The sequence below is a fragment of the Lepidochelys olivacea genome, assembly GCF_965140295.1.
Source record: "Lepidochelys olivacea isolate rLepOli2 genome assembly, chromosome: 7".
Lineage (NCBI taxonomy): Eukaryota > Metazoa > Chordata > Testudines > Cheloniidae > Lepidochelys > Lepidochelys olivacea.
The window spans coordinates 969,813-1,109,645 of NC_140417.1; the positions used below are offsets into that span (position 1 = coordinate 969,813).

A 139,833-nucleotide genomic window follows, 5' to 3' on the forward strand; every position below is an offset into this window, starting at 1 on the left:
TGAGCGAAGGAGTTCGTGGGGCGGCTGGCGGAGCGGAGCGCAGCTGAGCGAAGGAGTTCGTGGGGCGGCTGGTGGAGCAGAGCGCAGCTGAGCGAAGGAGTTTTGTGGGGCGGCTGGCGGAGCGGAGCGCTGCTATGGAGCTATGGGGCGGTCAGCTTCAGATCACGTAAGGTGCCTCTTACCCCCGTCCCATTTCCACCCAGGTTGGGAGGTAAAGCTCCGCCGATAAACTTTCGAACTCTGGGGCTGCCCTGACCAGGGACAGAGACTTTTGGGGCATTGGACTTTTGGGACTTTGGGTGATTTGGGGTTGCTGGACTCAAGAACCAAAGGGAAAAGGGCATGCCCCAATTTGCCTGGGGTGGGGTTGTTTTTGCTCATGGGTTGTGTTATGAATCCTGTTGGTGGTGTTTCCCCAACATAATGCCACATTGTTTCTCTCTGTTATTAAAAGACTTTTGCTACACTCAGACTATGTGCTTGCGAGAGGGGAAGTATTGCCTCTTGGAGGCGCCCAGCGGGGGTGGTATATATTTGTCCCAGGTCACTGGGTGGGGGCTCGAGCCGGTTTGCATTGTGTTATTGGAATGGAACCCCTAGATATTGAACCCGGCCCTTGTTGCTGCCAACTCTGACGGGCAGAAGGGTTACATCAATAACCTCGCACAGTATCTCCCCGCACGCACTCACTTATACTTAATATAGCACGTTCCCAAAACTCCACGCAGTATCTCCCCAAGCGTACTTTTAGTCTTACAAATCCCACAAATAAGGAGTCACCCTTTAGACTCCCCCAACACTGTCAGACCCCGTCTCACAATCTGGCACTCCTTATATCTCTCCCTCCCCCCCTGCAATTCTCCGCCAAATGCGAGAGGTAGCGGGATCGCTGCTCGCATTCTCCACCAAATGTTTGGCTCTGATAGAGGCCTCCCTACGGGATGGGGGAGCAGGCAGATACCGGATACAGTGTTGGTATATAATACTCTAAATATTTTTATTGATTACAATATAAACCCCACTCAGTCCACATTCCCACTCCTTTCACACTACACCAGAGTCTGATGATCTGAAGGAAATCCTGATGGCCAGTTGAAATTCAGTCTGATCAAAGGTGTGGGGAGCCCCACAGTACACGCCTCTTTTTCAGCGCTCTGGGTTGGAGTCTGACTCCAACTTCAGCTATAGCCAGCAACCTTTTCTACAGACCAGACCATCACGTCATTAGCTCTTTGTCTGTTTACTAAGCCTTTCATCCATACCTCCAGGAGAGCAGTTCCAGGCAGGCCGCCATAATCCAAGACGCCATAATCCAAGTCCATAATTTCCTCTTATGGATGTGACAAAGTTTGTTTTGCACAGACAATTCTTGACAGCTCATAACCTTAAATCTTTGCTTCAGTTGCCAACACACAACTCACATACTCATGCCAAGCAAACAGCATTTATTCTAGGCCCATACGGCCTCTAGCATATTACAACATACACATCACAACACATGCTCCTCCTCCTGCTTGCTGTTCATAGCAGGGCCCTGGGACTTGGGCTCCCAGTGGTCTCTGGGGTGGCAGAGGGGGCTCTGCTGAGGATGGCGTGTTTGGCACCTGATCACTTGTTGGCCTCTCCGGCCTTCTGCTCTGCCTGCCGCAGCTCCTTGGCTGTCACGCGGCACCACTGGTGGCCCTGGCGTGCCCCTGCTTCTGCATCTCCAGTGCAATCTGCTCCTAGATGTCGCTGCTTCTACGGCTGGTTGGAGCTGCCTCTCCCCCGGGGCCAGGAGAGCGTGGCTGGAGCGCGGGGCTGAGAGGGTCGTCTGGGAAGTTGTGCACATCACTGGAGAGCAGATAGAGGTGCTCTCGCCAAGTGGGACAACCAGGAAAAGGGGCTTTGGGGGAGGGGGCTCCCCGGGCAGTGGTGATCACAGTTGTGACCAGAGCGGTCAGCGTGGGGCATTGTGGGACAGCTGCTGGAGGCCTGTCAGAGTTGACACCGGTAACGCAGTGTCGGCACTTGCGCTACGTCAGCCTCGATGCATCGCGTGTGGCTCAGCGCCACTCGGGAGCTGGTGGGATGCTGGCGGCGTAACAGGGCCCTTCCATCGGGGCGGGGGGACGGCAAGTTTCAGTGTAGACACTTGCACGTCTCGGGCAGGGCATGGCCCTGCACGCTGCTCTGCATTGCACAGAGCAGGACAGAGCGGAGGGAGCCAAAGAGGCTCCTCAGCCGCACTGATATACAGGTCTCAGAGGAGCAGCCGTGTTCGTCTGTATCCGCACAAAGAGCAGGAGGACTTGTGGCACCTTAGAGACCAACCAATTTATCTGAGCATGAGCTTTCCTGAGCTGCAGCTCCCTTCATCGGATGCGTCCTGCGGCTCACGAAAGCTCATGCCCTAATAAATTGGTTGGTCTCTAAGGTGCCACAAGTCCTCCTCTTCTTTTCACTGATAATACAGCGGCTGTAGGTCATCGCTGCAGTCCCACCGGCTCCGGGAACCTCTGACGTGGGACCTCACCAAGCACCACGCTCTCCCACACCGGCTCAGCGGTCGAGGGAGGCCCGTCACAAGTTCAGCGACCCGAGTGCGAGATGACTTGGCCCAATGCCGTTGTTCTGGGGGCCTGTGGCTGCATGGAGGGCTGGGCCTCAGTGCTCAAAGGGTTCGCACAGCACTGCTGTGCAGGGAGGCAGGCACACGGGGGGAGCCACTGGCTGTGGGACTCAGGTACTGGCCTCTCCCTGCCCCTCACTAACACAGCTTTGGTAGCGCTGCACGGCTTTGGGATGCCTCTAAAAATGGTGGGAGGGTTGCTAGGACATAAAAATACCACAGGGAAGCATCCGCTTGCGTCTCTTGTTTAGTGCCTGAGTCTGAAACTTATGATTGTTTAAAAGCACGAAGGCCACATGCCCCCTCCAGTCCCGTCCCCCCAGCCTAGGAGATGGAGTTACAGCGAGAGGGGCTGCAGGAAGTGAGGGCTCAGCATGACAGGGAGGTTGCAATTATCCCAAACCAAGCATTCCAAATGACTCTGCTTATTACGACAGTCTGTAACCCACTAACTACCGCCCCCAGCTGCTTCCCCCCTTCCTCCCCCCGTGACTGGGGGTGGGGCGGCTTAAGTTAAAGGGCCTGCTTCCCCTTGAATGGGCCCTGGAAATCCATGTTAACTGCTGAAGACAAACAATCCCTTTCCCCTTGTGCGGCTGGGACCCCCACAGTCCCTCTCCCAGCCCTGAGGAAGAGCTCTGTGCTGCTCCGAAGCTTGTCTCCCTCACAACCGAGGTAGGGCGGATAAAAGATATTGTTCCTCCCACAACACCCCTAAGCCCAGGCCAGGTTACCCATGAACCCAATCAGGGCTTGTGTGCACCTGGCTGGCCCCGCCCTACCCCTGGCGGCTGCACTAGGACCCAGGTGTGTGGGAGCAGCAGCAGGAAGCTGGGCTTGAACCCACCTGCCCTTTGCCTGGCAGCCTGAGGCTAGGGGCGGGGAGAGGAGGCAAGGCAAAGGAAGGAAAGGAAAGCAAAGCAAAGCAAAGCAAAGCAAAGGGCAGAGCTGAGCTGAGCTGAGCTGAGCCGAGCCTGTGTGCAGCGCAGCATAGACCAGAGCACTGAGCTGAGTTCAGCCAGCTGGAAGCCCAGGGCTGGGCTATGCCAACCCCCTCTGCCCGGTGCCTGGCTGGGGCTGTGGGCCTGAGTGGGAAGTCCTGAGTCAGGTGCCCTTGTTGTGGGGGCCAGCTACTCCCTGGAGGACCCCAGGACCTGGGAGCCCGGTCTGAAGGGAGGCCTGAGCTGGGTGCTGGCCCTTCAAGGGGAAGGGGCTCCCCGCTGGAGCCCCTCATGGCTGGCGGGGACAGCCCCTGGCGCTTGCTCTGACCCTGCAGGCCCCGGAGATGCAGGCTGTGGGCTTAGGGCTCTTCCTCCTGCTCATGCCCAGAGTGGGGCTCCGTGCCCCCCCAGACTCTGTCAGCTGCTCTCAGGTATGTATGAGCTGGGATTGGGGCTCCCTACTGCTGCTCTGGAGGGGGCTCTGCTGTGGGGGGGCCAGTGATGGGGTGTGGGCGGGTTGGGGGCTGTTGAGTAAAGATAGTGCTCCCCCCCCCCCAACACTCCAGCCCTGGGTGCCTCCCCTGGCCCATCCTCACCACCCACAGGCCTGCAGGTGCTGGTATCTGTTTATGCTGGTAACTGGCCCAACTGCCTGGCACGGCCTTGGCGTCCCCTGCTCTGCCCGTGGCCCGATCCAGCCCCTGGCTGGGAGGCTGCCGCAGAGCGCCCCTCTCCTGGCAGGAGGGGGGCAGGGAAGGGCAATTCCCGGCGGGGTGCCCTGCCTGGGGACAGATGCCCCAGGAGCAAATGGGGTGAGCGGGTCTGTGTTCCACTGACTGGTGCCAAGGACTTGGGGACTGGGATGGGACAGGCTGTGCCCTGGGGCTGGCCTGTGCTGGGGGTACCCAGAGCTAATTCACCCCCAAACCACCTGCCAAGAGAAACGCCCCGTGAATGCCTCCCCACACGCCCTCCCGCTGCGGTGAGAGTGGCAGGAGGGGCTGGGGCACGCGAGCTGGGGGGGACGTGGGGGGGAGGAGGCGGGGGAGGTGTAGGGGCCTGGCCCAGGCGGAACCAGAGGGGGCCTCGGTTGGCCTGGGGGAGCCCCTTCGGCTGCTCTGAGCAGGTGATGAGTGTGACGGGGCCCGGCCCCCCCCTTAATCACTGGATGGGGCGACCCCCCCCGTCATGGGGCACTGGCAGGGAGGGTGGGCCCCTGACGCAGGGCGGTGGAGCAGGCCATGCGCCAGACAGGGAGAGCTGGGCGTGGGCCTTGGCGCTGCTGTTTGCTCAGCTAACAAACCAGCCAGGCCTGGCAGCTCGTGTGTGGAGGCCATAAACCCCGGCCTGGTGCTTGTGGCCATGGAGACGGGGCCAGCCGGTGCAGGGCTGGCCGGGTTCCTGGCCCCATGAGTGAGGGGCCGGGCTGTGGGCTGCAGCACCCTGCTTGCAGCCAGGGGAGAGCCAGTGGGGGTCAGGCCGTGGGGCTCAGTCTGCCACTAATCCCCCGTGGGGGTCAGGCCGTGGGCTCGGTGCCCTGCTCTGTCCCATCACACAGCATGGGTGACGCTGACCCCAGTCTGGCCCCCCACAGGGCCGGGCACAGAGTGCCCACGAGGTCTGTGTCGCCTAGAGCCACTGCTGGAATGAGGGAGGCTTGGGGGGGCTCCTGGCTCATGCAGCCCTGGCCTCTCTCAGCAGGGGGCGCCGTGGGGCCGGGGCAGGGCGCTGGCTGAGGGGGGGGCTCTCCCAGCAGGGGGCGCCGTGGGGCCGGGGCAGGGCGCTGGCTGAGGGGGGGGGCTCTCCCAGCAGGGGGCGCCGTGGGGCCGGGGCAGGGCGCTGGCTGAGGGGGGGGGCTCTCCCAGCAGGGGGCGCCGTGGGGCCGGGGCAGGGCGCTGGCTGAGGGGGGGGGCTCCCAGCAGGGGGCGCCGTGGGGCCGGGGCAGGGCGCTGGCTGAGGGGGGGGTGTCTCCCAGCAGGGGGCGCCGTGGGGCCGGGGCAGGGCGCTGGCTGAGGGGGGGGGTGTCTCCCAGCAGGGGGCGCCGTGGGGCCGGGGCAGGGCGCTGGCTGAGGGGGGGGTGTCTCCCAGCAGGGGGCGCCGTGGGGCCGGGGCAGGGCGCTGGCTGAGGGGGGGGGGTCTCCCAGCAGGGGGCGCCGTGGGGCCGGGGCAGGGCGCTGGCTGAGGGGGGGGGTCTCCCAGCAGGGGGCGCCGTGGGGCCGGGGCAGGGCGCTGGCTGAGGGGGGGGGTCTCCCAGCAGGGGGCGCCGTGGGGACGGGGCAGGGCGCTGGCTGAGGGGGGGGGGTCTCCCAGCAGGGGGCGCCGTGGGGACGGGGCAGGGCGCTGGCTGAGGGGGGGGGGTCTCCCAGCAGGGGGCGCCGTGGGGACGGGGCAGGGCGCTGGCTGAGGGGGGGGGTCTCCCAGCAGGGGGCGCCGTGGGGACGGGGCAGGGCGCTGGCTGAGGGGGGGGGTCTCCCAGCAGGGGGCGCCGTGGGGACGGGGCAGGGCGCTGGCTGAGGGGGGGGGTCCTAGCATGTGAATGCTGAGGACCTGGTTTCTCCCTGATCTTTCCCTTCTTTTCCTGCAGGGCCTGTCCTGCTGGCTGCTGGGTAAGTGCCCTATTGCAGTGCCGTTTCTGGGGAAGCGTGGGGGGTGGGCAGGTGGAATTCCTCCCTCTCCCCTAGCAGGGGTCAGGGCATGCTCTCTCCCCAGGTGGGGCTGGGGGCACATGACCCTGGTGTCTGGGTCCCCAGGGTCACTAGGCTCCCACAGCCTGTCCATCAAGCACAGTGGAGAGACACATGACACAGCTACTCCTCTCGCTCAATGGGTCTGAGGGTCCCCGGTGCCCAGCTGTGCCATGAACACAGGGCACAGAGTTGTGCTTTTGATTTTTCCTTCCTAAGTGAATTGCTTTGCACTTTACTGAATTTCATCTCGTTGAATTCAGACCAATTCTCTATTTTCCCAAGGTAATTTTGAATTCTAATCTTGCCTTCTAAAGTGATTGCAACCCCTCCCAGGTTGGTGTCAGCTGCTGATTTTATAAGCGCATTTCCACTCCATTATCCAAGTCCATTAATAAAAACATTGACTAGTACTGGACCCAGGCCTGACCCTGATGGGCCCCACTGTTAGGATATAGATATTCAGGCCTGTCTGTAAAGGCCTATGCTCTAAAAATTTAGGTGTAGTCTTATACCTCTAGAACTAGCCAAGTGATAAAAGAAAGAATCAAAATCACTGTCTGCCGGTGTAAGGGCCTTCTCTTACTGTGACAGTCTGAGGCCCTGTTCTTAGGCTAAGATCTCTGGCTAAGCAACAGAGGCAGCCATAAGCTGGGAAGCGACTGGTCACATCCTCACATTCCAAACTAGTCACACTGAAATAAGGTGCTACTGAGCTGTTACGAATACAATCCTGTCCTGATAACGCCTATGGCCTCCAGAGAAAGGGAAGTGCCTAGAAGATGTAAAAGGAAACTTAGTTTGGTAGCATCCTGTCTGGCAAGAACTCACTTATCAATAGCTGGGATATGAAATCCTCATTTCTGTGTTTGTTCTATCACTGGAGTCCCCCTTTCCCTCTTGTTTGTCTGTATAATCTGTCTGGTTCTGTGATTGTTTCTGTTTGCTGTATAATTAATTTTGCTGGGTGTAAACTAATTAAGGTGGTGGAATATAATTGGTTACATAATCATGTTACAATATGTTAGGATTGGTTAGTTAAATTTTAGTAAAGTGATTGGTTACGGTATAGCTAAGCAGAACTCAAGTTTTACTATATAGTCTGCAGTCAATCAGGAAGTGGGTGGGTGTGGGGAAAATGGGAACAGGGAATGGGGAAATTGGAATCATGTTTGGCTAAGGGCAGGAATGGGAACAGGGACACAGGTAAGCCTCTGTGGTGTCAGAGCTGGGAAGGGGGACACTAAGGAAGGAAACTGGAATCATCTCTTGCTGGAAGTTCACCCCAATAAACATCGAATTGTTTGCACCTTTGGACTTGGGGTATTGTTGCTCTCTGTTCATGCAAGAAGGACCAGGGAAGTAAGTGGGTGAAAGAATAAGCCCCCTAACATCTTGGTGCTGGTGACTCACTCGGATGCATCGCATCGGATAGGTTAGTGGCAGCCTGTAAGTCCCCCTCCCCAACAGTCTGTGCAGCTGCTTGGAGGGATTTCAGAGTAACAGCCGTGTTCGTCTGTATTTGCAAAAAGAGAAGGAGTACTTGTGGCACCTTAGAGACTAACCAATGAGCTGTAGCTCACGAAAGCTTATGCTCAAATACATTGGTTAGTCTCTAAGATGCCACAAGTCCTCCTTTTCTTTTTGCTTGGAGGGGGTATCGCGAACTCTCGTGATGGTAGTTGCGGGTTCTGGCAAGCCAGGGTAAAGGATTTTTTGGATAAATGGATAAGGAAGAATCAGGGCCCAAACCAGGTGCAGGGGTCACCTTGGGATGAGATTAAAAAGGAAATGGAGGAAGTGTTAGGGGACCCAGAGGGATGGGGGTGGCTGAGGAGCCCACCCTCCTTGGTATATGGGTAGTGGAAGAAGGTCCCTCCCCATGGGGACTGAATGCCTTCCAGGGAAAGGAGGCACTTCAGTCCCCTTGTGAGAGGTTTGAAGTGAGGGCAGCATTATGGGAAGCTGCCAGGAATCTTTCAAGTTTGGTGCTGCTTCAGCAAGGGCTGCTGAAGGGTTGTAAATTAGTTAGGGGTGGTTAAAGATGATTTGGCACAACAGGGTTTAAAGTCAAAAGCAGAGTTAACAGACTACCTTTAGAGACTGGAGCTGGGACTTGGTCCTGGGGGAGTGGAGAGAAAGAAGGGGAAGAAAAAAACATTTTCAAAGTGCAGAATGGCAGGGTTTGCAGGAGCTGGTAACAACCCACACTCTTCTTCTCCCAGAGCCAGAATGAGAACCTGGGGATAAGGGTTCCCAACTGTTTCAACCTAGGGAGCCTACTCTTGGCTCAGAGCTAACTATGTCCTTTTCTTCTTCTTTTTTCTCGGTTTACTTACTTGGCTGCTGGTAGCCTATACTTTAAACTGACCGGACAGGCTTAATTGGTTTCTTTCCACCTCTCCCCCTGCCTTTCCACACTCTGTTGTTTTTCTGAAGTTTTAATGGAGGATACTTTATGTGAGATGTTTTTGGTTATTTTGGACAAAGTATGACAGAGGTCTGCTGTATGCCACTGGAATTTTTGGAGTAAAAGTTCCATGGAGACCAGTGTTTTACGGCCTCTTTGAGCAGCCTCAAGGCCAAGGCAGCACGGGTTATGGCAGCTGCGTGGCAATATTGTAGTTGGTGGCTAAGTTGTTACAGACAAATTGCACCACCTTAAACTAAACAAGTCCACGGAGGACAGGTCCATCAGTGGTGGTTAGCCAGGGTGGGCAGGGAGTGTGTGTCTCGCCTCTGTTTGCCAGAAGCTGGGGATGGGCGACGGGGGGGGGATCACTTGAGGATTACCTGTTGGGTTCGCTCCCTCTGGGGCACCTGGCATTGGCCACTGTCGGCAGACAGGACACGGGGCTGGATGGACCTTTGGTCTGACCCTGTCTGGCCATTCTCATGTTCTTACTAGATACAGCCTTCCAGTTTGACAGCAAACCATTGATAACTACTCTTTGACTACAGGCTTTCAACCAGTTGTGCACTCACCTTATAATATTTTCATCTAGTCCAGTGGTTTTCAGCCTGTGGTCTGTGGACCCCTGTGGGGCTGCAGACTGCCTAAGATTTCCAAAGGGGTCTGCATCTCCATTTGACATTTTTTAGAGGTCTACAAATGAAAAAACTTTGAAAACCCCTGCTATAGCCCACATCCCCTTTAGTTTGCTTATGAGGCTGCCATGTGGCATTGTGTCAAAAGCCTGACTTAAATCAAGATACATCACATCTACAGGTTTCGGAGAGCTAGCCGTGTTAGTCTGTATCAGCAAAAGGAACGAGGAGTCCTTGTGGCACCTTAGAGACTAATGCTCAAATCAATTTGTTAGCCCACGAAAGCTTATGCGAACAAATTGATTTGAGCATTAGTCTCTAAGGTGCCACAAGTACTCCTCTTTCTTTTTACCACATCTACAGCTTCCCTCCATTCGCTAAGCCAGTAACCCTGTCCACGAAGGAAATTAGGTTGGTTTGGCATGATTTGTCCTTGATAAATCCATGCTGGCTATTCCTTATAACACTATTATCCTCTAGGTGCTTAGAAATTGACAATTTAATCATTTGTTCCAGTATTTTTCCAGGTACTGAAGTTAAGCTGATTGGTCTGTAATTCCCTGGGTCCACTTTGTTCCCCTTTTTAAAGATAGGTGCTACGTTTGCCCTTCTCCCATGTTCTGGGTCATGACCCATCCTCCAGGAGTTCTGAGAGATAACTGCTAATGGTTCTGAGATTTCAGAGTAACAGCCGTGTTAGTCTGTATTCGCAAAAAGAAAAGGAGGACTTGTGGCACCTTAGCGACTAACCAATTTATTTGAGCATGAGCTTTCGTGAGCTACAGCTCACTTCATCAGATGCATACTGTGGAAAGTGTAGGAGATCTTTTATACACACAAAGCATGAAAAAATGGGTGTTTTTCATGGTTTGTGTGTATAAAAAGATCTTCTGTACTTTCCACAGCATGCATCCGATGAAGTGAGCTGTAGCTCACGAAAGCTTATGCTCAAATAAATTGGTTAGTCTCTAAGGTGCCACAAGTACTCCAGTTCTGAGATTGTTTCAGCTAGTTCCTTAAGTATCCCATGGTGAATTTCATCCGGCCTTGCTGAGGTGAATACATCTAACTTCTTCTCTAAATGTTCTTTCACCTGTTCTTTCCTTATTTTGACTTGCATTCCTTCCCCCTGGTTGTTAATATTAATTATGTTGAGTATCTGGTCACCATTAACCTTTTTAGTGATGATTGAAGCAAAGTAAACCTAAAACACCTCAACTTTCTAGATGTCATCAGTTATTAGCTCTCCTGCCTTGCTAAGCAGAACACCTGCCCTTTTCTTTGTCTTTCTCTTTCCCCAGGGTATTTATAGTATCTTTTCTTCTTGCCTTTTATGTTTCTTGCTAGTGTAACTCATTTTGTGCCTTGGCCTTTCTGATTTTGTCCCTACACACTTGTGCTTTTCTTTTGTATTCCTCCTTAGGAAGTCGTCCATGTATCTGCTTCTTGTAGGATTCCTTTTTGATTGTCATGTCATTAAAGATTCCTCATGGAGTCATACTGGCCTCTGAATACTCTTCCTATCCTTTTCTTCATGTCAGGATAGCTTGTAATTGTGTGTTTGTGCCTCCCCTGAACTCCTTTATTCCTTTGATTTCCCTATGGGCCCTGACCTACCAGTTCTCTGAGGTTTTTGAAGTCTGCTTTTTTGAATTCCATTGTCCTTAATCTGCTGCTTATTCTGAGAATCCTGAAGTCTCTCCTGGTTGCTTTCACCCAATGCCTTCCACTTTCAGATTCGCTACCAATTACTCCCTGTGGGTCAGAATCCCAACTAACGTGGCTACACCCTGGTTACTTTCTCCACTTTCCAGAACAAAAAGTTGTCCCAAACACATTCCAAAAACTTACTGGAAAGTTTGACTTTTCCAGCAGCTGTCTGGGGAGCTGAAGCACTGGAGTCTCCTGCTCCTTCAGCCACTGGGACCTGCCCCTCCTCTCCCCTCCTGTTGCTGGGATGGGGGGGACCTGCATGGGGGGAGGAGCGCTCGGTACTGCCTGAGGGGGCCAGTGGCCGGTTCTCCTTCCTCCTTTGGTGCGGCTGTAGTGGTCTGGGCTTAGCCAGCATCTCCATCCAGGTGGCTCCAGGTGCGTCCTGCCCATGAAGTCTCCATGTTCCTGGAGGCCATGCAGCGAGCCGCTTCCCGAGGGACTCCACACCTGACACCTCTCGGGCTGGCTAGTCCCCCTGCCCAGCAAGGCAAGCCCAGGACCTGGCTGGAAGCCCCGGCGTGAGGATGACTTTCTTGCGGGGCAGGCAGAGGAAGAGTTAGCAGCTGTGTTAGCCACGGGCCATTTTCCTCCCATTGCGGGCTCTTCCTCATCCGGTGCCAGCTGGCTAATTCCCTTGGTATTGCCAGCCATGTGGGTGACGGGCTGTGCCATGTCCTGGCCTGGGCACCAGGGTTACACTTTCAGTTTGCCCTCTTCAACAAGGCAGGTCACAACAATGGCTCTGAGCCTCTGGGCTGCAGCCCCTGCCTCCCCCCGGGAGCTCTGCCCAGCCAGGCCACGGAGCGAGCCCCCGCTCGGAGTATCTCCCTGTGCCGCGCCAGCTGGTGCCGGGTTCCAGTCCTGGCTCAGCGGAGAGCAGCGAAGGGACAGCCAGAGCCCAGGGTGCCCAGGAGCCAGGCTGCTGCGGGAAGACCCTTGGTTTCCTTTCTGTGTCTGTTGCTCTGTCTCAGACTGGTCCCAGGTAAGAGACCCATGTCTCTAGGAGCCCCGTTCTTCCCACTGGCCTGCTGCCAACCCCTGAGTTCGTGTGTCCAGCATCCAGATCATCCCACTGGTAGCTCTCCCGTGTTCAGGCTGTGGGGCTCCCCGGTCTTTTCTAGTCCTCCGTAGCTGTGGGGCGGTGCCAGCCAGTCCATGCCGCCCTCTTCCGACCCCCCCAACCAGCTGCCCTCCTGTATCCTGCTGTGCCCAAGGAGCAGCATTTTCACCCTTCTGCACCTGCAGGGCGGCGATGCCAAGGGGCTGGGCACAGTCACACAGTTCACAACAGTGTTACAGACAATCCCCACGTTGTCACGGCCCCCTCGCCCGCTGGGGGGGCGCTGTGCCGGTGCCTGGGGTGGGATGTGTCGGGGTAAAGGGTTTTCTCTCCACTCTGCAGAGGCCGACGTGTTGTGCAGCCCTGGGGCCGTGGGGCTGGCCTCTGGCCCAGTTCTGGTGCCGACCCAAATGAGGATGGAGTCTGTGCTGCACTGCGCAGCAGCGTCCGACTGCTCCCCCTGCGTGAAGGTCGAGCTGCAGCTGGCTGTGCTGGGTGAGAGCAGGTTGGGGCCTGTCACGGGGTCCCCGGGCGATGCTCTGGAGCTGCTCCCTGCGGAGCCGGGCAGGACTCTGGGAGCAGCCTGTCTGCAGGACACACAGCTCACACGGCTTCCACCTTCCTGGGTCTGACCTCGGAGCATTCAGCATCCCCCGCCCCTCCGTGCGCTTCCCACAGCGAGTCTGCCCAGGTGGGGTCCTGGGGGGCCCAGTGGGTCCTGCCCCCCAACTCCGCAGTCAGATGTGACTCTCCGCCAGCGTAAAACAGAAGGTTTATTTGTTGACAGGACCACAGCGTCGGGAAGAGCTTGTTAGCACAGAAATCAGTGACTTTCAGTGAAGCCCATCTTTGGGGGAGGGGAGCCCAGAGCCAGGGCTCTGGTCCTCCCCCTGCACCCCAAGCCAGCAGAGACTGACTCCCTTCCAGCTGCCTGGCCCCTGCCCTGCCCTTTGCTGCTCCTCGGGTCTTTGTCTCGCTTCCCAGGCCAAGAGTCAGCTGGTGTCATCCCCCTCCTGGGTCTCAGGTGACAAAGGGGCGGCCATAGCATCCCTGCAGGCAGCTGGAGCAGCCCCCGCAAGTCACACATGCTTATTCCCACCACCCAGACATTGGTGCAATACACAGGGAAACTGAGGCTCACACAGCATTCATGCAAAACAGTAAGACTCAGATACAACATAACAAGGGAAAATCTCCACTTCATCACAGGCAGAAAGGCAGCCCCAGAGCCCAGTTCTGTCCACTCCCTCCGCCCCCTCCCCCCAGAGCCCCGCTGCACCCCCCAGGTGTGTGAGTGGCAGCGGCTTGGGGCTGTCCCCCCAGGGGCAGAGTGGAGGGAGGAGTAACATTTCCCTCGCCTTAGTGCAGCCCTGGTGTGGGGAGCTCCAAGGCCCCCCAGCCTGGCCTGTGCTGAGCCAGCCAGGCACGTCTGCTCTTGGTCAGCCGGGGGCTGGGGCTGGGCACCAGGTGCCAGAGGTGTGAGCGCGGCTGGCTGGGGCCCACTCCGGGCACGTGCTGCCTCACGGGCTGTGGGGCACAACCTGTTGAGTGGCTGTTTCTGTTTTAGGGCCCCAGGAGGAGGTGGCAGGTGAGGGGGTCCAAGACGGAGCTGGGATGGACGCCCTGCGGCATCGGGACAGTGGTGAGGACCTGCGGGCAGCCCCGACCCCGTGTCCCTCTCCCTGCCTGCCGCTCACGGCTCCCTTTGCTCCCTGCTCTCTCAGGGCCCCTGCGGAGCTGGGTGCTGCTCTCGGTACAGGCGTACCCCTCCTCCCGCTGCGTCGCCCTCGAGGTCCAGCTGCCCCGCACCCTGGCACGCCCGAACCACACCGTGGTAGGTGGCCCAGCCCTGCCGGGGCTTTGGGGAGAATGGGCTGAGCCCACGCCCCGCGGGGCGCACTCGGCTTCCCAGTGGGGACTGAAGGGGCGTCGTGTCCGGGCCCCAGGACAGATGGGGTGGGGGCGGGGCTGGGCTGGGCCCCCTTGGCTGAGTGACCCCGGGCCCCTGGTGGGGGAGGGGAGAGTGGCTGGGCTGGGCCCCCTTGGCTGAGTGACCCTGGCCCCCTGGTTGGAGGGGGAGGGGCTGGGCTGGGCCCCCTTGGCTGAGTGACCCCTGGCTCCCTGGTGGGGAGGGGAGCTGGGCTGGGCCCCCTTGGCTGAGTGACCCCGGGCCCCTGGTGGGGGGGGTGAGAGGGGCTGGGCTGGGTTTGGCCCTCTTGGCTGAGTGACCTCTGGCCCCCTGGTGGGGGGGGAGGGGCTGGGCTGGGTTTGGCCCCCTTGGCTGAGTGACCTCTGGCCCCCTGGTGGGGGGGAGAGAGGGGCTGGGCTGGGTTTGGCCCCCTTGGCTGAGTGACCCCTGCTCCCCCAGGGCTCCCTGTGGTTTCACTGCTTTGAGGCGGTCCTGCGAGGGGAGCTGCACGTCACGTCCTACACGAGTCCCCGGTACCGGGAAGTGCTGAGCCAGACACACCGTGTGCCCGGTGAGTGCCCGCCCGCAATGCCAGCACGGCACAGCCCCCAGGCCTGGGGCGGCAGGGGGATTCCAGGATTGGTAACCTGCTGCTGGCCCCTCTCCCTGCCCCCATGGCTGTCAGCCCCTCCCCACCATGACTGCCAGGGCCCCTCTCCCTGCCCTCCCTCTCCGTGGCTGCCAGCCCCTCCCCCTGTCCCCAGAGCTGTCTGTGGCCCCTGCTGACCCCCCTGCATTGTCTCTCCTTCCCCCCCCCCCACCAGACTGTTCCTGGCCTGCAGCGCGGGCTGCCATCCGGCTGTGCCAAGGTAGGAGCTTGTGAAGCCTGATTCATGCGGGTGTCACCAACTCCCTAATGGGCCCCCCCTTGCTGAGCATCTGTGGGAGCCAGATCCCCCCCCCTGCAGCCTGTTCCCCCGTTCCCATGGGGCTGTCTCACATGGCCCCCTGGGCCTGGCAGCTGGGTCAGTTCCAGCCCCTCCGCCCAGGGGAAGCTGGGCACAGAGAGCTCAGGGGTCACCCACTGAGGCCCTGGCAGGACTGGGGCAGTGAGTAAGGGGGAGGGTCCCTGGGGCAGGGGCTCTCTTGGCTGGGGGTCCCTGGGGCAGTGAGTGGTCCCCAGGGCAGGGCTTTCTGGGCTGGGGGTCCCCGGGGCAGTGAGGGGGGGTCCCTGGGGCAGGGCTTTCTGGGCTGCGGGTCCCTGGGGCAGTGAGGGGGGGGGGTCCCTGGGGCAGGGCTTTCTGGGCTGCGGGTCCCCGGGGCAGTGAGGGGGGGGGGTCCCTGGGGCAGGGCTTTCTGGGCTGCGGGTCCCCGGGGCAGTGAGGGGGGGGGTCCCTGGGGCAGGGCTTTCTGGGCTGCGGGTCCCCGGGGCAGTGAGGGGGGGGGGTCCCTGGGGCAGGGCTTTCTGTGAGGGGAGGTCCCTGGGGCAGTGAGGGGAGGTCCCTGGGGCAGGGCTTTCTGGGCTGCGGGTCCCTGGGGCAGTGAGGGGAGGTCCCTGGGGCAGTGAGGGGAGGTCCCTGGGGCAGTGAGGGGAGGTCCCTGGGGCAGGGCTTTCTGGGCTGCGGGTCCCTGGGGCAGTGAGGGGGGTCCCTGGGGCAGGGCTTTCTGGGCTGCGGGTCCCTGGGGCAGTGAGGGGGGGTCCCTGGGGCAGTGAGGGGAGTCCCTGGGGCAGGGCTTTCTGGGCTGCGGGTCCCTGGGGCAGTGAGGGGAGGTCCCTGGGGCAGTGAGGGGGGTCCCTGGGGCAGGGCTTTCTGGGCTGCAGGTCCCTGGGGCAGTGAGGGGGGGTCCCTGGGGCAGTGAGGGGGGGTCCCTGGGGCAGGGCTTTCTGGGCTGCGGGTCCCTGGGGCAGTGAGGGGGGGTCCCTGGGGCAGTGAGGGGGGGTCCCTGGGGCAGGGCTTTCTGGGCTGCGGGTCCCTGGGGCAGTGAGGGGGGGTCCCTGGGGCAGGGCTTTCTGGGCTGCGGGTCCCTGGGGCAGTGAGGGGAGGTCCCTGGGGCAGTGAGGGGGGTCCCTGGGGCAGGGCTTTCTGGGCTGCGGGTCCCTGGGGCAGTGAGGGGGGTCCCTGGGGCAGTGAGGGGGGTCCCTGGGGCAGGGCTTTCTGGGCTGCGGGTCCCCGGGGCAGTGAGGGGGAGTCCCCGGGGCAGTGAGGGGGGTCCCTGGGGCAGGGCTTTCTGGGCTGCGGGTCCCCGGGGCAGTGAGGGGGGTCCCTGGGGCAGGGCTTTCTGGGCTGCGGGTCCCCGGGGCAGTGAGGGGGGTCCCTGGGGCAGGGCTTTCTGGGCTGCGGGTCCCTGGGGCAGTGAGGGGGGTCCCTGGGGCAGGGCTTTCTGGGCTGCGGGTCCCCGGGGCAGTGAGGGGGAGTCCCCGGGGCAGTGAGGGGGGTCCCTGGGGCAGGGCTTTCTGGGCTGCGGGTCCCCGGGGCAGTGAGGGGGGTCCCTGGGGCAGGGCTTTCTGGGCTGCGGGTCCCCGGGGCAGTGAGGGGGGTCCCTGGGGCAGGGCTTTCTGGGCTGCGGGTCCCTGGGGCAGTGAGGGGGGTCCCTGGGGCAGGGCTTTCTGGGCTGCGGGTCCCTGGGGCAGTGAGGGGGGTCCCTGGGGCAGTGAGGGGGGTCCCTGGGGCAGGGCTTTCTGGGCTGCGGGTCCCCGGGGCAGTGAGGGGGAGTCCCCGGGGCAGTGAGGGGGGTCCCTGGGGCAGGGCTTTCTGGGCTGCGGGTCCCCGGGGCAGTGAGGGGGGTCCCTGGGGCAGGGCTTTCTGGGCTGGGGGTCCCTGGGGCAGTGAGGGGGGTCCCTGGGGCAGGGCTTTCTGGGCTGCGGGTCCCCGGGGCAGTGAGGGGGGTCCCTGGGGCAGGGCTTTCTGGGCTGCGGGTCCCTGGGGCAGTGAGGGGGGTCCCTGGGGCAGTGAGGGGGGTCCCTGGGGCAGTGAGGGGGGTCCCTGGGGCAGTGAGGGGGGTCCCCGGGGCAGGGCTTTCTGGGCTGCGGGTCCCTGGGGCAGTGAGGGGGGTCCCTGGGGCAGGGCTTTCTGGGCTGCGGGTCCCCGGGGCAGTGAGGGGGGTCCCCGGGGCAGTGAGGGGGGTCCCTGGGGCAGGGCTTTCTGGGCTGGGGTCTCACTCACTGTCCCACGGCAGTGCCCAGGCTGCACCTCTCTGTGGGGCCGGAGCACATAGTGGTGCAGTTGCAGGATGTGCCCGCGGGGCAGAACTTCACCATGTGGTTCTACTGGAACCAGACAAGTGGACTCAAGGGACTCAGGACAGAGGTGAGTGAGGGGTCGGCCCCAGTACCCCTCTTCCCTATCCACTTTGTACCCTGCCCCCCTTCATCCCCCACCCCGCTCCTCTGGACCTCCACACCCCCAGTGGCACTCTGGCCTTTATTCCCTGCAGCTCTCCATGGGAGGGCCGTGGGGTTGTGAGCTTAGCCCCAGGGCCTGGGAGCCAGGACTCCTGGGTTCTGTCCCAGCATTGCCAGCAGCCTGGGGTGAGCCCTTCCCTCAGCTTCCTGCTCTGGGCCACAGGGGCACCTTGTGGCACTGGCAGTTGCATGGCAGGGTGGGGGGTGGCGAGTGACCAGTGTCTCCTCTGTTCCTGTCTGCAGAAGGGGCCTCAGAACTACAGCCTGCCCTCTGCCCAGCTGCTGCCCTGCCTCTGCCTGCAGGTAGGGCCTGGGCTGGGAGCTGCTCCCCATGGGCCCTGGCACTTGGCAGGCACTTATGGGGGGAGCAGGGGGCGCTGTCCCTGGGGTGGGGGGCACTGAGAGCCCAGGGGTTCCCCAGGGCGGAGTGGGGGCCCCAGCAGGGGGCGCTGTCCCCAGGGTGGTAGGGGGCACTGAGAGCCCAGGGGTTCCCCAGGGCGGAGTGGGGGCCCCAGCAGGGGGCGCTGTCCCCAGGGTGGTAGGGGGCACTGGGAGCCCAGGGGTTCCCCAGGGCGGAGTGGGGGCCCCAGCAGGGGGCGCTGTCCCCAGGGTGCGGGGCATGATCACACTGTTTCTTGCCCAGGTCTGGCCAGATATCCCGGATCCCCCCAGGACCAGCCGCTGCCCCTTCACGCAGGGTAATTAGGCCACAGTCGTCTATACCTGTCTTGGGGAGGGGTGTGCTGCGGGGGGCAGGGCTCCTGTCTGTGTGCTGGGATGGGAAGTTGTGGGGGTCTGGGTGGGAGAGTTGGCTGTGTGCTGGGTGGGTGTGGGGCAGGAGTTACGGGGGGGCTCTGGACAGGGGGTCTTGTCTGTGCTGGGAGCGGGAGTTGGGGGGCTCTGGGCAGGTGTTGAGGGTGTGACGAAGTATGGAGGATTGACCTGGGGATGTTATGTGGGAGTTTTGCTGGTACTGTCTGCATTGGTACGAGATGGTGATGGGATGTCAAGGGGTGACTTCACTGCAGAGAGTTACCTGAGCAGGTAACCTGGAGGGGGATGGGGCCAGGTGACACCTTCTGCCCTGGAAACTGGACAAAGCTGGAGGAGGAGCCGGGGTGTGTGTGGCTGGGTGAGGCTGCTGGAGTGGGGTTGGCAGTTTGGAGCTGGCTGGGGAAATGGAGGGAGGCCAGAACCGGGGTCTGGGCTCTCTTCCCCTCCCTCCCCCCGAGACAGAGCTGACTTAGGGGTCCTGTTCTCTGCACCTACAAGCTCGGTGTTAGACCATGTTCCTGTTGTCTAATAAATCTTCTGTTTTACTGGCTGGCTGAGAGTCACGGTGAATCGCAGGAAGTCGGGGGGGTGGGGGGGCATGCAGGGCCCCCTCTCCCCCAAACTTCATGATGGGGGGGCTCTCAGCAGGGATTGCCTGTGAGCTGGGCTTGATGGGGGGGCTCTGGGCAGGGGTTATATCTGTGAGCTGGGGGGCCTCTGGGTGATCGGGATCAGGTAGTGGGAGGGGTAGTGAGCCGTGCCAGGCTGGCTCCTGCAGAGAGCAGGCTGGCACTGCTGGCAGCGAGAGGGAGTGGGGAACGGCAGGCGGGTGGTGACGGGCCGTGCCCAGGGCGGGCCGTGCCGAGCCCTTTGCCCCATGGCTGTTGCAGACCCTATGGCGTGGACCCGGCTGTGGGCACAGGCCCAGCTGAAGCTGCGTCTCACTGCGGGGAGGCTGAGCTGCTCTGTGTTGGTGCCGTGCGCTGTTCCAGCCGAGCTCGTGCCCTGCTGGAGGCTGAAGAGGGCCGGGCCCTGTCATGAGCTGCCACACCTGCGTCAGGCCCTCACCCTGCCTGTGAGTGGGTCTGCTGGCCGGGATGGGCAAGCAGGTGGGGCGGGTGGAGAAAGGGGCAGTCGTTTGGGGGAGGGATGGGGGAAGGGCAGGGGGAGGTGGGGGGATGGGGGTGTGGAGGGGGGGGGGGGATGGGCATCGGGGGGGGGGCAGGAGAAGAGAGGGGGTGGAGCAGTGTGTGCTCAGGCACTGGGGTTTGCATGTCATAGCCCCTCCCTCCTCCCTGCAGACTCTCCATGAGTTTGGGACGTTGCAGCCTCATCCGAACCTGTGTGTCCAGGTAGGAGACCCTGGACAGGGAGCACCAGCTGGCAGAGCCACAGGGCCGGGGCTCGGCATTCCCGCTCCCTCCGGGCTGGCCCGGGATGCCCCAGCAGAGCCACAGGGCCGGGGCTCGGCATTCCCGCTCCCTCCGGGCTGGCCCGGGATGCCCCAGCAGAGCCACAGGGCCGGGGCTCGGCATTCCCGCTCCCTCCGGGCTGGCCCGGGATGCCCCAGCAGAGCCACAGGGCCGGGGCTCGGCATTCCCGCTCCCTCCGGGCTGGCCCGGGATGCCCCAGCAGAGCCACAGGGCCGGGGCTCGGCATTCCCGCTCCCTCCGGGCTGGCCCGGGATGCCCCAGGTGCCCTCGCAGCTGCTTCCCTGTCCCCAAGTTTATGCCTTGAATGCAACCATCTGCCCCACCTCTGCAGTTCACAACTTTCTCTTGCCTAGACTAGTTGCTGACCCTGTTGTCTCTCCAGGTGTGGAGTGGTGGGCGGGTCCAGCTCATGCAGTGCCTGCTGGAAGGTGAGTGCCACGCTGGGGCGCGGACACCATCTCTGCTCCAAGGGGGGCTAGCTGGGCTCGGGTTCCCCTGAGCCTGGTGGCCCCCTCAGCCTCTCCTCTGCCCTAGGCGCCATGCAGGGCCAGCCGGCCGACCTCTTGCTGATGGAGACCAGGGACCCGCAAGGGAACATGTTGCTCTGTGCCATGGAGCATGGCACCTGCGTTCCACTGGCCAGCTCCACCAGCATGGTGAGGGGCCCCTTGCCCTATGCAGCTCCATGGAGGGCAGGGCCTGCAGGGACCCCCTCCCCAGGCCCTCCCCGCAGGCTGCGGCCCCAGCAGCTCCTGTACCATTCTCGTCCTTTGCCTTCTGCGCAGGGAGTTGCGGTGGGGGCCCTGGAGCAGCAGCTGCGACGGGATGTGCAGGCTGGGCAGTGTCTGCAGGTCAGTGCTGTGCGGGAGCGGCACCCGTGGGTGTAATGGGTCCTTGCGCTGCGTCAGTAACAGGCAGCTGTCTCCACAGGTCTGGCTTGCTGAGGGCAGCGTGGTGGGCACCGGCTGGGCCTGCTCACTGGAGAAGTGTGAGTATGTCGCGGGGGGGTGGCTCCGGGGGGGCGGCTGGCCCCCATTGTGCCAGGGCCTCTCTGCTCTGGAGCTGAACAACGCTTGTTGGACCCAGTGCTGGGGCTGAGCCCAGTGCGGGGCGAGGGGGATGCTGGACCCCCAGGGACCGCCCTTCCCTCCTGCCTGTGAAGGGGGCTCCTAGTGGCCCTGTTGGGAAGGAGGGATAGGGTGCAGCTCCCTGGAAGGGGCAGGGTTTAAAGGAGGTGTGATGGAGTAGGGAGTGGGGCGGATTGACCGGGGAATATTGCAGGGGAGTTTTATGGGACTGTCTGCATTGGGGATGGGATACCAGGGTATGACTTCACTTGAGGGACGATACCTGGGCCAGGTGACACCTTTTGCCCGGGAAACTGGACAAAGGCTGGAGGAGGAGCCGGGGGGAGGCTGGGTGAGACTGCTGGGAAGAGTTTCAGTTTGGAGCTGTCTGGGGAAATGGAGGGAGGCCCAGATGGGGCTCTGGCCTCCCTGCCCCCCAAGATGGACCTGACTGAGGGGTCCTGTTCTCTGTGCCTACAAGCTCGGTGTTCCTGTTGGCTAATAAACCTTCTGTTCCACTGGCTGGCTGAGAGTCATGGTGAATCGCAGGAAGTGGGGGGCCAGGCCCTGACTCCCCCACACTCTGTGACAGGAGGGCCTCAGGCAAGGGGTCAGCCTGTGGCCAGGCACTCCCTGGGCCGTGGCAATTCTGGAGAGAGCAGGGAAAGCTGCTGAGCGGCCAGTCCAAAGCTGTGTGTGTGTGTCTCCTTCGAGCCTGCCTTGGGATAATTCGCTGCCACCAGGGGCTCCAGCCCCGAACCCTCTTCTCTTCTGCTCCCCCCACCCTGTGCCCTGAGCACCACCTGCCCATGTTGTAATCACATAAAACCAAACACTCTTGCCCCGCCCCTTCTGAGGCCCCACCCCCGCTCACTCCAGCCCCTCCCTCTGTTGCTTGCTCCCCCCCACCCTCACTCCCTTGCTTGTTTTCACCCGGCTGGGGCAGGGGGTTGTGGTGCAGGAGGGGGTGAGGGCTCTGGCTGGGGGAGTGCACTCCAGGGTGGGGTCAGAAATGAGTGGTTTGGGCAGGGGGTTGGGGTGTGGGCTCTCGGCAGCTCTTCCTTGAGGAGTGGTGACATGTCCCTCAGCTCCTAGGCAGAAACGCAGCCAGGTGGCTCTGCTTGGTGCATGCTGCCTCCGCCTGCAGGCACTGCCCCCACAGCTCCCATTGGCTGTGGATCCCGGCCAGTGGGAGCTGCGGAGCCGGCACTCAGGGCAGGGGCAGTGCACGGAGCCTCCCTGGCCCTGCCTCTGCCTAGGATCTGAGGGATGTGTCACTGGTTCTGGGGAGCCACGTGGAGCCAGGTAGGGAGTCTGCCAGCCCCTCTGACCAGACTTCTAACAGCCCAGTCAGCAGTGTTGACCGGAGCTGCCAGGGTCCCTTTTTGACTGGGCGTTCCTGTTGAAAACCGGAAACCTGGCAACCCTAACCCCTGTGTCCTGGCAGATCTCCGTGCCCACTGGGTGCTGGCTTGGATGGGGGGTCTCCTCAGCACCTTCTGCATCCTGCTCCTGCTCCTGCTCAAGAAGGAAAATCTGAAAGGTCAGAGCTCCCCAACCCACTCCTGGCTGCACTATGGCACTGCCCTCCCCACTCCCGGCACTGCCCTCCCCACTCCCAGCACTGCCAAGTCCCCTTCTCCACAGATCCCTAGTGCTGCGTGGGGCACTGGGGCCAGCAGTAACTGCAGGGAGAGAGCACCCCCTATTGAGCCCCCCTCTTGAGAGCACAGGCCCCGCCCCAGCACCACACTGGGGCCAGCACTGACTACAGGGGGAGAGCGCCCCCTACTGAGCAACTGCCCTCCCCCCCCAATCTAAGATGTACCTTAGACCGAGCTGGGTTTTGCTCCACCCATTTCTTCCCTGCACCCTAGATTTTGTGGGTCTGGTTCTGCTGGGGTGGGTGCGGGAGCAGTGCCGGACCTGCTAATTCACCAGGCCTCCCCCTTTTATTTTCCAGGGTGGCTGAAGATGCTGAAGGAGGATTATAGCTCTGGTGGTGAGTGCTTGGGGAGAGGATGCCCTATGGGGGCATGAGCAGGTCTGAGTGGGGTGCTGAACCTTGGGGCGCCTGGGGCTAGGGCCAAGACAGCAAGGAGGAGCAGGAGCCTTTCCTTTCCTGGGCCATGGGCCCCTGGCACAGCTCTCCAGGGTGGGATGCTGCACCTGGGCACATGTGCCCTCACACCTGGGCTTGGGGTGGGGGCAGGTCTCTATGACCCTGCCAGGCAGAGCTGCCAGAGCCTGAGTGAGCAGAGCATGGGGCCAGGCGTGGGAGTGGCGAGTGGGCTGCACGCAGCCTGTCGAGCCGCCCTGCCTGCTCCCTGGCTCAGCCCAGCCTGGCGCTCAGCGCTAACAGCCCTCTCTGTCTCTGCAGGGGTGCTGCGGGGCCGGCGCGCCCTGATCCTCTACTCGCCCGACCACGCCGGCTTCGAGCGGCTGGTGAGCACCCTGGCCTGTGCCCTGACACGGCTGCAGCTGGCTGTGTCAGTGGAAATGTGGAGCCGGGCTGAGCTCTGTGCCATCGGTCCCATGCAGTGTTCCATGCCCAGCGGCTGCGGGTGCTACAGGAGGGTGGCACGGTGGTCCTGCTGTTCTCCAGGGGTGCCGTGGCCAGGTGCATGGAGTGGCTGCTCTGGAAGCATGGGGGAACGGCTGCCCTGGGACGATCCGTACAGCGCTTTCTCAGCCTCCCTCAACTGCGTCCTTCCCGATTTCCTGGCTGGCAAGGCTGGGGGCCAGTACCTGGTGGCCTGCTTTGAGGATCTCCTCCGGCCGGCCGACATCCCAGAGCTCTTCCGCACCGTGCCCATCTTCACGCTGCCCTCCCAGCTGCCCACCCTTCCTCCTGGCGCTGGCTGGCACTGCTGCCGGGCAGGGAGCAGAAGAGCAGCCTGAAGAAGCACTCCCTGTGGATCGGTGACAGCTTGCAGCGCGCCATCCGAGAGTGCCAGCTGCAGAAGCCTGATGGGCACAGCCCAGCCCAGGCGCCCGCCCTGCCTGGGAGTGGACAGGTACCGATGGGTGCCAAGAGCGAGGCGGGGGAGCTCCCTCCAGCCATGGGCTCCACGTGACTGAGGCTCTGTCCCCTGCAACCTCTGGGCACTGTCGGCAGACAGGATATGGGGCTAGATGGACCTTTGGCCTGAGCCAGTGTGGCCCTTCTTATGTTCTCCTGCAGAGCCAGAGTGTATCTGCCACTGTCTCTGCACCACCTGGGCTGGGCCTGGAGGGCAAATCTGTGCTGGCCCCTGCCCTGCGGCGGGCTCTGCGGGTCACTGCCCCATGCTCCCAATAAAGGCTGGTTATTTTTCTAACGGGGCCTTGGCTTTTCTGGGCTCCGGGCTAGAAGCGAGTAGCTGAGGCCTGGCCACAAGTGGAGCGGGGCTAGGGTGGGCTGGGAGTGGGGTGGGGCTACGACAGGGTGGGGCGGGGCTGTGGCAGGCTGGGGGTGGGGTGGGGGCCTGGCCATGAGTGGGGCAGGGCTGGGATAGGCTGGGGCAGGGTCTGGCCACGGGTGGGGCCAGGGTGGGGGCGGGGTGGGGCAGGGCTGGGATAGCTGGGGCAGGGACTGGCCACGGGTGGGGCCAGGGTGGGGGTGGGCCTGGCCACCAGTGGGGCGGGGTGGGGCAGGGCTGGGATAGGCTGGGGCAGGGACTGGCCATGGGTGGGCCAGGGTGGGGGCAGGGACTGGCCATGGGTGGGGCCAGGGTGGGGCAGGGCTGGGATAGGCTGGGGCAGGGATTGGCCATGGGTGGGGCCAGGGTGGGGGCAGGGACTGGGCATGGGTGGGGCCAGGGTGGGGCGGGACTGTGGCAGGGTGGGGGTGGGGTAGGGTGGGAGGGAGCTGGGAAAGGGGCGGGGCCTGGCGGGCCGGAGGAGCCAATGGGCGGCCCGTAGGGGCGGGAGGGAGGAGAACCAGGGGCCTGACAGTGCCCCGTTAACAGGTGCCTCCCGCGCGGGGCGCGCTGATTGGCTGCGTATCGGTGGGTGACGTTGCTGCGCAGGGCCTGCTGCCATTGGCGGAGCGCGGCGCAGCGCGTGGGCGCTGCAGGGAGTCGCAGGCTGCAGCATCGGCCGCTCGCGCTGGGGCCGGGCAGGTGGGGGCGGGGCGGGATCCGCGCCGGGCTCCCCCCCCCCCCCCGGCGCCGCGCGGCTGCTCCCCGGGCGGGGCTGTTCTCGCGCGTGCCCCCCCCCCCCCGCTGCCGGGACTTTGACCCGCTCCTGAGCGTCGAGCTTGTGTCCCCCCCCAGCCCTGCCCCCCCCACTCCTCCCCCACTCCTCCTCCCCCCCGGCCCCCCCCTCACCCCCCACTCCTCCTCCCCCCCGGCCCCCCCCTCACCCCACTCCTCCTCCCCTCCGCCCCCCACTCCTCCCCCCCTCACCCCCCCACTCCTCCTCCTCCCAGCCCCCCCAGGTCCCCTCCCCGCCCGCCCCGTGCCCCCGGCCCCCCCTCACCCCCCACTCCTCCCCCCTCTGCGTGCCCCCGGCCCCCCATCACCCCCCCACTCCTCCTCCTCCCAGGTCCCCTCCCCGCCCGCCCCGTGCCCCCGGCCCCCCCCTCACCCCACTCCTCCTCCCCTCCGCGTGCCCCCGGCCCCCCCTCATCCCCCCACTCCTCCTCCCCTCTGCCCCCCCACTCCTCCCCCCCTCCGCGTGCCCCCGGCCCCCCATCACCCCCCCACTCCTCCTCCTCACAGCCCCCCCAGGTCCCCTCCCCGCCCGCCCCGTGCCCCCGGCCCCCCCCCACTCCTCCTCCCCTCCACCCCACCACTCCTCCCAGGTCCCCTGCCCCCGCTGTCCCCTCAGTCCTCCCCCCCCCGCCCCACCACTCCTCACAGCCCCCCCAGGTCCCCTCCCTGCCCGCCCCGTGGCCTCAGCCCTTCCCCCGTCCGCTCCCCCACTCCTCATAGCCCCCCCAGGTCCCCTCCCCGGCCCCCCCCCACCCCACTCCTCCTCCCCTCCGCCCCACCACTCCTCCCAGGTCCCCTGCCCCCGTGCCCCCAGCCCTGCCCCCCCCGTCCCCACCATTCCTCCCAGCCCCCGTCCGGTCCTGCCCCGGCCCCCCCATTGCCCCCGGTTCTGCTCCCCGGCCCGCCCTGGCCCAGCCCTGCCCCTCCCCGTCCCCTCAGCCTTCCCCCCGCGGCCCCCCCAGTGCCCTTAGCCCTCTCCCAGTCCTGCCCTGGCCTCTCCCCCTCTGCCCCACCACTCCTCGCAGCCCCCCCGCAGGTCCCTGCCCCTCTGGTCCAGCCCCGCCCCCCCCACGCCCTTAGCCCTCCCCCCCCACTCCTCCCAGCCCTCCCCCCCCGCCCCTACAGTGCCCCTGAGTCCAGTTCCGCCTGGCCCCCCTGAGTCTGGCCCCACCCCCCCAGTCCCGCCTGGCCCCCCTGCCAGGTGGTCTCCTCCCCCAGCTCCTATGGAGCGGCGCAGTGTGGGAACCGGAATTGGGGGGAGGGCCCGCGACCCCCATTCGGTGCTGGAGCCCCACAGGTGGGAGGGGGATAAAGCTTCAGGGGCATCGTCTGGGACCTGCCTCGTGCCCCCACGCGGCCCCAGCTGGCTGCCCAGGAAGGGCTGTGCCAGGCCCCGTGCCCCCTAGCCGGGCCTGTGTGTCAGGGCTGCTGCTCTCTCCCCAGCCTGCCGCTGCCCTGAGGATGGGGTTGCGTGGGAGAAGGCTCCTGCCCTTGCTGCTGGGGCTGCTGCTGGGCCCTTGGTGCACAGGCTCCTCCCTACCTGAGCCCTGCCAGACCTGCCGGGACCTCGCCAGCAGCTTTCTCAAGGTGCGGGGTTGTGGGGCAGAGGGAGGCGGCTGGGTGTTTCCCAGGACCAGTCCCTGAGTGCAGCAGGATTGGTGCCCCCCATGGGCACTAGTGCTGGGTTCCCCACACAGCACTGCCCCCCCCCAAGGGAGAAGCTGAGCGTGGGGTTGGGGCTATGGGGCATAGCTGGGTTGGGAGGGTGCTAGGGTTGGGCTAGGATTGTTGCTGGGGTGGGGCTGGGTGCGTGGTTTCGGAGGGGTTTGCTGTGGGACTGGGCCTGGGGCTGTGACCTTCCCTTGCTTCCCTAGGGCCTGGAGCGGACTGAGCGGGAGAATTTCGGGGGAGGGAACACGGCCTGGGAGGAGGAGAAGCTGGCGAAATATGCGCACAGGTGAGCGGGTGGCATGATAGGCAGGGGGAGCGCTGCCCGACTCCTGCCGCAGCTCACCCACAGGGGTGTGTGTGTGTGGACAGGAGCTCAGTGCTGCCCCGCCCTCCAGTCTGGGGCTCTACCCTGGAGGTGAAGATCTCACAGAGAGCAGGCTTCCTGGAGCTCCAGCTGCTATCATGAGCTGGGGGCTGGACCAGTAGTTTTGGGGGGAGACACCAGGGGGCTGGTGATCTGGTGTGGGGGTGCTATGGGCCTGGCGGGCTGGGTCAGGGAGGAGGGAGGCCCTATAGGGCTGGTGGTCAAGGCAAGGGGGGACTATGGGACAAGGGGGAGGTCAGGGGAGACTGAGGGTCATGGGAGGGAGGAGGATGTTATGGGGCTGGTGGTCTGAGGGGCACTGTGGGGCTGGTGGTCTGGGCAAAGGGGTGCTAAGGAGCTAGTCTGGTTGGGGGTGCTATGGAGCTGGCAGTTTGGTCAGGGAAGGAGAGGGGCACTATGGGTCTGATGGCCCAGGCAGGGGCAGGACTATGAGACCATAGGTTGGGTCGTGGGGCTGGTGGTCTGGGTGGGGGGTTGCTATGGGGCCAGTGGGTGCGGTGGAGTCAGTCTCAGTGCTCGGGAATGGCTCTGCATGAAGCCTCAGGGCCACACTCACCAGGACAAGGAGCCTGCCTGGCTTCGGCACTTCTTGGGTCCGACCTTGGAGCGGTCAGCCTCCTGCTCGCCCCGTTCGCTCCCTGTAGCGAGTCCCCCTGGACAGGACTCACGTACCCCCAAAATGCCCTGCCCCCCACTCTGCAGCCAGCAGTGACTCCCAGCCAGCATGTGACACAGATGGGTTGCTAGATGTCTGGAACCCAGTGTAGAACAGAGCTTGTGAGCACAGAAATCAGGGACCTGCAGCAAAATCCAGCTTGGGGGGGATCCAGGGCCCTGGGCTCTCCCCCTCAGTCCCAAGCCAGGAGTCGGCCCACCCAGCTTCCACCAGCTCAGCCTCAGACACACCCGTGGCTCCTCTTCCTTCCTGGGCAAACAGGTCACCTGGTCACCACCTCTCACTTTGCTCCAACTTGTCAGACCATCAGTTGCCAGGTTATGGAGTGTTTTGGCCATTGTCTACATGCAGACAGCTAGAGGCAGCCCCACCTGCCCACTAGGGTCTCAGCAAAAATCACACACTTTTGTCCCACCACCTAGGCATTGAGGTAACACACAGAGAAACTGAGGCACACACAGGATTCATGCAAAACATTACGAAAAAACCTCCCACTTTGTCACAGAGAAGAGGGCACTGTGGGGGCTGCTGGTCTTGATGGGGCCTGGGGGCTGCTGGTCTGTTGCGGGAGCGCTATGGGGTCCGGTGGGCGAGGCGGGGAGGAGGGTCCTGTGGGCTGATGGCCTGGGCTGGGGAGGTGCTATGGGCAGTGTCTACAATGCCCTGACCCCTGTTCCTGCGCAGTGAGACGCGCCTGCTGGAGGTGCTGGAGAGCGTGTGTGGAAAGTCGGACTTTGCGTGTCACCAGCTGCTGGAGCAGAGTGAAGAGCACGTGGAGAGCTGGTGGTTCCAGGGGTGAGTGACTGGGGCAAGGAGCAGCAGGGTCTGTGCCACACTGGGACTGTGATCTGGGCCTGGCCCAGGCTTCCCTTCTTCTGGGCCAAGTACCTGGGTGACTCCCATCCAGACACGGGCCACCAGCTGCCACCTCCCTGGAGAGGGGCTTTGCACTGCCCCATCCTGGGGCGGCAGCCGCTGCGTGGAGGTGAGTGGGCAGGGGTAGGGCCCAGGGCAGCAGGGTGCGGGGAGGAGGGGGGGGACTTTGCATCCTGCCCAGATGTCCGTGTCCAGGGCAGTGAAGGTGCCTGGACAGTGGGCACAGCCAGCAGTGGTAGCACCGGGTGCAGTGTTTATGTAGGACCTACCTTAACAGGCTTCCCCTGTGGGGGTAACAGTGTTTCCTGCTGTTTCCCTCAGACAGCAGCAGCACCCTGACTTCTTCCAGTGGCTCTGCATGGACATGCTGAAGGTCTGCTGCCCACCTGGCACCTATGGCCCTGACTGCCTGCGTGAGTCACCAGCCCTGCTGGCTTCTGGAGCACCTCTCCTCAGGGCCAGGCTGGGGGCCATGGGCAGGGCACCATGGGAAGGGATGGAGGAGCAGGCCAGGCATGGGGGCCTGGACAGGTGCCATGGGCAGGAACTGGGGCCTGGGAGGGGCAGCACTGTGGATAGGGGTTGGGATGGGGGACAGATGTCCGGGGGCGGGGGAGGAGGAGTGTGCTGTGGGCAGGAACTGGGGCTTTGAAGGGTGGCACCATGGGTAGGGTTGGGGCAGAGGGACCGGTGCCATGGGCAGGGGGTCGGAGGTGGGTGCGGGGCACTGTGGGATGGGACAAGTTCTGTGCCTGGCACCGGTGATGAGCACAGCAACCCGTCTCCCGGCAGCATGTGCTGGTGGGCACCAGCAGCCGTGCAGCGGGAATGGTAAATGTGACGGCGAGGGGACGCGTGCGGGCACTGGCCTGTGCATGTGCAGCCCAGGCTACGGCGGCTCCTTCTGCTCCGAGTGCGCGGACGGCTACTATGAGGCAGCCAGGAACGAGAGCCACCTGGTATGTGCTGGTATGTAGTGCGGCACGGCACGGGTGGGGCTGGGCTGGGACCGTGCGGGTGTCCTGGCAAGCGGGAGTGCGAACTGCACTGCCCCCTGCCGCTTGGGATGGTGCTGCCCAAGAGTCAACAAGCATGTGGACAAGGGGGAGCCAGTGGACATAGTGTACTTAGATTGTCCGAAAGCCTTTGACAAGGTCCCTCACCAAAAGCTTTTATGCAAAGTCAGCTGTCATGGGATAAGAGGGAAGGTCCTCTCATGGATTGGTAACTGGGTAAAAGTCAGGAAACACAGGGTAGGAATAAATGGTCAGTTTTCAGAATGGAGAGAGGTAAATAGTGGTGACTGCCAGGGGTCTGCACTGGGCCCAGTACTGTTCAACATATTCATAAACGATCTGGAGAAAGGGGTAAACAGTGAGGTGGCAAAATTTGCAGATACAAAACTACTCAAGATAGTTAAGTCCAAAGCAGACTGCAAAGAGCTACAAAAGGATCTCTCAAAACTGGGTGTCGGGGAACCAAAATGGCAGATGAAATTCAATGTGGATATATGTAAAGTAATGCACATTGGAAAACAAAATCCCAACTATACATATAAAATGATGGGGTCTAAATTAGCTGTTACCGCTCAAGAGAGAGAGCTTGGAGTCATTGTGGAGAGTTCTCTGAAAACATCCACTCAAGATGCAGCAGCAGTCAATAAAGGGACGAGAATGTTGGGAATCATTAGGAAAGCGACAGATAATACGACAGAAAATGTCACATTGCCGCTATCTAAACCCTTGGTGCGCTCACATCTTGAATACTGTGTGCAGATGTGGTCACCTCATCTCAGAAAAGATGTATTGGAATTGGAAAAAGGCGACAAAAATGATTAGGGGTATGGAATGGCTGCCATATGAGGAGAGATTTAATAAGATTGGGACTTTTCAGCTTGGAAAAGAGACGATTAAGGGGGGATATGATAGAGGTCTATAAAATCATGACTGGTGTGGAGAAAGTAGATAACGGAAGTGTTATTTACTTCTCATAACACAAGAACTAGGGGTCACCAAATGAAATTAACAGGCGACAGGTTTGAAACAAACAAAAGGAAATATTTCTTCACACAACGCACAGTCAACCTGTGGAACTCTTTGCCAGAGGATGTGGTGAAGGCCAAGGCTATGACAGGGTTCAAAAAAGAACTAGATAAGTTCATGGAGGATAGGTCCATCAATGGCTATTAGCCAGGATGGGCAGGGAGGGTGTCCCTAGCCTCTGTTTGCCAGAAGCTGGGAATGGGCGAGGGGATAAATCACTTGATGATTATCTGTTCTGTTCATTCCCTCTGAAGCACCTGGCATTGGCTGCTGTCGGCAGACAGGATACTGGGCTGGGTGGACCTTTGGTCTGACCCAGTCTGGCCATTGTGTAAGAGCTGGCTCTGGGCTCCGCTCTGGGGCTGGCTGGGTGGAGCCCCAGGTGACTGGATCTGTCAGCCTGTGGGGCTGGGTTTGCCTGGGCAGATGGAAAGGGCCTGCATGCTCATGGCCAGTCTCTCTCCTGTCTTGGCAGAGTGCTACCAGGCATGCGGGCGCTGCTCAGGGCCAGAGGACTCCAGCTGTCTGCGCTGCAAGAGGGGCTGGGCGCTGCATGAGCACAGGTGCATTGGTGAGTTCCACTGCCCTCTGAGAACTCTGGACCCTGCGGGTCTAGTGGGGGCCTGTGGAACAGAACATGGATGGGGAGGCCAAGGCCCTGCTGCCTAGGAGCCCTTGGGTGTGCTTTAACCCATGCCTGGGTGTTGTGCCCCCCAGAGCAGGGCTGAAGTGAAAGGTACATGGCTCCGCACCCTGTCCCTTGTCATAAGGGATATAAATGGGAGAGGGTCAGAAGGGCTACAGTTCGGGGCTGCTGGAGGCAGATCTGGGCCATGGTTCACAGGGGAGGGGTGGAATATGGGGTGGGCTGTGAAGTGCAAGGATGAACTGTGGGGCAGAGGGGTGGGCTGTGGGGCTGGTCTGTGAGGAGCAGGGCTGAGCCGTTGGGCAGAGGGGAAGGGTGGGGTATGGGGCTGGGTTGTGAGGTGCAGGGCCAGGCCACGGGGCAAAGGGGAGGGGTGGGCATGGAGTGGGCTGTGAGGTGCAGGGCTGGGCTGTGGGGCAGAGGGGTGGGGTATGGGGCTGGGCTGTGGGGCAGGGAGTGGAGGGACAGGGCTGAGCCATGAGGCAGATGGGCGGGTATGGGGTGGGCGGTGAGGCGCAGGGCTGGGCCATGGGGCAGAGGGGTGGGGTTTGGGGCAGGGCTGTGAGGCACAAGGCTGGGCCGTGGGGCATGGGGCAGGGCTGTGAGGTGCAGGGCTGGGCCGTGGGGCAGGGGGAAGGGGTGGGGCATGGGGCAGGGCTGTGAGGCGCAGGGCTGGACCGTAGGGAAGGGGTGGGGCATGGGGCAGGGCTGTGAGGCGCAGGGCTGGACCGTAGGGAAGGGGTGGGGCATGGGGCAGGGCTGTGAGGCGCAGGGCTGGGCTGTGGGGCAGGGGGAAGGGGTGGGGCATGGGGCAGGTCTGTGAGGCGCAGGGCTGGGCTGTGGGGCAGAGGGGTGGAGTTTGGGGCTGGGCTGTGGGGCAGAGGGGTGGGGCATGGCGCAGGGCTGTGAGGCGCAGGGCTGGGCATGGGGCAGGGCTGGGCTGGGGGCGAGGGGCAGTGGGCCGCACTCCCAGGGCCTGAGGCCGCTCTCTTTGCAGACATAGATGAGTGTGGCACGGAGATGGCGCACTGCCGGCCCAACCAGTTCTGCGTCAACACCGAGGGCTCCTACGAGTGCCGAGGTCAGAGCTCGTCCCCGGGGGCAGGGCCTGTGCAGCGCCTGGCGTTTGTGCCCTGGGTGGGGAGCGAGCACTGGGCTCCCTGGCCCTGCCCTGGCCTTTGCTGGGGCCCCCCCAGTGCCCGGCAGGGCAGGGGGGTGGGGCGGGCATGTGGGAGGGTCCCAGTGCCTGGCGCAGGAGGGGGTGGGGCGGTCCCAGGGGCTGGCCCGGGTGGGGTGCTACGGGGTCAGGATCCATGCGCTGCTGCCCCCCGCAGGGCTCCCCGCTCTCTGCGGAAGGGAATGCGACTCCGTACTGCGCCCCCCCCCCCCCCGAGCATTGCTCAGGTGCACGGAAGGACCCTTCCGCGGGCCCCAGCCCCCTTCCTCGCCCCGTGCAGATTGAGGCAGCACCCGGCTCCCCGTGCACCTCGGCTGTGGCTCCCCTGGCCAGCCCGGCCTGGGCATGCTCTGCGCTGGCCAGGTGGGTCCGTTCGTCCCCGGGGGAAGGACGGGTGGGTGCCTGGCGGTGCCCGGCGGTGCCCTCACGCCCGCTCTGTCCCCAGACTGCTCCACGGCCTGTGTTGGCTGCATGGGCGCCGGGCCTGCCCGTTGCAAGAGGTGCAACAAAGGCTACCAGCGGGACGGAGCAAAGTGCCTGGGTGAGTGCCGTGCCCCCCCCCCCCCGCCGCCGGCTCTAACCTCCCCCACCCCTCCAGCTCTAACCTCCCTCTTCCCCCCCCGCCCCCCGCCCCGCCGGCTCTAACCTCCCCCCGACCCCCCCGACCCCCGCCCCGCCGGCTCTAACCTCCCTCTTCCCCCCCCGACCCCCGCCCCGCCGGCTCTAACCTCCCCCCGACCCCCGCCCCGCCGGCTCTAACCTCCTCCTCCCCCCCCCGCCCCGCCGGCTCTAACCTCCCTCTCCCCCCCCGACCCCCGCCCCGCCGGCTCTAACCTCCCCCCGACCCCCGCCCCGCCGGCTCTAACCTCCCCCCGACCCCCGCCCCGCCGGCTCTAACCTCCCTCTCCCCCCCCGACCCCCGCCCCGCCGGCTCTAACCTCCTCCTCCCCCCCCGCCCCGCCGGCTCTAACCTCCCCCCGACCCCCGCCCCGCCGGCTCTAACCTCCCTCTCCCCCCCCGACCCCCGCCCCGCCGGCTCTAACCTCCCCCTCCCCCCCCCGCCCCGCCGGCTCTAACCTCCTCCCCCTGGCCCCACGGGTTCTAATCTCATCTCACCCCACCCCACCAGTTCTAATCTTCCCCCACCCCACCCCTTGCCCCACCGGTTCTAACCTCACCTCCCCAGCCCCTGCCCCTCCACACTGACTCTAACCTCCCCCCCCCCACTGGTTCTAATCTCCGCCATCCTGCCAGACGTGGACGAGTGTGCCAGTGTGCAGGAACCTGTCTGTGCCGGGGCCCACGAGGTCTGTGAGAACACGGATGGCAGCTACCGGTGCGTGTGTGCAGAGGGCCATGTGCGCAGGGATGGCGAGTGCGTGGAGGACAGACCCCCAGGTGAGACTCTGCAGGGACCCCCCTGGCTCCTCCCCCTCTGGGCCCTGGGGAGTCACTGCTCTGGGGGGATTCTGGGTGGGAGGGGTCTCACATGGGGGTGGTACTGTCTACCTGGTGGGGTTCTGGGGGAGAGCATGGTGGGGGGTTCTGGGCTGAGGGCGTTGCTGCTGCCCAGAGGGGTGGGAGTTTCTGGCCCTGGGGGCTGGGCTGGGGTTCCAGCCTGGGGTGCAGTGCTGCTCCCTGGGAGCAGGAGGAGGGGAGTTTGCAGCTGGGGGGTGGGAAGCTGCTCCTGGGGGTGGGGGCGGTTCTCTGGAGATTCTCTGTCCTAGTAAGGAGAAGAGGATGGAAGATGATAATACACAGGTAGGATCTGATGCATAAGGCTGAGAGTTTGTCACGGAGGTCGCAGATTCTGTGACTTTCTGTGACTTGTGCAGTGGCTGGGGCAGCTCAGGCAGTCCCCATGCTCCCCGCCCCACCCCCCAGCAGAGTGTGGGAGGGGGCAGGAGGTTGGGGCATGGGATAGGATGAGGGGGCTCTGGGTGGTGCTTACCTGGGGGCTCCCCGGAAGCAGTGACATCCCCCTCACTCAGCTGCTAGGCGAGGGCATGGCCAGGCAGCTCTCTGCGCTGCCTCCACCCAGAGCGCTGGCTTCGCAGCTCCCGTTGTCCGGGACCCATAAGAGAGGCTCAACTTAAATGTACACCCCACATTAAAAAACATAGCAGGAGAATCAAAAAGGAGCCACCGTAGCTAAACAACGAAGTAAAAGAAACAGTGAGAGGCAAAAAGCCATGCTTTAAAAAGTGGAAGTTAAATCCTAGTGAGGAAAATAGAAAGGAGCATAAACTCTGGCAAGTGAAGTGTAAAAATATAATTAGGAAGGCCAAAAAAGAATGTGAAGAACAGCTAGCCAAAGACTCAAAAAGTAATAGGAAATTTTTTTTTTAAGTGCATCAGAAGCAGGAAGCCTGTGAAAGAACCAGTGGGGCCACTGGATGGTCGAGATGCTAAAGGAGCACTCAAGGACGATAAGGCCATTGCGGAGAAACTAAATGAATTCTTCGCATCGGTCTTCACAGCTGAGGATGAGAGGGAGATTCCCAAACCTGAGCCATTCTTTTTAGATGGTAAATCTGAGGAACTGTCCCAGATTGAGGTGTCATTAGAGGAGGTTTTGGAACAAATTGATGAACTAAACAGTAATAAGTCACCAGGACCAGATGGATCACCCAAGAGTTCTGAGGGAACTCAAATGTGAAATTGCAGAGCTACTAACTGTAGTCTGTAACCTACCATTTAAATCCGCTTCTGTCCCAAATGACTGGAGGAGAGCTAAGTGACGCCAGTTTTCAAAAAGGGCTCCGGAGGTGATCCCAGCAATACCCTCTGTTTGCCAGAAGCTGGGAATGGGCGACGGGACGGATCACTTGATGATTCCCTGTTCATTCCCTCTGGGGCACCTGGCATTGGCCACTGTCGGCAGACAGGACACTGGGCTGGATGGACCTTGGGTCTGACTCAGTCTGGCCATTCCCAGCCTGGGGCTTTACCCCCTGACTGCCCCCCTTTGCTCCCCGCAGACACCCCGGCAAAGGGCTTTTTTGACGAGGTGACGGAGGACGAGGTGGTGGTGCTGCAGCAGATGTTCTTCGGCGTGGTGATCTGCGCACTGGCCACGCTGGCCGCCAAGGGCGACATGGTCTTCACCGCCATCTTCATCGGGGCGGTGGCAGCCATGGCTGGCTACTGGCTCTCGGAGCGCAGTGACCGCGTGCTCGACGGGTTCCTGAAGGGCAGATAGTTCCGGGCGGGGGGCTCCTCCCTGCCCCCCACCACAGGGCCTGGGAGGGCGAGGCCCTTAGCACTGGCTTGGGGACTGTCCCTGTGATGGGGAGCAGGGGGCACCTGGCTCCAGGGGGCCCCAGGACTGCGGGGGTAGGGTGGGAAGCCGGTGGGGGTCTTTGGCTCTGAGTGGCCTGAGGGACAGGGGGCCCCAGGATTGAGGGTGGGGTGGGAAGCCGGTGGAGGCTCCTGGCTCTGGGTGGCCCCAGGGGGTGGGGTGATGCAGGGCAGGATCTGGCGCCCCCTGGCCAGGCCTGTGCCAGGGTTCTCAGAAAGTCGCTTTCCCGTTGGAGATGTTCTGTCCATGTGTGTCCCACTCGCGGTGCAAACGCTTCATGCCGTGTAGCTGGGGCTGTGCCCTGTGTGCCCCCCCTCCAGCGCATGGGACTGCAGGGCAGGTGGTGGTTCCCGCTGGCGGTGCCCAATCAGCAGGCAGGCCACAGGAGACCAAGTGCGGCAGTCTGAAGATGTCATCTGCCCAGTCGGGGGCCTGGTGTCTGGCACAGCAATGGGCAGTGTGCCAGGGCCCCCCATGCAGAGAACAGCCTGCCGACTGGGGGAACAGGGGCTGCTGTCCGGGTGCACGGGCTGCTGATACCGCCTGGTGCCACTCCGGCAGCCTTTGGCGGGGTGGCCATGACGGGTTTGGTCCCGTTGCCTCTCACGCTGTCTGGGGTTGGAGCTTTAGGAAAGACACCAGGGAGGGTGGCTGGCCGATTGACGTGGAGCATGCCCACATCTCCACCCGTGGTGCAGGGCAGGCCCGTGCCAGCTGAGGGAGATGTGAAGAGAGCACTGCAGCAGGGGCCGGAACGGGGACCCATCAGCCCCAGAGACCTGCCGTGGGATCCCCACTGAGTGTGGGGGTGGCATGTTGAGACAGTCCAAGCTGCCTCGGCCAGGGGCAGTGCAGAGCTCCCCATGCAGGCTCCTGGCAGAGCTCAGCCAGCCCTCGGGTGCAGCCTGGGGCTCTGGGTGCAGAACACGGCTGTGGGTCTTGGGAGAGCGGGAAGGGGACCTGGTGGATGGATGAAGAGTTGCACAGTCAGGCTGTGAGTTATACACATTTTGGGATGTATGAGTAGGGGCATTGCCAGCAGATCGAGGGACGTGATCGTTCCCCTCTATTCGACATTGGTGAGGCCTCATCTGGAATACTGTGTCCAGTTTTGGGCCCCACACTACAAGAAGGATGTGGAAAAATTGGAAAATGTCCAGCGGAGGGCAACAAAGATGATTAGGGGTCTGGAACACATGACTTATGAGGAGAGGCTGAGGGAACTGGGATTGTTTAGTCTGCGGAAGAGAAGAATGAGGGGGGATTTGATAGCTGCTTTTAACTACCTGAAAGGTGGATCCAAAGAGGATGGATCTAGACTATTCTCAGTGATAGCAGATGACGAGATAAGGAGTAATGGTCTCAAGTTGCAGTGAGGGAGATTTAGGTTGGATATTAGGAAAAGCTTTTTCACTAGGAGGGTGGTGAAACATTGGAATGCATTACCTAGGGAGGTGGTGGAATCTCCTTCCTTAGATATTTTTAAGGTCAGGCTTGACAAAGCCCTGGCTGGGATGATTTAGTTGGGGATTGGTCCTGCTCTGGGCAGGGGGTTGGACTAGATGACCTCCTGAGATCCCTTCCAACCCTGATATTCTATGAGTTCCTGTGACTGCAGCCTGCCTGATCTCGTGTCTCCGGGATGGGGGAAGGAATGAGAGAAGGGCCTGGCAGGATCCCCGGCGGGGGCCTGCCCTGGAGTGCAATAGGGGTGTTTTGTGTCAGTCAGTGGCGAGCAGGGCAGTCCCAGGAGAGCCCCAGCTGTAGAGGGGGGTTGACACCAAGTCCTCCGGGGACCTCTCAGGCTGACCACATGCTGGCTGCGGAGAGTCTTCCAGGCTGATGAATGGTCAATGGAGAGTGGCTGGGTTATCCTAGGGGTTCAGCACTGCTGCTGGCCAAGAGGCGGGCAGGCGTCTCCCATCTGTTGACTGCACTGCGGCGGTGCTGTCTGCGAGGAGCTGGACCGTCGGTGATGAAGTGGTGGTGGATGGCTTGGAGCGCCAGCACGGCTGCCTTTGTGCCCGGAGGGCTTGGGGAGCTTGCCGTGTGGCCAAGGCTCTGCTCAGGGCTGGACGTGGGGAATGGAGGTGGCTGCACCAGGGCAGAGCTGCGAGGTCAGGGTCCATGTGATCTTTGGGGGCTGGGACACGGATCTGAGCGGCCAGGAAGGGGTCCCAGGGAAGTCTGGCAGAAGGTGCAGCATATGCCCAGGATGGCTTGTGGCCCAGTCGTTTGAGGCAGGTCCTTGGTGTGGTTTGGGATTTGCCCTGCAGGTGGTGGTGGGGTGGGTGTCTCCCTGGGGGGGCCCCTGCTCAGCGCTATGCAGTCTGCAGTGGTATCTGCCTGCAGCCCTGGAGAGGAGCAGATGGGAATGGAGGGCGGTGCTGGGCAGCTGGCAGTGGAGGCCAGACACATTCAAATCAGAAGTCGGGCGCGTGACTGACCCCAGGAATGGGAGGGGTTGGCCAGCTCTGGAAGCTGCTGGGCCCAGCACAGGGGTGACTGGCCTGTGCTGGACAGGAGTCAGGAAGTGATAGAATGGCCCCTTCTGGCCTTGGACCCTGAGTCTCTGGAGGGCTCCTGATTTCTCTCGGCTGAGCCAGTTGACGCTGGTGGTTGTGAGCAGCCCTGTTGCCTCAGGGCGGGAGAGGCTTTGGCTCGTGCCGGCAGAGCTGTGCTGAGAACTGGTCCCCATGGGTGCACTGGGTCCCAGGGGGAATAGCCAGAGCCACAAACCAACCTTGAGCATCTCCAGTGAGGACGGTGGAGGCAGCGCTGAGCTTAGCTGGCTTGGTTCCAGAATATAACGCAGCCCCACAAAGTCTCCAGGTACTTTACTGGGGGGCAGGGGTGTCTGGAGACTGCTGCTTGTCTGTCTGAGAAAGTCCTTGAAGAGGTGGGGAGCGGGAGTGTTTGGGGCAGAGACTGGCGGTGTCTGGAGAGCCTGTTGGAAACAAACTAGCAGACAGTTGGCTGGTTCCAGAGCAAGCCCGGGAGATGTAGGCGAGCTGATGCCGAATGCCGGGCGGGAGGCCCTTGCCCTGTATGTCCGACCTGCTCCTGGCTGAGGAAGGAGGATGAATGCAGGTGCGCTGGAAAACAGGCTGCCATCTGTGCGGACAGTGGGGTGCTGAGGGGCAGATCTTTTTGGCCCTGGGCGCTGGAGTCCCTAGTCCTGGGGATCTTGAGGTTGCCCAGACCCTTCAAGGCATGAAGGAGTCGTCGCTGTGGGGACTGACTGGAGTGTGAACCATTGCATGAGACGGAGGCTTAAAGCCTGGGGCTGCTGGGGATCAGGCCAGACTCCACTGACTGAAATCAGCTGGGCATTGTGGGACCGTGATCCTGCCCAGGTGAAGCGCTGCTGTCCGTCACATTGCGCCTGTACTTCCCGCTGGTAGGAGGAGGAGGATGTGGCCTGGCAGGGTGAGCGTTAAGTGTGCCTGCGTGTACCTGTGGAGAGGAGCATGCTGGACTCTGCTGTGGGTTGCTCTCTCCTGGAGGCCCTACTGCTGTGCATGGCCAGCGCCCTGGGCAAAGGGGGGTGAATGTCAAGCTGCTGCTGAGCCTTCCCTTGCACAGCTGTGATCTCAGTCTGCAGCATCTCTTCTGCTCAAGGATCTTGATGTCTGCTGCATACGGGGTGAGGATGAAGGGTCCTTATGTGGAGGAAGAGCCGGGCTGTGATACTCCTCCCCAGCGACCTCCTCTTCTAACTTGTCCTTGTTCGGTGTGGGGGTGTCCCTGGGTTGGACACAGCAGGGGACCGAGATCCTGCTCACCATGTGGCTGAATCAGCTGAACAGAGGCTCCTGCCTCAGTATCTGTCCAGGTGGTCCCTTTGGCATGAGCCTCGGACTGGGGACCTGTCACCGTGGTGGTGGAGCACCTTGCCGTGTAAAACATAATTACAGGCCCAGCAATGCAGGGAGGTGCCCCCGTGGGCACTGAGGGGACAGAGGCCCAGGCAGAGGAACTGACCTTGGTTTTCTGTATCCCTGGCTGGAGCCTGCCCTGCCCCGTTGGGGGTGGGATACAGGAGCGGGGTCCCTGCTCAAGGACGGGAGCCTGTGGGCAGGGCCAAGTCGCGGTGGAGCTGAGCATCCAGCAAGGCTAGGAGCTGGCTCCGGGCTAGCTGAAAACAGCAGCACTGGGCCTGTTCAGCACAAGGCCCCTGACTCCTGGGGCTCTGCTCTCTCTGGGGGCAGCAGAGCAGTGCCAGGAGCTCACCATCTGGCAGTGCCTGGGGCCCATGGGGCAGGACCGGATGTAGTGGCCACTCCTGGAGTCTGGGAAGGGCGGGCACCTGCCCCGGGGGAGGGGGGCTTTTAAAGAGTGCTCTGCCCTGGCCCTGCACATGTGGCCTCATGACCCCCAGCCAGTACTGGAGAAAGTGAGGGCTGGTCTTGGCTGAGTGCCAGGTGGGACCCCGACCCTAGAAAAGCAGGTTTAATACCAGCCATGGGGCCTGCTCACCAGACTGCCCCCAGGTCCTGTGGGAGCTGGGTGGGGTTTGGGGAGTGGGGCCAGCTGGCTGCGGCCTAGCCCACAGTGATTGCCCCAGGAGCAACAGTTTGAGATGGGTGCCCCGATCTGCAAGGCCTGGCCCAGCACTTCACTCTGGTGCTGCTCAGGGCCCTGGGCATGCCTGTGCCCTCTCCACCCTCCAGCACTGAAGGGCCAGGCACCGGAGGGGTGAAGGGGGTTAGTATGAATACACTCCCTGCAGCCTAGATCCATTAGCACTAGAGCTGTCAAGCAATTAAAAAAAATTAATCACTCTGTTAATAGAATATCATTTATTAAAATATTTTTGGATGTTTTCTACATTTTCAAATATATTTCAATTTTAATACAGAATACAAAGTGTGCAGTGCTCACTTTATATTTGATTACAAATATTTGCACTGTAAAAAGACAAAAGAAATAGGTTTCAGAGTATCAGCCGTGTTATTTTCAGTTCACCTAACACAAGAACCATTGTGCAATCTCTTTATCATGAAAGTTGAACTTAGAAATGTAGAATTATGTACAAAAAATGCATTCAAAAATAAAACAATGTAAAACTTTAGAGCCTACAAGTCCACTCAGTCCTATTTCTTGTTCAGCCAATCGCTCAAGCAAACAAGTTTGTTTACATTTGCAGGAGGTCACCTGAAGGTGAGAACAGGTGTTTGCATGGCACTGTTGTAGCTGTCATCGCGAGATATTTGCCAAATACACTAAAGATTCCTATGTCCCTTCATGCTTCAGCCACCATTCCAGAGGACGTGTCCATGCTGATGACGGGTTCTGCTTGATAACGACCCAAAGCAGTGTGGACCGATGCATGTTCATTTTCGTCATCTGAGTCAGATGCCACCAGCAGAAGGTTGATTTTCTTTTTAGGTGGTTTGGGTTCTGTAGTTTTCACATTTTGGAGTGTTGCTCTTTTAAGACTTCTGAAAGTATGCTCCACACCTTGTCCCTCTCAGATTTTGGAAGGCACTTCAGAGTCTTAACCCGTAGGTCGAGTGCTGTAGTTATTTTTAGAAATCTCACATTGGTACCTTGTTTACGTTTTGTCAAATCTGCTGTGAAAGTGTTCTTAAAACGAACATGTGCTGAGTCATCATCCGAGATTGCTAGAACATGAACTATACGGCAGAACGCGGGTAAAACAGCAGGAGATGTGCCGTTCTCCCCCAAGGAGTTCAGTCTCAAATTTAATGAACTTTTTTTTTTTTTTTTTTAAATGAGTGTCATCAGCATGGAAGCATGTCTTCTGGAATGGTGGCTGAACCCTGAAGGGGCATATAAATATCTGGCATCTAAATACCTTGCAACACTAGCTACAAGAGTCTCATGCAAACACCTGTTCTCACTTCCAGGTGACAATGTAAACAAGAAGCGGGCAGCATTGTTTACATTTGCAGGAGATAAACTTGTTTGAGCGATTGGCTGAACAAGAAGTAGGACTGAGTGGACTTGTAGGCTCTAAAGTTTTACATGTTTATTTTTGAATGCACTTTTTGTACATAATTCTACATTGGAAGTTCAACTTTCATGATACAGATTACACTACAGTACTTGTATGAGGTGAATTGAAAAATACTTTCTTTTGTTTATCATTTTTACCATGTGAATATTTGTAATTAAAGTGAGCAGTGTAGTCTCCGGTGGTGCAAGATATTTATGTGCCAGATGCACTAAAGATTCATATGTTCCTTCGTGCTTCAAGGGTGGGTAACGGTGGTATTCAATTCATGGTAATAGAAATCAATATATTTGAAAATGTAGAAAAACATCCAAATATATTTAATAAATTTCAGTTGGTATTCTATGGTTTAATAGTGTGATTAATCACAATTTAAAAAATGGTGATTAGTTTTTCTGGGTTAATGGTAAGAGCTAACTGTGATGACATTTGTACCAGTCAGGGGGGTGTATAACCAAGAACAGGCCCTGCCTCACGCCTGCTGCTGGGGCGGAGAGGAAGTGTTTGCATGTTTGGGGTGGGCACCCTGCCAGCCAAAGGCAACAAGCACTGGCTTGAGGCATCTGCACCAGGCAGGGATCCACCTGTGCTTTGACAAAGAGAAGGCTTGGGCCTGCGGAGTGCGGGCTCGGGCTGGGCCCTGCCCTCAGCCCTGACCTGAAGCCTGGTAGGGTGCATAGGAGGAGCCTGTTTAACAGAGCTTATGGGGTCACTGGGCTGGGGCTTGGGGAGGCCAGCAGTGCAGTGATGGGGGATGGAAAACAAGGGGCAGTGGGGTGCGGGTGGGGGGTGGCTGGTCATGGCAGCCCTGGGTCTTCGAGGAGCTTCCCCCCTCAAGTCAGAATTGGGCCCCCTTCTCCCCCCAGCTTGGTTTCTTTCTGAACTGAGAGCCCCAACTCCACTGCAGGGGGGTGCTCTCCAGGCCCAGCTGCTTCCCCCCAATCCTCACTCTGTCCCACCCCTTCCTTGTGCTGTCAGTGGGGGTGGCACAGGCCAGCAGGCCCCAACCTCGTCCATGCCCAGGGCTGCTGCATTGTCTGGCTCTGGCATGGCTGTTCGTCTGTCTGCCTCGGGAAAATAAATGTGTTCATGCCCGCCTGCGCGCTGTGGTCCTTGGGCTCGGGGGGGGGGGCTGCAGCCTGGGGTCCAGGCATGGCAGAGTGGGGTGCAGCTCCCCTGCACCCTAGGGGGGGGAGCAAGGAGGAGGCCCTGGGGTGCTGTGGGTGGGGGGGCAGTCAGAGCCAGGCTGCGGGGGAGCTGGTGCTCCAGGGCAAAAGATGTTTTGGGTGGCACACAGCTGAGTGGCCCTGTGATGGGTCTCCCTGGGCCTAGCAAACCCAGAAAGGCCCCCCCAGAGACACAGCCCTGCCCTGCCCCCAGAGACTGCCCCCCCAAAAAGCACAGCCTCACCCTGCCCCCAGAGACCCCTCCCCCAGCCCATAGGGGCTCCTGGTTTTACAGGCGCCTGGTCTGGGGCAGCTCAGCATGTGTGGGGCTACTGGATGGGGCTGGCCACTGGGGCGGGGGGTGAGCAAGCCCCGTGGGTGGGGCAGCATCCAAGACTATTCCCCCCCGCACTAGTGCCCACCCCCTTCCCTGGCAGGTCAGTGCCTTGGCAGCCCTGGTTTGGGGGCGGGGGGGGGCATTAGGAGCCTGCCTCCTGCTGGGTGCCAGCAACTGGGGGGGGCTTGTGTGCAGCCAGGGCCCCCATGTGTCTGGGAGCTCCTGGGGATGGATTATGCACTAGCCTGGCCAGCTGAGGGTTCAAGCCCTGTGTGTGCTGGGTCCAGGTGACAGAAGAGCCATGGGGCCCCGGGCAACTGCCCCCCACCAGCTTCAGGGCAGCAGGGGATGCCCCAGTACCAGACGCCCCACCATGGCCCCAGGCCTGGAGACGCTCGCTCCCTGCTGCGCCCTGGGGCAAACGGCTTGTGCGGCAGTTGGAATGGGGGCTTGGGCTTGGGGGGGGGGGATCACAAGCCAGGCCTCAGGGCACCCTGGCTTGGGCCATAGTGCAGGGCCTTTCCTTCAGCTCTCCAGGCAGTGGCAGGGCTTGTCCTCCCCCCCCACAACCCCACGGCCCATTGCAGGTTACGGCCCATGGGGACGCCCCTGCCCCAAGGCGTTTGGCCCCTGTCCCTGGGGTGGGGCACAGGCTACCCCTAGCCCGGACCGCTGGCCCTGCTCCTGGGAAGAATCGCTCCAGCACTGCCGGGGGCCTGTGAGGATGTTTATTTCTTTCTTTGGCACAAACAGACCCACAGCAACAGCCCCCTCCCCCCCGCAGTGGTCAGACCCCCCCCCCCCTTTGGCATGCACCGAGAGGGCCAGCTGGGGGCTGCCTCCTTAGGGTCAGGGCTGGTGGCTCCTGCTGCAGTGCTGGTCCATGGGGCAGCCTCACCCTGGAGCCGCTCCCTAGGGTCTGGCCTAGCGGGGGCTCAGCCAAGGGGGACCCATGGGCACAGCAGGGCTAAGGCCACCTGTCCCCCTCATGCTGCAGCAGCCCTGGTGTGATGCTCCTCCGGGCCTGCTGGGCGGGAGGCTCCTCCCTGGCCTTGGCCCAGGCCCTCGCTCAGCCAGAGCCAGGGCTGCCCCCGGGCCTGGCTCTGCATCGTGCGCTGGCAAAGCACGTCCTGCTCCCGCTGAGTTGGTTCGTCCTGGGCTAGCCCAGCTCCCCCGTGCAGCCTGGACCAAGGTGCAAAACCTGAGCTGGGAAACTAGAGCTCCTCCTTTTCTTTTTGTAAAAATCACTGACGGGCTGGGGGGTTGGCACTAGGCAGGGCAGGGCCATGCGGGGGCCTGCCTGTCGTGGGCTCCCCCTGGCATTGCTCCCTGGCAGGGCTCCAGCCGCAGTCCGAGGCGCTGTGCTGAGGGGCTGCCCTGGCCCGGCCCCTCACAGCTCAATGGTGTCACTCGACAGACTGCGGGAATCCACCTGCTTGCTGAGCGCCAGGAACCTCTCCCTGGCTTCGCACTCAGAGTCTCCGGCCCCGCCTGGGGTGCCGGGCCCAGGGGCCTCCTCGGGGAGCAGCAGGGCCCGGCTGGGCGTCTCCTCCCGGGGCAAGCTCTCCAGCGAGGAGAGGCCATGCCGCCAGGGGTTCCAGCTGATCTTCAGGGAGCCCCCGGAGAAGCTGTCGAGGGAGCTGCCCGAGATGGCGCCCTCGGTGGGGGGCTTGCTGGGCGGGCCCTGGCTCGGGGGCAGGCTGGCGCTCTGGGAGGGCAGGTCGCTGAGCGAGCTGCGGCGTGGCCAGGCCTCGGCGGGCAGCCGGGGCTCGGCCAGGGGCGTCAGGGCAGAGCCGCTGCGCAGCGAGGAGCAGGAGTCCCGGCGTGCCAGGCGCCCGGGGCCCTGCAGGCTGGCGCGCAGGAAGACGCTGTCGCGCACCAGGTGCTCCTTGAAGAGGGCCTCGTCGATGCTGCGGCTCAGGCTGATGGGCGAGGGCGGGCGGAATTCCAGCGCCCCCAGGGACAGGGCCGACGCCCTCTCGGAGCAGGCGTGCCCCCCGTGCGCGGCGCCGAGGCCGGGCCGGCACAGCGAGGAGGGGGAGCCCCCAGCCGAGCAGGCCCCCGCCGCCCCAGCCTCGTTGCTGTCCTTCAGCGCCCGCAGGGGCACCTGCTCGGGCGGGCTGCGGATCAGGCTCTCGCGGATGTCGCCGTTGGCCGCCCGCCCCTGCGCGCTGCTGGCCCAGTGGCAGCCGTCGTCGGGGCACTCGGGCGCCCCGGCCTGGCGGTGGGGGCAGAAGTAGCGGCCGAGCTTGGCCCAGCAGGCGTGGTCCGCGGAGCCGCGGCGCTGGCAGAAGGGGTGCGAGGCCGCGCGGCACAGGGCAAAGGCCAGCAGCAGCTCGCAGGTCCGGAACCAGGACTGCACGAACCACCAGGGCCAGGAGAACTCCCCCGGCGGGCCCAGCACCCCCCCCAGCCACAGGGCCCCGTAGGCCTGGAACCCGCAGCACAGCAGCCCCAGAGCGCTGCACCCCAGCAGCACCCGCGGGCAGGGGCCTAGCCCCTGGAGGGCTCCACCCTGCCCAGGCAGCTCCTGGGGGCCCTCGCAGCCACGCGACACCCGCGGGGCCGCGGCCGGCCGGTGGGGCCGCAGCCGCCAAGACGCAGCCAGGCTGGCCAGCAGGAGGGCGGTGCCGAGGGCGCAGGAGAACAGGTGCAGCCCCATGCCCAGGGCGGGGCTCAGCAGGGGCGAGAGCAGGTCGGCGCCCAGCAGCCCGGCGCTCTGGAGCACGGCCAGCGGGGCCAGCAGGGGCAGGCTCTGCCGGGGGGGCAGCAGCAGGGCGAAGGCGCCGAGCAGCAGCGGGAAGGGTGCATGGTAGAGCAGCCGCACGGCCGGGGCGGGCAGCCGGGCCCTGGCGCCGTAGGGGTCGGCGAGGAGGAAGGTGGCGCGGAGCAGGCCGACGGCCAGCAGCAGGGCGTTGGCCCCCAGGGTGTAGGGCAGCTGGGGCGGGCCCAGGACGGGCGAGACGACGAGGCTGGCCAGGCAGGCCAGGCTGAGCAGCAGGAAGAGGGAGCCAGTGCCATAGAGGTGCAGCTCCCAGGCGAAGCCGAGCGTGTGCTGCAGGTCGGCCCAGCGCAGCAGCGTCTGGTTGCGCGGCAGGAGGCTGCAGGCCCCGCTGGCCTGGGGACAGGGCGGGCTGGAGGCAGGCGCTAGGCTGGGTCCAGGCTCGGGCGGAGGGGGGCGCTGGAGAGCTCGCTGGGTGGTGACTCTGATCAGGCCCCGCCGGGGAGTGGCTGGGGGCTGGGGTGAGGTGGGCACAGGGGCCGTGGTGCTGCCATGGCCAGGAGGTCGGGTCCCATCTGCAAACAGCAAGGAGCACATCGTCAGCGGGCCTGCGTGTGCCACCTCCCTGCAGAACGTCCCACAGCTGGGCTCCTCCCCACTAGCCCTCTCCCGGCCGAGGGGCCCCTGGACCCTTTACCCCACCCCACCCCCGGGTCTCCGTGCCCGTTCTACACGGCTCTGCCAGCGGATACAGGAGCAGGCCAGGGCTCGCTGCATCCAAGCCCCATTCCTTGCATCCACATTGCCATAGCAACTTGCATCCTGCAGCAGCTTCCAATCAGCTGGTGCCGGGGTTCCCCATCCAGCAGCCTGAACCCCTCACCCTGTCCCCTGTGGGCTGCCTGCTATGGCCCTTCAGCCCTCCCACTGGGGCTGGGCACCAGCAGGAGCAGCAATGGGCATGGGGCTGCAGTGGGAGATACCTGAGTGCTGGGGCGGGGGGCAGCCCCTGCCCTGGCACAGACCAGCTGCTGACCCATTTAAAGGCCCCAAACCCCAGCAGCCTGCCTCCATCTGTTCAAGGCCCACCATCACCTTGTTGCACCCCAGCACGGGAATGCAGATGGAGGGGCGCTGGCAGGGAGTAGAGACCCCAGGGCTGGGCTAGCAGGGGCTGTGGGTCGGGAGTGAGGGGCATCAGCAGATGTGTGACACTAAGGGGGGACATGCGGGGTCAAGTGCCCCCCCAGATTGGCCTGCTGGGGGCAGAGAGGGAGAGGGGCTCTGTCCTTCTCTCCCTGCCGAGTTCAGCCCCAGGTGCCCTTGGGCCAGTCGCCCGCTGCCCATGGATGCGACAGGATGTCCCTGCTCCCAGCAGGGCCGAGCCCACCACCAGCAGGGATCCCAGCTCCGCTCCCCCACCAGCTCCCTGCGGGCTTTGGGCCAAGCCCTGTCTCGCATTGGGGGGAATCCTCTGGGGCTGGACCATTCACGTCCCGTCCCCCCACCCCCATCCCGGCCTCTGGGCATGCAGCCCAAGTGCCAGACCCCCGCACTGCACCCATGCTCTGCGCGAGGCGGGGCCTGCAGGGGCCTCAGGGCCCTGCTCCCTGGCTCTGGCCCAGGTCCTGGCGCTGCCAGCTCCCACTCAGCAGAGCTGGCTCCAACCCAGCCTGTCCCCAGCCCTGCCTCGCATTTGCTTCCACCTGCTTCTGTTCCCAGCACCTGGCCAAGGCCTGGTCCTGCCCCCACAGGGCTCTTGCAGGCAGCCCTGATGCAGGGCACCTCCCGCCCGTGGATCTTGGGGGCAGCAGGAAAGGGCTGCTCCCATCACAGAGATGGGAGAACTGGGTCCAGGGCCAGGCATGCAGAGAGTGCTGGGCCAGGCCTGCACTCAGGGCCACCCCCCAGGAACGGTAGGGGCTGCAGGCCCCAGGAACGAAGGTTTGTCCCAGGCAGGATCAGGGTCCATGGGAAGCCCAACCAGATGGGGGCTGGGCGCGCAGGCAGGAGCCAGTGCTGATCCCCGTGGGGGGGAGGGGATTAGGCGCCATCACTGGTCACAGCCCTGGTGGAAGTTGTCACTGAGCCCCAGCCAGATATAGCCGCTCCCTGCCCCCCCCCAATCCCATTAGGGACCAGCCTGGTGCCTCTGACGGCGTCAGTGCCCCCTGTGACCCCCAGGCTCCAGCCATGCTGTGGCCTAACTGCCCGTGGGGGGAGCACCCAGACTGCCTGGCTGGGGGCCAAAGCCCAGCCGGCCCTACAGCTCCTGTCTGGGCCAGGCCTCTGACGAGCCCCTCTGCTCTGCCGTGTTCAGGCTGCCAGGGTGTGAGGATGTGACTCAGCAGGGAGGGGGGAGTGTTGACCTGGGAATGGGCCCTGGGGAGGGGAGACCTGAGAGCCTGTCACCTGAGCCAGGAGGGGGCTGGGGGGGGTGGGGTAACACCTCTGCACAGGAATGTGAACAGAGGCTGCAGCAGGGAACCTGCTGGGTGGGTTTAGTTTTCAGTTTGGGGCTGGGGAGAGGAACACAGGGAACCCCAGGGCTGGGGTCTAAGCTCCCTGCTCCCCCAGAAGGACGTGACTGAGGGGTCCTGGTTGTACCCACAAGCTCTGTTGTGGACTGTGTTTCTGTTGTCCAATAAACCTTCTGTTTTACTGGCTGGCTGAGAGTCTCAGTGAATCCCAGGAAGACGGGTGCAGGGCCTGGACTCTCCCACACTCCGTGACAACTGGTGTTAGCGGTGGGATCTACTGCACCCCGTGAACGGCGCTTCCTGCAGTAAGTGACTGGGGAGCAGTAAAACGAAGGGGGATTGACGGGGACCAGGCGTGCTGAAGATTCAGAGAGAGACGGTTTCAGGGGGCGGTTAACCCCTGGGAGTGTGTGACCAGAGAGAAGGACTTTTGCAGTAACAGGGTCCCCCGGGGGATTGTAGCGAGCGGACCCAGGGGCGGAGGAGTCTGCCGCTCGACCCTGGCAAAGAAGTGGTGACCTCAAGAAGGGCTGGCACACGAGGGGTTTTTCCTGGAAACCATGGGAAGCTGCCCGGCCTGCGAGTGGCCAGCAGGGAGATGTACGCTAAACGCCTGAAGAGCGACCTGGTGGAGCTGTGCAGGCAGAGGGGGCTGCGCATCGGGAGGTCCACCAAGGAACAGCTGATTGCCCAGTTGGAGGAGAGGGATTGCTTGGATGACCCGATCCCTGTCCCGGAGGGAAGCTGCCCGGCAGACGCAGTGTGGGCCCTGGGGCCTGACCGGGCTGGGAGGGGTCAGACAGCTGCCGAGGACATCCCGAGACCCTTCCTACCTAGGCCTGGGGGAGGGGTTGGGGGAAGCCCGGCGAATACCGAGGGCACCCTGACCCCGGCACCCAGCAGGGGATCCTCCCAGCGGAGCTCCCCATCCCTGGAGCGGAGGCGGCTGGAATGGGAGAGGGAGATGAAAATGAGGGAGCTGGAGAATCATGAAAAACAACGTCAACATGAGGAGAAACAACGTCAACATGAGCAGGAGGAGAAGGAGAGGGAGCGTCAGGAGAAGGAGAGGGAACGTCAGGAGAAGGAGAAATAAAGACAGCATGAACTGGAGCTGGCCAGGCTGAGGAGCAGTGGGGCCCCGGCTGCGGTGAGTGAGGGGGGACCCAGGACGGCAAGGAACTTTGATAAGTGCTTCCTGGCCCAGCGAAGGAGGGGGAGGACATAGATAGCTTCCTGACGGCCTTTGAGAATGCCTGTGAGCTGCACAGGGTTGACCCTGCAGACAGGCTCCAGTTCCTCACCCCCTTACTGGACCCCAAAGCCGTGGAGGTGTACAGCCGGATGACAGGGCCGGAGGCAGGGGACTATGAACTGTTCAAACAGGCCCTGCTCCGCGAGTTTGGGCTGACCCCCGAGATGTACCGGAGAAGGTTCCGGAGTCAGCGTAAAACGCCTGAGGTCACCTACCTACAACTGGCCAACCGGATGCAGGGATATGCCCGCAAGTGGACAGCTGGGGCCCGAGCTAAAGAGGACCTGCTGGACCTAATCGTACTGGAGCGACTGTATGATCAGTGCCCGTCCGACCTGAGGCTGTGGTTGGGGGACAAAAAGCTCGAGAACCCCCAGCACGCAGGGCAGCTGGCCGACGAGTTTGTGAACAGTCGGTCAGGGGGTAGCCAGGAGGAGCCCCAAAAGAACAGGCCCCCCCGATGCAGAGAGAGAGTCACCAGGGGGCCTCCCAGCGGGGAAATAGGGAGAACCCCCTCCCAAGGGGAACGCCTGGCGTCGGGCCCCTCCGACCTGCTCGAGGGGACCAACGTGACCTGAGCTGCTATCACTGTGGCCAGAGAGGCCACATATGGTCCCAATGCCCCGGGCTCAGGGACAGACTGAGCAGACCCAACCTACCCAGGGTTAACTGGGTAGGGACCCAGCTGGACGAGGGGCAGACGACCCAGAAAAGGGGGGCTGCCAGTTTACCACCTGCTCAGGAGGGAAGAGTACCCCTGACCAGCTCCGCCAGAGGGCTGGAGGCTCTGGACTCAGGGTGCTCAGTTTACAGGGTGGGCGCGGGGCTGTCCCTCCGGAGAGAGTGCCTTGTTCCCCTGGAGGTGGATGGGAGGAAGGTCAATGGATACTGGGATACGGGCATGGAGGTGACGCTGGCCCGGCCTGAGGTGGTGGCCCCAGATCGGGTGGTGCCCAACACCTACCTGACCCTGACAGGGGTGGGCGGGACCCCATTTAAGGTGCCCGTGGCAAGGGTACACCTGAAATGGGGGGCCAAGGAGGGCCCCAAGGATGTGGGGGTACACCACCATTTGCCCACTGAGGTTTTGATGGGGGGAGACCTAGAGGACTGGCCAAGCAACCCCCAGACCGCCCTGGTTCTGACCCGTAGCCAGAGCCGGTGAGGGGCACTGTGCCCTGACCGTGGGGAGGGTACCACACCGGAGGCGCAGGACCCTACCCTGGTGGGGAGGGAGCGCCGAGGGGCACGGCTCAGAGAGGCTGAGGCCTCAGACCTGGCCAGCGAGAGGGAACCGGGCCCCGTCCCTGCCCCAGCCGCTGAGTTCCAGGCCGAGTTGAGGAAAGATCCCTCCTTGCGGAAGCTCAGGGACCTGGCCGACCTCAGTGTGGGACGGACCATGAGGAGAGGCTGCCAGGAGAGGTTCCTGTGGGAGAAGGGGTTCCTGTACCGAGAATGGGCTCCCCCAGGGGAAGTAGAGTCCTGTGGGATCAGGAGGCAGCTGGTGGTCCCCCAGAAGTATCGCCGCAGGCTCCTGTACCTGGCCCATGACATCCCCCTCGCAGGGCACCAGGGAATCCGGCGCACCCGGCAGAGGTTGCTACAGAACTTTTACTGGCCCGGGGTCTTTACCACGGTCCGGCAGTATTGCCGATCCTGTGACCCCTGTCAGAGGGTGGGGAAGGCCCGGGACAAGGGGAAAGCGGCTTTGAGACCTTTGCCCATCATAGAGGAGCCTTTCCAGAAGGTGGCCATGGACATCGTGGGGCCTCTCAGCAAGACGACCCGATCGGGGAAGAAATACATTCTGGTGGTGGTAGATTTTGCCACCCGCTACCCCGAGGCAGTGCCCTTAGCTTCCATTGAAGCCGACACCGTGGCCGATGCGCTCCTGACCATTTTCAGCCGAGTGGGGCTCCCCAAGGAAGTCTTGACAGACCAAGGCTCCAACTTCATGTCGGCCCTGCTCTGGTGCTTGTGGGAGAAATGTGGGGTCCGGCACGACTGGGCCTCAGCTTATCACCCCCAGTCCAATGGGCTGGTGGAGAGGTTTAACGGGACGCTAAAGATGATGCTGAAAACCTTTATGAACCAGCACCCGCAGGATTGGGACAAGTACTTACCGCACCTGCTGTTCGCGTACAGGGAGGTGCCCCAGGAGTCGACCGGATTTTCGCCTTTCGAACTGTTATATGGCAGGAGGGTGAGGGGCCCCCTGGACCTGATGAGAGACGAGTGGGAGGGGGAGGCCACTCCCGATGGAGAGTCAGTGGTGGAGTATGTCCTGATCTTCCGAGAGAGACTGGCTGAACTCATGGGCCTGGCCAGGGAGAATCTAGCCAGAGCCCAGAAGAAGCAGAAGGTCTGGTATGACCGCACGGCACGGGCCCGTGCCTACGCCACCGGGGATCCGGTGATGGTTCTCATCCCAGTGAGAAAGAACAAACTACAGGCCGCCTGGGAGGGCCCTTTCAGGGTCGTCAAGCAGCTCAATGAGGTAAACTATGTGGTGGAGCTGTCGAACCGGGCGCACCACCACCGGGTGTACCATGTGAATATGATGAAGCCATATTATGCCAGGGGGAATGTGGTGTTGGCCGTGTGTGGACAGTGGGAAGAGCAGGGAGACGACCCTTTAGTAGATCTATTCCCTGGGACCAGAGCTGGTTCCCCCCTGGAAACAATTCCCCTCTCGGATCAGCTAACCCCTGCCCAGCAAGCTGAGGTCAGGGGGGTGCTGCATCCATCCCGACAGCTGTTTTCCAACCAGCCTGGACGCACTAATCTGACTGTCCACCGTGTGCAGAGAGGGTCGCACCCGCCGATAAGATGCTCCCCCTTCCGAGTCACAGGGAAAACTGCTCAGGACTTGGAAAGAGAGGTCCGGGACATGCTGGCTTTGGGGATGATCCAGCCATCGGCCAGCCCTTGGGCCTCGCCGGTGGTGCTGGTCCCCAAAAAGGACGGGTCGGTCCGGTTCTGTGTGGACTATCAGAAGCTCAATGCCATCACTGTATGGGATGCCTACCCCATGCCCAGGCCGGACGAGCTCCTAGACAAGCTGGGAGGAGCTCGGTACCTTACCACCATGGACCTTACAAAGGGCTACTGGCAAGTGCCGCTGGATGCAGATGCACGACTGAAATCGGCCTTTATCACCCCTCTGGGGCTCTATGAGTTCCTGACCCTGCCTTTCGGCCTCAAGGGAGCGCCGGCCACCTTCCAGCGCCTAGTGGACCAGCTCCTGAGGGGGATGGAGAGTTTTGCCGTGGCGTATATTGATGACATCTGTGTCTTTAGCCAGACGTGGGAGGACCACGTGTCCCAGGTTAGACAAGTGCTGGACCGACTCCAGGGGGCTGGGTTGATTGTAAAAGCGGAGAAGTGCAAGGTGGGGATGGCGGAAGTATCTTACCTGGGCCATCGGGTGGGGAGCGGCCGCCTAAAGCCGGAACTAGCCAAGGTGGAGGTGATCAGAGACTGGCCCGCTCCCCACACCAAAAAGCAGGTCCAAGCCTTTATTGGGATGGCAGGATACTACCGAAGATTTGTGCCCCACTTTAGCGCCATAGCCACCCCCATCACGGAGCTATGCAAGAAGGGGAAGCCAGACAAGGTGGTCTGGACCGAGCAGTGCCAGGAGGCTTTCCGGGCGCTGAAGAAGGCTGTGGTCAGTGGCCCAGTTCTGGCAAACCCAGACTTTGACAAGCCCTTTGTGGTGTTCACCGACGCCTCCGACACGGGACTGGGGGCGGTGTTAATGCAGGAGGATGAAAAGGGGGAGAGACACCCCATCGTGTACCTGAGCAAGAAGTTGCTACCCCGGGAGCAACACTACGTGGCCATCGAGAAGGAGTGCCTGGCCATGGTGTGGGCCCTCAAGAAACTAGAGCCCTATCTCTTCGGGCGACACTTCACCGTCTACACCGACCACTCTCCCCTGACCTGGCTGCACCAGATGAAAGGAGCCAACGCCAAACTCCTGAGATGGAGCCTGCTCCTGCAGGATTACAACATGGACGTGGTCCACGTGAAGGGAAGTGCCAACCTGATAGCGGATGCGCTGTCCCGGAGAGGGGGCCCCGAACTTCCCCAGGTCACTGGTCAGCGTGACCCCACTCAGTTCAGTCTCGAAGGGGGGAGAGATGTGACGATGTGACTCAGCAGGGAGAGGGGAGTGTTGACCTGGGAATGTGCCCTGGGGATGGGAGACCTGAGAGCCTGTCACCTGAGCCGGGAGGGGGAGGGGGAGGTGACACCTCTGCCCAGGAATGTGGACGGAGGCTGCAGCAGGGAACCTGCCGGGTGGGTTTAGTTTTCAGTTTGGGGCTGGGTGGAGGAACACAGGGAACCCCAGGGCTGGGGTCTAAGCTCCCTGCTCCCCCAGAAGGACTTGAGGGGTCCTGGTTGTACCCACAAGCTCTGTTGGGGGCTGTGTTCCTGTTGTCCAATAAACCTTCTGTTTTACTGGCTGGCTGAGAGTCTCAGTGAATCCCAGGAAGAGGGGTGCAGGGCCTGGACTCCCCCCACTCCGTGACACAGGGCTTGCCCCGCCCCACCCCAGAGGTGCCAGGTGGGGAGCACCTAGACATTCCCACGGGCACCTTGCAAGGCAGGTCCCAGCAGCCCCCCACAGGAGCGCCTCTAAACTTGGCACTCAGTCTCCACAGGGCTGGGTAGGATTGGGCCGGCTGGGACCCACTGGGACCATCTCTGAGCCCCCAGTGCCCAGGCCCTGCCAGGGGCACCCCTGGGCCCAGCTGCCCATGGGGGTGGGAGAAAAGGGCTGGCTGAGTCACAGGGGCGGGATCCCCCATCACCTGAGTGCGTGGTCCCCGGAGGCAGCGGGCTGGGGGCAGAGGTGGCCGTGGAGGTGTTGTTCACGGGGGCCCTTGGGTCCACAGCTCCCCGGACTCGCTGCGGGGCCCCAATCTCCTCCTCTGCTGCAGCCCCTGAAACAGAACCAAGGGCCTGGGGGCCTCAGGTGGCTGCAGCTGCTGCCCCCGGGGCCGTGCAGACACAGCCTCGCTCACCCACGGCAATGGGGCGGGAGAGCAGAAGGGGCGTCCCGGTGCCTTTGGCAAAGGGCAAGGCCCCCGGCCAGGGGGTGACAGAAGGCTTGTGGGAACATGGGGAGGTACCCGTGGCTCCAAAGGAGGGATGAGAGGGGACCCCTGGGAGCAGCCCCCACCAGCCACAGGGAGCCCAGGGCTGGTCACACATACCTGGGCGAGGAGACGTTGGGGCGGGCGACGTTTCCAGGCTGGTGTAGAGGGCGGGCCTGGTGCGGGGGTGCTCCAGTCCCTGTTCTGCACCAGGAGCAGCTTTCCCGGGGAGGTGCGGTGCCTGGGTTGTGGATCCGGGCAGTGCCCACCGAGTGCTTCTCTGATGAGCCGAGAGCCCCTCTGTCCAGGCCGGGGCTCTGGTTTCCAGCATGGCCCCCTCTGCCCAGGCTGGGGTGAGCCTCCAGGCGGGGCTCCCTTGTGCCGGGGGAGCCGGCTCTGTCAGGCGGCTGTGCACTGGAGCCAGGCCTGGCGGGAGCTCCCAGGCCCTGTCCCCAAGCTCCAGTTGGCCAGCGCTGAGCACAGCAGGAGCAAGACCAGGCCACCTACCGGCCACGGAGCCCCCTGCTCCAGCCATCTGCTGCAGCTGGGAGGTAGCAGCGGGCATGGCAGCCAGGCTGGCTCCAGGGACCCACCGTCCCTCTGGCTGAGGCTGGCCGTCCCTGCCGGTGGGGTGCGGGGGCAGCCCCTGGGCATCGCCCCAGGGAGGGAGGGTGCTGCCCCTGCGCTGAGAGTGGGAGTAACCCTGCGTGTAGGAAGCCTGGCCCTTTCCCCAGGCATGCTCCAGCGGTTCCCAGGGCTCCCGGGGGACATTGGCCCTAGGCACAGGCTGCCCCTTCCCTGGAGCCCAGCTCACAGGCCAGCCCTCCTGACCCGCTCCCCCAGGGCCCGCATCTGCCACCTGCCGCCACTTGGCACTGATGGCTCCTGCCATGGAGCCCGGCCTGGCCGCCAAGGCGACGGTGGACACCATTGGCCTGGGTGTGCCCGGACTGTCCTGCCCAGCAGGGCCTGGGCCGCTCCCTGCCCCGGGAGGACTGGCTGGGCTGGGCGAAGCTGGATGCTGGCTCCTGGGCTCCGAGCCTGAGGGCAGTTCTCTGCTCTCGAAAGCCAAGGCTCCCGGGCTGCCTCCGGTTCTCAGAGCCCAACCAGGGGACAGCAGAGCCCCGGAGCCAGGTGCGGGTGTGAGGGGCCAGCTCCCCGAGCCAAGCTCAGTGTGTCCCTGGAACGCGGCAGTGGCTGGGCCAGGGCCCCCGGCCCCCTCAGTGCCAGCAGGTCCCAGAGCCGGGGGTACCTCCAGCATCTGCCAAGAGTCCTCAGCCCCCAGGAGCAGGGGCCACGCAGGGGGTGGGAGAACAGAGCTTTCTGCTGGGGCAGGGGGGGTGCCCGAGTTGTGGCTGGTGGCTGCAGAGTGGCCAGGGCTGGAGCCTTGCGACAGCTCATCGTCCAGCTCCCCAGCCCCACTGAAGACCAAGCTCCCCCTAGGGGCAGCCAGTGCCAATGGGGAGAGGGCTGGCAGAGCCTGGTGGGTCCAGAGAGCCTCTTGGGAGGGGCTGCCCAGAAGGGGCCACCCAGCCAGCTCCTGTGCCCAGCCGGGGCCCAGGGAGGCTCCTGCAGCCTGCGGCCTGGTGCGGCGCTCGCTGCTGAACGGCTGGGGCAGGGGCGAGACTGGGAGCAGTGCCGGCACCAGGAGCAGGCTCCAGGCGAGGAGGTGCGCTGCAGCCGCCATGGCAAACTCCTCGCTCTTCACTCTGCAAGGGAAAGCGAAAGGCAGCCTCAGGGCGAGCCGGCCGCGACAGAGCAGCCAGCCCAGGCAGCCCTCCGCCCTCGGGCACGGGTCGGGCCTTGCAGCCAGCGTGGGGGTGTCTGCAACGGAGGCAGAGCCAGGAGCCGTGCACACATGCAGGAGCACCCCCAGGTTGCATGTGCCCCCAACATGGGCTCTTCTGGATGCTGCGAGGACCCCAGCTGCTGGATTGCCTGCCAAAGCTCCGGGCCCCAGCCTCCCCAGGCAGCCTCTTGCGAAGGAGGTCTGCCCACGGCCCCCAAGAAGGGGATGCTCAGGCCTGTTGTTCCTTCCCCAAGGTTCCCCTCCCCACCGGAGGAACCCTGTTAGCAGCCCCTACTGCAGGGCTGGGCTCAAGGCCCCAGCTCCCACTGCAGTCCCCACAGCACCCACTGCTGCAGAGCCGGCACGCGCAGGTGGGGGCCGTGGGACCACTAGGGGAGGGGATCAGCCCTCCTGGGGGAGGGTCCCGCTGGGCACCATGCACAGCCACCACCCTGTTGTGCACTTCCCCGCAGCAGTGCCCTGCGCAGGCCCCCCCGCAGCCGGCTGGAAGAGACAGCTAGCCCTGGGGCCGCCACGCAGGGGCACGGGAGTTGCAGCTGGCCGCCTCGAGACGCCACAGCCCCTGGGCAGGGACGGGCCAGCCCGAGGCCCCGGGAGGGCAGGGACGGGCCAGCCCGAGGCCCCGGCCCCTCTCCCCAGACATCCCAGGGCCAAGTTCACCTTGGCAGCTTCCTCCAGCTCCAGCAGCAGCCCGGTGATGGGGATGCTCAGGCACAGCTAATGGAGCCCAGCACGCCTGATTGGAAACAGCTGTTAACCCTTCCCCGCCACAGGGCTAGCAGGCTGAGCACAGGCCTGGGGCCTCCTGAACTCCAGCCCCAGGCACCTCCTGCCCAGGGCCTGTGCCGGGCAGTGCAGGGCCTGGCCTGACATGGGCAGGGAGGGCGTCCCTAGCCTCTGTTTGCCAGGAGCTGGGAATGGGCGACAGTGGATGACACTGGATGATTCCCTGATCTGTTCACTCCCTCTGAGGCACCTGGCATTGGCCACTGTCGGGGGACAGGACACTGGGCTGGAGGGACCTTGCGTCTGACCAGGTCTGGCCTCTCTCATGGGTATCTTGGGGCAGTGCAGCGTCTGGGGGTGCCCGGGCAGGGGGGACCAGCACCATGGCTGAAGCACTGGGCACTGCTGACCCTGCCTCTGCCCTCGACCTCCTGTGGGGCCTGGGCTGCCCCCAAAGGGCCAGGGCTGAGCTCTGCCGTGGGATGAACACCCAGACCTGTTGCTGAATGACAGAGTCTCCAGCCAAGCCAGGCTCTTCTCCCCTGCCCTCTGACATGTCCTGGGCAGCGTGAGCCCCCATTGGAGTGATGGGTTCCCCCTCCCTGCCCCACACATCACCCACACCGGAGGTCCTGGCTGCCCCATGGCTGGGCGCAGAGTCCCTGCCCTGCAACATGGAGAGACACTGCCCTCACGCACGCACATGCCACGCCCCAGCTCCTGCTGCCCAGCTGCCGGGCAAGGCTGGCCAGGGATGCCCCACGCCCCTCCTCTCCCTGGCCTGTTTCCAGCTGGGCCCAGGCTGCCTCTGGTGGGCATGGCAGGTCTTAGGTCAGGCAAATGCTGCCATCAGCAGCTTGGCTTTGGTGCTACTGACCCCGTAGCCATGGAGCCCAGCCCAGCAGGGCCATTCGCCCCACATCTCAGAGCAAAAGGATAGGCAGCCAGCAAAGATGCGAAGAGAGCAGTGGCTGCCAGCTCGGACACCGGGGAATTCCCGCCTGGGATCCATAAGCAAGGCCCCAGCTTATGGCGGGGCTGGCCTGGAAGCTCTGAGGTGAGGTGTATAGCTAGTGAGTGCTTGTGCTGCCCTTCTTGGCTCCCCGCCTGGGGGTCCTGCACTGCACATCAGCCTCCAGCTGCAGCTGGGAGAAGGGCTGGTGTCATTCTGGGGCATTAGCTGGAGCGGGTCAGACACGGGAGGTGATTGTCCAGCTCTGCTTGGCACTGGCGAGGCCTCAGTGGGGGTTCGTGTCCAGGTCTGGGGGCCACACTGTAGGGCAGATGCAGACAAACTGGAGAGAATCCAGGGCAGAGCAACACAAATGATGAAAAGTTTAGAAAACCGCCCTGTGAGGAAAGGTTTAAAACCAGGACCTGTCAACCTGGAGAGATAAGGACTGAGGGGGACCGGAGAACAGTCTTCACGTCTGTTAAGGGCTGTTCTGAAGAGGCCGGGGATCAATTGTTCTCCATGTCCACGGAAGGCAGGACACGAAGTGATGGGCTCAATCTGCAGCCAGGGAGATCTCGGGTAGATATTCGGAAACCCTTTTTCCCTCTGAGGGGAGCTAAGCTCTGCAATAGGCTTCCAGGGGAGGCTGTGGGATCCCTGTCACTGGAGGGTTTTGAGCACGGGTTGGACAAACCCCTGCCAGGGATGGTCCGGGGTTACTTGGCGCTGCCCCAGTGTGGGGGCTGCACTTGACGACCTTTCCAGGTCCCTTCCAGCCCCACTTTTCTCTGACTCTCTTTTCTGCCTCTCTCCAGCTGCCCTGGGCCTGGTGTGCACCCAAGGCCCCAGCTGGCCAGAATGTGCCCAGGCAGGGCAGTGAGGGGCTGCTGGGCGGGTAGCGTGCAGGGTGTGCCCAGGCGTGCGGGGAGCACACCCAGGCATTAGCTCAGCGTTCACGAACAGCGTGGCTGGGCTGAGTCAGCACTGTGCTGTCCCCAGGGGCTAGGATGCTGTACGACCTCACCAGGAGAAGGTGCCAGACCCCCACATCCCCCCTCCCTGCCCCATAACCCCCCCATCCCCTCAGCCCCTGCATCTCCCATCCCTCCCCAGCGCAACTCCCACACCCCCCTTCCCGCCCCAGAACCCCTCCGTCCCTCCCCATGCAACTCCCACACCCCCCCCTTCCCGCCCCAGAACCCCCCCGTCCCTCCCCATGCAACTCCCACACCCCCCCTTCCCGCCCCAGAACCCCCCCGTCCCTCCCCATGCAACTCCCACACCCCCCCTTCCCGCCCCAGAACCGCCCCGTCCCTCCCCATGCAACTCCCACACCCCCCCTTCCCGCCCCAGAAGCCCCCCGTCCCTCCCCATGCAACTCCCACACACCCCCTTCCCGCCCCAGAAGCCCCCCGTCCCTCCCCATGCAACTCCCACACACCCCCTTCCCGCCCCAGAACCCCCCCTCCCTGCCCCATAACCCCCCCATCCCCTCAGCCCCTGCATCTCCCATCCCTCCCCAGCGCAACTCCCACACCCCCTTCCCGCCCCAGAACCCCCCCGTCCCTCCCCATGCAACTCCCACACCCCCCCTTCCCGCCCCAGAACCCCCCCGTCCCTCCCCATGCAACTCCCACACCCCCCTTCCCGCCCCAGAACCCCCCCGTCCCTCCCCATGCAACTCCCACACCCCCCCTTCCCGCCCCAGAACCCCCCCGTCCCTCCCCATGCAACTCCCACACCCCCCCTTCCCGCCCCAGAACCCCCCCGTCCCTCCCCATGCAACTCCCACACACCCCCTTCCCGCCCCAGAAACCCCCCTCCCTGCCCCATAACCCCCCCATCCCCTCAGCCCCTGCATCTCCCATCCCTCCCCAGTGCGACTCCCACGCCCCCCCTTCCCGCCCCAGAACCCCCCGTCCCTCCCCATGCAACTCCCACACCCCCACTTCCCGCCCCAGAACCCCCCCGTCCCTCCCCATGCAACTCCCACACCCCCCCTCCCTGCCCCATAACCCCCCCATCCCCTCAGCCCCTGCATCTCCCATCCCTCCCCAGTGCGACTCCCACGCCCCCCCTTCCCGCCCCAGAACCCCCCATCCCTCCCCATGCAACTCCCACACCCCCCCTTCCCGCCCCAGAACCCCCCCGTCCCTCCCCATGCAACTCCCACACCCCCCCTTCCCGCCCCAGAACCCCCCGTCCCTCCCCATGCAACTCCCACACCCCCCCTTCCCGCCCCAGAACCCCCCCGTCCCTCCCCATGCAACTCCCACACCCCCCCTTCCCGCCCCAGAACCCCCCCGTCCCTCCCCATGCAACTCCCACACCCCCCCTTCCCGCCCCAGAACCCCCCCGTCCCTCCCCATGCAACTCCCACACCCCCCCTTCCCGCCCCAGAACCCCCCCGTCCCTCCCCATGCAACTCCCACACACCCCCTTCCCGCCCCAGAAACCCCCCTCCCTGCCCCATAACCCCCCCATCCCCTCAGCCCCTGCATCTCCCATCCCTCCCCAGTGCGACTCCCACGCCCCCCCTTCCCGCCCCAGAACCCCCCGTCCCTCCCCATGCAACTCCCACACCCCCACTTCCCGCCCCAGAACCCCCCCGTCCCTCCCCATGCAACTCCCACACCCCCCCTCCCTGCCCCATAACCCCCCCATCCCCTCAGCCCCTGCATCTCCCATCCCTCCCCAGTGCGACTCCCACGCCCCCCCTTCCCGCCCCAGAACCCCCCATCCCTCCCCATGCAACTCCCACACCCCCCCTTCCCGCCCCAGAACCCCCGTCCCTCCCCATGCAACTCCCACGCCCCCCCTTCCCGCCCCAGAACCCCCCCGTCCCTCCCCATGCAACTCCCACACCCCCCCTTCCCGCCCCAGAACCCCCCGTCCCTCCCCAGTGCGACTCCCACACCCCCCCTCCCTGCCCCATAACCCCCCCATCCCCTGCATCTCCCATCCCTCCCCAGTGCGACTCCCACACCCCCCCTTCCCGCCCCAGAACCCTCCCCATGCAACTCCCACACCCCCCCTTCCCGCCCCAGAACCCCCCGTCCGCCCGGCGCGGCCCCCTCGGGGGGGGCAGCACAAAGCCCCCCCGGGGCCGCCTCCCCTCACCTGGGGCCTCCGCTCCTGCGGCTCCGCAGCGAGGCCCTGCCCCGCCCCGCCCCGCCCCGCCCATCACCGTGGCCCCGGGGCTCCCGGCTCCCGCCCCTCACCTGGCTCCGGCGCTGCGGGGGGACCCGGGCCGCTCCAGTCACGTGCCGCGGCACCAGCTGCTGCCGGGCCGGGCCCCCCCGCGCCGGGATTAGTCACGGGCCACGTGGGCTTCAACCTGCCCCGAGCCGGAGCCACGGGGGGAGAAACGAGGGGGGCTGAGGCATGTGGAGGGCCCCGGGGCAGTGGGCGGGAGTGAGGGGCACCGGCAGGGCTGGGGGGGGCAAGGCTGGGCTAGCAGGGGGCTGTGGGTCGGGAGTGAGGCAGGGCTGGGGGGCTGGGGGGCAAGGCTGGGCTAGCAGGGGACTGTGGGTCGGGAGTGAGGGGCACCGGCAGGGCTGGGGGGGGCGGCAGTGAGGCAGGGCTGGGGGGCAGGGCTGGGGCTAGCAGGGGCTGTGGGTCGGGAGTGAGGCAGGGCTGGGGGGCTGGGGGGCAAGGCTGGGCTAGCAGGGGACTGTGGGTCGGGAGTGAGGGGCACCGGCAGAGCTGGGGGGGCGGGAGTGAGGGGCACCGGCAGAGCTGGGGGGAGCCCAGGGCTGGGCTAGCAGGGGGCTGTGGGTCGGGAGTGAGGGGCACCGGCAGAGCTGGGGGGGCGGGAGTGAGGGGCACCGGCAGGGCTGGGGGGGGCAAGGCTGGGCTAGCAGGGGGCTGTGGGTCGGGAGTGAGGGGCACCGGCAGAGCTGGGGGGGCGGGAGTGAGGGGCACCGGCAGGGCTGCGGGGGGCAAGGCTGGGCTAGCAGGGGGCTGTGGGTCGGGAGTGAGGGGCACCGGCAGGGCTGGGGGGGGCGGCAGTGAGGCAGGGCTGGGGGGCAGGGCTGGGGCTAGCAGGGGCTGCGGGTCGGGAGTGAGGGGCACCGGCGGGGGAGGGGGAGCCCAGGGTTTGGACAGGCTTTAAGGATGTCTGCCGAGCCCTCTTTCTTTCTGCCCGTCTGTCTGTCTAAGTGGGTGACTTACACTGAAAGCTGCCCTCACCAAAAGGATTTCCCTCCCCCACCCCCGCCCCCACATCAGATCACATCATGGAAGGGGGCAGCAAGAACCTGCTTTAATACAGGGAAGAAATCCAAGCTTGGTGGCCGCACCCCCTTAGTTGTGCCCTGCTGCCTGCCAAGGGAGCCCATGCCGGGTGTCGTTGAACAATTACAAGCCATATGCAATAAGGACCCAATCCGGAAAGAAATCTTTCCCAGCCCCCTCCTCCGGCCTGCAGACAGCCCCCAGGCTCATCCTAGAAGCCACCTCGCCACAAGCCAGGACGCACTGACTGGGCGCAGCACCAGGCCCTGCCAGAACAGGTGCAAAACCTGCAGCCACGTCTCCACTGATGCATTGATCAACCCCCCCAGCACACAGCATGTGGGCACCTCACCCCGGGCACGCAGCACCCCAGCGCCAGCTCTGAGCTCAGACAGTCACTGGGGTTTCGAAGGCACTCACAGGAAAATGATAAAAGATAAGAGCCCCCCATGGCCTGGGGGCAAGCACTTCCCCAAATGATCCCTCTGACCTCTCGGTCATAGAATCATAGAATCATAGAATATCAGGGTTGGAAGGGACCCCAGAAGGTCATCTAGTCCAACCCCCTGCTCAAAGCAGGGCCAATTCCCAGTTAAATCATCCCAGCCAGGGCTTTGTCAAGCCTGACCTTAAAAACCTCTAAGGAAGGAGATTCTACCACCTCCCTAGGTAACGCATTCCAGTGTTTCACCACCCTCTTAGTGAAAAAGTTTTTCCTAATATCCAACCTAAACCTCCCCCACTGCAACTTGAGACCGTTACTCCTCGTTCTGTCATCTGCTACCATTGAGAACAGTCTAGAGCCATCCTCTTTGGAACCCCCTTTCAGGTAGTTGAAAGCAGCTATCAAATCCCCCCTCATTCTTCTCTTCTGCAGGCTAAACAATCCCAGCTCCCTCAGCCTCTCCTCATAACTCATGTGTTCCAGTCCCCTAATCATTTTTGTTGCCCTTCGCTGGACTCTCTCCAATTTATCCACATCCTTCTTGAAGTGTGGGGCCCAAAACTGGACACAGTACTCCAGATGAGGCCTCACCAATGTCAAATAGAGGGGGACGATCACATCCCTCGATCTGCTGGCAATGCCCCTACATATACATCCCAAAATGCCATTTGCCTTCTTGGCAACAAGGGCACACTGCTGACTCATATCCAGCTTCTCGTCCACTGTCACCCCTAGGTCCTTTTCCGCAGAACTGCTGCCTAGTCATTCGGTCCCTAGTCTGTAGCTGTGCATTGGGTTCTTCCGTCCTAAGTGCAGGACCCTGCACTTATCCTTATTGAACCTCATCAGATTCCTTTTGGCCCAATCTTCCAATTGGTCTAGGTCCTTCTGTATCCTATCCCTCCCCTCCAGCGTATCTACCACTCCTCCCAGTTTAGTATCATCCGCAAATTTGCTGAGAGTGCAATCCACACCATCCTCCAGATCATTTATGAAGATATTGAATAAAACCGGCCCCAGGACCGACCCTTGGGGCACTCCACTTGATACCGGCTGCAAACTAGACATGGAGCCATTGATCACTACCCGTTGAGCCCGACAATTTAGCCAGCTTTCTACCCACCTTATAGTGCATTCATCCAGCCCATACTTCCTTAACTTGCTGACAAGGATACTATGGGAGACCGTGTCAAAAGCTTTGCTAAAGTCAAGAAACAATACATCCACTGCTTTCCCTTCATCCACAGAACCAGTAATCTCATCATAAAAGGCGATTAGATTAGTCAGGCATGACCTTCCCTTGGTGAATCCATGCTGGCTGTTCCTGATCACTTTCCTCTCATGCAAGTGCTTCAGGATTGATTCTTTGAGGACCTGCTCCATGATTTTTCCAGGGACTGAGGTGAGGCTGACTGGCCTGTAGTTCCCAGGATCTTCCTTCTTCCCTTTTTTAAAGATTGGCACTACATTAGCCTTTTTCCAGTCATCCGGGACTTCCCCGGTTCGCCACGAGTTTTCAAAGATAATGGCCAGTGGCTCCTGCTCCTCCGAGGAGCCTGCCCAGAACCTGCAGGAGCAGAGCCTGGAAGCGTCAGTTCCCCACTTTGCTGGACACTAAAACTCATGGGTTTAAGAAAGACACAAGCGGAACCCCACTCATGCCCTCGTTGGCCTGGGCGGGGAGAGGCACGAATGGGCCAAGGCACCGCGAAAGCTCCCTTGATAGGTGTTTACTTCCGCCAAACAATCTGTCCACCTTGTGTGTAACTGTGACGCTCCGGGTGTGTCTGCACCCCAAACCCAGGCTGCCTGAGGGGCTGTGCAACGGTCACGTAGGCCAGCGAGCAGGCCAGAGCCCACCGCGCCCCCTGTGACGATGTGACGCAGCAGGGAGGGGGGTGGATGTGCCCTGGGGAGGGGAGACCTGAGAGCCTGTCACCTGAGCCAGGAGGGGGAGGGGGAGGTAACACCTCTGCCAGGAACGTGAACAGAGGCTGCAGGAGGGAGCCTGCTGCGGGGGCTTAGTTTCAGTTTGGGGCTGGGTGGAGGAACACAGGGAACCCCAGGGCTGGGGTCTAAGCTCCCTGCTCCCCCAGAAGGACGTGACTGAGGGGTCCTGGTTGTACCCACAAGCTCTGGTTTGGACTGTGTTCCTGTTGTCCAATAAACCTTCTGTTTTACTGGCTGGCTGAGAGTCTCAGTGGATCCCAGGAAGAGGGGGGCAGGGCCTGGACTCCCCCCACTCCGTGACACCCCCCCATAGGGTTAGCAGGCCACAGTGCTAGGGAATCCTGGAAGAAGCGGATTCTGTGGCGGGTCCCCGGGGCTGCAGCCTGTGTGAGATAATTTGCAAACAATTGACGTCTAATCCTGCCATTTACAAACGGGGGACTGTAGTGCCCAGGCCCTGGAGAACGGAGCTGTGTGTCTACAGGACAGCCTGCCTGCCCATGCCGCCCTGCCAGCATGGCCAGCCCTGAGCGGGGGCTGCCCCAGGGGAAACAAGCAGCTCCTGCCCTCTTCGTAGGGCGTCGCATGCAAGAGCTGGAGCTGAGCCCGCCAGTAGGGGGAGCAGCGCGGGGCTCCGTGACCCCACGGGGAAGGTGACCTGCAGGGCAGGGCCTGACGCAGCCGGTCCCCCAAGCAGCGGATGTTGCACCTTCAGGAGCCAGCTGCTGTCTGGACGATTCGCTTCTCAGATGAGGCCCCGGGCTGGTGGGAGCTGACACAGTCTCCCCCCGCTGCTGCAGTGCAGGGCCCCAGTAGTGCCGAAGGGGCAAACAACACCCACTCCGCAATGCAGCACACCCGGCAAACAGGCACTGGCAAAAGAACATCATGTCGACAACGCAATTCCTCCACTCGTGCAGCCTCACAGAAACTTCAGCACCCCCCATGTGTGTGTAGATACACACGTGCTCATTCCTGCACGCACACACCCACTCACACCCCTCCGCACAATCACAGCCCCCGAGTGCACCCCCCACGTGTGTGTAGATACACACCTGCTCATTCCTGCACACGCTGACCCCAGCATGCACCCCCTGCTCTCACACCTCTGTGCCCTGGGCACCGAGCCCTTTCTCCTCTCTAGGCAGGTCAGGGCGCAGAGCCACAGACACCCCAGCACCTCCCCCTCCTGCTGCCCTTGCCCCTGGGAAATGGGCACCTCCGCCATGAGTGCCCCCACCCCCCAGCACGGAGAAGACACGGACCCAACCTGCATCTCGGGCGGAAGAGCAGCTGGGAGCTGGCTGGGGGAGGCATGGGCAGCACCTGGGCCCCTCAGGGACCCACAGGAGACCCACAGACCTCTGTAAAATGTGTCTCACCCCACAGCACAGCTGCTCCCGGCCCCGCCCCCGGCCTCCCTGCAGCCACCCAGCAGAGCCCCATGACCCCAATCTCCAAGGGATTTGCAGAGCATGTGATGGGCCAGGGCTGTGAGCCCAGTGCTGGGCAACACTGCCGGCTGCAGAGGGGCCTGGCAGCTAATCCCCAGGGATCAGTGCAGGGGAGGCCGGGAGCCAAGAGGGGAGAGCGGTGCCCGGAGGGGGAGGGCAGGGCAGAGCAGACGGGGTGGGTGGGGCAGAGCACACAGACCCAGTTTGGGCCCCTGCATGGGGACAGCCAGCAGAAACCAGCATAAAGCACTAGCTCTGCTGGACCTGTGCATCCCCCCGCTCCGGCCAGGGGCTCAGAGAGTGCTGTGTCCTGGAGTTCAGAAGGGCAGGGCTTCTAGCACCATCTTTCAAATGGGGAAACTGAGGCACGGAGGGAGGAAATGACTTGGCCAACATCACTGGAGACTTACTGGCAGAGCTGGGACAAGAACTCAAGAGTCTTGACTCGCTGCTCTAACCCCATCCCAGAGCTGGGAACAGAATCCATGAGTCCTGGCTCCCATCCGCCCTGCTCTAACCCACTAGATCCCCATTCCTCTTCCAGGGCTGGGGATGGAACCCAGGAGTCCTGACTCCCAGCCCCCCTGTTCCAACCTGCTGACCCAGCTCCCAGCCCGCCATGGGGTGGAGTCCATCTTAGACTGGGGCCACGCCATTCATAGAATCATAGAACTGGAAGGGACCTCGAGAAGTCTCTAGTCCAGTCCCCTGCACTCATGGCAGGACTAAGTATTATCTAGACCATCCCTGACAGGTGTTTATCTCACCTGCTCTTAAAAATCTCCAATGATGGAGATTCCACCACCTCCCTGGGCCATTTATTCCAGTGCTTAACCACCCTGACAGGTAGGAAGTTTTTCCTAATGTCCAACCTAAACCTCCCTTGCTGCAGTTTAAGCCCATTGCTTCTTGTCCTAGCCTCAGAGGTTAACGAGAACAATTTTCCTCCCTCCTCCTTGTAACAAACTTTTATGTACTTGAAAACTGTTCTCATGTCCCCTCTCAGTCTTCTCTTCTCCAGACTAAACAAACCAACTTTTTCAATCTTCCCTCATAGGTCATGTTTTCTAGACCTTTAATCACTTTTGTTGCTCTTGTCTGGACTTTCTCCAGTTTGTCCACATCTTTCCTGAAATGTGGCCCCCAGAACTGGGCACAATACTCCAGTTGAGGCCTAATCAGCATGGAGTAGAGCGGAAGAATTACTTTGTGTGTCTTGCTTACAACACTCCTGCTGATACAGCCCAGAATGATGTTTGCTTTTTTTGCAACAGCGTTACACTGTTGACTCCTATTTAGCTTGTGATCCACTATGACCCCCAGATCCCTTTCCGCAGTACTCCTTCCTAGGCAGTCATTTCCCATTCTGTATGTGTGCAACTGATTGTTCCTTCCTAAGTGGAGTTCTTTGCATTTGCCCTTATTGAATTTCATCCTATTTACTTCAGACCATTTCTCCAGTTTGTCCAGATCATTTTGAATTTTAATCCTATCCTCCAAAGCACTTGCAACTCCTCCCAGCTTGGTATTGTCCACAAACTTGCTATGCCATTTTCTAAATCATTGATGAAAATATTGAACAGAACCAGACCCCGAACTGATCCCTGCAGGACCCCCTTGTTATGCGCTTCCACCATGACTCTGAACCACTGATAACTACTCTCTGGGAACGGATTTCCAACCAGTTAGGCACCCACCTTATAGTAGCTCCATCTAGGTTGCATTTCCCTGGTTTGTTTATGAGAAGGTCATGTGAGACAGGATCAAAAGCCTTTCTAAAGTCAAGATATACCATGTCTACCGCTTCCCTCCTATCCACAAGGCTTGTTCCCTTGTCAAAGAAAGCTACCAGGTTGGTTTGACACGATTTGTTCTTGACAAATCCATGCTGGCTGTTATTTATCACCTTATTAACTTCTTGGTGTTTGCAAATTGATAGCTTAATTATTTGCTCCATTATCTTTCCGGGTACAGAAGTTAAGCTGGCTGGTCTGTAATTCCCCGGGTTGTTCTTATTCCCCTTTTTATAGATGGGCACTAGATTTGCCCTTTTCCAGACCTCTGGAATCTCTCAAAGACTTCTCAAAGATCATCGCTAATGGCTCAGATATCTTCTCAGCCAGCTCCTTGAGTATTCTCGGATGCATTTCATCAGGCCCTGGTGATCTGAAGACAGCTAACTTGTCTAAGTAATTTTTGACTTGTTCTTTCCCTATTTTAGCCTCTGATCCTACCTCATTCTCACTGGCATTTGCTATATTAGATGTCCAATCGCCACCAACCTTCTTGGTGAAAACGAAACAAAGAAGTCATTTTGCACCTCTGCCATTTACACATGTTCTGTTATTATTGTTCACACTGACTCCTGCAGGGAGGGGCACACCTGGGGCTCCCATGGTGTGCCCTCCCATGGCAGCCACCAGGACTTTGCCAGACAGCACTGGAGAGTGCAGGAGCCATGTGGCGAACAGGCAGGGATGGCGTAGTGACCTCCACGCTGAGGCCCTCGGTGCCAGCCTGTGACAAAGTGGGACTGTTCTTAATGTTTCCTCTGAATAATGTGGGGGTACCTCAGTTTCCCCTATGCAGTTCTTAAGTATCTAGGTGGTGGGGTAAGGGTGTATGATCATTGCAGAGCCCTAGAGGGCAGGTGTGTGCAGGGGTCTGGACACAGACAATGGCCGACACCCTGTTTCCTGGCAACTGATGGCCTGGCCCTTCCCCGCTGCAAGGTGAGAGCTAAAGGGTTGGAGAACAAAGGAATCAGGTGCCCTCCAGGCTCGGGAAAGGGGAAAGCCCAGAGGAGGAGGGGCTGGAGGGAGTTTCAGTTTGGGGCTGGCTGGAGACCTGGAGTGAAGGGCAGGCGTGGTTGTCTGGCTCACTGCCCCCCAAAATGGACCCAGCTGAGGGGTCCTGTTCTCTACACCTACAAGCGCTGTGTTAGACTATGTTCCTGTTGTCTAATAAACCTCTGTTTTACTGGCTGGCTGAGAGTCCCGTCTGACTGCGGAGTTGGGGTGCAGGACCCTCTGGCTTCCCCAGGACCCCGCCTGAGCGGACTCGCTGTGGGAAGCGCACGGAGGGGCAGAGGATGCTGAATGCTCTGAGGTCAGACCCAGGAAGGTGGAAGCCGGGTGAGCTGTGTGTCCTGCAGACAGGCTGCTCACAGAAAGGCGACTGCCCCAGAGTCCTGCCTGGCTTCATGGGGAGCAGTTCCAGAGCATTGTCCGGGGACTCCGTGACACAGCCCCAGTCTGTGCCAGGGTCAGGACAACCCCACCATGGGCACCTGCGAGGGCTTGGATCCATCTGCTGCTCCTGCTCTACACACACCACCATTCCCGCGTCAGGGACCCAGTTCTCACTCCCTGCCCCTCTTCTCCCCTTGGGCCACTGGCCACTAGCCGCGCCCTGGGCTGTGGCCCTTCACAAACTGTTCTCAGAGCCCAACCACAGTGCGTGTGTGGGCCCCCCAGAGCAGGACAGATGGCTCCTGTCCTGCCTGGAGGGGTGCGCGCACTGATGGACAGCAATCAGACTAATGCCAGCCCACATGGGTGGTGGAAAAGTGACCCTGTCAAGCTACCTGGACATCTCGCCTGGACGAGATTCCAAGGCTGGCTGGTGAAGGTCCTGGTGTCGACGTGATAGACTTGGACTTGGTACCACGCGACATTTTTAATACCCCCCTCGAACAATATCAAACGAACGTGGCTCATATTCAGTGGATTAGAAGTCGGCGAACTGCTAGGTCTCGACATGGAAGCGTAAATAGGAAATAGTCACGGGGCGGGTCTGTTTCCAGTGAGGTCCCACAGGGGTCCGTTCTTGGTCCTATGCTAGTTAACCTTTTTGTCAGTGACCTGGAAGAAAATATAAACTCATCAGAGATAAATTGTGCAAATGACACAAAGGTTGGGGCAATGATATATAATGCCGAGGGCAGGCCACTGATACAGAGCGAAACTGGGCTCAAGCAAACAATGTGCGTTTGAATGTCACTAAGTGTAAGTGTAAGTGCAGGAACAAAGCGTGTCGGCTGCACTCACAGGAGGCGGGGGGCTCTGTGTTGGGAAGCAGGGACTCAGAAAAGGACTTAGGGATTGTGGTGGAAAATCAGCGGAACGCGAGCTCCAGTGCGCTGCGGTGGCCAGAAGATCTAAGGGGCTCCCGGGATCCAGAACCAGGGGAATCGTGAGCAGGAGCAGAGAGCTGATTTTACCTCGGTATTAGGCACTGGTGCGACTGCTGCCGGAATCCTGGATGTTGATGAATTGCGGAGAGTTCAGAGAGGAGCCACGTGAATGGTGACAGGATTAGAAAACCTCCCGTACAGTCAGGGCCCTACCAAATTCACAGTCCACTTTGGCCAATTTCATGGCCATAGGATTTTAAAAATCGTAAATCTCATGATTTCAGCTATTTAAATCTGAAATGTCACAGTGCTGTAATTGTAGGGTCCTGACCCAAAAAGGAGCCGTGGGAGGGGCACAAGGTTATTGTGGGGGGGGGGGCAGTACAGTCACCCTTCCTTCTGGGCTGCTGCTGGCGGCCCTGCTGCCTTCAGAGCTGGGCGGCTGGAGCGCGGCAGCTGCTGGCCGGGAGCCCAGCGCTGAAGGCAGAGCCCCGCCAGCCACAGCCCAGAAGGAAGCAGGGCCGTCCTTACCCCTATGCAAAGTAGGCAGCTGCGTAGGGCACCAGGAAATTTGGGGCACCACATTTCCTGGTGCCCTAAGCAGCTGCGTGCTGCTCCAGCCCCTGCCCCGCCTCTTCCCCATGGCCCCGCCCCTGCTCCGCTCCAGCCCCACCTCTTAATCACAGAACCATAGAATATCAGGGCGGGAAGGGACCACGGGAGATCACCTAGTCCCACCCCCTGCTCGAAGCAGGACCAACCCCAACTAAATCATCCCAGCCAGGGCTTTGTCAAGCCTGACCTTAAAAACCTCTAAGGAAGGAGATTCCACCACCTCCCTAGGTAACACATTCCAGTGTTTCACCACCCCCCTGGTGAAAAAGTTTTTCCTAATATCCAATCTAAACCTCCCCCACTGCAACTTGAGACCGTTACTCCTCGTTCTGTCATCTGCTACCACTGAGAACAGTCTAGAGCCATCCTCTTTGGAACCACCTCTCAGGTAGTTGAAAGCAGCTATCAAATCCCCCCTCATTCTTCTCTTCTGCAGGCTAAACAATTCCAGCTCCCTCAGCCTCTCCTCATAACTCATGTGTTCCAGTCCCCTAATCATTTTTGTTGCCCTTCGCTGGACTCTCTCCAATTTATCCACATCCTTCTTGTAGCGTGGGGCCCAAAACTGGACACAGTACTCCAGATGAGGCCTCACCAGTGTCGAATAGAGGGGGACGATCACGTCCCTCGATCTGCTGGCAATGCCCCTACTTATACATCCCAAAATGCCATTGGCCTTCTTGGCAACAAGGGCACACTGCTGACTCATATCCAGCTTCTCATCCACTGTCACCCCTAGGTCCTTTTCTGCCAAACTGCTGCCGAGCCATTTGGTCCCTAGTCTGTAGCGGTGCATTGGGTTCTTCCATCCTAAGTGCAGGACCCTGCACTTATCCTTATTGAACCTCATCAGATTTCTTTTGGCCCAATCCTCCAATTTGTCTAGGTCCTTCTGTATCCTATCCCTCCCCTCCAGCGTATCTACCACTCCTCCCAGTTTAGTATCATCCGCAAATTTGCTGAGAGTGCAATCCACACCATCCTCCAGATCATTTATGAAGATATTGAACAAAACCGGCCCCAGGACCGACCCTTGGGGCACTCCGCTTGATACCGGCTGCCAACTAGACATGGAGCCATTGATCACTACCTGTTGAGCCCGACAATCTAGCCAGCTTTCTACCCAACTTATAGTGCATTCATCCAGCCCATACTTCTTTAACGTGCTGACTTCTTTAACTTGCTCTTCCTGCTCCTCTCCACCCCTTCCCCAAAGCCCCCGCTCTGCTACACCCTGCCTCTTCCCACCCCTGCTCTGCCCCAGCCCCGCCCCCACTCCCCATAGCTCTGCAGCAGGGCCGGGCTTGCAGTCACCGGTGGCGGGAAGTGCAGCAACCCAGCCCCAGCCGTGCCACCGGTGAGTGCTGGGGAGTGGTTCCTCCTGTCCCCCAAGCCAGCCCCCCGCCCATGGAGGCCTGGGCCCCTCCTGCCCGCGAGGGGGCTGTGTACGGCCCCAGAATACCTAGGGATGGCCCTGGAAGTAAGGATGGCATGGCATGGGATTGGATCGGTACCCTTTGCAAACAAGCAATGTACACTGTACTGCTCACTTACCGAAAGCAAAGGCCTTATCAGACCCTGCTGTGTGCCCAGATCATCCTCATCCCCAAGACAAGCAAAGGGCAGCCCCCTCTGTAACCACGGGAGAGAAGGCAATGCTCAGAGCGTGTGTTTTCCGTCCCTTGCACAGAGGAGCAGCTGGCGAACAGGGCTCCTGAGCGGCTGCTTGAGCCTTTCCTCTCACAGCCCAGCGAGCAGGATGGGTGCCTGCGGAGCCGAATGGCAGAACTCTCATTCAGAGGCCCGCAGAGCTGGCGTTGCTTTCCTGCGGGCAGCGTGGGGGACGCTCTGCTCCCTGTGCGGGTCCCGGCTCTGTCCCTCCAGGTGCCAGGCAACGTTACGGGGCTACCCGGAGTCCCACGTCCCAGACACACGAGCTAGGGAGGCAGAGTCCAGCAGATGGAGCTGCTGATGCAAGTCTCGCTCAGTGCGCCAGCCGGCTGCACAGACCGCGATTATGAATGGTTATTACTTCACAGTAGCCCTCAGAGGCCCCTCCAGATCAGGGACGGGCAGTGTTTAGTGGTGTGCACACACCTGGCCCAGGTCTCTGCCCTGAGCAGACTGCAGACTAAGACGGTCGGTAGCTCTCAACTTTCACACTCCGACAGTGGGTCAGCCTCGAAGAGCTGGGGTGGGTGTCAAAGCGCCGATGGGGCAGCAGGCATGAGTGAGGATCAGACACGGCATGCTGGTGTGAGACAGGTGGGCCACGTTCCCAAGGGCTTGGCTTAGCACTGGGGTTATCGATTAACAGTCCCAGGCCAGAAGGGAGCCCCGTGATCATCGAAGCTGGCCTCCTAGAGCAGATCAGTTAGGAAAACCTCCAGTCATGATTTTAAAATTGCCAGCGATGGAGAATCCACCATGAGCCCCTGTAAATTGTTCCAGTGGTTAGTTACTCACACTGTTCAAAATGTACGTCTGATTGCCAGTCTGAATGGGGTTCTACCTCTCTGCTGGACTGAAGAACCCATTCTCCCACATTTGTTCCCTGTGTAGGCACTTGCTGACGGTAACCTAATCACCCCGGAACCTTCCCTTTGTTATGCTAAATAGCCTGAGCTCCAGCAGTCTCTCACCCTCAGGTAGCTTTTCTCATTCGTTCATCAGTCTCATGACTCTTCTGTGAACCCTCCCCAGCGCGTCAACAGCCTTCTGAACTGCGGGAACCAGAGCTGGCCCCGGGATTCCAGCAGCAGTCGCCCCAGCCCCAAGTACAGAGGGGAAAGCTCCAGCTCGAGATTGCCTTGGTCCTGCAGCCCAGGCTCTGCATGAGCTCTTTGGGCCACTGGGCGCTCATGTTCAACTGATTCTCTGCCTCTCAAAGGCCTGCCCTTGTGTGGGTGCCAATCAGGGGCTAGAGGCACTTGCTCTGGCCTTTCACGCACAGCGAGCACTGTTAAACCGGCTCAGTCCTGCAGCCCCACAAGGCAGGCTACAGACCCCTTCATTCATGCACTGATCCCCATGCCGGTGCAGCTCTGAGTGAGGCTGCTGCCGGCCAGACTGCCGTACGAGCATGCGTTCCCGGGGCTCATGGCTAGTTTCCAGGGAGGCCCCCTGTGTTAGCCGACGGCCAAGGATGTTTGGTGAGGTGCCAGCTATGCCCGTTTATACCATCCGTGACTTTAACCGCTAGGATGCACTGTCCCTTCGCGGCAGGCAGCCCGGGCTAGGCTGACGGATGCCCCAAGGTCCTAACCACCCGTGACTTTAACTGCTAGAGCTCAGAGCTCCTTCGCAGCGGGCAGTCAATACTGACTGACAGGTGCCCCAATGGCAGCACTAAGAGCCTCTCCACACCCGTGACTTTAACTGCTAGAGCTCAGAGCTCCTTCGCAGCGGGCAGCCAGGATTGACTGACAGGTGCCCCAAGAGTTTGCCCCGTGGAGGCGGCACAACTCAACGCTAGGCTCTTAGTACTCTCACCTAATGGCCAGGCTTTAGAGCCAAAACGGCTGAGGTTCTTTAATTGTGTTGGCTGCTTTACAGTAAACCAGAGAAAACAAGTCAGGCTTATGCATAAATGGTTACCAAAAATTTATTAAGCTAGATTCTAATCATGTGGTTACAAAATTGCTAGTGCCTACTTATTTAAATGTAGAGATGTTACACACACAAACAAGTTACAAAACTGAAGCCACAATCCCAAAGAAAGAAAACAAAGTATAGAGCTCTATTTCAAAATATGTGTACACTAAAGATAGGAGATCAGGTGTGGGTGCTTCTTACCCTCCTTGCATCTCTCGATTCCAGCGGTGCCAAGCCAGGATCGGTCACTCAATTCCACGGAAAGACGAATAAGGGACAAGGCGTAGGGACCCTCTTAGCTGCAGAAGCCTTGGGAGGCTGTCACTTATCTGACCAGCAGATAGATAGTGAAAAGCACTCAAAAATCATGGTGCTGTAGGTCCCCTACTTATACCTCTGTACTCCTTTATTCTCTTTCTCCTTTCTTATGCCAAATTGAGGCTGGTCTGTCGGGGTGACGCCAGCTTTCGCAAGAGTAGTTTACACTTGCAAAGGAGAGAAACAATAAGTGTCGACTACTGGACATTTCTTTTATCAGGGTAAATATTTTCCCAACTAGGATGTTGGTGTGTGTGCATCACGCTATTTAGTAGGGGCTAACAGCCATGTCTGTCACAGGGCCTCTGCCTGCTGTGAGCTTAATCGTTGTATCTGTTCCCAGAGGCACATTGTAGCAGCACACCTGTGCTTTCACAGCTTCAAAGGCTGTGCTGGAATATATGTTAAGTGCCCTGTTCCTGCTTCCTCCTGTGTTTCCAGCAATGCTGGTCTGAGAGGGGTGGGGGCGGGCTGGCTGTCTGGCTACATTCCACCCCCTGATGCACCACACTACATCCCAGATTGCAAGGTGGCGGTGATGCCAGCACCTCTTGCCCTCCTTGGGGAAATCTAGAAATACCCAACAACCAAATTAGAGGATGAGGGTTCGCGGAATTGGTTAGGATCCCTTTTTAGCTCTAGGTATCTGATTTGCGTGGAGGAAAGAGCAGTTTGAATCAAACGCTTCATAATACATAAAGTTACACAAAAAACAATTACAATAATTAAAATGGTTAAAACAGTATTCACAACCGAATGTAAAAACGGGGAGAGGGAGAATCCCAAGTGTTGAGCTAACCATTGCATCCATGAGGTTTGTCCATTCTCAGCCACTGCATGTAGTGGTACAAATTCAATTCCCAGTCCATTGGTTGAATCTAGCAAGGTGCACATCCAGCAATTTGTAGCACCAGCAGCTGAGGCGATGGTTTGGATTGCTCCCCGAAGAGGATGTTCTGGTATTGCCAAGGTGACTGGAGCCAACAAAAGGATCATGAGGGCTTGCAGGAACATATCTCTGGTGGGTCGTGTTCTAGCTAAAAAACTTATTTTAAAACCAAAAGCAAAAATTACACCTGCTATTATAAGTAATGGCAAATATATCAACAGTCCATAGTAGTCTCTAGTGATCAAACAGGTCTGCTGCATGATCCATTTTGCTGACAGGTTAGCTGGCAGGTTGCTCGGAACCATGGGACCATTCCTGCAATAAATCACATGGTCAGCCGGTCTTGGATGCGATCCAAGCCTCTGTAATGGTTATTAGCCTTTTATCAGCATTTAAGGCACTCCATACACCTTTCTCTTTATAGGCGTGCAAAACGCAGGTAAAGGTTCCCAGGGCTGGGTGTTTAATCACAACAGTATCTCCGGGAGCATACTTGGAACTGTGCAGTGGTGTTCTGGCAGGGGAGATAGCTTTCCCTGTAGGGAAGAATCCCCTGCTGATTGGACTTCCTGTAGGAGTCTGTCTGTTGTTTAATCTCTGCACCACTTCGTCCAGTCTGTCTCCCCATGTGCCATCAGTAGGCTTCAAATGATTCTTTAGCAACCCATTCCAGCGCTCGACCATGCCATTAGATTGAGGTCGATATGGAAGGTGGAAGGTCCATTGGACTCCATGGTTAAGGGTCCATTCCCTTACAAGTTTATTCTTAAAATGCGAACCATTATCTGATTGGATTTCTTGAGGCATTGGGACAATTGCTGTTAAGCGGTTTAGTCTCATAACTGTGGACAACCCTGTTGCCAATCGGGTTGGATATGCAAAACCAATCCCTGAAACAATTTCTACTCCAGTCAAGATGTATTTCCACCTCTGCCTTGTAGTGGGCAGTGGTCCGACATAGTCGACCTGCCAGGTTGCCCATAGTGTTTTTCCATCTCTTAGCCTGGCAAACCTTTGTCCTTCTGCTATATGTTTTCTAGTCTCAGCACAAATAGTGCAGGCTTGTACCAGGTCTCTAGCCTGTCTGTGGGTGATAGGCCACCCCCTGATATGTGCTTGCCGCACTAACTCATCACTTCCTGTGTGTCCTAAATTATCATGTAACCATGAATATAAGCGTTCCCATTCTACTTGTGTGGTAAAGAGCTGGGCAGCTGCATCAGCTAAATTGTTTAACTGTGCAGCTGGGGTATTATTCCTCTGATGAGCTGAGACATGTCCTATAGACAGGGGTTGTTGCAGGGCATGCTGATATAACCACTTCCAGTATTCCAGTCCCCAGACTGGTTTACCTCCTATTTCCCAGTGGTTATTTTTCCAGTTAGTGATCCACTGAGTGGCACCTGCCCATACCGCATAGGAGTCCGTATATACTGCGGTGGCTCCTGCTTCACAGGCCAGTTTAATTGCAGCCAATTCTGCAAGTTGTGCTGACCCATCAATTTCAGCAGTTAGGGCTGCTGCAGAGGTGTCTGCAGGCACTGCTGCAGCTTTTCCCTTCCATTTTCCTTTTACCAGCCTGGCACTGCCATCAGTGAACCATACTCCCTCAGGCTTAGAAGGATCAAATGGGGCAGCATCCTTAACGGGAGACTGCTGTGGAGGCAGGCGGTATTCATCAGGCATTCCTACTTTCCATAGGGATTCCTGAATCATAGTGGGGTTTTGTGCAGTGTCTGCACTCCCTACCCTGTGGTGTATGTAAAGTGCCCATCTTTGGATAGTCATCTTTTGTGCTACACCAGGTGGTAACTCTTTCCCTTCCAATATAGGTTTAATGGTTGGAAGAGGAGTGTGAATTGTGATGTCCTTATCCTGAGTTAATTCCTCAGTTTCTCTCAAGGCTGTGTAAGCTGCCAGAAGCACCTTCTCATAAGGCGTGTAGTTAGCCTGTGACCCTTGCCATGACTTGGAACCAAACTGAATTGGTCGTCTGGGAGCAGTGTTACTGTCTTGCCAGAGAGCATAAGACATTCCAGTGGCTCCCACAGTTAGGTACAAATGGAGTGGGGCTTCAGGATGTATGGGACCCAGAGCCTGATAGGTGTGTATCTCCCCTATCAGTTGCCTGAGGGCTTCCTCATGGGCAGGAGCCCATTCCCAGGCAGCACTTTTCTTTAACAAATTGTACAATGGTCTGGCTATAATGGCAAAGCCAGGTACATGTTTTCTCCAAAACCCCAGGGTTCCCAAAATCTGTCTCAATTGATCTTTACTTTCAGGGGAGGGTGCCTGATTTAGCTCTTGCACAGTGTCATTAGGCACAGACCTCCTACCTCCCATCCATACAGTACCTAAGAATTTTATCTCTTGGGAGGGACCTTGGCATTTCTCAGCTGGTAACTCTAAATTAAGGGCTTCTAGTGCTCCTTTGATTTGATTCATAGCCTCCTGTACCTCTTCTGGGGTTTTCCCACCTATTAAGATGTCATCAATGTATTGCACAGTTTGTACATTGTGTGGCAGTATAAGGTCATCTAGGACCTTTGCCAGTGCCCCATGGCAAATAGTGGGTGAGTGTTTAAACCCTTGTGGCATTCGGGTAAAAGTGTATTGTACACCTTTCCAAGTAAAAGCAAATCTTTCCTGGTCAGCTGGTTGCAAAGAGACCATGAAGAACATGTCCTTTACATCTAATACTGCTAGCCAGGGTTTATCCCAGGTTTGTATGGTGTTTACAATATCTGTTATGCTAGGGACTGCTGCAGTTAATGGTCCAGTGTTACTGTTTAGCTTCCTATAGTCTATAGTGAGTCTCCATTTGCCATTTGGTTTCTTAATGGGCCACACAGGAGAATTAAAGCGAGAGTGGGTACGAATTAAAATTCCTCGCTGTTCCAAATCTTTGATCAGGTCAGTAACAGGGCTTATGGCCTCAGCTGGGACATTATACTGCTTTATGTTTGTTACTGTTGAGGGCGGGAGAGCAGGCGCGCTGCTAAGTAAGTTTACAGAATAGTGGGGAGGGCTTTCCTCTTCCAGGTGGGTGGCATGAGGAACAGAACTGACTCCAAAAGCCCATCTTTCCCCATTAATCCTTCCCTTCTTTCCTCTTAAAACGTCCATGCCCAGTATGTTGGCATTGCCCAAAATCACCTCATATTTTCGGGGCTGATGGTGGGGTTGCAAGGGGATATCCAGTTTTATCTTAACTAATGGGTAAGTTATGGTACTGCCATTTACCCCTGTAACAAGTACCTGCTTTCCGCCAGTAGGTGGCGAGCCCTGAAAACTTTCTCGCTTAATCATGGACCTTTGAGCCCCTGTGTCCATTAAGAAAGGAATAATGTGTTTGTCATTTACAGTTACATGTATCCGGGGGTCTTTTGCTGTTGTTTTCTCCTCTTTGGATTTAAGCTGGTTTATTAGGAGAGGAGATTGGCCCCCGCAAGCTAGTTTCCCTGCTCTGGTAACTCTTGCAGTTGCCGCAGCAATGGAGTATACCGGGTGTCTGCAGGTGGGGAAAGAGGAGAGAGCTGCAGAGGTGCACTGGGAGTAGCATGAGTTCTCTCCCAGTCAGCTCTTTTAAAGGTGGTGAATAATTTTAGCCGCTCTGTGGGCAGTCCATTTATCACATCTCTGGGATAACCTAAAGCCAGACATTGTCTCCACAACTTGGCTCTAAGCTCCTTTTCCTCCTGGGTTGGCTCTCGCTTGTTTTTATGTCCTTTAGATGGTGCCCCCTTGTTTCCCTGAAGGGAACGCATCTTAGCTTTGCCTGTCAGTGCTCTGATGTCTCCAAATTCTCTAAAGTATGACACCAGAAGGTTTAGCAGTGCCCGAAAGGTACTGTTATGTGCTGCAGCTTCTGATCTAAGGGACAGTGCCATAGCCCTGTGGTTACTCGGAACTCCCTTAAGCAGGGGTCTGAGATCATCTACATCTACCTGACCCTCCCATGGGCTTTCATAGGCTAACTCTTGAGGGTTTTGGCCAAGCATGCTAATAACAGCCACAGTTAATAGAGCTGTTTTTACCTCATCTATGTTGGTCCAGTGCATTACTGTGGGTTCATCTCGGTCTGCTGGGTAAATTCCTCTTGCCCATCGACAAGCCAGAGACCAAAGTGTTTTAGGGGTGTTCCCCTCTGAGTGTTCCAGGAATATTCCTGCACCTAAGTTAAGGCGCTCAGTTTCTTGGGCTGTCAGGCGTATATATCCACCCCCAGTGTCCCAGAGGCGGACCAGCCACTCTATTATACCTTCCTCAGGCTTTTTAGCAAAATCTCCCTGGATTGTTTTTAACTCCATGGGAGTATATTGGCAGGTGGTAATTTTGGTAAAGTGTGTTGGAGCTTTACTCCCTTTTCCCTTTTTACCTCCCTTTTTTGTTTTTGAAGAGGTGGATGGATAATTGTCATCCCCTTCTTCATCCAGCTCTGCCCCACTCAAATTTTCCTCATGTTCTTCTGATTTGTGATGTGTGATAGCTGGTCTTAATTTTACAGAGGGACCTTCCTCCTCAGAGGAGGGGGACTCATTTGCTGAATCCCAAATGTCTCCATCCCATTCCTCAGGGTCTAGCCAGAGAGCAGTCTCAACTTTAGCCCGGTTGATACTGCGTGTTTTAGTCTCCAGTTTTTCCCTTCGTTCTATCCCTTCTTTCTCAATTAAGGGAAGTAATCTTTTCTGAAGATGTTCCATATCCCTATTCAGTGTTCTTACTCTGGTATCTAAATTCTGGCATTCCTTGCGCAGTGTGTCCCTTTCCTGTTGCAGCCTATTAAATTCTATTGCCAGACCATTATAATCCTTACAGGCAGCTTGCCAAACGTTAGTAAGCAGCCATATACAAGCACCTTTTCCTTTCCCTTTCTTCATCTTGCAGGCAGTTCTCCAGTTACAGAAATGCTGCCAGATCTCTGCTGGTTTTCCCCAATATTTCTCCAGCAGTTCTTTGCTCCACAGAGGGTTTCCCCATCCCTCTTGGGTCAAACTTTTCTCTAGCTCAGGGAATTCTGTGGTGTTTATCATGACTGGTTTCATTGTGTTACTGTAGTGCAGCCTATATCACAATCCTCTTCGTGACGCCAATTTCTGTTAGCCGACGGCCAAGGATGTTTGGTGAGGTGCCAGCTATGCCCGTTTATACCATCCGTGACTTTAACCGCTAGGATGCACTGTCCCTTCGCGGCGGGCAGCCCGGGCTAGGCTGACGGATGCCCCAAGGTCCTAACCACCCGTGACTTTAACTGCTAGAGCTCAGAGCTCCTTCGCAGCGGGCAGTCAATACTGACTGACAGGTGCCCCAATGGCAGCACTAAGAGCCTCTCCACACCCGTGACTTTAACTGCTAGAGCTCAGAGCTCCTTCGCAGCGGGCAGCCAGGATTGACTGACAGGTGCCCCAAGAGTTTGCCCCGTGGAGGCGGCACAACTCAACGCTAGGCTCTTAGTACTCTCACCTAATGGCCAGGCTTTAGAGCCAAAACGGCTGAGGTTCTTTAATTGTGTTGGCTGCTTTACAGTAAACCAGAGAAAACAAGTCAGGCTTATGCATAAATGGTTACCAAAAATTTATTAAGCTAGATTCTAATCATGTGGTTACAAAATTGCTAGTGCCTACTTATTTAAATGTAGAGATGTTACACACACAAACAAGTTACAAAACTGAAGCCACAATCCCAAAGAAAGAAAACAAAGTATAGAGCTCTATTTCAAAATATGTGTACACTAAAGATAGGAGATCAGGTGTGGGTGCTTCTTACCCTCCTTGCATCTCTCGATTCCAGCGGTGCCAAGCCAGGATCGGTCACTCAATTCCACGGAAAGACGAATAAGGGACAAGGCGTAGGGACCCTCTTAGCTGCAGAAGCCTTGGGAGGCTGTCACTTATCTGACCAGCAGATAGATAGTGAAAAGCACTCAAAAATCATGGTGCTGTAGGTCCCCTACTTATACCTCTGTACTCCTTTATTCTCTTTCTCCTTTCTTATGCCAAATTGAGGCTGGTCTGTCGGGGTGACGCCAGCTTTCGCAAGAGTAGTTTACACTTGCAAAGGAGAGAAACAATAAGTGTCGACTACTGGACATTTCTTTTATCAGGGTAAATATTTTCCCAACTAGGATGTTGGTGTGTGTGCATCACGCTATTTAGTAGGGGCTAACAGCCATGTCTGTCACAGGGCCTCTGCCTGCTGTGAGCTTAATCGTTGTATCTGTTCCCAGAGGCACATTGTAGCAGCACACCTGTGCTTTCACAGCTTCAAAGGCTGTGCTGGAATATATGTTAAGTGCCCTGTTCCTGCTTCCTCCTGTGTTTCCAGCAATGCTGGTCTGAGAGGGGGGGCTGGCTGTCTGGCTACACCCTGTGACAGAATCACAGGTCTGATGCTCTGGAGCTGCTCGGTGTGAAGCCAGCCAGGACTCTGGGTAGTGTGGCTCCCCTCAGGGCACTCTGTCCAGGACAAAAACCCTCCTTGGCTACAGCCTTCCCAGTCTGACCTTGGAGCATTCAGCATCCCTGCTCCCACCGCACCCTTCCCCTTGGTGGGGAAGCCAGAGGGCCCTGCGCCCCAACTCCGCAGTCAGACGTGACTCTCAGCCAGTGTTGTAAAGCAGAAGGGTTTATGGGTCAACAGGAACACAGTGTCGCACAAAGCTTGTTAGCTCAGAAGTCAGTGACTTGCAGCAAAGTCCATCTTGGGGGGACCCCAGGCCAGACGCCCTGGACTCCCTGCTCCGAGTCCCAAACAGGAGACTGCCCAACTTCCAGTGACCCGACTTCAGACACCCGCGTTGCCCCTCCTCCTGGTCTTTGTCTCACTTCCCTAACAAAGTGTCACCTGGTCACACCCCCTCGTCGATCTCAGGTTACAAAGGGCATCGGCCATCGCCTACATGCAGGCAGCTAGAGCCGTATCACCTGCCCCCAAGGGTCTCAGCAAAAGTCACACACCCTTATCCCCACTGCCTAGGCATTGGTGCAGTACACAGGGAAACTGAGGCACTCACAGCATTTATGCAAAACAGTAAGACTCACATACGACATAACAAGGGGAACCCCTCAGCCCTACTGGCACTCAGCCAAGCCCCCCTGCAGCTCCCCAGGCTGTGTGGGGTCACGGCCACCTTCCCAGAGCGCAGGCACCCACGCTGAGCACTGCCAACCCCCAACCTTCCCAAATCATGGCTCAGAGCCCGGAAATGAGACTGGCCCCAAAATCACGAGCTTTCAAACAAACAGATAGCATCCTTTGGGCTAACCTCCTCTCCTCCCCAATGCCTGGGTGACAATGGCATTGGGGCTGGCTTCCCAAATGTATCGGGAGTGAGGCAGTCGTGGCCTGTGTCACGGGGGATCTCACCAGGGTCTGGCCTGAGGTCAGGCCCCGTTGGGCCAGGCGCTGTACAAACACTGGCTCGGAGGGGGTGAGGCTGTCATGCAGGAGCTGGATATGACGCACCAAACTCTTCTCAGCCAGGGGCCACCGAACTTCCGCCAGCTGGGAGCAGCCTTTAGCCCTTGCTGCACTGGGCAGGCTTCACACTGGTGCCCTCCTGGGGAAGGTACCACCCCGCGCCGGCCGGCGCCCAGCTCTGACGTCGCACCACGGAGAACGAGGCTGCTGCCTGAAAAGAGCAGCGGATGGAATCAATGTCCTGACCCTGATGGAGCTGTCCCACGTGGGGTCCCCTGTTCTCTTGTCACAGTTGTCTACGCTGAGGTAAAAGACGTGCGGCTGGCCCGGGATCACAGGCTTGGGCTGCAGGGCTATATAACTGCAGGGTAGTCGTTGGGGCTCAGGCTGGAGCTCAGGCTCCAGGGCCCCCCAAGGGGGGAACAGTCCGAGAAGCCAGGCTCCAGCCGGAGCCCCAACACCTACCCGGCAGTTGTATAGCCCTGCAGCCCAAGCCCCACAAGCCCGAGCCAGCTGCAGATATTGCATGGCTGTGTAGATGTACGTAACATCCTGCACCCTTCCTCATGGGCTCTAACTGTCACGGGGCCCCCGGGCCATGCTCTGGAACTGCTCCCCATGAAGCCGGGCAGGACTCTGGGGAAGTCTCCTCTCGGGGAGCAGCCTGTCTCCAGGGCAAGAAGCTCACACGGCTTCCCCCTTCCTGGGTCTGACCTCGGAGCATTCGGCATCCTCTGCCCCTCCGTGCGCTTCCCCACAGCGAGTCTGCCCAGGCGGGGTCCTGGGGCAGCCAGAGGGTCCTGCCCCCCAACTTCGCAGTCAGACGTGACTCTCAGCCAGCCAGTAACACAGAAGGTTTATTAGATGACAGGAACATGGTCTAAAACAGAGCTTGTAGGTGCAGAGAACAGGACCCCTCAGCCGGGTCCATTTTGGGGGGCAGTGAGCCAGACAACCCCGTCTGCCCTTCACTCCATGTCCCCAGCCAGCCCCAAACTGAAACTCCCTCCAGCCCCTCCTCCTCTGGACTTTGTCCCTTTCCCGGGCCAGGAGGTCACCGGATTCCTTTGTTCTCCAACCCTTTAGCTCTCACCTTGCAGGGAGGAAGGGCCCAGGCCATCAGCTGCCAGGAGACAGAGTGTCGGCTATTTATGTACCCTGGCCCTTTGCTCTGCAACAATTACACCTCCTCATCCCACCACCTAGAGACTTAAGAAATGCCTAGGGGAAACTGAGGCACCCAGTATTCAGTATTCAGAGGAAACATTAAGAACAGTCCCGCTTCGTCACACCTACACTCTCAGTCTGTTCCACCCTGTTCTGAGAGTAACCGAATACAACGAATACAAGTGCAACAATAAAACAAATCTTAGCGGACACCCAAATCCTCTGCTAAACACAATGTAAGCAGTAAGAAGAAAAGGAGGACTTGTGGCACCTTAGAGACTAACCAATTTATTAGAGCATAAGCTTTCGTGAGCTACAGCTCACTTCCTCAGATGCATATCGTGGAAACTGCCACGATGTAATGTAAGCAGTGTCAGGATGAGCTCCACCCTGACATCTGGTGGTGAGGTGTGGCAAGTTGTGGAAAAGAACTTCAGGGGCCGATCTCATTTGCATAGGCACACCCACCACGCCTAGAATGAGACCATAGCTGCCCAAATGGTCACTTTGGCTGCTGTGGGATCCCCAGTGTCTCTGTTATTGGGGCAGGAAGAATAAATTGTTATTACCCTGATTATGGGAACTGTGCTTGGAACTGTACGTGGCCTTTTGTTATGATGGAGGGATTCACCATCAACTAAGTAGCACTCGCTAGGCAAGGGTCATGGGTTCCAAAACTGTGTGAATGGAGAGAGGCTGGGGACAAGTAGTAGTACTTGGTGGCATGGGCCCCTTGGTGAGGGCCTTACATGCTGATTGCACTTCCTCCTCTCTCCACTGTGGAATATCAGAGCTAATTTTGATTTCATTAGAAGTCTAGTTATAGGCTGCTGAGCTCACTTTGGGCTGACAGTGCACCAGCACTGGGGCTCCCCTACTATAAGCTGAATTCACCTAAGAGCTGAAATCACTGAGTGTTGTGTTAAGTAGTGGGGGAGCCTGAAGATATATTGTGGAGCAGTTTGCGGGACGGCTGGTGAAGCAGTTCGACGCGGAGCAGTGTGTGGATGGCAGGAGCTGCTTGTGGGCCGTGGAGCTGAGTTCGTGGGGCAGCTGAGCGAAGGAGTTTGTGGGGCGGCTGGCGGAGCGGAGCGCAGCTGAGCGAAGGAGTTTGTGGGGCGGCTGGCGGAGCGGAGCGCAGCTGAGCGAAGGAGTTTGTGGGGCGGCTGGCGGAGCGCCGCTATGGAGCTATGGGGCGGTCAGCTTCAGATCACGTAAGGTGCCTCTTACCCCCGTCCCATTTCCACCCAGGTTGGGAGGTAAAGCTCCGCCGATAAACTTTCGAACTCTGGGGCTGCCCTGACCAGGGACAGAGACTTTTGGGGCATTGGACTTTTGGGACTTTGGGTGATTTGGGGTTGCTGGACTCAAGAACCAAAGGGAAAAGGGCATGCCCCAATTTGCCTGGGGTGGGGTTGTTTTTGCTCATGGGTTGTGTTATGAATCCTGTTGGTGGTGTTTCCCCAACATAATGCCACATTGTTTCTCTCTGTTATTAAAAGACTTTTGCTACACTCAGACTATGTGCTTGCGAGAGGGGAAGTATTGCCTCTTGGAGGCGCCCAGCGGGGGTGGTATATATTTTTCCCAGGTCACTGGGTGGGGGCTCGAGCCGGTTTGCATTGTGTTATTGGAATGGAACCCCTAGATATTGAACCCGGCCCTTGTTGCTGCCAACTCTGACGGGCAGAAGGGTTACAACAATGTTTGCACTATAAAATCATCTCCGCACGAAAGGTGAAAGGTGGGTCTACACTGGCAGAGTGATGGTGCCGCTCAGCGTGCGCTGACGGGACACCACTGTGGTGTGTTCACACTCCTGCACAATAGCCCGTTCACACTTCGGAGCGGTGCACTCTGGGCAGCTGTCCCACAGAGCAGCCCTGCCGTTTCTGCCGCTAAGCCTTGTGGGAAGGCAGGGGGGGTCGCCGGGCACCCTGGGTCCTGTCCCAGTGCCCTGTGATGCATCGCTTCGCCTCCCAGCAATCCCCGTGCAGCTGCCTGCATTTGGCGCCACCTTTCAATGGTCTGTGTACAGCGCGCTCAGGCTGCGGGAACGGATCCCGCACTGCTGCCCGCTCTCACGAACACATCTGTGACTTGACTTGAACTGGGACCATATAGAACATCGTTGCAACCCAGGTCCCGTAGTGGCACTAAATCTTGTATAAAGGGGGTCAACTAAGGTGTCTCAGACAAGGTGATGGTTTGCTGGTTAGGATGATGCTGTCTGTGTGCGTCTATCATTTTGTAGTTAAAGTTATGAATATTGGCTCTGTCCTGTCTGTATTTCAAACCTGTGCTCTGCTTCTGGGGGACACCCCAGACACGTTGGGGTCAGCTCTGCCTAGCCTGCTGGACGGCCCATTAAGGACCATCAGCGACACAACTGACCCAGTGAGAGAAGGCAGACGCGCCTGGGGACTCGGCCAGGCGTGCAGGGACCTGCCTAGGGACCGAACTCGGAGGTGTTTCCAGGCCATGGATGGGCAGCTTGTCCTTGGGACACAGAAAGCAGAGACCACACGGCAAGAGACTTTCAAAAGCTGCTGCAGCTCTTCCAGCTGGTCTTCAGTCCTGCTTCTGGCCTCTGGAGGGACTTGGCTACCCTGAAGCTTTGACCCAAGGACTGAAAGACCCATCCCAGCTGGGGATGTTCTCCAGAGACTGGATTTGAACCTGCCGTTTATTCCATCGCTGCTACAAGCCTGACCCAAGAACTTGGCCGTCACTGGACGTCATTGATTCCATTGAACCCGTTCTAGCTCTCGTCTCTGTCTTTTCCGTTTATGAACAAACCTTTAGATTTTAGACTCCAAAGGATCGGCAGCAGCGTGATCTGTGGGTAAGATCTGATTTGTGTATTGACCGGGGTCTGGGGCTTGGTCCTTTGGGATCGAGAGAACTGTTTTTCTTTTACTGGGGTATTGGTTTTCACAACCATCTGTCCCCATAACGAGTGGCCCTGGTGGGGATACTGGGAAACTGGAGTGTCTAAGGGAATTGCTCGTGTGACTTGGGGTTAGCCAGTGGGGTGAGACCAAAGTCTGCTCTGTTTGGCTGGTTTGGGTTGCCTTGGTGGGCACAGAAACCCCAGCCCTGGGCTGTAACTGCCCTGCTTTGAGCAGTTTGTCCTGAATTGGCACTCTCCGTTGGGTCCTGCCAGAACCAGCCTCGTTACAACATCACGAGTGGCAGTGGAGTTATTCCTTAAACTACAAAGGCAAGAGGAGTTCGACATTGCTCTTGCCATGCGTACTAGCTACGACAGGAGATTGCTTGTGGCAGTCATGGAGGTGCTGACCACAGTGGAACGCTGCTTTTGGGCTCGGGAAACAAGCACTGCATGGTGGGATCACGTCGTGATGCACGTCTGGGATGACGATCAGTGGCTGCAGAACGTTCGCGTGAGGAAAGCCACGTTCATGGGACTGCGTGAGGAGCTCGCCCCAGCCCTGGGGTGCTAGGCCAGGAGAATGAGAGCTGCCCGGCCATTGGAGAAGCACGTGGCGATTGCACTGTGGAAGCTGGCTACTCCTGACTGCTACCAATCGGTTGCTAACCAGTTCGGAGTGGGAAAGTCGACAATTGGACTCGTGTTGACAGAAGTGTTCAGGGCCATTAATCGTATCCTGCGCTGAAAGACTGTGACTCTGGGCAACGTGCGTGACACTGTGGCTGGCTTTGCACAAATGGGCTTCCCTAACTGCGAAGGGGCAATAGCTGGCATGCATATTCCAATTCTGGCACCAGACCACCTAGCCACCAAGTACATTAATTGCAAGGGGTATTTCTCTATGGTTCTCCAGGTGCTTTTGGATCACTGTGGGCGTTTCATTAACATTAACGCAGGCTGGTCCAGAAAGATGCAGGATGCATGCATCTTTCGTAACACTGGCCTGTTCAGGAAGCTGCAAGCTGGGACTTTCTTCCTGGACCAGAAGATCAGCGTAGGGGAAGTCGAAATGCCCATTGTGATCCTGAGAGACCCTGCCTACCCCTTAATGCCATGGCTTATGAAGCCATACAAGGGCACCTTGACAGCAGCAAGGGGCAGTTCAACAACAGGCTGAGCAAGTGCAGAATGACTGTGGAGTGTGCTTTTGGCTGTTTAAAGGCCTGCTGGTGCTGCTTATATGGGAGGCTGGACCTGGCCAATGACAATATTCCTACAATTATAGCCGCATGCTGTACGCTCCATAATATTTGTGAAGGGAAGGGTGAAAGCTTCACTCAGGGCTGGACCGCAGAGGCTCAGGGCTTGGAGGCTGAGTTTGAACAGCCAGAAGACAGGGCTATTAGAGGGCGCAGTGCTGGGCCATAAGGATCAGCGCTGCAAATGAGCAGTTTCTGTGCACTCAGTGGCGTGGCCGTGTGCTCACCTCGGGAGTTAGAGCGCAGAACACTGCTTTACTGCCCAGAAACCTGCCAGTGTAGACAGGGCCTCACTCTTCACCTCCACGGGTCAGTAGCTGGGTTTGAACTCCTGGCCTTCGGTGCCACAGCAGAGAGCTCGTCCAGTGCATGAGTAATGGGTGGGAGAAAGCGTGCGATATCCTACGTGGCCCAGCCCACACCAGATACAGCCCACACCAGTGGCTTACACATGTCTTTGCAAGTCAGCAGTGGGTCACTGAGGGCAGGGCTACGCTTGCAGATGTAGAGCTAAAGCAGCCTTCGGAGACCGCAGCAGGGAAAGCGCTGCAGTCTGTCCACACTGACAGCTGCAAGCGCACGGGCGTGGCCACATTGGTGGCACTTGCAGCAGCATTGGGAGTTGTGCATTGTGGGCAGCTATCCCAGCATGCAATTGACTGCAACGCGCTTTTCAAATGGGGGGGAGGTGGGGTGGAGCGGAGTGTGTTGTGTGTAGGTGGGGGGAGAGAGAGTGGGTTTCTGGGGGGCTGAGAGCATGCCAGCATGCTGTCTGCTAAGTTCAGACAGCAGCAGACGCCCCCGCCCCTCTCTCTCACACACAGCATTCCACACGAACGGTTGCTTTGTCTTGGTGCCGGCTGCCAGAAATGGAGCTTTCAAAGGGCATAGCCGCACTCCTAGGCGAGTTCAAAACAATGAGAACAGTGGCTTAGGGGATTATGGGACGTTTCCGGAGGCTGATTGCAGTGCAGTAATGTTCACACTGACACCTGGGCGTTTCAGCCACTACGCAGCAGGTGTTAATCTTCTCGCCGAATGGAGTACCAGGAGTGCTCTACGTGCCTTGCCAGTGTGGACGGGGAGTGAGCTAGGGCACCCGGGGCTGCTTTAATGCGCTCTAACTCGCAAGTGTAGCCAAGCCCTGGGTAGCAGGATTCTGTTCCCGCTGCTGGGACCAGATTGTGGTGGTTACAGACAACAGAGTGAAATGTTCACAACCTCCTGGTTTGGGCCATCTGTGAGACTGAGACTCCCAGCTGGAAGAGTGAGAGTCTCTGCAGCGCTCTTAGCGTCCAAGCCATAGCAGACCCCACCTCAGATTGTGGTTCAGCTTCTAACTGGTGATTTACAGAAGCACCTGCTTTGAGATCTGCCACACAGTCTGACAGACTGTATAGCAAAGTGGAGGAGACGGTAAGCTGGAGCCCTGGGCTCTGTGCCCAGCTCTGGCTGAGGTGACCTTGCACGAGCTGTCTTATCTGTGACACTGATGAATGACGGGGAGCCACTTCACCACGAATAGTCCCTGGAAACGTGTTAAATACTTCTGCTAAACAAGGGTTCCACCGGGCGTTACTGGTAACACGCTGAGGCCAGGTCTACACTACAGGCCCCGTTGGTGTAACGATGTCACTCAGGGGTGTGAAAAATCCGCACAGTTACACCGACCAACCCCCTCCCCCCATGCAGACGGCTTGATATCGGCGGCGGAGCATCCCCAGGGACACGGCTCCCGCCTCGCGCTGAGGTGGCTGGCTGCACCGATGGGAGAAGCCGTCCCATTGGCATAGGGGCATCTTCCTGGGCAGGGGTTTAAGTGTACACAAGTGAGTTGTATGGGCCCGTGGTGCCCGGGCTCCAGCAAATTCAGGGCCCGGGGGGCTCCACCAATGTTCAGGGCTGGGTCTCTCCGCAGCCCCCTCCACCAAGCGTTTCCTCCCCCGGGCGTCCCTGCCCTCCCTGGGCAGCTGCCCCTGCACCTCCACCCTGCGCTCCTCGCCGGGGACAGGCTCAGGAGGCTGCTGCCTCTGCAGAGGGAGGCGGGGAGGAGGTGCAGGGCAGCCCCCCACCCCGGCAGGTGACTTGTGGCTGGACCTCCTGAGCAGCAGCCTGGGGGGGCTTGGATGAGTGTCGTGCCGGGGGGGGCAGGATGGGGGTCCCTCTCCCTGTCCCCCTCCCTCAGAGCTTGCTGCTGCCGGTGGGAGAGGGCTGGGGGAGTCCCCCTCTCTGTACCCCCCACCCCAGCCCCGGGGCAGTCTGCCTGCTGCACCCCAAACTCCTCATCCCTGGCCCAGCCCCACACCCCCTCTCACACCCCCACCCCCTGAGCCTGCACCCAGCACCCAAACCCCCTCCCAGAGCGAGAGGCAGGTGTGTGTGTGGGGGGGGCCAGGATGGGATGGGGGACTTGGACCTGTTCTGGGCACCACCAAAAATTATACAAACCTTCCGCCCTTGCTCACAGGAAGTTTCCCACAGTGGACGCAGAGCTCTGTGTGGCTCAACAGCTTGTCGCTCTTGCCCACGGAAGTTGGTCCAATAAAAGACATTCCCTCCCCCACCTTGTGTGTCTAATATCCTGGGACTGACATGGCCACAGCAACTCTGCAAAGTTCCCCCAAGGTCTGCGACCTTGGCTGTGAAGGGCACAAAAATAGCCTCAGGGGATCATAGGACTGGAAGGGACCTCGAGAGGTCTCTAGTCCAGTCCCCTGCACTCATAGTAGGACCAAGGATTATCTTCTAGACCATCCCTGACAGGTGTTTATCTCACCTGCTCTTAAAAATCTCCAGTGATGGAGATTCCACAACCTCCCTGGGCCATTTATTCCAGTGCTGAACCACCCTGACAGGTAGGAAGTTTTTCCTAATGTCCAACCTAAACCTCCCTTGCTGCAATTTAAGCCCATTGCTTCTTGTCCTAGCCTCAGAGGTCAATGAGAACAATTTACCTCCCTCCTCCTTGTAAAAAACTTGTATGTACTTGAAAACTGTTCTCACATCCCCTCTGTCTTCTCTTCTCCAGACTAAACAAACCCAATTTTTTTATCCTTCCCTCATAGGTCACGTTTTCTAGACCTTTAATCATTTTTGTTGCTCTTCTCTGGACTTTCTCCAATTTGTCCACATCTTTCCTGAAATGTGGTGCCCAGAACTGGACACAATACTCCAGCTGAGGCCTAATCACTGCGGAGTAGAGTTGTCGTAAATATAAAGGAAAGGGTAAACACCTTTAAAATCCCTCCTGGCCAGAGGCCAAAAAGAAACAGCCAAATGCCGTTCAGTGGACCGAAGAGTGTCAGAAGGTCTTTAACCAGATTAAAGTGACACTCATGTCTGACCCTGTGCTAAGGGCCCCAGACTTTGACAAACCGTGCCTAGTAACCACAGATGCGTCCGAGCATGGTGTGGGAGCAGTTTTAATGCAGGAAGGACCGGATCAAGAATTCCACCCTGTCGTGTTTCTCAGCAAGAAGCTGTCTGAGAGGGAAAGCAACTGGTCAGTCAGTGAAAAAGAATGTTACGCCATTGTCTACGCTCTGGAAAAGCTACGCCCCTATGTTTGGGGACAGTGTTTCCACCTGCAAACCGAACATGCTGTGCTTCATACCGCCACGGGAAATAACAAAAAACTTATTCGGTGGAGTTTAGCTCTCCAAGATTTTGATTTCGACATCCAACACATCTCAGGAGATTCTAACAAAGTAGCTGATGCACTCTCCCGTGAAAGTTTCCCAGAATCAACTGGTTAATCATAGAATCATATAATATCAGGGTTCGAAGGGACCTCAGGAGGTCATCTAGTCCAACCCCCTGCTCAAAGCAGGACCAATCCCCAATTAAATCATCCCAGCCAGGGCTTTGTCAAGCCTGACCTTAAAAACTTCTAAGGAAGGAGATTCTACCACCTCCCTAGGTAACGCATTCCAGTGTTTCACCACCCTCCTAGTGAAAAAGTTTTTCCTAATACCCAACCTAAACCTCCCCCACTGCAACTTGAGACCATTACTCCTTGTCCTGTCCTCTTCTACCACTGAGAATAGTCTAGAACCATCCTCTCTGAAACCACCTCTCAGGTAGTTGAAAGCAGCTATCAAATCCCCCCTCATTCTTCTCTTCTGCAGACTAAACAATCCCAGTTCCCTCAGCCTCTCCTCATAACTCATGTGTTCCAGTCCCCTAATCATTTTTGTTGCCCTCCGCTGGACTCTCTCCAATTTATCCACATCCTTCTTGTAATGTGGGGCCCAAAACTGGACTCAGTACTCCAGATGAAGCCTCACCAATGTCGAATAGAGGGGGACGATCACGTCCCTTGATCTGCTCGCTATGCTCCTACTTATACATCCCAAAATGCCATTGGCCTTCTTGGCAATAAGGGCACACTGCTGACTCATATCCAGGTTCTCGTCCACTGTCACCCCTAGGTCCTTTTCCGCAGAACTGCTGCCGAGCCATTCGGTCCCTAGTCTGTAGCTGTGCATGGGATTCTTGCATCCTAAGTGCAGGACCCTAAGTGCAGGTTAAAATCGTCCTTGAGATGTGGAAAATATTGTTAGTCTTTATGTACTTGGTAGTATATTTAGAGGTGCGTGTGACTTATTAACTCTGTTTTTCCTAGAGCTCCAGGAAGAAATTCCAGCCAGTGTTTCACCCTATCTGTGATTTGGGGGGCATGTCATAAATATAAAGGGAAGGGTAAACACCTTTAAAATCCCTCCTGGCCAGAGGAAAAACCCTTTCACCTGTAAAGGGTTAAGAAGCTAGGATAACCTCGCTGGCACCTGACCAAAATGACCAATGAGGAGACAAGAGACTTTCAAAGCTGGAGGGGGGGGGGGAGAAACAAAGGTTCTCTCTGTCTGTGTGTTGTTTTTGCCAGGAACAGAATAGGAATGGAGTCTTAGAACTTAATAAGTAATCTAGCTAGATATGCGTTAGATTCTGTTTTGTTTAAATGGCTGATAAAATAAGCTGTGCTGAATGGAAGGTATATTCCTGGTTTTGTGTCTTTTTGTAACTTAAGGTTTTGCCTAGAGGGATTCTCTATGTTTTTAATCTGATTACCCTGTAAGGTATTTCCCTTCCTGATTTTACAGAGGTGATTCTTTTACTTTTTCTTCAATTCAAATTCTTCTTTTAAGAACCTGATTGCTTTTTTCATTGTTCTTAAGATCCAAGGTTTTGGGTCTGTGTTCACCTATGCAAATTGGTGAGAATCACAGAATATCTGGGTTGGAAGAGACCTCAGGAGGTCATCTAGTCCAACCCCCTGCTCAAAGCAGGACCAATCCCCAATTTTTGCCCCAGATCCCTAAATGGCCCCCTCAAGGATTGAACTCACAACGCTGGGTTTAGCAGGCCAATGCTCAAACCACTGAGATGCCCCCCCCCCCGGGTGATTTTTATCAAGGATTTTTATCAAGCCTTCCCCAGGTTTGGGGAGGATTTTGAGGGGGAAAGATGTTTCCAAGCGGGCTCTTCCCCTGTTAGACGCTTGGTGGTCACAGCAATAAAGTCCAAGGGCAAAAGGTAAAATAGTTTGTACCTTGGGGAAGTTTTAACCTAAGCTGGTAAAAATAAGCTTAGGGGGTTTTCATGCAGGTCCCCACATCTGTACCCCAGAGTTCAGAATGGGGAAGGAACCTTGACAAGAGTGGAAGAATTACTTCTCGTGTCTTGCTTACAATACTCCTGCTAATACATCCCAGAATGATGTTTGCTTTTTTTGCAACAGATTTACACTGTTGACTCATATTTAGCTTGTGATCCACTATGACCCTCAGATCCCTTTCTGCAGTACTCCTTCCTAAGCAGTCATTTCCCATTTTGTATGTGTGCAACTGATTGTTCCTTCCTAAATGGAGTACTTTGCATTTGTCTGTATTGAATTTCATCCTATTTTCTTCAGACCATTTCTCCAGTTTGTCCAGATCATTTTGAATTTTAATCCTATTCTCCAAAGCACTTTGCAACCTCTCCCAGCTTGGTATTGTCCGCAAACTTTATAAGTGAACTTTCTGTGCCATTTTTTAAATCATTGATGAAGATATTGAACAGAACAGGACCCAGAACCGATCCCTGCATGACCCCACTCGTTATAGCCTTCCAGCCTGACTCTGAGCCACTGATAACTACTCACTGGGAATGATTTTCCAACCCGTTAGGCACCCACCTTATAGTAGCTCCATCCAGGTTGCATTTCCCTGGATTGTTTATGAGAAGGTCATGCGAGACAGTATCAAAAGCCTTACTAAAGTCAAGATATACCACGTCTACCGCCTTCCCCCCTATCCACAAGACCCTGTCAAAGAAAGCTATCAGGTTGGTTTGACACAATTGTTCTTGACAAATCCATGCTGACTGTTATTTATCACCTTATTATCATCTAGTTCTTTGGAAATTGATTGCTTAATTATTTGCTCCATTATCTTTCCGGGTACAGAAGTTAAGCTGACTGGTCTGTAATTCCCTGGGTTGTCCTTATTTCCCTTTTTATAGATGGGCACTAGATTTGCCCTTTTCCAGTCTTTTGGAATGTCTCCCGTCTTCCATGACTTTTCAAAGATAATCACTAATGGCTCAGATATCTCCTCAGCCAGCTCCTTGAGTATTCTCAGATACATTTCATCAGGCTCTGGTAACTTGAAGACAGCTAACTTGTCTAAGTAATTTTTGACTTGTTCTTTTCCTATTTCAGACTCTGATCCTACCTCATTTTCACTGGCATTCGCTATGATGTCCAATCGACACTAACCTTCTTGGTGAAATCTGAACAAGATAGAGCTTGTGGCGAAAGAGGCTTGCTGTTTAGTAGTGCACCTTCCACAAGGCTGCTGGTCAGTCTCTCTGTCTCTCTCAAATCCGGTGAAGACCGCAGATTTTCACATCCCTGTGAGACAGTCCACAAATAAGGCCAAAGTCACAGTGCTTATGAGAGCTGGCAATCCTGATTAATGCGCCCCTGAAAACTGCCCTGGAGCATTGACTGCAGGGATTGACCCTGTCTGGGCAGCGGCAGCGGAGAGAGGAGCATAGCTGAGCAAAGCTCTTTCCATCTCTCATTTCTGTAGCCATGCCAGGAGGTTCTCCTTGGCATCGGAAATGCGGGAGTGCTCTCCATTCCACAGGGCCTAGCCATGGGCCATGCACATGGACGGGCAGCATGGCAATCAGTTCTGAGAGGCTGCAAAAGGAGGTAGAAGTGGCAAAGGCTAGACCCAGCCAGCAAAGAGAGCCCCACACCTAGGTTACTTTCCTGGGGAACGTGCAGAACAATGCATAGATACACATCATTCATAGAATCATAGAATATCAGGGTTGGAAGGGACCTCAGGAGTTCATCTAGTCCAACCCCCTGCTCAAAGCAGGACCAACCCCAACTAAATCATCCCAGCCAGGGCTTTGTCAAGCCTGACCTTAAAAACCTCAAAGGAAGGAGATTCTACCACTTCCCTAGGTAACACATTCCAGTGTTTCACCACCCTCTGAGTGAAAAAGTTTTTCCTAATATCCAACCTAAATCTCCCCCACTGCAACTTGAGACCACTACTCCTCGTTCTGTCATCTGCTACCACTGAGCACAGTCTAGATCCATCCTCTTTGGAACCCCCTTTCAGGTAGTTGAAAGCAGCTATCAAATCTCCCCTCATTCTTCTCTTTCGCAGACTAAACAATCCCAGTTCCCTCAGCCTCTCCTCATAAGTCATGTGTTCCAGTCCCCTAATCATTTTTGTTGCCCTCCGCTGGACTCTTTCCAATTTTTCCACATCCTTCTTGTAGTGTGGGGCCCAAAACTGGACACAGTGCTCCAGATGAGGCCTCACCAATGTCAAATAGAGGGGAACGATCACGTCCCTCGATCTGCTGGCAATGCCCCGACTTACACATCCCAAAATGCCATTGGCCTTCTTGGCAACAAGGGCACACTGCTGACTCATATCCAGGTTCTCGTCCACTGTAACCCCTAGGTCCTTTTCTGCCGAACCGCTGCCGAGCCATTCAGTCCCTAGTCTGTAGCGGTGCATGGGATTCTTCCGTCCTGAGTGCAGGACTCTGCACTTGTCCTTGTTGAACCTCATCAGATTTCTTTTGGCCCAATCCTCTAATTTGTCTAGGTCCCTCTGTATCCTATCCCTACCCTCCAGCGTATCTACCTCTCCTCCCAGTTTAGTGTCATCTGCAAACTTGCTGAGGGTGCAATCCACACAATCCTCCAGATCATTAATGAAGATATTGAACAAAACCGGCCCCAGGACCGACCCTTGGGGCACTCCACTTGAGCCATTGATCACTACCCGTTGAGCCAGACAATCTAGCCAACTTTCTATCCACCTTATAGTCCATTCATCCAGCCCATACTTCTTTAACTTGCTGGCAAGAATACTGTGGGAGACCATGTCAAAAGCTTTGCTAAAGTCAAGGAACAACACGTCCACTGCTTTCCCCTCATCCACAAAGCCAGTTATCTCGTCATAGAAGGCAATTAGATTAGTCAGGCATGACTTGCCCTTGGTGAATCCATGTTGACTGTTCCTGATCACTTTCTTCTCCTCTAAGTGCTTCAGAATTGATTCCTTGAGGACCTGCTCCGTGATTTTTCCGGGGACTGAGGTGAGGCTGACTGGCCTGTAGTTCCCAGGATCCTCCTTCTTCCCTTTTTTAAAGATGGGCACTACATTAGCCTTTTTCCAGTCGTTCGGGACCTCCCCCGATTGCCAGGAGTTTTCAAAGATAATGACCAATGGCTCTGCAATCCCACCCGCCAACTCCTTTAGCAGTCTCGGATGCAGTGCATCTGCAGCTGGGTGCCAGGCTGTTTGTAACCATGTAACAAGTTTAATTGAGCCCTCTGCAGTGAGAAATGAAGTTCACGCACTCCCACCCTTTGCAGACAGCTGCCTGCATGCTTAGTAATCAATTGACAAACATTTGGGTCATCTCCAGTGATCCCTGCTAACAGCACAGCATTGAGTTATCACTGGCCTGCTTTTCAGAGGCGCTGAGCCCAGCTCCCCCAGAGGATGGTGGGAATGACAGGTGCTCAGCTCTTCTGTCTTCTCTGCAGCAACTCACATTGTTTTTCCAGGTGTTCCACCTTCTCCCAGGACGCAGCCCCCTGGGCTTTGCAGGGACTGGTTTGTGTAGTCCTCTAGACTGGGACTGGATGGCCTCATACCAAGCACAGAACACCCTTGTTATAAAGAACCTGTCGGGTCCAAGCCTTTTGTTCCTTATAGTGAAAGGACAATCAAAACGTTAGCCCCAGGCGGCGGGGGTGGGGTTGTCAGAGTGGTGGCTGGGATTCAGGGACCCGGTTCGGTTCATTACAGCCAAAGGGCACTATAGTGAAGGTGCACTGTAAGGCTCTAGCTTGTACTCTGGATTGCAAGGCAGAGTTTGGAGTCAGTTGCTGGGCTTTCCAGCATGGAGGCCACGAGAACACGTGACCCAGGGGTTTCACCCCAGTGTGTAAGGGCAGGGGAGAAGAGGAAAAGTGGGAAATGGGGAAAAGGGGAGAAGTGGGAAATGTTTGGTAACATTTTCTTTACATTCAATAGCAGAAAACTTTCTAAACCTGACAAACCTGACAAGGTTTCTTACTTTGTTTTCCTTTCTACAGACATTCTTACCCCCAAAATAACAGCACTGACATACATATTACCATGGAAACATAATCCCAGTGTCACTTCAACTGGCAATTAAGCAATAGGCAAGTGAGGTCTCTGCAGATGCACGGCCCCAGTGAAGTTATCAGCTGCACGTGTAGGTAGGAAGGAGGGCCAAACCTCAACGTGATCCCACCCTGACCTCACAACAAGGTGCCCAGCAGGACCCCCCCTGGGCAGCATTGCTGCAGCCAGTTACTAGCCCTCAGCCTCCCTCTGACCCCCAAGATTCTGCCTTGTGTAACACCGACAGACCCCAGCCGTCAGTGAGTGGGACTGAACCTGGGACCTCTGGAGCTAAATGCAGGAGCCTCTACTGCATGAGCGAAAAGCCACATAGCACAAAGCTCAGGCTGTAGCAGACCAGAGGGGTCAGAGCACCCCACCCAGGATGTGTGTGGGTTACACTTGCACCCTGACTCGCCTCATGCACAGAGCCTCACCGGGCCACAGCTTGACAGGAGGGGAATGACTGCCAGCCCCACTGTGCTTAGCCACAGTGCCCCGCACAGGCAGCTGCAGCAAATGGGGCCAAAAAGCAGGAGGATGTGGACCTTAAAAAGGCCCCTCTGCCCACCGTCTGCCTGCGGGCAGCGTCACGCCACTAGGCTGACAAATATGCACCACTGTTATTAGTACAAAGCCTGGTGGTGAAGCCGTGTGAATAAACCTGGAGCTGAGCCCCACCAAACTCATCTCATACAGGGGCACCAAATCTCCATGAGATGGGACAGCTTGGAAGGCTAGTGAGCTGGGCGGGGTTCTGACTGGGGGCTTCGCGTGAAAGGCGACCTGTAGTGCGTGAGCAAAAGCTTCAAGCAGCCCGTCCGCCAAGAAGAGCTAGAGCTCATGTTGCACTTTCAAGCACCAGGCTGCTGTCTGGAAAGAGGAGTCAATTAAACTAAGTCCTGACCTTTTTGGAGTGGCAAGGGCAAAATGTTCCACATGGTACTCCGCCTCCTTCAGACTCCCTCTGCAACCCAGTGCCCCGCCTGTTCTTAAAGAGGGCGCCTCCTTTAACCAAAATGTAACAACAATAAAACAAATACTGATTCAACAGCCAAAATCACTTTGAAATAGAATGTTTTGCAATACAAAATAATTCCACCAATTACATTTATTTGAGGGCTCCACACTAATGTAAAAGTCGTACAGCTATATGTGCCCTCAAAGCATAAGAACCTAAGAACGGCCATACTGGGTCAAACCAATGGTCCATCTAGGCCAGTATCCTGTCTCTGACAGAGACCACTGCCAGAGCTTCAGAGGGTGTACAGGGGTGTACAGAACAAGGCAGCTGGAATGATCCACCAGGCTTCCCCTCCTGGCTTCTGGCAGTCAGAGTTTTAGCATGGCCTCAAGCATGGGGTTGCATCCCTGACCATCTTGGCTAATACCCATCGAGAGACCTGTCTTCCATGAACTTATCTAGTTCTTTTTTGAACCCAGTTATACTTCTGCCCTTCACAACTTCCTCTGGCAGTGAGTTCCACTGGTTAATTGTATGTTGTGTGGAAAAGTGCTTCCTCTTGTTTGTATTCAACCTGCTGCCTATTAATTTCATCAGGTGATCCTTGGTTGTTGTATTGCAGGAAAGGGTAAATAGCATTTCTCTCTTCAATTAACACACCAGTCATGATTTTATAGACCCCTATCATATCTCCCCTTAGTCGTCTCTTTTCCAAGATGAACACTCCCAGTCTTATTTATTTTTCCTTGTATGGAAGCTCTTGATCATCTTTGTTGCCATTCTCTGAACCATTTCCAGTTCCACTATATCCTTTTAGAGATGGAGTGACCAGAACCAGATACAGTATTTAAGGTCTGGATACACCATGGATTTATATAGTGGCATTATGATATTTTCTGCCTTATTTTCAATCCCCTTCCTAATAATTCCTTATATTCCGTTTGCCTTTTTAACCACTGCTATGCACTCTGCATTATCCACCTTGAATTTCATGTGCCAGTTTTTTGCCCAGTCACCCAGTTTTGTGAGATCCCTTTGTAGCTCTTTGCAGTCAGCTTTGGATTTAACTATTTTAAATAATTTTGTATCATCTGCAAATGTTGTCACTTCACTGGTCATTCCCTTTTCCAGATCATTAATGAATATGCTGAACAGCACAAGTCGCAGTGCAGATCCTTGGGGGACCTGCTGTTTACCTCTCTCTATTGTGAAAACCAAACATTTATTCCTACCCTTTGTTTCCTGTATCTTTTAACCAGTTACTGATCCATGAGAGGACCATCCCTCCTGTCCCATGACTACATAGTTTCCTGAAGAACCTTTGGTGAGGGACCTGGTCAGAGGGTTTCTGAAAATCCAAGTACACAATATTGATTGGCAAAAAGAAAAGGAGTACTTGTGGCACCTTAGAGACTAACCAATTTATTTGAGCATAAGCTTTCATGAGCTACAGCTCACTTACTCTTGTCCACATGCTTATTGACCCCCTCACAGAATTCTAGTAGAGTGGTGAGGCAGGATTTCCCTTTACAAAAGCCATGTTGACTCTTCCCTAACAAATTATGTTCATCTCTGTGTCTGACAATTCTGTTTTTTACTATAGCTTCTGCCAATTTTCCCAGTACTGAAGTTAGGCTCACTGGCCTGTAATGCACAGGATAGCCTCTGGAGCCCTTCTAAAAAATTTGTGTTACATTAACTATCCGGTCATCTGGTACAGAGGCTTGTTTCAGCAATAGGTTACATACCATAGTTAGTAGTTCTGCAACTTCATAGCTGGGTTCCTTCAGAACTCAGGTTGGCTATTGGGAAAAACTTTTTCACTAGGAGGGTGGTGAAGCACTGGAATGGGTTATCTAGGGAGGTGGTGGAATCTCCTTCCTTAGAGGTTTTTAAGGCCTGGCTTGACAAAGCCCTGGCTGGGATGATTTAGTTGGGTTTGGTCCTGCTTTGAGCAGGGGGTTGGACTAGGTGACCTCCTGAGGTCCCTTCCAACCCTGATATTCTATGATTCTATGATTCTTGTGTGAATCCCATCTGGGCCTGGTGACTTATTACTGTTTAATTTATCAGTTTGTTCTAACACCTCTTCTATTGGTCAGTACTTCAGATTTGTCTCCCCAAAAGGATAGCTCTGATGTAGGATCTCCCCCACATCCTCTGCAGTGCAGACCAAGGCAACAAATTAGTTTGGCTTCTCTGCAATGGCCTTGTCTTCCTTGAGTGCTCCTTTAGCATCCTGGCTGTCTAGCGGCCCCAGTGCCTGTTTGGCAGGCTTCCTGTTTCTGACGTGCTTAAAAACATTCTTACCCTTTTGTGCTACATCTTTTCTTTAGCAAGTTGTTTTCAAGTTCTTTCTTGGCCTGCTGTATTATCCTCTTACACTCAGACTGCCAGAGTTTGTGCTCCTTCTTACAATCCTCACTAGGATCGGACTTTCACATTTTAAAGGATGCCTTTTGCCCCAGTGGCATCTATTACTCTGCTGTTTAGCCACAGTGGCACTCCTTTGGTCCTCTTATTGTCCTTCCTGGTTTAGGGTACACATTTCATCTGATCCTATATTATGGCATTTGTAAATAGCCCCCATGCTGCTTGCAGGCATTTAACCCTTTTGACAGCTCCTTTCAATCTCTATCTAACCAGGATCCTCATCTCTGTCTAGTTAAATGGTACAGCGATGGGGTGCTTTGTCACCATCCTGGTCGGGGGTCAGTAGCGTATTTCTGCCGCAATGCTCTTTATTCACACATCACATTTCTATCCATAGATTCTGTGGTTCAGTTTGTTTGATATAAATTGTTTATCATATTTGACTCTCTGCTTTCTTTAACATAATGCCACTCCCCCAACAGCACACCCGACTCTGTCATTCCTGTATATATTATACCCTGGTATGACCACAGCCCACTGATTATCCTAATTCCACCAAGTTTCTGTGACACCTGCTAAGCCACCCTGACCTCATCAGCCCACCGCGCACTCAGGGGGCTGGGGGCAAGGAGGCACCTGTTCCAAGAGAGCCCCTGCTAGAGCAGCCACTTGCAGCATCACACGTGTTGGAACGCTGGCCTTCCTGTTAAATATGCGCAGCCCGGCAGGACAGACCAGCCGAGTCGAGTCCCTTGGAAGCCAGGAGATCCAGACTACATTGCTACAGTACCTTCCAGGCATGAGTTCATCCTTTGCCCCTTCTACTATTCATGTCATCCCAAGTAGTGAAAGAGCTGGCCTCGCATCCAGGGCATTTGATGCATGTACCCAGCACATCTCCACACACCAGTGTTTAACACCAGCTTGAAAGGAAAGTTTGTGAGCGCTCATCTCCACCGTGAGAGCTTCATGGGGGCGTTATTTGCCCTGCCATGCTATCGCCCTTTCATAGACTCTGAAGCCAACGGGCCCCCTCCTCACATGCAGCAAACACCTGGTATTTAGCTCAGTGATCAGAATACGGCAGCTTAGGGCAGGGCTACGCCACAAATGAAGGTAGAGGAGTAGTACGGGCAGACACACCTGGGCTAGCTCTCACCTAGCGAGCACGGATAACACGGAGGACATGGTGGCAGGGATTTCACTGCAGGCTAGCCAGTCTGTAACGGAGTGGGGCGTAGGTGGTCTGGCCTAGAAGTCACAGCTGGCTGGGGTCTGCACATCAGGGATGGTACTCGCTGAGCAGCAGTTGGAGGAATCGCAAGAGCCAGGTTTGGTAAACAGCGAGGCTGGGATCAGAGAGCAGGGCTCAGAGACAGCGCCAGGCCTGGCACAGAGAGCAGGGCTCAGAGATAGTGCCAGGCCGGAGTCAGGGGCAGAGTCAGGCTGAGATCAGGAGACAAGGTGAGGTCTGAAGTCACAGCAGAGCAAAGTCTATGTGGTTACCCAAACAGCTTCCTGGGCTAACCCCTGGGGTTACATAGGGCGCTTGGCCAGAGGGCTGAAAGACACGGTCACTCTGGGGCTTGTGGGCGGCACGTCCTGACTGTGCTGCTGTGGGGCTGCCTGTGGCTTGGTGGGAACACTAGCTGGCCCCTGACCCTTATGTGCCCCAATACCAGCCTGGCAGGGACCCAGGGTATGGGCGTGTACTCAGGCAACTAGCCCACACCACAATGGCTATGTGACTTTTGTTACCTGTACTAGCTAAATGGGTATCTAGCTAGCATTGTGGGATAGACTAGATGACAGTGGTCCCTTCTAAAGCTATGGTTCTATGATTCTATGCCTCCCTGCACTACAGTTACACCTTCATTGGTGGTGTAGACATACCCTTAATCCCTGTGCATTGACAAATGGCTAGGACCAGGGTATTGCTGTTATTATCTAAGAGGAATTTCCTACCAGCAAATGAATGAACTCTATGGACTGGTCCAGTTATAGCACAGACTTGCCTTTAATCCAAATCTTTTGCTAGTCCTGGCCTTTCCTACTACAGTGATTTCATAGGTTGTTCCATCCCACAGTTCAAGATCACTTACAGCTTGTCAACACAGGAGTGAAATAATTTTTAATCCTTTTAGAAAATACATGGAAATTGGGATCCCAAACTTGGAGCTTAACAGTTTTATATACTTTATTCCCAACTACAGCAATCCTTTCTTTGTTTGTAGTTAGGACAAGGCTACAGAGCTGTGGGAAGGGGGGAAAAGGATCTTCCTTTTGACTAGCCAAGAGATGCACAAGAGAAAAAAGAGTGAAACTGAACAACCAGACCAGAGAATTAAGGTTATAGGCTAGTTAGTTCAACCCCAGTCCTGGGCAAAATCATGGGAAGGCCGATCTGGGATGCACTCAGTAAAGAAATAGAGGCTGGCAGCATAATTAACGCCAGTCAACATGGTTTTATGGCGAATCGGTCTTGTTAAAGAAACCTGATTCTTTCCGAAGAAGATTGCACATTTGGCTGAGACAGGTAACGGTGGTGGCCTAACAGACGTCTATGAAACACTGCACTTCGTTGCACGTGAGAGTCTGATTAAAAAATTAGCACTACTGAAAATCAGTTATAGCATCTATACGATGGGTTAAAAACTGGTGAATGGATAGATCTCAGAAAAGTAATTGTAAATGGAGAATCATCATCCAACTGAGTATTTCTGGTGGGGTCCCAGAGGGATCTGTTCTCAGCGATGTGGTATTCAAAATCTTTATCAGTAATCTAGAAGAAATCTTTAACAATAATCTAGAAGAAAATATAAATTCATTGCTGGTAAAGTTTGGAGATGACACTAAAATTGGTGGAGTGGTAAATATTGTTGGGGACAGGCCAGTTACACAGACCAACCTGGTTTACTTGGTCATGTGGGCTCATTTGAACAAAATGCATTTTAACATAACGAAATGCAAGGTCATACGTCAAAGAACAAAGAATGCAGGTCACACTTACAAAATGGGGGACTGTATCCTGGAAAGCAGTGACACTGAAAACAACCTAGGGATCATGGCAGATAACCAGCTGAACATGAGCCCCCAGGGCCATGCTGTTGATAAGGGTGCTAACTCCAGCCTGATATACATAAACAGGGGAATACCACATAGCAGTAGGGAGGTGGCATTACCACTGTATATGATATTAGTTAGACCATTACTGGAATACTATGTCTAGTTCTGGTGTCCACCCTTCCAAAAAGGAGTCAGAAGAGAGCTAAAGGATTGATTCAAAGTCGGGAAAACAGGCATTCGAGTGAGAGACTTGAGATGCTTGATCCAGTTAGTTTATCCAGGAGAAATCTGAAAAGGAGGCAACTTGATCATGGTCAACAAGAATCTATATAGTGTGATAGACCCAGGCCAGTTGGGTACAGCAGAGTAGCAGAAGGCAGATACACTGGCCACTGGATTACCAGTTTTCTGTTCCCTGACTGACCAGAGCAGGGGCTGCTCCAGGCTAATGAGAATATCTGACTCCAATTAACCTGCAAAGAGTCAGGTGAGGCCATTAAGCTAATGTGACCACCTGACTCTAATTAAGGCCCCTCTGATAATATAAAAGGGCTCACTCTAGTCAGGTGGGGGGACCCAAGGAGAAGAAGTGCGGCTGAAGGGCTGGTTAATGAAGACACCCTCAAGTCATTGGTAAGGGAGCCCTAAGGTAAGGGTAAAGAAGGGAGAAGCAGGAGAGCTGTGGGGAAGTGGCCCAGGGAAATGTAGCAACTCTGGCACTAAAAGGTTGTCTGCCAACAGCTGCTATCATTAGGGTCCCTGGGCTGGAACCCGGAGTAGGGCGTGGGGCCAGGTTTCCCCCAACCCACCACTACAGAAACACCTCCTGGGAGGGGAAAACAGGCCCCTGTCAGGACAGGAGGCTAAACTGTTTTGGCATGAGGCCGTAGAAGCAACAGAGACTGTGGGAACTCTCTCACCAACCTCCATTGCTGGATGATGATGAAAAGGGCTCAGTAGACTGTATCCCTGGCCCTAGAGAGAGAAGGGCTAGGTGGAGGGTTGCAGTGAGCCTCTGAAGCAGCATAAACCGCCTGGAAGCGCGGGACCCACGGGGACAAGGTCGGAGCTCTGTCACAACAGGAAAGATACTGAATAGTAAACAGTGGTTTAATCTAGCAGGAAAAGACATGAGGAGCTCCAGTGGCTGGGAGTTGTAGGTAGACAAATTCAGAATAGTAATAAAACCCAATTTTTTTAACTGAAGGTAATTAAACCATTGGAACAATGTAGCAAGGAATATGATGGATTCTCTGTAGCTTGAAATCTTTAAATCTACACTTGGTATCTTTCTAACTCTGACAAATTATGGTCTTGATGCCAGATTTACTAGGTGAGGTTCTCTGGCCTCTTAAGTAGGAAGTCAGACTAGTGGATTATAATGGTCCCTTCTAGTCTTAAAGATCTATGAATAAAGAAAGGGATTTAAAAGGGAGAGGAAAAAATAGTAATAAACTGAAACCTAGACACTGATCTGTATAGAAATCCAGACACTGAGGGCTGAGAAAAAAGAGGGGAAAACCCTAAGATTTGCGCAAAGAAGTCAAAAGTATAAAATGAATGTTGAATTACAAAGACGACAACAACAACAAAAACCCGAAACAAACAAAACCAGACTCTAAAGAAACTAAAACATAGAGGAAAAAGTGAAAAACAACAGTGAAGAATCTCCAAGGCACCACTGCTGTGCAAAGGAGGGTAAAAAACCCACCACAGTAGAAATCATAGAAACGTAGGGCTGGAAGCACCGTAGTAGGTCATCTAGCCCCTGAACTGAAGCAGGACTAAGTATAAGCTTGTGTACACCCTGAATTTTAATTATTGGTTAAAAACCCATCTGAAGTTTTCATACTGCAAAATGTAGTCTGGGATAAAGCTGCCTTTCTGTGTTCTCAGCCAGCATGGCCATGCAGCCTCAGCCCTGCAGCTCAGCAAAGCCGTCGTCCAACTCAACTGCAGTGATGCAACGGAAGGCACGTCAAGCAATTCGTTCCACCCAAGCCTGCCTCCTGGAGAAGATTCGTTTCCAGCATGTAGATGAATGAAACGTAACATTCCAAGATGCAGAGCACTCTTCCTATCGCAAAACAGAGTCTTGTCTGAGTAGTGATAATGCTGACTGACTCGAAAGCTGGTCTCTCTCACCAGCAGAAGCTGGTCCAGTAAAAGATATTCCCTCACCCACCTGTCTCTCTCAGAAAAGCTAAGAAATATGAGGAACAAGAGGAGATCTTGGCCCCACCTACCTCCACCTCGCATTCCTGCTCTGTCACTGTGACTGTTGTTGTTTGTACTGCCGTAGCACCTAGGATCCCGTCATGGATGGGCCAGGACTGCACTAGGCACTGTACAGACACAGAACAAAAGATGTTCCCTGCCTCAGGGAGCTTACAACTTACAGTATAGGCCAAGAGACAACAGATGGATGCAGACAGACTGCAGAGAGAGTACAAGGAAACAATGAGACATATTGGTCAGCATGACAGGTAGTGGTTTCAGCAACCAGTGGCCTAACCTCTGTCAAACTTTTTGTAGGCCTCATGGCAAAGGAGAGTTTTTAGGAGGGACTTCAAGGAGGATTGCTGATGTTTATGGGGAGCTCCTCCCAGGTGTGAGGGGAGCAGGAGAGAAAGCACAAAGATTCTTATTTGAAAATGTAATCAGTGGGAGATGGAGGTTGGCAGCATGGGCCTATCGGAAGCAGGCGTTGGCCTCTCAGTAGTAAATGAGAGGTGATAGGTCAAGCAGGGCTTTGAAAACGAAGACGAGTAGCTCATGTTTGATGTGACAGAAAGGTGGAGCCTACGGAGGAGTGCAAAGAGAGGGGTGACATGGTCAAAGAGACAGGAACAGAGAATGGTCTTCGCAGCAGCATTCTCAATAGAGATGTGTGGGGCAAGGCTGCATTTGTCAAGGCCAGAGAGAGGAATGTTGCAGTAAGTGGGACACACGATGATGATAGTTTTAGCTGTGTGGAAGGATAGGAGAGGGCATCTGTCTGGCCAGGTCTGCGCTAAAAAGTTAGGTCGACCCAGCTAGGTCGCTTAGGAGTGTGAAAAATCTACCCCCCCTTGAGCTACACGGTTAAGTTGACCTAACACCCAGTGCAAACAGCACTAGGTCAACAGGAATTCTTCCATCAGCCTAGCTACCGCCTCTTAGGGAGGTGAATTAATCACAGCAATGGGAGAACCCCTCCTGTCGCTGTCCTGCAGAGGTGGGCAAACTACAGCCCAGGGGCCACTTCTGGCCCTCCAGACATTTTAATCCGGCCCTCGAGCTCCCACTGGGAAGCGAGGTCTGGGGTTTGCCCCGCTCCGGCGCTCCAGCCCCAGGGAGCGGGGTTCGGGTCTTGCCCCACTCCACAAGGGTCCCGGAAGCAGCAGCACTTCCCACTTCTGGCTCCCACGCGTAGGGGCAGTCAGGGGGCTCCGCACGCTGCCCCCACCCCCATAGCTCCCATTGGCCGGGAACCTCAGGCAATGGGAGCTGCAGGGGCGATGCCTGCGCACAAGGCAGCGCACAGAGCCACCTGGCCGCACCTCTGCCTAGGAGCTGGAGGAGGGACATGCTCCTGTTTCTGGGAGCTGCGGGAGGTAAGCTGCGGGAGGTGCCCAGGGCCTGCCCCCCAACCTCCTCCTGTGCCCCATCCCTCTGCCCCACCCCTAATCCTCCTCCCGCCCTCCGAACCCCTCGGTCCCAGACTGGAGCACCCTCTTGCACCCCCAATTCCTTATCCCCAGCCCCACCCCAGAGCCTGAACCCCCAGCTGGAGCCCTCATGTCCTCCTGCACCCCAACCCCCAATTTCATGAGCATTCATTGCCCGCCATACAATTTCCATACCCAGATGTGGCCCTCAGGCCAAAAAGTTTGCCCACCCCGGCTGTAGGGAGTGTCTCTACTGACGCGCTACAGCAGTGCAGCTGCACTGTTTCTTCTGGAGACGGAGCCTAAGGATCACTGGATCACCAGTTAAGTCGCCCCAGAGTAACCCTAAACTGCAAAGCTGTGCCCAATTGACAGATTGGGGATCGGCTACAAGGCTAATTAACCTATTAGCCCAGAAAGCACAGAAGGCCCAGGAAGGAAGCCCTCAGTGGGAGACAGACACATTGGAAGTTTTTATAATGGGGATGGGGAGAGCCATTGAACCAAACTGCAAACCCTGTCTATGATGGAAACCACTTCAAGCCAGGGGGTGCTGCCACACCCCCAGAACCAGCACCCCTGGCAGGAGGACACAGACTGGCAGGCTTCTGAGAGTCAGAGCTAGGAGAGCTCTCTCTCAGGGGGAAGATCCCTTCTGTCTCCCCCCTCCGTGGCAGAGTGAGCTAAGGGGCACAGGTGCTGACTTTGTCATTTCCTCGGGGGTGCTCAACCCCCGCTCTGCCCCCACTCCACCCAAGACCCCCACCCCACCTTTTCCTGCCCCTGCCCTGCCTCTTCCAACCCTATTTTGCCCCACCCCTCCCCTGAGCGCATCCCGCCCCTCACCCACCGCTGTATGGCGCTGAACAGCTGATCGCAGCGGGCAGGAGCTTATTGGCAGGGCCACCGGTGGGTGCTCCAGCCCCAGAGCACCCAGGGAGTCGGCACCTGTGCATATGTGCAATTACAGAGCTGCACCCATCTGTAAGGGCAATGGTGAGAATGCTGTAAATAAATTGCACAAGGTGTTTGACGAGCTCTCCGAGTGCTTTGTGGCTAGAGAAGAGAAAGGAGCAGAAGGGCTCTCTTGGCTCTGACTCTCAGAAGCCTGCCAATCTTTCTCATCCCCTTCCCAATCTATGCATTAGGTACAGCTTTGCCCCTCAGGGTTATTCCAGGGAAGTTTAATTGGTGATCCAATGATCACACTGCTGAACTGAGGAGTAAATTCCACCCCCAGGTGCTAGCTCTGATTGAGCTAGAGCTTCGCCCCAGTGGTGTGTGAGGCCCCGAGTTCATACATAGTGTCTGACCTGCATCAGTGCTGAGCACTGAGGAGCTGTGATTTGAATACAGCAAGTGCTATGTAATGCTCAGGACACTGAGGAATGCAGCAAACACCCTTGATGATACTCACATGGTTTATAAAATGGCTCCAATCTCATTTCCTCCCCCAGCTACTGCAGTAGCCTTCCAAGCATGGCATCCCTTTTCCAGGGGGATTTTAAATGGGTGAGAGCACCATTGGGAGGCCAGTGGTGTCACCTGAGGGCATATATAATTTGAGTATTGTCTAGGGTATTTATTGCATTATAATGCCACACTACGCACCAGAAAAATCACATTGACTCCGCAACCTTAATGTTCCTTTAATCATCCAAAAGTTAGGAAATGCCAGAATTAAGTTCGCCTGTGCCACCTTAATCCAGCCGCTTTGTGTCTGTGCATATGATACTGTTTTGAATTACACGATCACATCCTATTTATCCCAGCGGACCTCTGCCTCATTCAGTACCCAGGATGGACCGTGCTCACTGCATGAGGGAGAGCTTTGCAGTGTGTCTGTTAGCTAATGACCCTCTTCTTTTTTTCAGATCTTGGATGTGTGGAGATGCTGCAGCAGCAGGTGGACAGCAATGGCAATCCCTGCGTGTTTCTCAGGAGAATCCCTGAGGCAGAAAGGAAATGTCTTAATCTATGTTATTACAGTTATATTTTATTGTCCTTCTTGGGCCCTTTTAATCTGGGTGTTACGGGTACCCTGCGGAGCTGAGAGCAGCTGAGTACTACCTCTGATGCTGCCATACCTGGAGGAGGAAGACGTTGAGATGGAGATGACTTCAGCTTGACAGATGATAGTCAATGCTCCAGGAGTCAAAGCATCCCTGAAGAGTGCAGAAGCACTGTGGGATTACACTGGGAAGGACAACTGAATTAGTGCAGCTGCTGTGCTAACACTTGGTGTCCACGGTGACACCGCAGCAACGAAGATTAACCTCTTGACTGAGCACCACGTCGGCCTCACGCAACTGATCAAACTGAGCCCTGTGGTAGTGCGACTGTCCGTTGGGTAGCAGCGGTGTCTGTGGATGTGTGCACTCTGCCCCGCCGGTGTGACCTCACACGTATGGTGTGTGCTAAGCCACGCTGAGCGGAGGTTGCCATTTCATTTCTGTATAAAATGGTGCCCTCCGTGTAGTAACCTCGCCCGTAGGGTGCATCTGGCTGCGGGGTATGCATGCCCACCCCACTGCAGCACTCACACCTTGGAGACTCGCTTAATCTTTTCTGTTGCTGTCACTCTCTGAGACATGTTAGTTCCTCAGAGGATCCTGCCACACTGATTGAAAATGTCACCTGTCACGTTCACCAAAGAGCATTAACACAGAATCTTACGTTACAGAGTTATAAAGAGTGATGTTATCCCTCTTCGTTAAATATCAGACAAGCTGAATAAAACTAATTATCCCAATTATATCCTCTGTAGGAGACAAACTAGCTAAACAGCATCTGCCTGTTAACCCACAGCAATACAAGCATATGAGCCTATCCCCTGAAATCATTACACAGAAATTTGACATTCATGAAGAAATGGACTTGATAATCAAGTAATAGATAAACAAGGTCTTTTTATTTTGGAATGACAAAATGAGGCCATTTATATTCATGACAGCAGATCTCTTTCCTAAATATTGAAGTGTTTCATTTGTCAGAGCAAACCTGATTCTGTGATCAATAGAATAAAATTACTTTAAGTGATCAAAACTTAAACTCGAGACTGGATGTCTTTCTACAGGAGCTGCTGTAGTTCCATCAAGCTATGAGCTTGAGGCAAGATTCTCCAGGTGGAATTCTATGGCCTGTGTTATGCTGGTGCTCAGAACTGGTGACCCTAATGGTCCCTTCTGACCTTAAAATCTATGAATTCGAAATCACCATTAATCAGAAATACGTAAGTCTTTTAAACAAAAACAGACAGAACCAATGGTTTTTCTTGGTATCTTGTTTTACGGGTGCCACCTTTCTAGGCTCTTCTTTGAGGCCCTAATACACTAGAAACACATAAGATGAAGATCTTGATTAGCTAAGAGATGCAGATGAGAAAAAAATGAGACTGAAACTGAAGAAAGTGACCAGAGAAATAAGCCTGAAAGGAGAAGAAATGCTATATTTGGTGAACACAAGATATTAGGGTTCTTTTTTCACACAAAAGGTACATTTACCCAGAATAGAGCAAAAGACTTAGGGCTAATCTTAACTGTGTGAAGTCAATCATAAGAATTCCCATTCATTTCCATGGTACCAGAATTCAGGCCCTTCGCCATCTGAACCACTCTAAAGAGAAAGAATGAAAAACTGGAATTAAAGCCCCAGGCCACAGACACTGTATTACATGTCTTTAAAAGTTTAAAATAGATTCCACTTCTAGATATAGTAACAATAGACTCAGCTGTGTTTCTGTGCCCCATAGCCTGCTAGCAGTGTTCTCGCTAGTGGAAATTTAGGCAAGCATCACAGACCCTCTTCTGCTAAGCAAAGATGACAGCAATTAGAAAACTATGGCATTTCTGTTAAGAGCAGGAAGACACCAAAATATAAAAATAAAAAAAGAGCACGTCAGCTTGCCCAGGTGAATGGGAATCCTTGCCTCAGACCTCATTTCTGGACAGAATACAGCAACATATTATCATTTACAATACACAAAGCTTGCCAATGACATTCCAATGTAATTTAGGTATGAGTACATCCTGTATATTGCCAGAGGGGGCTGCCATGTGTATGAAAAAGACTTGTCCCTCCATACAAGGCTCCAAGGTGCCATATGGTCAGTTATGTGCAATGTCTAAAGAGTGACAGAACTTGAGAAATTAAAAAGCCAACAGACCTAAAGAAAAAATGGATTGAACTAGCCACACTTCTGTTATACATCGGGAAAATCAAACAGAAAATGTCAATCAGAATAATCACTGTCAAAAACTAAGGAGCAAAATGTTGTATTCTTATGCTGGGCAGGGGCGAAAGAAAGACTTGACTTATTAGAAGCCATGGTGCTTGGGAGACTGAACCAGCTCATCTGGTTTTCACCCTTTATGTTACTCTCCCAGGGAGAGCAATCGCAGAAACAGAGAGTCCGTTTGGTATTGCAAATATCCTCTCTCCTCTTATTTTCCAGTATTTCCTTCCTCTTGGCTGCAAGCCATTCCAGGTTTTCATGGGAGTGGAGCACCGGCAAGGAGTTTTCTTTCTTTCTGTGTTGGGCCCTGCTTAGCTTTTGGTGACTGGGAGCTGAAGACCCTGGGCCAGAGTTCTCTGAATGAAGCATAACTGTATCTGTGGGAGAGTAATTTTTTCTGGAATCCTCCGACTCCATCCATCTGCTGGTCATTTTTTTTTTCAGACCACTGTCAGGACACTTGGAAAGGTCTCCTTTTTTCTTAGCAACGTACATTTGTTTCCTCACTGTTAATTTACTCCGGCGGGGTTTTTTGGACTTTTCTTTTTTTAGTCTGTTTCCTACAACTGTGATATGCATCCTGTTGTCTGTGACAAAGTCTTCGTCTCTTTGTCCAGCCATATTGTTTTGTACAGGAGGGTGGCAAAGTTGGCTCTGATTTTGTTGTGAAGGAGTCACAGTTTTGATTCCCTTAGAGTTCTTCCTGATTACCTTCCTCAGAGGTGTGGCTTGATGTATTTCTTGAGTAAGCAGCTGATGTTTCTCATGACTATCCCCAAAAACATCAGTGCTGGAGCAGCAGGCAGAAGGTGGATTGTTAGCAGAGGGTTGCTTTTCTAAAGCAGACTTCATCTCTTGGACAGTCATGTTTTCTTTGCCTCGTAAACCTGTAGTAGTGAGACTGACCTCCCTTCCAGCAGCTGTGTTTAAATCACTCTTGTGTGTATCATCTTTAGCTATGTGATTCTTCATATGGGAATCTCCATGTCTATTTGCCATTGTCATGGTGCATGGCTGAGTCTGAAATGAACTCGTTCTGCAAACCCTCATGGTCTGATAGCACTGACAGCATGTTTTCTCTTGACTGATGAGACAGAGGTCCTGTAATATATCTGGAGAGGTCTGGGATGCATTATCCTTTATGCAGCTGGGAAATCTGGAAGTGGAAATGAATGTCTGCAGTTCAGCTAAGATGCTGGGGAACGGTAGGTGATTTAACTGTTCACATAGCTTCTGATGTTGCTTATTCTGCTGAGATGTTAGTAGTTCCAGACTCTCCTTCAGTAACTGTAAATTGTTTTTCACATCTAAAATCTCCATATCTTTCTGGGGAAAGTAGTCAGCAGAGTAGAAATATTAGGCAACAACCACTAAATACTCCAACAGTAACATTCAAATCAAAATGCCTTTAGTATTAAATCTTAGACGGTCCACTTAGCTTTCATATCAACACAAGTATCAGCAGTCTGGATATTTCTGTACAGAGCCATGTTTTCAAAAAGCAATATGGTGGTAACATTTCTTTGGATGGGGCGAATTTCTAATTCACTGTGATGTCTCCCTATCGTCATGAAGACAACATACCACTTCTTTCTGTGGCTTATTGCTTGCCACAAACATATACTGCGGGGCCCTTCTGGGAATGCAGTTCCACCTATGCAGCTTAAAGTCTGACATTTCAATCTTGCACCTTTATGACAAGTCATATTTTGCTCCCTCTAAGTCCCTTGTTTTCTCCCTGAGGCCCTGTCTGACCTGACTTTCCATGAGAAGCACGCCCAACCCTCTTTATCGGAGACGTACCGCTCCAGCATTCTCCAAGCTGCCAGGAACCCGGCCCTTCTAGAGCACAGCTCCCATAGCATTGGGAAATGGGGCCACCACCACGCTGATGGCACTCTGAGAGTGGCACCTTCTATTCTGACGAACAAAAGATCACGATCAACACCCCAGCTTGGATCCCTGCAGGGCAGCGTAATGCACGATTACTAGATGGCAGAGTTAGCCTAGAATTAGCATTTTAATATACATATTTTCCTCTATTAGAATGGTAACTTTCATCTTCGTAACCTAGCACAGGAAGACAATCTAATATTTTGTTAATATTTTTTAGAGAAATGGGAGAAATTCAGGACCCAGATTCAGCACAACAGATGAATTTCTGAACTTACAGCTGCAAGTCTCCTCTCCATCTCCAGTAATATCTGCTCCATTTGGCTTTTGTCTGTTAGAGCATTCAGCACTGATCCATAGTGGGACTGAGCAGTCTCTTGCACTAAACAGGGAAGTCAATAAAAACTGCATTTACTCTTTAATTTGTAAATATGAATAAAATACTGCTTGATTCTTCCCCGGGGGTTGTGAATGAAATGCTTTGCTGTGCTACACAACCATAGTGACTGACCAGCTGACATCTTCTAGGTCATTAAGCTAGGAAATAAAGTAGTTTCCCCACACCACAATAATTAGTCTTAACATAGTCACCACTATTACTAGTGCCTAATACATGCCAAAGCAAAGTAAGTGTGCAGATGAAAAATCCTATATAATCTTATACCAAAACTCCATTCTTCTCTATTGAACTAAAGGTTTCTAATCTAAACGCACTCCACAGGGAACTACAGCCTCACCTCACTTCCTGGAAAAATCATGGAGCAGGTCCTCAAGGAATCCATTTTGAAGCCCTTGGAGGAGAGGAAGGTGATCAGGAACAGTCAACATGGATTCACCGAGGGCAAGTCATGCCTGACTAATCTAATCGCCTTCTATGACGAGATAACTGGCTCTGTAGATATGGGGAAAGCAGTGGACGTGATATACCTCGACTTTAGCAAAGCTTTTGATACAGTCTCCCACAGTATTCTTGCCAGCAAGTTAAAGAAGTATGGATTGGATGAATGGACTATAAGGTGTACAGAAAGCTGGCCAGATTGTCAGGCTCTATGGGTAGTGATCAACGGCTTGATGTCTAGTTGGCAGCCGGTATCAAGCAGAGTGCCCCAGGGGTTGGTCCCAGGGCCGATTTTGTTCAACAGCTTTATTAATGATCTGGATAATGGAATGTATTGCACCCTCAGCAGGTTCATGGATGACATTAAGCTGTGAGCAGAGATAGATATGCTGGAGGGTAGGGATAGGGTACAGAGAGACCTAGACAAATTGGAGGATTGGGCCAAAAGAAATCTGATTAGGGTCAACAAGGACAAGTGCAGAGTCCTGCACTTAGGGCGGAAGAATCCCATGCACTGCTACAGGCTGGGGACCGACTGGCTAAGCGACAGTTCTGCAGAAAAGGACCTGGGGATTACAGAGGATGAGAAGCTGGGTATGAGTCAGCAGTGTGCCCTTGTTGCCAAGAAGGCCAATGGCATTTTGGTCTGTATAAGTAGGAGCATTGCCAACAGAGCGAGGGACGTGATCGTTCCCCTCTATTCGACATTGGTGAGGCCTCATCTGGAGTACTGTGTCCAGTTTTGGGCCCTACACTACAGAAAGAATGTGGACAAATTGGAGAGAGTCCAGCGGGGAGGCAACAAAAACCATTAGGGGGCTGCAGCACATGACTTATGAGGAGAGGCTGAGGGAACAGGGTTATTTAGTCTGCAGAAGAGAAGAGTGAGGGGTGGATTTGACAGCAGCCTTCAACTACCTGAAGGGGGGTTCCAAAGGGGATGGAGCTCGGCTGTTCTCAGAGGTGGCAGATGAGAGAAGGAGCAATGGTGTCAAGTCACAGTGGGGGAGGTCTAGGCTGGATATTAGGAAACACTATTTCACTAGAAGGATGGTGAAGCACTGGAATGGGTTACCTACAGAGATGGTGGAATCTCCATCCTTAGAAGTATTTAAGGCCCGGCTTGACAAAGCCCTGGTTGGGATGATTTAGTTGGGGTTGGTCCTGCTTTGAGCAGGGGGTTGGACTAGATGACCTCCTGAGGTCTCTTCCAACCCTGATCTTCTATGATTAGCTTGTAGCCCCTAGTGTCTTTAGCCCATAGACCCAAAGGTTTTCTCTCTCGCTTTTCCCAGGGTCATACTGTACTCACAGGCTACTGATTGGCTTTCTTGCTTTTTGCCTTTGCTTCTCCCATTGTTCTTGTCTGATCTCAGTTTCTGTGTTTTCTCACACACCCCTATCCTGTCACAACCCAGTGGAACCCTCTGCCCACCCGGTGCTAGTTTCTGGGCAGAGTCTAGGCCTTTGTTTAAAGTGTGGCCCCTTAACTGTCTCTTACAGCTGACTTAAATGAAGAGCTCATACACACATCAGTTTGAACAATGTTTTAACTCAACCCATAACAAGGCTTCACCCAGTTCATGAAAATATATTAAAGAAAGTATGGACCTGTGGATGGTTAGGTCAAGAATTAACAATCAACTAGAGATTGGGCGACGAGTTCCTATGTTAAACAATAAGAAACTAAGAGGACTGTGCCAGTCTTCACCCTATCTGTTTGCATGACATGTCCTTTTCCCTGACATAAGGGTCATTAGTGCTCCCAGTATCCAAATAACTATCATCATCTACACAGAACCAAAGATGTGCATAGTGGTTGTCTGTTTAAAAAAAAAAAAAAACATTTCAGAACTCTGCTTGACATAGCAACAAACAACGTGCAGGGATGGCAAATATTGGTAAGGGAATGAAGGTTCCAACAGGGAAAGAACGTGAGTGTAGACAAACCCATGAGCTTATAGGGTGTGAGAGTGCCCTACTAGTCTTATCTCTCAGCTTGGAGAAAACATTCGGCAGTTTGACAATGTCCTCTGCTATTAACAGAAAAATAGCAAGTGCTTACAGGTCTTAGAAACGGCTTCCAAGCAATCCAAAATTGATTTGTTTCTTGAATCCAATCTTTCTTCAAACTTGTTGAAGCATGTTTGCAACTGCAAAAACCAAGACAAATAAGAAAATAAATGGTCTGTCATCTATTCATTTGCACTACAGTATTTGCAATAAATTGTGAAAACTGAATGGAACGGCATCAAAAAGGAGTATTTATTTATAGTTTAAAATATTGTAATTCAAAAAGGCAAATGTATTAAACTAAAAATAAAATTAATGCACAGCAATATTTCTAACCTCTTTATTTTGGACTTTATAGCTAATTAATTCATTTAATTGTATTATCTATTGTCATGGTTCAGTCATATGTCATTTTGTATGTAATCAATGTGTGATTAATAGATTTAAATTGTAGGATTATAGGAGTATAAGACTGACAAGTATTTAGGAGTGATGTGTGTGTACTAGGTACGTAAGTAAAGTAAGGCTGTAATGCAAGGCCTATAGGTTAAGTCCTGTAAGATTTCAATTTAGCCAGACTAGGCCTCATGCTTAAGGAGACTTGACATGAGTAGATGACGCAAGACTGACCCAATGCCAATGAAACCATAAGATTACTTTAAAAGATGTGCCAATGTATCTGTCCAGACTGCAAGACACCTGATTGTAACATCACAGAAAATTCTGCTCTGACTGCAGGTTACCACGGGAACATGTGTACGTAAATGTTAATAAGATGTAAATAGGAAAAATGGGAACTAAGAGAACAACCTCTGGAAAGTGGGGCACGCCAAAATGTATGGGGTGTGGAAGCACAGATAGATAAAAGGCGGTTGAAACCCCCAGGCATAGTCAGAACAACAAGCAGTTCCCTGGAAGGGAAAGGGTGGGAAGACTCCGAGAGAAGGCCTCAGCAGGAACTACCTTTCTATCATGACCGCCTGTTGAGAGACCCACCAGACTCTGTAATTGCTCTGGGTATGGGAGCATGAATATGGCATTGGCTATTGCTTGGGCTCTCTCAGGTTGTGTAGATGGGTGTGTGCATGTCACTTATAATACAAACACGATGTTTTGCTTGTAAGGGTGTTTGTGGTCACTGTATTCATTCTTTGTGTGCTCTTAAGAGTCTCCCAATTTAAGAGAATTGTAAAGGGCAACTCACCCTATTGATCTGAAAACTGTAGGGTCACAGAAGCTGAGCTCATGCCCTAGGGACCCTACAGGTTAATGCAGAACCATCAATTCAATTTTAGATAAAGGCTACAATGTGGAATTTGGATTTACTTACCCCCTGAATGCTTTCTTTGACATTGGAAATAAAGGTGCTTAAAACTTCACTAAAATGGAAACACAGAGAGCATAAAATAGGTATGCAAACAATACTAAAACAATTAGAAATGAGAAAGGTTAGGGAAATCATGAGACATGAAACATTGCAAGACATAATGCAAAATAAGAGACTTTGTACTTCACCCCTTAAAATCACCTTACTTTCATTAGAAAAACCTCAGTGGCCTTGTCTCTAACAAAGATTTTTTAAAAATTCTCCCACTCTTGCTTTAGCACTGGTTAGGGTTACCAGATAGCAACTGTGAGAAAACAGGACAGGGGGTGGGGGGTAATAGGTGCCTATATAAGAAAAAAATCCCCCAAAACAGGACTGTCCCTTTAAAAACAGGACATCTGATCACCCTAGCACTGGTACAACTCCAGAGATGCTAGCAATGGTGAGAACTGTAGACTGACTATTAGCATTTTTACCAATATGTTGTCAGCTCAGAATAGGACTACACGAGATGATGGTGAAATGCCTGCAGATGGTCTACACTAGAGCAGCAACAGTGCTAAAGCAATTGTAGGAAAATTTCAGAAAATCTTCAGTGTAGACAAGGCCAGTGTCAGGAAGAACTGTAACAGAGGGTAACAAAGGCCTTTCACCTGAATGACTGAATGTGTTTTCTGTAAATTAATCGACTTCTTTGATGTGTGCTAGCCAATCAGAATTCATATTCTTCTCATGATTAACCCATCAAGGGCAAAATGCAAAGATTGTTGCTAAGCAAAGAGCTACCTTGTCTCCCTTTCTAAGGATTCAGATCACTTTGGATTGATCATCTATGGACAAACTGCAGCATCCAAAAGGGCAGGGGAGGCAAAGTCTAAAAACTTTTGGGTAGGTAGGTGCACTCTATTGCTAGGGAAAAGAGGAGGGTCCTTGCAATAGTCAAACTGGTGGGGATACAACTTGATACATCATCATATTTAACTTTACAATAGTGATGCGTAATTACTATAAAAATTGTCTAATTCTTGGAGTGAGCGTTCCCTTGCAATATATACACAACTCTACATCACTTGCTGAAGTCCCACTGTGGACATAAACCCTCCCCCTCCCTGCACTGAGAGGTTCAGCAAGGAGCCAACTCAGGTACTAGGTTGATAGGTGCTATGTTAAAACCTAAAATAGATTGGGTAGAATCATTACAGGCCTTCCTTTTGTTTGCCTAGTTATTTCTCTAACAAAAGTGATCTAGAAAGGTGATGAAAACATTGGTTTCCTTTGATAGCAAACTTCTCCTACTCCAATGAGAGCCTGAAGATCTGACTGCATACAATACACTCAAGTATAATTTAGAAAAGCTGGACAAGCACAAGTCCATGGGGCCAGATGCGCTGCATCCGAGAGTGCTAAAGGAGTTGGCGGATGTGATTGCAGAGCCATTGGTCATTATCTTTGAAAACTCATGGCGATCGGGGAAGTCCCGGACGACTGGAAAAAGGCTAATGTAGTGCCCATCTTTAAAAAAGGGAAGGAGGAGGATCCTGGGAACTACAGGCCAGTCAGCCTCACCTCAGTCCCTGGAAAAATCATGGAGCAGGTCCTCAAGGAATCAATTCTGAAGCACTTAGATGAGAGGAAAGTGATCAGGAACAGTCAACATGGATTCACCAAGGGCAAGTCATGCCTGACTAATCTAATTGCCTTCTATGACGAGATAACTGGTTCTGTGGATCAAGAGAAAGCAGTGGACGTGTTGTTCCTTGACTTTAGCAAAGCTTTTGACACTGTCTCCCACAGTTTTCTTGCCAGCAACTTAAAGGAGTATGGGCTGGATGAATGGACTATAAGGTGGATAGAAAGCTGGCTAGATTGTCGGGCTCAACGGGTAGTGATCAATGGCTCTATGTCTAGTTGGCAGCTGGTATCAAGTGGAGTGCCCCAAGGGTCGGTCCTGAGGCCGGTTTTGTTCAATATCTTCATAAATGATCTGGAGGATGGTGTGGATTGCACCCTCAGCAAGTTTGCAGATGGCACTAAACTGGGAGGAGAGGTAGATACGCTGGAGGGTAGGGATAGGATATAGAGAGACCTAGACAAATTGGAGGATTGGGCCAAAAGAAATCTGATGAGGTTCAACAAGGACAAGTGCAGAGACCTGCACTTAGGACGGAAGAATCCAATGCACCGCTACAGACTAGGGACCGAATGGCTTGGCAGCAGTTCTGCGGAAAAGAACCTAGGGGTTACAGTGGATGAGAAGCTGGATATGAATCAACAGTGTGCCCTTGTTGCCAAGAAGGCCAATGGCATTTTGGGATGTATAAGTAGGGGCATTGCTAGCAGATCAAGGGATGTGATCATTCCCCTCTATTTGACATTGGTGAGGCCTCATCTGGGAGTACTGTGTCTAGTTTTGGGCCCCACACTACAAGAAGGATGTGGAAAAGTTGGAAAGCATCCAACAGAGGGCAGCAAAAATTATTAGGGGACTGGAACACATGACTTATGAGGAGAGGCTGAGGGAACTGGGATTGTTTAGTCTGCAGAAGAGAAGAATGAGGGGGGATTTGATAGCTGCTTTCAACTACCTGAAAGGGGGTTCCAAAGAGGATGGATCTAGACTGTTCTCAGTGGTAGCAGATGACAGAACGAGGAGTAATGGTCTCAAGTTGCAGTGGGGAAGGTTTAGGTTGGATATTAGAAAACCCTATTTCACTGGGAGGGTGGTGAAGCACTGGAATGCGTTACCTAGGGAGGTGGCTGAATCTCCTTCCTTTGAGATTTTTAAGGTCAGGCTTGACAAAACCCTGGCTGGGATGATTTAGTAGGGGATTGGTCCTGCTTTGAGCACGGGGTTGGACTAGATAACCTCCTGAGGCCCCTTCCAGCCCTGATATTCTATGATTCTATAATTCTATGATTCCAGAAGGATAAAGAAAAGGAGTACTTGTGGCACCTTAGAGACTAACCAATTTATTTGAGCATGAGCTTCCGTGAGCTACAGCTCACTTCAACGGATGCAACTATCCTAAGAAGGATAGTTACACTGATTGATGGAAGGCTGGGTTTCAGGACACATTTTAGTACCATGGACGTCCTAGAATGACTTGAAAACCATGACCTGACAATGTTACCGTGGCCGTGATTTTGCCAAGTTCCTGAGTTTAAATAAGGCTACAAGTCTATTGTGGGATCACTTCACTTTACAAATTACAACACTTCTTTAAAACACTTGGACCGATACTGTACTTACCAGAACACATTCTCTCCTCTGAGAGAGACAATTACTTACCTGTAATTCAACTCACTGGCTGACTATAGCCAAGAAAGAACTGACTAGAAGGTGCTGGCGGCTGAGGTAGTGACAGCTAGTACTGTGCAACTGGGCAATAAAGAGAAGGCTCATGCATTATCCACCACTACCACTGTTTCAGAGTATCAAAAACTTTGAGCCAATGGTGTCTTGCACTGGGCGGTGTGACCCAAGAGTAATAATGCTGTGCAGATGGCATCTTTTAAAAAATATTTTCTTTGGAACTTACGGAAAAACAAAACTGATTCACAGAACAAACAAAACAGAATTCAGAACTTTGGCTAAACATTTAAAATTCAATATTTGTACATCCCTTTATTCACATATATACACAATTCTTACTCTCACTTCATAGGAACTAGAATTTCAGATTTTGTATAATCAGAGACCTTTAAAAATATCTCAGAAGAAAGGCAGTAACATACACAATCTGATTTGATTAAAGGCTTTCCACAAAATGTAGTTCACCTAGGACTCATTTTTCATATTTTCTCATTTTTTTAAATGAAATACACAGAGCCAGGAACTATTTCACAGCCTTGGAGAACTGGTCATCTTTTGTACTGGAGACTGAAGCCCTTACTTTGCTCAACAAAACCTGATAGGATTAGCATGTACCTGAGCATCCTTAGTATATGACAAAGAGCTTATTAGGAAATGAAGTGGTCTCAGCAGAAAATACAGCTCTAATAATCTTGCATACAAAATAAAAATGATATCGGTGTAAATGTTTAAATTATGTAATTATATTCCTATTCAGTTCCACACAAATGTCCCTAGCAATCTCCTTTATTCTCTATGTAAATGCTGATGTAGTGAGCTTTTTGATCACTCACAACACAATCCTTTGAATTGAGAGAAATATGGGTTTTCATGGAGAATCTGCATGGAATAGAATCTGCCAATAAGATAAAGAAAGATGAAGGAAAATTCAGATAAAATCTTTACAGTTCCTTATGGTTTATTGACCGAAGTGTTATATAAATCTACATTGTAAGTATAACAGTCTCTCAGCCTGTGACTTCTTCCAATCAGAGAACATCTATAAACTTTCCTGCAGAAATGTGCAGCTTGGTCATGTTACTGGTTGTTTTTGCCATGAGAATGCCAGCTGCCTTCATAATGGATTCTTGCATACCTGTCATGTTTGTCCTTTATTTTTTTCTTATTCACTTCAAACTGCTCCAAGACATTCTTGAGGTTTCCAACACCAAAATTAAACGAGCCCTTTTCCTTTTCATCGCCACCAAACAATTGAGGTTTTGTCTGGTACTTCGTAAAAATACTGGGCTCACTCTGTTGTGTGAAAGAAAAAAATGACAATATTTAAGGTACAAAAATATTCAGAACATTCATTAGAAAAAAAATTCATGCATCAAGTTCTCGGCAGACCGTGGGGCACCACAGTGACTGGGAGTGACAGGTTGGATTGGACAGACAGATTAAGAATTTAATGAGATACTTGGTTCGCATGCAGTAGCTACATCAACTTCCTGCAGAAGAGAATGAAGGCTGGCTGTATCCCTAGCAGACTAAAGCAGGTGAAACTTTACTTAGATTTCAGAGTAACAGCCGTGTTAGGCTGTATTCGCAAAAAGAAAAGGAGGATGTGTGGCACCTTAGAGAGACTAAGAAATTTATTTGAGCATAAGCTTTCGTGAGCTACAGCTCACCTCATCATTGCATCTGATGAAGTGAACTGTAGCTCACGAAAGCTTATGCTCAAATAAATTTGTTAGTCTCTAAGGTGCCACAAGTACTCCTGTTTCTTTTTACTTAGATTGTACTTTATAAAAAGAAAGCTTCCCTTATTTTGCTCTGTGTAGTGCGCTGTATTGGTTGCTGTTGCCAAACACACCAGATATGTCCAGGAAAAAACATATGCTGTACTGCTGGATGGTAGAGGCTTGAAATGATGAAAGCACAGCAAGTTCAGAGGAGGAAAAGCAGTGAAAGAATTAAAGTTCCCACAGTGAGATATGCTGTAAATTATTTAACTTAAATAGCTGATGCTGAGCTTCCTACTAAATAACAACATTTTGTTGGCATGTGTCAAGGTTCCTTCCCCACTTTGAACTCTAGGGTACAGATGTGGGGACCTGTATGAAAACCCCCTAAGCTTATTTTTACCAGCTTAGGTTAAAACTTCCCCAAGGTACAAACTATTTTACCTTTTACCTTTTGGACTTTATTGCTGCCACCACCAAGCATCTAACAAATATATAATAGGGAAAGAGCCTGCTTGGAAACGTCTTTCCCCCCCAAAATCCTCCCAAACCCTACACCTCCTTTCCTGGGGAAGGCTTGACAAAAATCCTCACCAATCTGCATAGGTGAACACAGACCCAAAACCTTGGATCTTAAGCACAATGAAAAAAGCAATCAGGTTCTTAAAAGAAGAATTTGAATTGAAGAAAAAGTAAAAAGAATCACCTCTGTAAAATCAGGATGGTAAATACCTTACAGGGTAATCAGATTAAAAACATAGAGAATCCCTCTAGGCAAAACATTAAGTTCCAAAAAGACACAAAACCAGGAATATACCTTCCATTCAGCACAGCTTATTTTATCAGCCATTTAAACAAAACAGAATCTAACGAATATCTAGCTAGATTACTTATTAAGTTCTAAGACTCCATTCCTGTTCTGTTCCTGGCAAAAACCACACACAGACAGAGAGAACCTTTGTTTCTCCCCCCCCTCCAGCTTTGAAAGTCTCTTGTCTCCTCATTGGTCATTTTGGTCAGGTGCCAGCGAGGTTATCCTAGCTTCTTAACCCTTTACAGGTGAAAGGGTTTTTCCTCTGGCCAGGAGGGATTTTAAAGGTGTTTACCCTTCCCTTTATATTTATGATAGCATGTAATCACCACCACAATATTCTAGCATCATACACTGGAAGCCAGTTTTTAATATGGTTCAATACGGATTTGAGGACAAGATTTTTAGTGTTTAATATTTAAGCAGCAAAAACCTCCTTCTCATCCTACAAACTTTCCAAACACTATGCTGAGCAAAATGGAATCAACTTTCCCTTAAATTTTTATTTAATCTGAATGCAAATCACACCAAATTGCCCTTTTTCATCTTGAAGAGAGAATTTCCTTTTCCATGTTGCATGAAAAGCTACTGCAACAAACTGCAGAGGGGTCAGAAAGTCTAGAACTGAATTATTGCCTTAGACCACAAAACTGGGACAATTACTCTTCGCTTATCTCTAACGACAAGTGTCCTTATTTTGATCCTTAGGTATGTACTAATGGTATAAGTGCTATCTGAGTATGAATAATACGATTGCATAGGATACTTCTATTATAAAAGCATGCGAGAAATAGCTAGAACATACAGGCTCGCTCTCTCTGAAAATCAGTGACATGTCTGCCATAATATAATGAACAGCAATGGGGTAAATACATTTTCAGTCTGTGGAAGTAAATCAGAACAACACTGGACATTCGGGTTGGTGTTCAACACATTGAAGTTGGTGTTGGCCCTGCTTTGAGCCGGGGGTTGGACTAGATGACCTGAGGTCTCTTCCAACCCTAATTTTCTATGATTCTATGATTTAATCTTTCATGAATCCATCTCTCTTCCATGAAGCCTACTGAACAGAAAGACACCATTGTCCACAGAAGGAATAACTGATATTTTAGCTTAAATGTCTGGTCTAAATGCATTTATGCTTGGAATAATTTTACATTATTTTAGTAATTAAAACAAAAAGATCAAATAAAATATTAACAGAGAATCTAACATAAATTACATGTTCTTAGCTGATCAGTCATATGCTTTTGTGACAGAGTGTATAAACCCCTCCCTGAACAAGAGGGGGTTAAGGATCAACTCTGGACTCAGGAGGCCTCACCCCTCCACTTGTGCTCAGCATGCTCAGGTTGGAAGCAGGGCTTAAAAGGCAGCCAGACAGGGCTGGCAGTCAAGGGAGAAGGATGTGCTCTGGGAGCTCCAGTAGAGACGTGGCCAGATCCCGCACCAAGCCAGGCAACAGGAAAGCTGCGGGCATCAGAGATTGGGACCAGGGCAGGAAGCCTGGAAGGAAGTGCTCCCCAGGGACAAAAGGAAGTATTTATTCACGCAACGCACAGGCAACCTGTGGAACTCTTTGCCAGAGGATGTTGTGAAGGCCACGACTATAACAGAGTTCAAAAAAGAACTAGATAAATTCATGGAGGATAGGTCCATCAATGGCTATTAGCCAGGATGGGCAGGGATGGTGTCCCTAGCCCAGGAGTGGGCAAATTTTTTGGCCCAAGGGCCACATCTGAGTATGGAAATTGTATGGTGGGCCATGAATGCTCATGGAATTGGGAGTTCGGGTGCAGGAGGGCATGAGGGCTCCGGCTGAGGGTGTAGGCTTGGGGGTGGGGCTGAGGATGAGAAGTTGGGGGTGCAGGAGAGTGCTCCAGGCTGAGACTGAGGGGTTTGGAGGGCAGGAGGGGGATCAAGGGTGGGGCAGAGGGTTGGGGCATGGGAGGGGGTCGAGGGGCAGGCTCCGGGCGGCGTTTACCTCAAGCAGCTCCCAGAAACAGTGGGAATGTCCCCTCTCCGGCTCCTATCCAGAGGCGCGTCCAGGTGGCTCTGTGCACTGCCCTGCACACAGGCACCGCCCCTGCAGCTCCCATTGGCTGCAGTTCCCAGCCAATGGGAGTTGCGGGGGTGGCGCTTGGGGTGGGGGCAGCGTGCCGAGCCTCCTGGCTGCCCCTACACATAGGAACCGGAGTGGGGATGTGCCGCTGCTTCTGGAACCCTTGTGGAGTGGGGCAGGACCCCAACCCCGCTCCCTGGCTGGAGTGCCGGAGCGGGGCAAGCTCCTGACTCCGCTTTCCGGTGGAGCTCGAGGGCTGGAATAAAACATCTGGTGGGCCGGATGTGGCCCCCGGGCCGTAGTTTGCCCACCTCTGCCCTAGCCTCAGAAGCTGGGAATGAGCGACAGGGAATGGATCACTTGATAATTACCTGTTCATTCCCTCTGGGGCACCTGGCATTGGCCACTGTTGGCAGACAGGACACTGGGCTGGATGGACCTTTGGTCTGACCCAGTCTGGCCATTTTCATGTTTTTATGTACCTGCCTTGGTTCCACTGTCTACGGTGCCAGCTTCTGTGGTCCAAAGCAGAGGAGCGCTTTGTCTAAGATTGTACTCTTCTCTTAACCCCATGCCTAGCAGACTTAGAGCTTCCCCTCTTGGCAGTCTGTTTCTTATGCCTCTTCTTAGGCACTCTGGACGGTGAGCAGTGTTGGGATTCAGGCACAATAGGAGGCGCACTCCTTACTGATCCTGCAGCACTTGGTGCTGAGTCTCACCAACCTGGCTCAGATGGAGGTCACAAGGCCGCCTCCATGAGTAGAAACTTTAGCCTGGCTTCATGATCTCTCTTTGTGTGAGACTTAAAGTCCCTGTAAATCTGGCAATGCTTCCCTATATGACCTTGCCAAGGCACTTTAAACAACTTGAGTGGGGGTCGCTCACGGGCATAGCCTTACTGCAGAAAATTCAGAGCTTGAAGCCCTGTGACCCAGACATCCCTCAGCACTAGGAATCGACTGAAACCCTCAGATGGGGTAACACCTAACTAACTATACTGTAACACTGATATCTGTAATAACACAGTTCCTGCATCTTCCAGTTGCCAGATGCTGGGACTGGACACCAGGAGATGGATCAACTGATAATTGCCCTGTTCTGTTCATTCTCTTTGAAGCATCTGGGATGGGCCACTGTTGGAAGGCAGGATACTGGGCTAAATAGACATTGGTCTGACCCATATGGCCATTCCTATATTCTTACTAAACTATTTACAACAAAATACATGAGTACACACTCTATTGAGAGCACTTGAAAGCAAGATGAACAGTTCGGGTTCCCCCTCAGTTCCTCCTTACCACCCAGGGACTGTCATGGTGGTAAGGAGGAACTGAGCGGGCTCGGGGTCAGCTGAGCCCTTTACACCAGTGCCACTGCTGCATGGCAGCAAAGGGCGTTCAAGTTGCCCTGACAGGTACCACTGAGGGAAAAGTTTCTGGCGACTGTGTATGTTCACACCAAGAGTGGAAGGCACATGTGCAATCACTTGAAGAAGAAACTGTACAAACATTTAGGATGATATGAGCTCTACCCTGAAGAGCTTACAGTCTTTTGAATTAATTTTGAATTGTTAATACTTCCCCACAGGTAGTACAATGCTAGCTGAGAAATTCCAAGAGTCAAACTCACATCCTGAGAGTTCTGCTGGGAGCTTTTTTGTTGTCTTGACTGTGCACTGAATTCCAGGGGCACTGGTGCTGACTGTGAGTTCTCTGGACAGAACTGGGAACCAAAGAGGAACTGGGAGTCACTGAGGCTGGAGTAATCACTAGGAGCACTGCTCCGACTGGATGATTTATTAGTCCTGAAATAATGTAGAGCAGAAAGGGAATGAACCTCAAGCAAAAATCATGACTAAGTAATGAAATAGCAAACTATTTTAGATAATTCTGTAAGTCAGTTAACCTTCAAACTTTGTGTTACAGAAAAGAAGGAAGGATAGTTCTGTGGTTAGGGAACTTGCATGGGACTTGGGAAACCCAAGTTCAATTTCCTGCCCTCCACAGACTTCCTTTGTGCCCCTGGGCAAGTCATTTAGCCTCTCTGTGCCTCAATTGTATTTCATCTGTAAAATGGAAACAACAGTAATTCTCTGTCTCATAAGGAGTGTTGCAAGAATAAATACCTCAAAAAATGGGAGGCAGAGTCTATGGTAATGATTCTGTAGGTAAATGGAGATTCGCCTGCGTGAGAGCAACGCTGTACTGTATGGCTCTCCACTTTCATTCCACAGCCCACTTCAGAAAATTGCCACTCATGGTGACACCTGTTCTACCACCACTCAGTCCTGCACTGCTGGTCATTAAACACATCCTAATGGACTACCATTAGTCAGGGGCCTACAAACCACAGTTGAAGAGTCTCTCGTTTCCTGCTAAAAGCTGACAAACATTAATTGTTTACATTTACCCTAAATGAAGAATGGCTCTTATGCCCATCAGCTTCACAGAGACTTTACCCAACACCCAGCATAACAAAAGCATAATTCCATAGTCCCACACATTCTCCAGAAAACCTCTTTCAGCCTCAAGTTATGGACACTGATACCAGAAAGGTGCCACATAAGCACCTGGACAGATAGACTTTTCCACACCTCCCTTTCCTTAATCTTGCAATGAATGGGGACACCCTTTTAAGGGGAATTCCTGAGGCAACCACTGGTTAGGGAAACACTGTCAGTGCGGTTTCAACAGAAGCACCTTGCCAGGGAGTCGGAAGGAGCTGCTAAGAACACAAGGCTGGCATGAAGGGACAGGGACTCCACATAGATGGAACTGGCCTCTTGTTGTTCTACTATGGGAATTACAAGATTTGAAAGTGATACCTATAGGCTGAATCCATGGGGAGTGACAGACCGATGAAGTGAGCCGTAGCTCACGAAAGCTTATGCTCAAATAAATTTGTTAGTCTCTAAGGTGCCACAAGTCCTCCTTTTCTTTTTGCAGATACAGACTAACACGGCTGCTACTCTGAGACCCTGTTCTGCATTTCTGATGGAAAAAATTATGAAAAATCTCCACAAGGAGAATCTTGAAATTTCCTTCTCCTTTTCTCACTCCTGTAGATTTTCCTGCAGGCAAGGCTAGGTAGGTGGGAGACAAGTGGACTATTTCAGACAGCATTAAATATTGCATAGTTAGATCAGATGCAATCAGGGCCAAAACTCCACTATAGCTAGTCCCAAGCCTGGTTGAAAGACGAGAAGTGTTGGAAGCCAGCTGTAAAACTTTGCCAAAGAAACCCATAAAATGAGTTCTTTATGCACCCTATATGAAAACTAGGGCATTCTTCAGAAACAAAGTATAGCATCCTCATCTGAGTGTGACTGAGTGGACAGATGCGGTCAAAGAAGAAAGTCCAGAAAATAGGAATATAGGGACATTAACTAGAGAGAGTGCAGAACTGGCTTAGATGTTGATGAAAAGGAAAATGCAGATTGCCTGCATCCAAGAATCCAAATGGAAGGGAGCAAAGGCAAGAGATAAAGAGAAGGCTATAAGATACTATACTATGGTACTTTGAATAAGAGAAATTGAGTTGGTCTAGTTTTACAAAAAGTGATGTGGGATATGAGTCAGCAGTGTGCCCTTGTTGCCAAGAAGGCCAATGGCATTTTGGGATGTATAAGTAGGGGCATAGCGAGCAGATCGAGGGACGTGATCGTTCCCCTCTATTCGACATTGGTGAGGCCTCATCTGGAGTACTGTGTCCAGTTTTGGGCCCCACACTACAAGAAGGATGTGGATAAATTGGAGAGAGTCCAGCGAAGGGCAATAAAAATGATTAGGGGTCTAGAACACATGACTTATGAGGAGAGGCTGAGGGAGCTGGGATTGTTTAGTCTGCAGAGGAGAAGAATGAGGGGGGATTTGATAGCTGCTTTCAACTACCTGAAAGGGGGTTCCAAAGAGGATGGCTCTAGACTGTTCTCAATGGTAGCAGATGACAGAACGAGGAGTAACGGTCTCAAGTTGCAGTGGGGGAGGTTTAGATTGGATATTAGGAAAAACTTTTTCACTAGGGGGGTGGTGAAACACTGGAATGCGTTACCTAGGGAGGTGGTAGAATCTCCTTCCTTAGAGGTTTTTAAGGTCAGGCTTGACAAAGCCCTGGCTGGGATGATTTAACTGGGAATTGGTCCTGCTTCGAGCAGGGGGTTGGACTAGATGACCTTCTGGGGTCCCTTCCAACCCTGATATTCTATGACAATGGTCACCTACGTATTATATGTTCATAAGAATCCCAAGTGGGATGTACTGAACAAGAAAAAGAGGATTTCTGGGGAGAAATGGACACTGTTGTACAAAATGTGAGAAAGAAAGAATCATAATTGGAGCCAACCTTAATGGTCACATGAGGAAAGCTGATAAATACCTCAAAAGGTACCATGGCAGCCATGGATATGGACATAGGAACAAGGGAGGGAAAACTATCTTACAGTACACACAGGCATATGATTTGGTAACTGTTAATACATTTTTCATTAAGAAGAAAACATCTGACTATTTAGAAGAGTGGTAGCATAAGGATGCAGACAGATTACTTCCTGATAACTCAAGCTGAGCTGAAGAACATCAAAAACTGAACGGTCATACCGTGGAAAGCTAGGCAACTGAACATAGAATGCTAGTTCTTGACTATGGATACATACTGTACATAGGAAGAAGACAGTCCAAAGCAGTAGAAAGAAAAGGAGGACTTGTGGCACCTTAGAGACTAACAAATTTATTTGAGCATAAGCTTTCGTGAGATTCATCAGATGCAATAGAGAAAACCTAGTGGTAAAAGCTTAATGAAGTTAGCAAGGAGATTACAACAGAATTATTGCAGAAAAACTCTTTAGAAGGGTTAAGAGAAGTTACAGAATCATATTGCAAGCAAAATTCAAGAATGCGCAATGAACCTGCTTGGTAAAAAATAAAAAACAAACAAAAGAGAGGCTTTTCCCCCAGTGAGATCTGGTGGTTGAATGAGACAGTAGAAGAGGCTGTAAAGGAAAAGACAAAGTGTTTTAGACTTCAGCATGCAACACTGCAACAGCAGTATTTTCAGAACTATAAAAAAAAGTCAAAAAGCTCGAGGTGGTAGCCACTAAGGCTAAAGCTATGGAAGGCTTTTATGCCTGTCTTAAAATGAAGGACAATAAAGAAATAGACACACTGGCAAAGACCCATGATAAGAGAACTAATGACATTGATCTCACCAAAGTCACTAAAGATTAAAGTGGAAATATGTTAATCAGTGAGATCCAGATTGAGGAAAGATGGAGAAATTATGTTGAAAGATTTATGAATGAAGGGAATTCAAGAGAACCATGCTGTAGGATAAAACCAAACCAGGATCTGGTGGCACCTGTTCTAGAAGTTGCAGAAACATTGAGCAATATGAAAAATAAGAAAACTCTTGGCCTTGATGGGCATACCAGCAGAAGTATGGAAGTGCCTGGGGCAAGTAGGCATGAATATACTGACACAACTGTTTAATTTCATCATGAGGACTGAGAAGATGCCTGATACCTGGAAAAAGAATACATTACCAATCTTTAAGAGAAAAGGAGGCATAGAAAAAGACTGTGGTAACTTCCGCGGGCATTAAACTCATGAGCCACGTGATGAAGATATGAGAAAAAGTTATTGATAAGAGACTATGAAGAGAAGTAAAGGTCAGTGACAATCAGTTTGTATTTGTGCCAGACAAGTCGATAATGGATGTAATCTTTGTATTCACATAGCTTGTACACAAATATAAATAAAAGAGGAAAATCCTGCACATAGTATTCATCAAAAGTTGAGAAGGCTTATGACCACATTCTGAGAGCAGTCATCTGGTGTTATATGGAAAGGAAAGTGGTCGCTGAAGACTATGTCAGACTTGTTCAGGACATATTTGAAGGTGTTGTTACCACAGTTAGAAGCCCATGCAGAGAAACTGAACAGTTTCTAGTAAGAGTCGGAATACAGCAAGGGTCAGCACTAAGCCCCTTTTTGTTCACATGCTCAATACACTTACAGAAAACATCCAGAGAGTGGCACCCTGGTGCATGCTTTTTGCAGATGATGTAGTGCTCATGGGGGATAGCAAAGAGGAAGTGAAAGAAGATTTAGAGAGATGAAGGTGTGTACTTGAATAAAATGGCATGAACATAATCAGAAATAAAACTGTAGATTCAAAAGATACCTTGCAGGAAGACAAAGAGACTAAGTCTGGGGGGCCATGCACTACCAAAGGTACAGAAATTCGGGTACCTCGGTTTGATAGGGCAGGATACTAGTGAACTCAATGACTAAAATATAAGCCGAACAGAAAAGGCATGGCCTAAATGGAGAGAAGTGAGTGGTGTGATCCGCAGCAGGTATTCTCCTACCAACTTGAGAAGTGAGATCTACAAGAGAATTAGGCCTGTACTTTTGGACGGCTTCGAATGCTGGGCACCGAGGAAGAGACAGGAGCAGATTTTGAATACAATAGAAATGGAAATGTTAAGACTGATGCTTGGAGCTATAAGAATGGACGATGTTGGGAACAAATGAATTAGGGGAAGTGTTAAGGTGGCACCAATTATAGAAAAGCTGAGGGAATCCAGGCTTAGATGGCTTGAGCATGTGAAAAGGAGATTGGAAGAATATATAGGAAACTGGGTGCTACAATCACAGGCATACCTTACACCTTAACTGGGTGTTACAATCACAGGCCCACCTCACAATCACAGGCGCCAGCTTCCAACTTTCCTTAGGGGTGCTCAACCCCGGCTCAGCCCCAGGCCCCACCCCTATTCCACCCCATCCCCCAAACCCTCACTTCGCCCTGCCTCTTCCTGCCTCCACTCTGCCCCAGGCCCCGCCCCCCACTCCACCCCTTCCCCCAAGGCCCCACTCCGCCCTGCCCCTTCATGCTCAGTTCCACCCACTCCCCAGAGTTCACCCTATTCCCCCTCCTTCCCCTCCCTCCCAGCACGTCCTGCATGCGGCGGAAGAAGCTGATCCACTGTGAGCAGGAGGCACTGGGAGGGAGGGGGAGGAGTTGATCGGCAGGGCCTCCAGTGGACATGAGGTGCTGGGGGGGGGGGGCAGGGACAGCAGCTTGGATACTACAGTGCAAATAAGTGATGGTCACATAAACACCACCCTATACCGGAAATCTACTGACCGCTATACTTACCTACATGCCTTCAGCTCTCACCCAGACCACACCACACGATCCATTGTTTACAGCCAAGCCCTAAGATACCACTGCATTTGCTCCAATCCCTCAGACAGAGACAAACACCTACAAGATCTTTATCAAGCATTCTTAAAACTACAATACCCACCTGGAGAAGTGAGGAAACAAAATGACAGAACGAGACAGGTATCCAGAAGTCACCTACTACAGAACAGGCCCAACAAGGAAAATAACAGAACACCACTGGCCATCATGTACAGCCCCCAGCTAAAACCTCTCCAGCACATCATCAACAATCTACAAGACCTTGGGAAGCAGGCCAGCCCTCAGTTACAGAAAGCCCCCTAGCCTGAAGCAAATACTCACCAGCAACTACATACCACACCACAGACACACTAACCCAGGAACCAATCCCTGTAACAAACCCCGTTGTCTACTCTGTCCCCATATCTACTCTAGCGACACCATCTTAGGACCCAACCACATCAGCCACACCATCAGAGGCTCATTCACCTGCACATCTACTAATGTGACATATGCCATCATGTGCCAGCAATGCCCCTCTGCCATGTACATTGGCCAAACCAGACAGTCTCTACATAAAAGAATAAATGGACACAAATCAGACATCAGGAATGGTAACATACAAAAGCTAGTAGGAGAATACTTCAATCTCCCTGGACATTCAAGAACAGATTTAAAAGTAGCCATCCTTCAACAAAAAAACTTCAAAAACAGAATTCAAAGAGAAATTGCAGAGCTACAATTCATTTGCAAACTTAACACCATTAATTTGGGCTTGAATAGGGCCTGGGAGTGGCTGGCTCACTACAAAAGCAATTTTCCCTCTCTTGGTATTGACACCTCATCAATTATTGGGAGTGGACCACATCCACCCTGACTGAATTGGCCTTGTCAACACTGGTTCTCCACTTGTAAGGTAACTCCCTTCTCTTCATGTGCCAGTATATTTATGCCTGTATCTGTAATTTTCACTCCAGGCCTCTGAAGAAGTGGGTTTTTTATGTACGAAAGCTTATGCCCAAATAAATCTATTAGTCATTAAGGTGCCACCGGACTCCTCGTTGTTTTTGTGGATACAGACTAACACGGCTACCCCTCTGATAGTGGAATGGAAAGTTAATCACCATATGATATGATTATATCATCTGGCTTTTTCTCAATTATAGAGCCGAAGTATTTCATAGAATCATAGAATCATAGAATATCAGGGTTGGAAGGGACCCCAGAAGGTCATCTAGTCCAACCCCCTGCTCGAAGCAGGACCAATTCCCAGTTAAATCATCCCAGCCAGGGCTTTGTCAAGCCTGACCTTAAAAACCTCTAAGGAAGGAGATTCCACCACCTCCCTAGATAACGCATTCCAGTGTATTTATTGAACTCTTCTGCCTCACTGACAATTCTACCAATTCCATCTAGTAATGGATTAATACCATTATTAGTATTAATTTTGTTCCTAATATATTTAAACTCTTAAGGTCCTTAACTTTACTGACCACGGATTTTCAACTTGTCAGAAATTGAGAAGGAAAGCAAAAGGACACAATTCAGAGCTTCCAATTTCTACCAACTTTTCTAGATCTAGACTTTTCTGACGACAACACTCTTATCAATGAAGATGCCAACGGACCACAAAAATGCACAAATCAAGTAAAAGTAGTAATGGAGAAGACAGGTTTGAGATACAGTGCAAAGAAATGTAAAGTCATGTTAATGGGGACTAGAGGGACAGAAATCAAAACTGAAGAGACTAATGAAGAAGTCAGAAAAATTACTGGACAAGGCACCCGCTCACAAATAATCTATAAAAGAAGACATCAGTGGCTGGAGCATGTGCTGAGAATGGAAAAAGACCGCTTACCAAATTCTGCCCTCGAATGGAAGCCAGAAAACACATGAAGAAAGAGAGGAAGACTGTGAATAACATGGAAACGAACAGTTCTGAACGACATCAAGTACTTCAACATGAAATGGGAAGATTTGGAGAGAAGGGCAGTTGACAAGCAGGGATGGCAAATGTGGATAGCCCAATGAACAGAAAAGCCTGGGATGGACTAAGGTCTAAGGTTGTACTTAATACGCTTCAAGATGTAATGCATAATGACTGGTTTCAGAGTAGCAGCCGTGTTAGTCTGTATCCGCAAAAAGAAAAGGAGGACTTGTGGCACCTTAGAGACTAACAAATTTATTTGAGCATAAGCTTTCGAGAGCTAGTGAGTTGTAGCTCACGAAACCTTATGCTCTAATAAATTTGTTAGTCTCTAAGGTTAGTCTCTAAGTCTTCCTTTTCTTTTTTGAAGGTGTAAATAACACAGAGGAAATCACAGATAAGACACACAAAGCCACCAATAATTTTATCTGGCAGTAAAACATTTTCTTATGTGTTTTAATGTTTTCTCAAGTAAAATTAGAACACAGTATTACATCAGTGCTTCTGTAAGCACAGCTATTTTAGACTTTTTCATAAAGATCCTCAAATTCAGTAGCATAAGTCTAAGTTGTACTGATATATCACACCAAATAACAGTCATATCAGCTCCTTAACTGGAGACCTGCTAATGACCTCTGGAATAAACGTCAGGAAAATCAGGATGTCAGCAGACAATGTTTCCAGTTTATTTCACTTAGTTCTGCAAAGGGCAGTTTAAATAACTTTTACTGCAAATTAATGGGATCAGGTACTCAATCTTTTAGCTAAATAGAGCCAGTAGGCTATCATGATTATTTGACCATTATAAACATAACAACAAAACCCAAAACCACTTACCTTGTGGCTGTGGGAGTACTGAACATCTCTTTGATATTCCAGACATTAAAATTCATTTTTTATTCTTATCTATTAAAAATGAAGGAAAATACATTAGGATGGTCATCAATTAGCTTTTTTCCACTAACATGCAAGTAACTGCTGCATCCCGAGGACACAAATTTTAACAGCTATATCTCTGTCAAACTGTCAATGATGCATTGCTATAAGACATTCCCTCTAATTCAGGTTGTTGTTGTTTTTTTAAACCAGCATAGCCTTTCTTGACTGTGGATTTTTGGGCATCTCGTAAAATATTCTTAAACAATTCTCAATTATCGTTCACATTTTTCTGTTCAAGTTCTCTCCCCCAGCTGATCTGGCTCATAATTGCTTTCAGCTTTGTAAAAATTGGCTCTTCAAGAGCACCAACTATACACTTTATTTGTTTAGGATTTACATTTACATACAATAAATGTATTGAGCTGTTCTTAATTTGTAATCAAAGAGGTTCTAGGGCTCAAGCAAGTAGGGACTGGGGCTAACTACTGTGGGTAAACTTAAGCATTCCCTGAATTAAAGTTTATCTTCACCTTCTGTAAAACTTTCAAACTCAACCAACTTGTGAGATACGTTAAACAAGCGTTCAAAGCAGAATTCTGATTTTAGAGCTGCAGCTTCAGCTGGGGTTTTGGAAACCTCTGCTTATTTGTGTTTTGCCAGACATGGAGCACTGTGTAGATGAAGGAGCCCTCAGGTTTTCTTGGAAGTTAACAAGCCTTGGGAGTCTTTCAAACCAAGTCACTCTGCAGATGAATCACGTATGTCAAAAGGCACCACACTACTCACAGACAGTACTGAGCTCTGTGCAGATAACAAGCGTATTGTGCTAAGCATCCAAGTTTGTCACCTCTATAAATGAAGCTGAAGCAACCCTATTTTCCAATCCATCCCAAACTCAATATGAATACTTTATTTTTATCTTACATTAATTTATTTTTAACTTCCCTTCTCAAAATCTCCATCACTGTAGGTAATACCACTATTCTCACTGTTATCCAGGCTTCCAACCTAAGGGTACGTCTACAATACAAAATTATTTCAAAATTATTCTATTCGAATTTTCGGAAGCTATTTTATACATTCGGTCTTCTGTGTCCCCACTAAAGCGCATGAGTTCGGCAGATTGCGTCCACAGTACCAAGGCTAACATCGAATGTCGGAGTGGTGCACTGTGAGTAGCTATCCCACCGTTCCCGCAGTCCCCGCCGCCCACTGGAATTCTAGGTTAAGCTCCCAGTGGGGCAAAAACATTCTCGCGGGTGTTTCTGGGTGTGTGTCGTCTTCAAGCTACAGTAGACAATCGTTTCGCGCCTTTTTGGCGTGCAGACGCCATACTGCTTTCAGCAGACGGTGCACCACTGCTCTCCTGCTACTATGAATCCACCTCAACTCTGCTCGGCCATCGTGAGCCGAGCAGCACAGTTTCTGCCGCCAACTCTGCTCTCCCGCTCTTGCCACGCTTCCGGGCTTCTCCATGTTGTCTGTCCTGGGCTCCCACCTCTGTGAAAGCTACAGAAGACAACCATTTTCAGCCTTTGTTCGGCTACCGTGAACCAAACAGCACAGCTTCCGCTCCCACTCTGCTCTCCTACCTTTCGCACCCTTTTTCCAGGATTACCTGTGCAGGCGCCATAGCCATGGAGCCTGCTCAGATCTCTGCTGCAGTTTTGACCATTGTAAATACCTCGCGCACTATCCAGCAGTATGCGCAGTACCTGCAAAACCGGGCGAGGAAGCGACGACAGCGCGATTACTATACTGATGAGGACATAGACACAGACGGCACGGCATGTGGCAAGTGGGATATCATGGTACTGTTGGGCCAGGTTCATGCCGTGGAACGCTGATTCTGGGCCCGGGAAACAAGCACAGACTGGGTAGGACCGCATAGTGTTGCGGGTATGGGATGATTCCCAGAGGCTGCAAAACTTTCATATGCATAGGGCCACTTTCATGGAACTTTGTGACTTGCTGTCCCCTGCCCTGAAGTGCAAAGACACCAAAATTAGAGCAGCCCTCACGGTTGAGAAGCAAGTGGCCATAGCCCACTGGAAGCTTGCAATGCCCAATAGCTACCGGTCAGTCGGGAATCACTTTGGAGTGGGCAGATCTACCGTGGGGGCTGCTGTGCTGCAAGTAGCCAGCGCAATCATTGACCAGCTGCTATCAAGGGTAGTGACTTTGGGAAATGTGCAGACCATTGTGGATGGCTTTAACGCGCTGGGGTTCCCTAACTGCGGCGGGGCGATAGACGGAACACATATCCCTATCTTGGCCCTGGAACACCGGGGCGGCCAGTACATAAACTGCAAGGGGTACTTTTCCATGGTGCTGCAAGCACTGATGGATCACAAGGGATGTTTCACCAACATCAAAGTGGGATGGCCGGGAAAGGTACCTGACGCTCGCATCTTCAGGAACTCTGGTCTGTTTGAACAGCTGCAGGAAAGGACTTACTTCCCAGACCAGAAAATTACTGTTGGGGATGTTGAAATGCCTATAGTGATCCTCGGGGACCCAGCCTACCCTGTAATGCCATGGGTCATGAAGCTGTACACAGGCACTCTGGACAGTAGTAAGGAGCAGTTCAACTATAGGCTGAGCAAGTGCAGAATGGTGGTAGAATGTGCGTTTGGATGTTTGAAAGCGTGCTGGCGCAGTTTACTGACTTGGTTAGATCTCAGCACAACCAATATTCCAATTGTAATTGCTGCTTGTTGTGTGCTCCACAATATCTGAGAGAGCAAGGGGGAGACGTTTATAGCGGGGTGGGAGGTTGAGCCAACTCACCTGGCAGCCAGTTTCGCATAGCCAGACAACAGGGCGATTAGAAGAGCGCAGCAGGGTGTGCTGCACATCAGAGAAGCTTTGAAAGCCAGCTTCATGACTGGCCAGCGTAAGGTGTGACAGTTGTGTTTGTTTCTCTTAAAGTTACCTGCCCCCTATATATGTGTGTGTATATATATATATATGAAAGGAAATAAAGTCCCAATTGTTTAAAAAACGTTCTTTATTATTTGTTGCACAAAACATTGAGAGAAATCAGAAGCTAGACGGGGGGGGGGGGTATTGGGTTGGGGGGAGGAGGAGGAGGGAAGGACAAGTCCAGAAACCAAATCTAAATTTAGGATATGCCAGCTTTCTGCTGCTTGTGCAATCCTCTGGGGTTGACTGTGTGGGTCCCTGTAGCCTCTCCGCCCTGTGTTCTTGGGCGTCTGGGTGAGGAGGCTATGGAACTTGGGGAGGTGGCAGGGTGGTTATTCAGGGGCTGCAGGAGCAGCCTGTGGTCTTGCTGCCTTTCCCACATTAGATCCACCATATAGCGGAGCATGTCAGTTTGCTCCCCCATGAGCTTGACCATAGCATCCTGC

General features: G+C 54.8%; 4 protein-coding genes across 5 annotated transcripts in view; 2 read left to right on the plus strand and 2 right to left on the minus strand.

Annotated features, from left to right (window-relative positions):
- The first annotated feature begins 3,457 nt into the window (after positions 1 to 3,457).
- IL17RC (interleukin 17 receptor C) lies at positions 3,458 to 23,963 on the plus strand. The gene is given in 23 exon segments (XM_084634415.1): positions 3,458 to 3,983; positions 6,137 to 6,158; positions 12,400 to 12,552; positions 13,625 to 13,699; positions 13,782 to 13,891; positions 14,426 to 14,537; positions 14,791 to 14,835; positions 17,144 to 17,274; positions 17,613 to 17,672; positions 18,013 to 18,067; positions 19,034 to 19,218; positions 19,445 to 19,495; positions 19,959 to 20,004; positions 20,111 to 20,232; positions 20,362 to 20,447; positions 20,449 to 20,564; positions 22,091 to 22,186; positions 22,607 to 22,645; positions 23,024 to 23,182; positions 23,185 to 23,288; positions 23,290 to 23,487; positions 23,489 to 23,518; positions 23,520 to 23,963. Coding segments are annotated over 23 exon segments (2,283 nt in total). The 5' UTR covers positions 3,458 to 3,896; the 3' UTR covers positions 23,721 to 23,963.
- A 2,070-nt stretch (positions 23,964 to 26,033) lies between these two features.
- CRELD1 (cysteine rich with EGF like domains 1) lies at positions 26,034 to 41,575 on the plus strand. Its single transcript, XM_084634692.1, has 10 exons — positions 26,034 to 26,426; positions 26,714 to 26,796; positions 28,256 to 28,366; positions 28,769 to 28,860; positions 29,240 to 29,416; positions 30,965 to 31,060; positions 32,133 to 32,216; positions 32,758 to 32,853; positions 33,567 to 33,710; positions 35,294 to 41,575. The coding sequence occupies exons 1-10, from the start codon at positions 26,301 to 26,303 to the stop codon at positions 35,512 to 35,514; spliced, it is 1,230 nt and encodes a 409-aa protein (XP_084490818.1). The 5' UTR covers positions 26,034 to 26,300; the 3' UTR covers positions 35,515 to 41,575.
- A 2,326-nt stretch (positions 41,576 to 43,901) lies between these two features.
- PRRT3 (proline rich transmembrane protein 3) lies at positions 43,902 to 61,304 on the minus strand. The gene is made up of 4 exons (XM_084635106.1): positions 61,270 to 61,304; positions 54,779 to 56,367; positions 54,374 to 54,505; positions 43,902 to 46,393 (listed from the first exon to the last, which is right to left on the minus strand). The coding sequence occupies exons 2-4, from the start codon at positions 56,343 to 56,345 to the stop codon at positions 44,487 to 44,489; spliced, it is 3,606 nt and encodes a 1,201-aa protein (XP_084491232.1). The 5' UTR covers positions 56,346 to 56,367; positions 61,270 to 61,304; the 3' UTR covers positions 43,902 to 44,486.
- Positions 61,305 to 109,926: 48,622 nt separating this feature from the next.
- The window catches only part of IHO1 (interactor of HORMAD1 1), a 47,946-nt gene continuing 18,039 nt past the window's right edge, over positions 109,927 to 139,833 (minus strand). Inside the window, exons 2-8 of one of the 2 annotated variants that reach the window (XM_084634694.1) lie at positions 136,421 to 136,489; positions 128,101 to 128,275; positions 123,010 to 123,167; positions 118,565 to 118,613; positions 117,287 to 117,374; positions 114,662 to 114,765; positions 113,524 to 113,646 (exon numbers count right to left, since the gene is read on the minus strand). In XM_084634694.1, the coding sequence (XP_084490820.1) occupies positions 113,623 to 113,646; positions 114,662 to 114,765; positions 117,287 to 117,374; positions 118,565 to 118,613; positions 123,010 to 123,167; positions 128,101 to 128,275; positions 136,421 to 136,476 (654 nt within the window). In that variant the 5' untranslated portion in view covers positions 136,477 to 136,489 and the 3' untranslated portion in view covers positions 113,524 to 113,622. Of the gene's footprint in view, positions 113,813 to 114,661; positions 114,766 to 117,286; positions 117,375 to 118,564; positions 118,614 to 123,009; positions 123,168 to 128,100; positions 128,276 to 136,420; positions 136,490 to 139,833 lie in introns of those variants that run through there. The other variant, XM_084634693.1, reaches the window with a different exon arrangement.

What these genes read in the sequence shown, in the direction of transcription:
- CRELD1 (XM_084634692.1), top strand. Translation starts at nt 26,301, where the DNA reads ATGGGGTTGCGTGGGAGAAGGCTCCTGCCCTTGCTGCTGGGGCTGCTG. An exon ending in TCGCCAGCAGCTTTCTCAAG is followed by an intron (nt 26,427 to 26,713) that starts GTGCGGGGTTGT and finishes TTGCTTCCCTAG; the next exon opens with GGCCTGGAGCGGACTGAGCG. An exon ending in CTGGCGAAATATGCGCACAG is followed by an intron (nt 26,797 to 28,255) that starts GTGAGCGGGTGG and finishes GTTCCTGCGCAG; the next exon opens with TGAGACGCGCCTGCTGGAGG.
- PRRT3 (XM_084635106.1), bottom strand. Translation starts at nt 56,345, where the DNA reads ATGGCGGCTGCAGCGCACCTCCTCGCCTGGAGCCTGCTCCTGGTGCCG. An exon ending in CCCAACGTCTCCTCGCCCAG is followed by an intron (nt 54,506 to 54,778) that starts GTATGTGTGACC and finishes GTTCTGTTTCAG; the next exon opens with GGGCTGCAGCAGAGGAGGAG. An exon ending in TCCGGGGACCACGCACTCAG is followed by an intron (nt 46,394 to 54,373) that starts GTGATGGGGGAT and finishes TGCTGTTTGCAG; the next exon opens with ATGGGACCCGACCTCCTGGC.